This window comes from Musa acuminata, chromosome BXJ2-9, assembly GCF_036884655.1.
Source record: "Musa acuminata AAA Group cultivar baxijiao chromosome BXJ2-9, Cavendish_Baxijiao_AAA, whole genome shotgun sequence".
In the NCBI taxonomy this organism is placed as follows: Eukaryota; Viridiplantae; Streptophyta; class Magnoliopsida; order Zingiberales; family Musaceae; genus Musa; species Musa acuminata.
In genome coordinates this window covers 19,323,171-19,467,349 of record NC_088346.1, presented here as the reverse complement: position 1 = coordinate 19,467,349, position 144,179 = coordinate 19,323,171, and the positions used below count along the sequence as shown (strand labels likewise).

Here is a 144,179-nt window from a genome sequence, read left to right as displayed (position 1 = left end):
CAATATCTATGTCCTCTGCAGGACACAGCACACCTTCTCCTCCCTCCATTGCATGCAACAGCGTTTCATCCCCCATCCCTCTCTGGCCTTTTCAAGATTTAATTTTGATCCCTGCATTAGTAGTAGTAGGTAAGACGTGTCTAACATCACTTTGGTTTGTTCTGTCAACATTCTGCCAAATGTCAGAAAGGTGATTCATCTATTATGGTCCAAGAAGTGTTTAATTTTGATACGGCTGATATATATGCGCCATCATCTTATTTTCATTTACATTGTGGAAAATATGACTAAAACCATTGTGCCTTATTCCGCACATGTTTCAAGGAGACCTGATTTCCTATCCTTCAAATACACAAGTAGCAAATATAAAAATAGCTTTATTGGAAATCCTATTATCTCGAATGTTTCTGGTAACACCGAGTAACGATGACAGAGACCTTTGAAACGTTCCCAACGTTTTATACCTTGTAGCAGCTTGCAAGAAAAAATCATGCATAGCGCTCGCTGTCGCATGTGACCAAGTGTTGATGCTCAAAACACGCATAACACCGGTTAGCACCACATTTTCTTGCTTACAGAATGTACCCGGTCGTGAACGCTGATGTGGTAGCTGGTGGTTGGAGGAGACGGTGGGACCTATCTTGGTTGTTCAACCCCCGCAGTTTCTTTGGAGATCTTTTGGGGCGGCCTAGGATTTGTAAATAGGAATCCGTCTTAAAGTCGTTCTTCATACAAAATATTTAGAAAAGGTTTTGACAGAAAGTGTTCTCAGTTTGTGCTTAGAAATTCCATAGCTGTTTTTTTTTGTTCTTATTTTTGGAAGTTGAATCATGAGATTTTGATGCTAAAGTTTAGGGCTCAAAGGTGTGCTATGATATTATAGTCGATGGTGTCAGTATATTTCAAATTTTTTTAGAATCTTTTAGCGTGAATGGATATGAAATAGTCCAAATTTGGTGTTAATATTATTTTTTTTCTTATAACCAATAAAAAAAAATAAGATCTGATGTAACGATCTATATGATAATTGATCTATTAATTTTATTTAACCTAAATTATCAATCAAAATATTTAATTTAAAATTAAGATAAATGATCCATCAATTTTGTTTGATCCAAAACATTGATCAATATACATAAGTTGCATGTGATATAATAGTATATTCATCATACTTTTATAAGTTATTTAAGGTTTGACATCCTCGCCAAGATCAAATATGATTCAAATTAAATCATAACATAATACATATGAGACGTAATTAGTAGTGGCTTCATCTTTTCATCTATTAAACCTTAATATGATATATATGAAGTGTAGCCCACCGAGTACTCTGACTCTATCTATAAATAATTTTTTCTTACTCAAAATAATTTTTTCTGTAAAATCATAATTTAAAATGTCATATTGACATAAGTTGTGGACCCTTTTTATCTTTGCCTGTATCACATGAAATTATCAACCTCGGTGGGCCACTTATTACATCATGGACGGTGTGAAAAACCAACCCACAAGTAAAATATTATCCACTATAATTAATCTATTCGTTCGTCCAATTATTGACATGGACAAACAATGAAAACCTTTCAAACTTTACTGCAGCTGTTGAAGTCTTATTCTCTGGGAGCAGAAATGCAGTGGTCCACACACAGAATGCGTTCGTTCTCTTAGTATAAATATGATATGAAAGGTGGTCACCAGGTCTCCTCCAGTGCTTGTTTATTCGGAAATGGTGGGTTCCTGGTTGGAAGGATGTGGTGGGTGATCTACCCTGTCAAGAAAAGCCTGCAGTCAAAAGACTCAAAGCCTACTACATACCAAACCATTCGTTAGTCCAGGCATGGCGGCGCGCACATTTATTTATTTTTTTTAAATTTAATTTGGTGACACTATACATACCGAAAAATATTTATTTTTTTAAATATAAATAATTGAGCTCTTGGATGACGTAAATGGCTCTCTGACCAATCGTTAGTCGCACTCTATCGATCGTTCAGGTATAAAAGCCAACCTCAAAGTCTAAAATGATATACATCTTTACTATTTTTACTCTCCAATTGATTTTATCATCGAAGGAGTAAGTTTGGAAACATCCCCCAATATTGATCGCTTGTGCAAGTATCTGCTAAGGCATATCTCGGGATAATACCAAATCAATCTTTGGTGAACAAATAATGTCTCGGAATCATGTCAGATTCGCTTATTACTCCAATCTATGGTATGATCTCTCACGAGTTTTTTGGATAAGCTTACACCTTCGGAACTAAATCAAGCTATAACGAATCCTTAAACAAAGACAGGGATAAACTTTGTCATGTTAGCTAATCTCATAGCACGTTTCAGAACTGAGTGCAGCACCCAAAAAAAAAAAAAAAAAACATGTCCTTAGTAGACGGACATAACAAGTTAAGCAAATTCTTTAGATATTGACCGTTACAGATTACATAGCACATGATCCTACTGAGCTAGCAAATTCAAAATCTAATTCAATGCTGCACTGCTATATATATATATATATATATATATATATATATATATATATATATATATATATATATGTATGTATGTATGTATGTATGTATGTATGTATATATATATATATATATATATATATATATATATATATATATGTATGTATGTATGTATATATATAAGTTTTGCAGAAAAAAGGAAGTTTCTAGGATGGCAACCACGAGGACGACGATGGCTTAAGCCATTAAACTCAACCAAAACGGAAGGCGAAACGAGCAGTGAAAGAATACCAACGGAGTGAGCCCCAGTCTTCCTCTAAATGCTGCAGTGAAAGTTAACACCATTTACACAAGGATCTCCCGGGACACGATGATGAGCACCACGCCGCAGAAAACGTCAAAACACAAAAGGAAGAAGCACCAAGACGATCCGATGGAGCATTGTGAACGCTGGAGAACCAAACTTTGAATTGACTCTCCACCATGTGACGAATCGTGTACTACGCACGTTCCCTGTGAGACCTAAACATCGTGAAATGACGATCGAGCATATGATTCTGGAAGAAAAACTCACAAATCTCTCTTCATAAGAAGACGTCGCCATGGTTTCTTTCCTGCGCAGGAACGATGAGCAGACCGAGGTCGATTTTGGACTCTGGTCTAAGTGGTCTGCGTCATCGGTGAATCTTAGTCATCGTTCCTTCGTCACCTACAGTCGTTTCAACCCTCCCACCCAACTCTCTTCACCGAAGCTTCCCAATCCTCCCTTCCTTGAAAACCCCCGATTTCCACGAGGGAAAGATTGAACTTACTGCTTAAATCAGAAGCCCGCCTCACGTGCTTCATCTGGGAAGACCGGAGCAGATTTGAATGTTGAACTGGAGTTGGCCTGTTTGACATTTTAAATGTTGAACTGGTGCTCCGACTATATATAATTCCACCCCCGGCATGTGTCGTCCATTCTACACGGACACTAGCTCGTGTTCTTGCTTCTCCCCAGGCTTCCCATTACTCGCCTAAGATAGTAACGTCGGCAATGGGGCTCCACGTTGATGAACACTCAAATTACAATGTCCTCTCCCGCATCGCAACGAGCGATGGCCACGGGGAGAACTCCTCATACTTCGATGGCTGGAAGGCCTACGATAATGATCCTTTCCACCCCATCGACAATCCTCAGGGGGTCATCCAAATGGGACTTGCAGAAAACCAGGTAAATGCTGTTTCACAACTAGTTCGGTAATTTTGGTAGTTTTGTAATGGCCTATGGCCAAAAATATGCCTTCCGTATTCTCCTACTACTTGGAATGCTAACGGGTGCTGCGTTTTCCTTATCTCAGCTCTGCCTGGACTTGATGCAGCAGTGGATCAAGCAGAACCCACAGGCTTCCATTTGCACCGGCGAGGGCGTTTCCGAGTTTAAGGGCGTCGCGAACTTCCAAGACTACCACGGCCTGCCAGACTTCCGAAAGGTAATAACCATCACAGTGCAGCTCTTTAGTTAGTCCTTATCATGTCATAAACTGTGGACCCTCGAGAATAGATTACATCACTCAGATAAAAGATGTGCGCATTATAACTCACGTACATGAGTCCAGAACTTGTATCTACTTTAACGACGTCAAGAGGATTCTGGAAATGGTGTCTGCTGGGCTAGGGACAACCTCACTAGATTGCTTTGTTGTTTCTGAAAGGTTAATGATGTGATTTGTGGAAACACGCAGGCGATTGCTAGGTTCATGGGGAAAGCGAGAGGAGGAGGAGCTACGTTCGACCCGGAGCGCGTTGTAATGAGCGGCGGAGCCACCGGAGCTCAGGAAACCATCGCATTTTGTCTAGCGAATCCTGGCGAGGCCTTCCTGATTCCAACGCCATATTATCCAGGGTACGTACACCTATCCTAGATCAAGATTTTATGTTTTATGTATATTTCACAGTCACACTAATCTGTTTTAAAGAAAACTGTTTGAGGATGAGCCGATCGAACTACGGAGGCAACATTAATATAATCCAGCTTACTGGTATAAACAAAAAATTAGTAGTCAATATTTGCCATCGCACGACTGTGACGTCGACAAGACAGTCTCAGTATATTATATTTCTTAATTAATAACGCTACACCAAAACCATAACCGACCTACCGGCCGCTTGAGGTTTCTGCACTCTCCGGCCTCATTATGGATCTATCGGTTGATATATATATATATATATATATATATGACAGCGATTGCACATTTCCTGCAGCTTCGATCGAGACTTTCGGTGGAGAACTGGAGTTCAACTCCTCCCTATTCAGTGCCACAGCTTCGACAACTTCAAGATCACCGAACCCGCGCTAGTTACTGCCTATCAAAGGGCACAAACAGCTAACATCAGGGTTAAAGGAATCCTGGTAACCAACCCTTCAAACCCTCTGGGTACAACCTTGGACAGAGAGACACTGAGAACCTTAGTGAGCTTCGCCAACGAGAAACGGATCCACTTGGTGTGCGACGAGATATTCTCGGGCACCGTCTTCGACAAGCCTACCTACGTCAGCGTCTCCGAGATCGTGGAAGAGGAACCATACTACGACAGGGACCTAATTCACATCGTCTACAGTCTGTCCAAGGATCTCGGCGTCCCTGGATTCCGCGTGGGTGTCATTTACTCGTACAATGATGCAGTGGTCAGCTGTGCTCGGAAGATGTCCAGCTTTGGACAGGTCTCGACTCAAACGCAGCACCTACTGGCTTCCATGCTGGGAGATGATGACTTCACAACCAAATTTTTGGCGGAGAGCAGGAGGAGATTGTCGCGCAGGCACAAATATTTTACTGCTGGCCTCCACAGAGTTGATATCAAATGTTTGGAGAGCAATGCGGGGCTATTCTGCTGGATGAACTTGACGCATCTGCTAAACGAAGCCACGGTGGAGGCGGAACTCAAGCTGTGGCGAGTGATAATTAAGGAGGTGAAGCTCAACATTTCACCGGGGTCTTCGTTCCACTGCTCTGAGCCGGGGTGGTTCAGGGTGTGCTTCGCCAACATGGACGATAACACCATGGAAACCGCATTGAAGAGGATCAGGAAGTTTGTGTCCCCCGGGAATCACACTGCGGCTGCGCAAGCCAAGAAGAAGAACAAGAGGTGGGACGCGGCGCTCCGCCTAAGTTTGCCTCGTCGGTTCGAGGAACTGAGCATCATGACACCTCGCCTCATGTCTCCTCACTCGCCCCTTGTTCAGGCCGCCAACTGATGGTGATGGATGAGCGTGGGCGATATTAACCGACGGGACATCGCTTAATTTCCCCTCTGCCCCATCAGCAGGTAGTGTAGAAACAGTCCTTAACGCTCTCGAGTCCTTGGAAAAAGGATGCAGAGTCCTTTACAAACGTCAAAATTTTTTTTTCTTTTCGTTTTTTAATTCCTGAGAAATGCTACTTGCCAATGTGTCACAAATTTCTTTGTTCTTTCTCATTCATATTATTCCGAATAAGGTGGGGAAGGTGCACCGTAAAAAATCCCTTCCCCTTTTTAGTTGCAAAAGCAATGTATTCCGGGTGAAAGAAACATGGATTCCTTGAATTCAATAACATCTTTACATAATTCTTTAAAGTTAAGTTGGGAGTAGTGTTGATAAGAACTAATTATAAATTATCTTTTGTACTTAAATCTTATTAGTATCGTGATTTCTATACTTAAAAATTTTATATTAAAATTTTTATAATTATAAAAAATAAATTAAATAATTTCATTTATCCTAACGTCGTCAATTGCATTGACGAAAAACATAACACGTGACAGCACATACTGAATCGACACGTGACAATATGTTTCTAATTATTTTATTGATAAAAAGATAATTTAAACAACTCACGTGCTAAAAATGGAAGGATATTAAAAGTATATTTTTACCCATCACTTTTATATTGATCAAACAATTGGTGTCACGTGTTGATAGGATCCAAGAACAAGAGATAATATGTGATTAGCCTTTTGATCACAAACTGTTTTGCATGTACAACCCAATTATTTTGATCCTCATGTAACATTTTCTATTGAAAAATTAACCTTTTATTTCCATTTATTCGATAAATGAACTAGGATTTGTAACATTATGCGTGAACATGATGTAAAATATTTGTTTCAGTAGAGATATCGAATCCATATGCCCGAGAATCTAATTTCCAATGTCAAACTAAGAAGAAGACTAGTGCATGTATCTCCTGGTTTGGTCAAACGGAACAGACATTTGGGTACTACATAAAACTCCATGGTCAACATAAAGCCACTGACCAAAGTGAGAGAAGAAAGAGAGAGAGAGAGAGAGAGAGAGAGAGAGAGAGAGAGAGGAGAAGATTGTAAATAAAAAGTTGCAGTTTTTTTAAAAGAATTTTTTTATTCATAGCAGAGGTTCTGATTAGCGGATTGGATAACTACACCCGACTCATTAACACATAAACGACGGATTTGAATATAATTCAAATTAGGTATAACAATAAGTAGAGCATACGAATATAGTTCACATCACTTTTCTGGACAAACTCACCTAAAGTTCGATTAAAAGTATATTAAAATTAGTTTAGAAAAAGTCTCATTAATTCAGAGCATCGTATTGTCATTTCCTACAATCTGTAGACTTCTAAACAGCAATTGACAAATACCGTGACACTCTGTAGACTTGCTTCGTGATAGAAAATTGTTCTGAATGGGATAAATTACGACCTCCATAGAGATGATAAAGAAAACATGACAAATTAAGGATAGAAAAATGTCCACATTATACCCAATGTGATCCTGTCCATAGCGCTGCATATTTAGCATGCTGTGAATGTTATCTATAGCAAATACTCGTAGTAATGAACAAGTTATGCAATGTTAGTGTCCTATGTTTTGAGAAACGCAATTGCTTGTTCATTCTAACTGGGAGACCGAAGCTGTCTGGGTTCCTTCTATCGAATGACGGTGCTGCAAGCTACGTGAGTATCGACAAATCGCCAAGGCAAAGGACTGGAGCATGAGCATCGTCTTTCATCAACGATAGATCTACTAGATAGAGAGGAGGATCAGATTTCCCTACAGAAAAACGGGTGCATTCATCCGAAATTATTCACAGCCAACGGACAAGATTCAAGTGCAAGCAGTAACAAAAGGATCGAAAGACCCAAGCAACGAGGATACCAGAAACCCAAAGAAATTTATTCAGACCAGAATAAGATCGTCAACGCATTTCATCAAACACCATAACACCCTTTTACGATCACACTTACGAATTCAAGAAGTAACGAGTAAATCCAAAGGTCCAAGCATAAGAAAGGTCTACCTACGGGTGGAATCGAGGAGCAAGAACCTGGAAGTTCTTTTTTTTGTTTTATGATTCCTTTATAAGAAATACTACTTTCAGGTTCTACTTACTAACCTATATATCAAGGTCATTCCACAAAATATCAATTCTATCGTTAGATCTTTAAGGTTCTACGTACAGTCCTATATATTAAGGTCATTCCACAAAATATCAACAAGAGTAGAAGGAAGTCTTCTCCTTCCAGTAAACAACTATGTTACCTATTACATACACCCCCTAAGTACCTTGCAACTTATTGTACTAGATTATGTGACCTTATCTAATTAGGTAAATATATTATGGATATGATTGGATTATGATTATAGTTATCAGTCAATAGAAAGAAAATTTAATTATGGTAAGATTTCTTAAGATATGACTTTGATGGAAAAGACTCTCTTAATTATTTAGCATAGATTCTTTACTCTTGTTTATAAATAGACAACACCTTATAGAGATTAAACATACAATGTATAGATATGCAGATACATAAATAAAAAGATATGGGGATACATGATATTATTGAGAGATTATAGATCTTCTCTCATTTCTCTTTAGTTATGTGAACTAGTCAATGAGCGATTAGAGATCATTTCTCATCTCCCCTTTATCCGTAATCCATCACTCATAGTGGTCCTATAAAAGATAAGAAGAAAGAAGAAGGTAAGTCTAGTTCTCATTATAGATTAACGTTGCTATAGCTTTCGGATCTAATGATGCTGTGCTCGTAAATCAGATAAAAGCTTTTTAAATGACATCGAAAAGTATGCATTATAAATATAATATATTATATTTAATTTTAGATTTTGAAATTAAATTTTTTTTACATAACAATAGCATAAAAATGATTTTTATGCTTATAATTGATATCACAATCATGTTTGTGAAATTAAATATATTAGATCTATTTGTTAGCATCTTTTGCTCGTAAAAAGATGTTTTTAGATTTTTATTTATGATGCATAAACGATTTATTTATATTGTCAGTCTGCTTTCTTATCCACTTTGTCCTATCACTTGCTTGCAGGCAATGTGAGGTTTGTCATGTTTGATCGATGGACTACTATCAATAGCTTGCTGTCGGCAATAGTATTGTTAAGGTTGGTGGTCGCCAACTCAATCGCGAGCAGTGACTATATATGCAACAAAAGCACTGTAAATTGCGACAACCTTATAGTAGTTGTAGCATGTGTGATGGCTATAGTAGTGCCACTACCGACACGATTATGGTGATTACTGTTACGTGCAATGGTTGCAATAGCACTATCACTACTTGGAATGGCTATGACGGTTGTAACAATGCCATTGTGATGACATTTGTTAGCTGTGGTGAATGTCAATAGATGCCCAAAGCTAGCGGGGTCACTGAGCAGTATGTGTGTGCACGATCGCATCACGATGATCATGGGGGTTGTTGGGAGACATGCACACACAATCACGCATGGGCGGGGTGGTTGTCCACATGCCCCAAATATGGACTGTTGGCGGAGAAGAGAGAGAGAGAGAGAGAGAGAGAGAGAGAGGAGAATAGGAGGTGGCAGCCAAAAGGGGTCTCGCCTATAGCCCTTTAGTTCTGTCGTATTTATAAAGGCCCATTATCAACTTAACCATAATGGATCATGCCATATTGGGTATTGGATCTCCATCCAACTACCAAAGCCTCTTAGATTAGTAGTTCTCTACCTAATAATCTCTCATTGGCTCTCATTGGTTCTAAGTACCATATCCTTCCTGTTCTTTTGTAGGTCATTAATAATCCAATTAATTCTTCAAAAGAAAAGTTATTTAAATCTTTAGCCTCTTGAATAATAGTGACTTTAGGGTCCCAACTCTTTAGAAGGGATCTTAGAATTTTATTGACGAGCTCAAAATCTGAAAAATTTTTACCGAATCCTTTTAGACTATTGATGACATTCATGAAATGAGTGTATATGTCGCCTATGGTCTTGCTCGGTTTTATTCGAAAAAGTTCATAAGAATGTACTAAAAGATTGATTTTTAACTCTTTCACTCTACTCGTGCCTTTGTAAGTCACTTCGAGTGTATGCCAAATATCAAATGTAGTTTCATAAATCGAAACATGATTGAACTCGTTTTTATCAAGCGCACAAAATAAGACATTTATAGCCTTTACATTAAGAGTGAAAGTCTTCTTCTCCAATTCATTCCAATCGATCATTGGAAGAGAAGACTTTGAAAATCCATTTTCAATAATATTTTAAAGTTTAAAATCTATTGAAATAAAGAAGATCCTCATTTGGGTCTTCCAATAGGTGTAGTCCGTCCCATTGAACATGGGCGGACATGTAATAGAGTGGCCCTCTTAGTTTTCGGCGTATGCTATCTCTCTTGGGTTTTAATCCGATTGAGAGTTAACCCCACTTTGCTTAAGATCAAGCGAAAGTATAGTTGAAGTAAAGCAACAAAGGCAGTTTGCAGTTAAGATAGAGAGCAAAATGTCAATGCAAATCGAGATTTAGAGTGGTTCGGTAAATCTTGACCTACATCCACTTTTGGCTTCCTCCTCCGATGAGGTCACCAACGTCTACTAGAGGCCTTCATTCAATAGGTGAAGGCCAACCACCCTTTTATAGCTTTACTCCTTTTGATGGGCTTAGGAGACAACCCTTATAGATTTCCACTCCTCTCTTGAATGATCAAAACTTAGAAGGAAAGAGGGAGAGAAGAACTTCTAGCCTTTTACAACACTTTTAAGCTCTCAAATTCTCAGAATAAATGTAAGATTTCGGTGTCTTTTTATGCAGAAAAGGGTGGAGTTTATATAGGCCCCAACTGGTTTAAATTTGGAGCTCAAAAGTGTCATCTCCCGATTTTCCGGGGTCTTGGCAATACTACCGCCATAATTGGGCGGTACTACCGTATGACACTACTCGGAGACTGAGCTCAGGCGGTACCACCGCCTGACAGCGGTGGTGCCACCGCTTGACTTTACTCGGAGATCGAGCTCAGGCGGTACCACCGCCTAACAGGGGCGGTACCACTGGCTAGGAAATTTGGGTCCGAATAGGTTGATCCATTCGGCCCAATTTGGGTCTGTTAAGGGTCCAATTGGCCCCAGATTAAGTTAATAGGATCACCTCCCATTTATAATTTAATATTCATGCTAATTATGATATTTAAGACATTAATACTGCAACTTGTGCTCCGTTGCATCAATCGCTTCTTCCGGTGAACTTCCGGCAAACATCCGACGAACCCTCAGTGATGCTCCAGCGGACTTTCGGCAAACTCCTGGACCTGCGACGATCCTCTTGGTGAGTTCCGACGAGCTTCTTTGGCAAGCTCCTGGACTTCTCGGATTTATTCCCGTAGAACCTCCGACGATCGTTCGAACTTCCATCGAACTCTCGAACCCCTAACGTGATCATGGTCTTGACTCCGGTGTAACACCTACTGCATGTCTTATTACCATCATAGTTAATCCTGCACACTTATCTCAATATATGGATTAGATAACCAAATGATAATTGACTTCAACATCAAAATCCGAGATTCAACAAATACAACTCAAACTTGGGCCCAATTGACCCCTAATTGAGTTGGCTTAATTTCAACCCAATTATGTGCTAACTACAAATTTTAAGGCATACACTAAGCTAAATGAGTCCGGTAAGTCTGGGTTTCTTCCAGCGAGCTTTTGGCAAACTTCTGACGATCTCTTGACAATATTCTAGCGGACTCCCGGCAAGCTCCTGGACTTCACGATGATCTTCTTGGCGAGTTTCGATGAGCTTCTTAGGCAAGCTCCTAGACTTCTTGGCCAATTCTGATAGAACTTCCAATGAACGTCCAGACTACCGACGAACTCTTGAACTCCCAACGAAATCTCGTTCTTGACTCCGAGACTTCATTTTGCTTTATTCCTTGATCGCTATAATAGTTAATCCTGCACAAATAAAATCTACTTTGATCTAGATAATTATTACTAAGCTAATCAAATGTTGTCCGATATTTCATTGGTTCATCGACGCCTCGTCCGATTGTTCGGTGTATCGTCCTCTCTTGCGGCCTATTGCCCAATCAACCAATTGACCTCCTCAACTCCGATTTCCTTAGCACAATATCTGCTCTTCTTGGCCCAATGCCTGAACCCATGACCCGAAGCCTTTTGTCGATACGTCGACTGATCCTCCGGCTCGACGTCTAATCTTCTGACATGTTCCACTCTGGCCCAACATGATTATTCTTGCTTTAATTGCCTCACCCTGATCAAGAATATTTGTAGCATGTCATCATAAAATCATGCATAATCAAATTTATATTACATCATTCTATGATCATTATCATAACTTCTCCCCCTTTGTCATCAACAAAAAGGAGAAGTGCATTTAGCAAGTTTCAAATCATTACATTATAAATATAATATCAAGTTTTATCATCATGCAAGCAAGTAATTTATTTTCTTCTCTTTTGAGAAGTGCAATGTTTTGCTTGCATTGTAAATATAATCCTGGATTTTGATGATGAAACCAATCGATATGTGTTAATGTTTTAATCTATGTTTTGAGTGACGCAGGATGCTTTGATCAGGATGAGACAATTAAAGCAGGAAAAATCATGTTGTGCTGGAGGAAAACATGTCAAAAAATTGGACGTCGGGCCGGAGGAATTATCGACATATCGATAGAAGGCTTCGAGCTGTGGATTCGGGTATCGGGCTAAGAAGAGGGGATATTGCACCAAGTATATCAGAGTTGCGGAGTCAACTGGCCGATTGGGCAATAGGCGGTAAGAGAGGAATATGCGCTAAAGAATCAGACGAAGCGTCGAGGGACCAATGACATGCCGGACAACATGATTAATGCTTAATATTAATTATCTAGATTGAAGTGTGTTTTTACATGTGCAGGGTTAACTATGATAGCAAGGCATGAAGCAAAATGAAGTTGCTGAGTCAAGAACGTGATTTCGTTAGGAGTTCGAGAGTTTGTCGGAAGTCCGGACGTTCGTCGAAAGTTCTGGCAGAACCGATCGAGAAGTCTTAAAGCTTGCTAGAGAAGCTCATCGGAACTCACCAAGAAGATCATTGTGAAGTCCAGGAGCTTGCTGGTAGTCCGTTGGAACATTACCGTGAGATCATCGGAAGTTCGCCGAAAGATCGTTGGAAGAACAAAGACTTACATACTTGTTTAGCTTAGAATATGTCTTAGGAATCGTAGTTAGCACGTAATTGGGTTTGGATTTGGGCCAACCCAATTAGGGGCCAGCTAGGCCCATGTAAGGACTATGTTGGGCCCAATGAGAGGCCCAAATAGTGCCCCAAGAAGTTTCATCGTCGTGGCATAGTCTTCGAGATTGTGTCAGGCGGTGGTACTGCCCAGCACTGGCCCCCCAAGCAATGGTACTGCCCAACACTGGCCCCCTAAGCGGTGGTACCGCTAGACTGGGTAGTGGTATTGCCTAGGGCAGTGTCAGTGTTAGACTAACACTAGGCGGTGGTACCGCCCATGCCCGAGAAACCCGAGACAGGAAAGTTTTAGGCTCTAAATTTGAATCAACTTGAAGCCTATAAATACCCTCTCATCCCTAGTTAAAATACACAAGCTCAGAGAGTCTAAAAGTAAAGAAACACTGCTATAATCTCTTTAGAATTTTCCTCCTCCACTCTAAGTGTTAGAATTCTGTAAGAGAGGAGTGAGTGCTTGTAAGGGTTGTCTCCTAAACTCGTGAAAAGGAGAAGATGGGTGTAAGAAGGAGGTTGATCTTCGCCTATTAAAAAAATATCATTAGTGGATGCTTGTAGTCTCGACGGAAGAGGAATCGGAGGAGTGGATGTAGGTCACGACGACCGAACCACTATAAATCGGTTTACGTTTTATTTGTGCAATCTACTTTAATTACAAACCTCTTTACTTGCTTTACATCCACTATGCATCTTCCGTACGCTTTCAATCTATCTTTATGAAAACACTTTCAAGTTAAGTTTTTAAAACCAGTTTTCGACGAAATCAGTTTTTATCATACGAAGGTTTTTTGTACCGACGTAATTTTACCGCTGCACTAATTCACCCCCCCCTCTTAGTGCCGACCCCAACTCATGATCCTAACAATTGGTATCAGAGCCTCAAAATTTCTCATTTGGTTTAACACCCAAGAGAAATGGCTCTTTCGGCTTTCAAGAGGGTCACTCTCTCATTCGTCCTCCCTTTTTCAATGGGACGGATTACACTTATTGGAAAACTCGAATGAGAGTTTTCTTACTTTCAGTGAATCTCGATTTATGGCACATAGTCGAATTTGGTTTTAAAATGTCTTTCTCTTCTAATGAAAGATTGGAATGATTTGGAGAAGAAGACTTTTTCTTTAAATGCTAGAGGTATGATTGCTCTATTTTGTGCCTTAGATAAAACATAGTTTAATCGGGTTTCTTTATGTGAAATGACCTTCGATATTTGGGTTATTCTTGAAATCACACACGAAGGCATGAATAAAGTTAAAGATTCTAAAATCAATCTTTTAATACATGATTTTGAACTATTTCATATAAAACCAAGAGAAACCATTGGAGACATGTACAACCGTTTTACGGATGTCATCAATGGTTTAAAAGCTCTTGGTAAAAGTTTTTCAAATCTTGAACTTGTAAATAAAGTTTTGCACTCATTTTCTAAAAGTTGGGAATCAAAAGTAATCGCTATTCAAGAATCAAAATATTTAAATATATTTTTGCTCGAGAAACTTATCGAGACTTTGATGATCTATTAAATGACGTGTAATGCACATGAAGAACTTGAGAACCACCTTCCAAAGAACAAGAAGGATTTTGGACATAGAACATTTGAAGACCACATGAGCATAAGCTCAAGTGATGGTGAACTTGAACTCATTAAGAAATTTAAAAAGTTCATGAAACAAAAATTAAAGAACAAAAAGAACGTAATTACTTGTTTTGAACACAAGAAGAAGAACACAAAGTGGGATAAATCGAGGTCCTCCGAAGATGAGGAGAAAATCAACAAAGGCAAGGTGACAAACTATGCCTTACGGCTTTCGATGTTGAGGTAATCAAAATGCCTTTAGTTTATTTTAAAATTATATAATAATTCTCATGACTTATTTTTAATTTAGTTTAAGAAAATTAAATATTTTTTTAATTACATGATTAATAAAAATACAAAAATAAAATTGGATCATGCTTACCTTTCCAATGATTTTAAAAAATGCATATTTTATGATAAACAAACAAAATGATTTTGATTGAAAATATGAAATCATGCTTGATAATTTAATGCATAATGATCATGTTTAATGAGTTTATCTTTCGAAATGATGCATGATGATTTTTGAGATTTATGGATTATCGATTTTTACGTTAATGAACGTGGCCTTTTCAGCTTTAAACTCTTATGTATGCTTTCATACAAAAACTTGAGCATATTGATTTGAAATCATGTTTAACAATTTTATAATTCATGATGAATCTTGTGATTTATGGATTATCGATCTTTACCATAATAAAAGTGCCTTATTGATCTTTATCGTAATAAATCTTGCACTTTCGATTTTAAAAATGATACAAGTTTTTATTTGGCATAAATGAAATAAAATCATATGAATTGAGACAACTAAAAAGAGAAAAATATTTTTTGAAAAATATTTTTCTCTATCTTATTGATTTTGATGAATCCATTTATATCATTTTTACGAATCTCTTGGATTTTGAAAATGATTTTGATGATTTAAATTTGAATAAATTTTTATCCAAATCATGATCTTGATTCCTTGATATTTACAAATTAAGATTTATTATGAATTAAGATTTTTCATTAATCGTTCTCCTACAATTCTTCTTGGTATTTTATTTAAGAGGGGATTTAATATATGAATCATGTCATTTGGTATTTACATGATCTTATTTCTCATGATATGGTTTATTTTTGTATAACTCCTTGTATTCATCACCCAATTAATTTTTTTTGATGAGATAAAATGAACGCGATGAAATAAAAATATGCATGAAATATGGGATACAATAAAATTTGACATTTAGATACCATCATGATTTAAAATGCTATGATTTGTTGCTAAAATGATGTATGTTTGGTATCATGAATACTTTAAATGATGAATGTTTGGTATCATAATCAAAATATTGATAAATGCTTAAAAATTTTAATGTTTTAGTATCATGTATGATATGATCATAATAATGATTGATTTATTTTATCATGCATAAAAAATAAAATGTATGGTTTTAAAATTATGCATGCTTTAATTTGAAAATATAATGATGTACAAATAAGATTGATACTTACCTTTGTTATGATGTAGAAATTGATGTATAGGGTCTTCCCTTCTTTTTGACAATGACAAAGGGGGAGAAATATTGCTAGCTCAAGATGCAAAACATGCTAACTTGCACTTTGCAATGGAAGCAAAATTGCTAGCTCAAACATTGCAAAGGAAGTAAAAATTTGCTAGCTTACAACTTGCATATTTCAAAAAGCAAGAGTTGCTTTTTTGAACATTCTAATTTGCTAGCCCACATGATATAGAACTTGCTATCTTGAGCATTACAAAGAAGTGTTATCTTGCCTATCTCAAGAAACAAATATGCCAACTTGTACATTTTTAAATTTGCTAGCTTGTATGTTTTAAAACTTGCATATCTACAACTTGATAGCTTGAATATTCTAAGTATGATGTAACACTTGCTAAATTTTCTAGCTTCAAATTGCATGATGATAAAACTTGATATTATGTTTTTCATGCAATAAGTTGAATTAATATCACAAACACTTGATAGTGGAACTTCTCCTTTTTGTTGATGACAAAGGGGGAGAAGTATATTGATATTATGCATGATTTGATCATGACATGTTGCTTGAATTTTTGAATCCAAGAGCTTCTATCAATATGGCATATTGATAGGGGAAGTTTGTTTAAACTCTAAGAGTTTGGTTAACTCCGTCATCGATTGATTGTCATTATTAAAAAGGGGGAGATTGTTGAATCTCATATTTTGATGATGAAACCAATCGATATGTGTTAATGTTTTAATCTGCATTTTGAGTGATACAGAATGCTTCGATCAGGATGAGATAATTAAAATAGGAAAAATTATGTTATGCCGGAGAAAAACATGTTAGAAGATTGGACGTGGGGTCGGAGGAATGGTCAATGTATTGAGAGAAGGCTTCGGGCCATGAATTCGAGCATCGAGCCAAGAAGAGTGGATATTGCGTCAAGGATATCAGAGTTGCAGAGTCAACTGGCCGATTGGGCAATAGGCCGCAAGAGAGGACGATGTGCCGAAGAATCGGACGAAGCGTCAAGAGACCGATGACATGTCGGACAATATGATTAATGCTTAGTATTAATTGTCTAAATTGAAGTGTATTTTTACATGTGTATGATTAACTACGATAGCAAGGCATGAAGCAAAATGAAGTCCTAGAGTCAAGGACGCGATTTTGTTGGGAGTTCGAGAGTTTGTCGGAAGTCCAGATGTTCATCGGAAGTTCTAGCAGAACCATCCAATAAGTCTTGGAGCTTGCTAGAGAAGCTCATCGGAACTTGCCAAGAAGATCGTCGTGAAGTCCAGGAGCTTGTTGGTAGTCCGTCGGAACATTGCCGAGAGATCATCGGAAGTTTGTTGGAAGATTGCCGAAAGCTCGTTGGAAGAACCAAGACTTACGAACTTGTTTAGCTTAGAATATGTCTTAGGAATCATAGTTAGAACATAATTGAGTTTGGATTTGGGCCAACCCAATTAGGGGCCAGCTAGGCCCATGTAAGAACTATGTTGGGCCCAATGAGAGGCTCAAACAATGCCCCAAGAAGTCTCACCGTCATAGCACATTCTTCAAGATTATGTTAGGTGGTGGTACCTACAATTTGACCGGTTATACCGCCCCTGGCAAGGTGCCAGGCGGTGGTACCGCCCAGGGAAGTGTTAGTGTCAGACTAACATTGGGCGGTGGTACTGCCCAGTGTAGGTAGTGGTACCGGCCTATGCTTGGGAAACCGGGGTTGTGAAAGTTTTAGGCTCCAAGTTTGAATGAACTTGAAGCCTATAAATATCCCTCTCATCCTTGGTTAAAATATACAAGTACAGAAAGTCTAAAAAGAAAGAAACGCTGCTATAATCTCTTTAGAATTTTCCTCCTCCACTCTAAGTGTTAGAATTCTATAAGAGAGGAGTGAGTGCTTGTAAGGGTTGTCTCCTAAACCCATGAAAAGGAGAAGAGGGGTGTAAGAAGGAGGTTGATCTTCGCCTATTAAAGGATGATCATTAGTAGATGCTAGTGGCCTCAACGGAAGAGGAATCGGAGGAGTGGATATAGGTCACGACGACTGAACCACTATAAATCAGTTTACGTTTTATTTGTACAATCTACTTTAATACAAACCTCTTTACTTGCTTTACATCCACTATGCATCTTCCATATGCTTTCAATCTATCTTTATGAAAATGATTTTAAATTAAAATTTTGAAACCAATTTTTGTTGAAATCAGTTTTTATCGTACGAAGGTTTTTTGAATCGATATAATTTTATCGCTGCACTAATTCACCCCCCCCCCCCACCTCTAGTGCCGACCTCGACTCTTGATCCTAACATTGTTTCCTTGGTGAAGTGCAAGGTAGAAAAAGTTTACATCATTTTATATGCAAGTTAGCAATAATTTGAAGTTTTGTAAGTTTGTAAATTTTGCTAGATTAGTAAGATAGTATGTTTTGCTTCTTTGAGATAGGCAAGATAGCACTTCTTGCTTCTCTTTTGAGATGAGCAAGTTAGCAAGTTTGCCTCTTTTCATGATGTGCATGCTAGCAATTCTTTCTCCCACTTTGTCATTAACAAAAAGAGGGGAATAACAATACAATAATGCAATTCATTTCCCTTTACTTCAATCTTCAAATCATGATAAGGATAAATAACAAAGATAAAGAATCAAGTCATGAATGTCAAAAGACCATATATCATTTTTGATAAATTTCTTCTTTTATAAATAGAAAGCATGATAGGAAATGATCTTGATTCTTAAGGAAGATTCAAGTCTAAAAATCGAGAAATCAAGATCATGATTCAAAAATTGTATAAGAAGAATTTATGTATTTGGGGGATCTAATATGTCTAAGTTTATTATTCAAGCTAGCAAATTTGGTTTCCTTGAGATGCTAGCTATTTTCTTTCCCTCTTTTGTCATTGTAAACAAGAAAGAAGAAGGGAAGAACATAACGGTGGAAATGTTCAAGTTGTCACAAAAATTCAAAGGTGTCATATGAAAATCATGACATGAAAGATATTGATATCAAATCATGAATACCACAAGATATGATTTATTTTAACAAATATCTTCTTTTAAAATGGCAAAAAGAAACATAGGAGATCAAATAATATAATATCTTGATTCATGCATAAGAAATCTCAAGTTATAAGTCTCGAAAAATCAAGATAAAGCTCATTCAAATTCAAATTGTCAAATCAAAATCATTTACAATAGATTAAAAAAGAACATAGATAGATTTATTAATCTCTCATTTTTGAAAAAATCGATAAAGTAGAGAAATTTTTCAAGGAGAAACATTTTTTCTTTTTAGTTGTTTAAATTTAAGTGATTTGATTTCTTACAAGTATGCCCAAGTTTTTACACCAACTCATCATTGCTTAATAATAAAAAAGTAACTTTTATTATGGCAAAGATCGAAAAACCATTAATTACAAGATTCATCATGTATAATTTCAAAATATAAACTCATCAATTTAAATCATCAAGCATGATTTCATTAAACATGAAGCATTTTTAATCACAATCAGAAATCATCAATTTAGATATACATTATTTTTTCTTAAAAACATACATAGGATTAATCATTAGATTTAAATCTAACATTTTGTTCCTTTATCATAAAACATGTAATTTTCATTATCAATTTCAAAATTAGCTAGAAAAATAAAAGCACGATCCTCTTTTATTTATTTATTTATTATATTTTATATACTAATTTAAAAATAACATATGAAATACATCAAGTAGTTTCAAAATAAATTAAAGGGGATTCAGGTGAGTCATATACCTCATTGTTGAGAGCCGTTAAGGCGAAGTTCGTCGTTTCATCTTCATCGGTTTGCTCCTCGTCATCGGATGAGCTCGATTCACCCCAAAGTACTTCCTTCTTCTTACGTTCATAGCAAGTAGTTGTATTCTTTTTATATTTATTTTTATTCATTGATTCTTGTTTTAAAATTTTTTGAAACTTTATTATAAGAAGTTTAAGTTCATCATCACTTAAGCTTTCGCCCGAGTGGACCTTTTTTAATCTAAGTGAAAAATCTTTCCTTTTCTTTAGAAGATTGTTCTCGAGTTGTTCATGTGCATTCCATGCCATTTCATAAGTTATCAATTACCAAAAAGTTCTTCAAGTGAAAATTTATTGAGATCTTTTGCCTCTTGTATTGCAGTTACTTTCGAATCCCAATTTTTAGAAAGTGATCATAAAATTTTATTCACAAGTTCAAGATTCGAAAAACTTTTACCAAGAGCTTTTAGACTATTGACGACATCCGTAAAATGGGTGTACATGTCTCCAATAGTCTCACTTGGTTCCATTCGAAATAATTCAAAATCATGCATCAAAAGATTTATTCTAGACTCTTTTATTCTATTTGTGCCTTCATAAGTTACTTCTAGTGTGTGCCAAATCTTATGCGCAGTTTCGCATAAAGAAACACGATAAAACTCATTTTTGCTCAAAGTACAAAATAGAGCATTCATAGGTTTGACATTTAAATAAAAAGTTTTCTTCTCCAAATTATTCCATTCGTTCATTAGAGTAGAAGACTTTTGAAAACCAAATTCGACTAAATTCCATAAATTGAGATTCCACGAAAGCAAGCAAACTCTCATTCAAGTTTTTCAATATGTGTAGTCCGTCCCATTGAACATGGGAGGATGAATAATAGAAAAGTCCTCTTGAAAGCCGAAAAGAGTCATTTCTCTTGGGTATTAAACTAAATGAGATACGAATGTGGCTCTTGTTGGGAAATCAAAGGGGGCGACATCATATGCGCAGCGGAAGAACAAGAAAACAAAAATCCCCGATTCCCAAAAAGATGTTCATCGTCGTGCGAAGATTGGTGCGCAAAATCCGCAAAAAACACAAAACTGCGTATAGAGATTGTGTTACCTAGGGAGATCGTATATCCCTGTTTCCTTGCAGATCCTTAGGAGAGGGTGAAGGAGGTCAAGCGTCCTCCTCTCTAGCGGTGATCCACACAGCAGGGTTGCGACGACGCTCCTCAAAACTCCAGGCCTACTCTGAGGTGGAGAGGGAGAGGAGAATAGGAAGGGCAAGCAAAGACTCTCGCCTATGAGGCTGTGAATCCCTCCTATTTATAGAGATCCCGTGTCAAAACCCTAATGGGTCCTTTCCCTAGTGGGTATTGGATCTGCATCCAATAAGACAAGGGCTCCGTCGGATATCTCATATCCGAACCTCTACTCATCGCAATGCCTACCATATGTGTGTGACCCTCTAGGCCCAATATCGAGCTGGCCGTAAGTCATACCTGTCAGAACTCCTTCTAACTCAGTGAATTATTATCTCTGTAATAATTCACTCGACTCATCGACTACGGAAGTACTAGGCCACTACGCCGTAGTCCCCAGACGATATAGGGGAATCCAATCCATTGGACCTGTCTGTCCTCAGTTACCATGTACCTATAGTCCCTCATCCATCTAATATCCCAGAGACCGTATATCGAGCATGGTGCTGTCAGACCCATACGGTTTCTACTCGAGTCTCGCTCTAATTGGATTCTCCCGGAGAACTCTTTCTCTCTCAACCCGAATGACCCTGGCCAGGGATTTGTCTGAGCAAGAACACATGGGATATTCCTCTCATGATACCGAGAGTGGATGATCCTCTATCGACACTCAATAGCCCTCGTAAGGTCGACTACCACTCCCAATGACCAGCTGTACTAGATCTGGGAACAGCCAAACCTATAAGTCTGGTATCAAAGAGTGGAGCACTCATACAGGACATCCTTGGTGTCTCAAGTCTAAGAACCAGATACACCACTAGGACTACGGAATCGTTGTCTGACAATAAGGCATCATCAACCATCCAGCATTCCGTAAGCGGATCAATCAGTGAACTCATTCTCCAATGAGCACCTGTACTGTATCCCTAGTGTCCCTACACGAGCAGCTATGAGACCAGCTGCATCCATCATATGGACGGGTATACAGCACACCAGTCTATCCGGTTATCACGATGTCCCTCTCGAGTAACCTATGACCGGGATTATTTAGGATATGTGTTTAAAGGTGAATCGATCTCATTATCGTGATCTCATCACGATCCGATTCCCATTGCACAAATCCAAGGACATCACAATATATATGCATTTATGCAATAGTTATAAAGTGATATACGCCAAAATATAATAAGCAAAAAGATTCTGTATCAAGTCACACGTGCCATCACTCACGTGATTGGCTTGCTGGGCACTTATGACTAGCAATCTCCCACTTGACCTAAAGCCAATCACCTATGTGTCTGATCCCCATCAGACCCCTGTGACGCTCAAAGACAATCTGAGACAATGGCTTTGTTAGTGGATCTGCAATGTTATCTTCGGATGGAACTCTTTCCACTGCTACATCTCCTCGGGTTACGATCTCTCTTATAAGCTGGAACCTCCTCAGAACACTTCTGATAAGACCCGGGTTCCCTTATTTGAGTAATCACCCCATAGTTGTCGCAATATAAGGAAGTCGACTTGTCGCTATCTGTATCGACTCCCAAATCTGTGATGAACTTCTTCACCCAGACTCCCTCCTTTGCTGCATCTGATGCAGCAATGCACTCCGCCTCTATGGTCGAGTCAGCAGTGGTATCTTGCTTGGAACTCTTCCAGCACACTGCTCCTCCATTCAAGGTGTACACATACCCTGAATTCGACTTGCTATCATCGACATCAGACTGAAAACTTGAGTCAGTGTAGCCTTCAACCTTAAGGCTATTACCTCCATATACTAGTAAAAGATCCTTAGTCCTTCTCAAGTACTTAAGGATACACTTTACTGCTTTCCAGTGCTCCAAGCCTGGATCCGCCTGATACCTGCTCGTGACACTCAGAGCATGCGCTATATCAGGCCTAGTACATAGCATGACATACATGATAGACCCTATTGCTGAGGCATAAGGTATCATATTCATGTTTGCCCTTTGAAATTTTCCATGCCAAACCTTTTGACAATGGTTTCTATGTACCTGGACTGGGACAAGCCAAGCATCCTCTTGGATCTATCTCTATAGATTCTAATCCCCAAGATATAAGATGCTTCCCCTAAGTCCTTCATGGAGAAGTGTCTAGATAACCAAGTCTTTACTGTGGATAGCATTCCTACATCATTCCCAATGATGAGGATGTCATCCACATATAACACCAAAAAGCTAATAGCGCTCCCACTTACCTTTCTGTATACACAAGGCTCATCTTCGTTCTTAACGAAGTCATAAGATCTGATTGACTCATCAAATCTTATGTTCCAACTTCGGGAAGCTTGCTTTAGTCCATAAATGGATTTAAGCAACCTACACACTTTATCTGGGCAGTTCTTGGACACGAATCCCTCAGGTTGTATCATATACACCTCCTCCTCGAGGTTCCCGTTGAGGAATGCGGTTTTCACATCCATCTGCCAGATCTCATAATCATAGTGTGCTGCAATAGCCAATAGAATTCTGATGGATTTTAGCATTGCTACGGGTGAGAAAGTTTCGTCGTAGTCAACACCTTGCCTTTGACGATACCCCTTAGCCACTAGCCTTGCTTTATAGGTCTCTACCTTTCCATCTACTCCGATCTTTTTCTTAAAGATCCACTTGCAACCGATGGGTACAATACCTTCGGGTGCATCAACTAGGTTCCAAACCTTATTGGAGTACATAGAATCCATCTCAGAATTCATGGCTTCTTTCCACTTCCCGGAGTCTATACTCATAATAGCCTCCTCGTAGGTCTGAGGATCAATATCCTCTACATCCTCTGCTCTAATATGTCCCACATATCTCTCAGGAGGATGGGATACTCTATCAGACCTGCGTAAAGTTGAAACTTGTGTATTAGATACCTGAACAGACTCGGGCTGTAGAGTGGTGCTTGAGCTTGGTTCTCCAACCTCGCTCAATTCTATCATTCTCCCACTGTCTCCGTCAAGAATGTGTTCCTTCTCAAGGAACACTGCTCTCTTAGCTACAAAGACCTTTTGGTCCTCGAGATGATAGAAATAATACCCACAAGTTTCCTTGGGGTATCCCACAAATTTGCATCGCTCTGTCCTTGATTCTAACTTATCGGGGTTGTGTCTTTTAACGTGGGCAGGGCAGCCCCAAATCTTAACAACCTTAAGATCAGGCTTGTTCCCTTTCCATATCTCATATGGTGTAGACACTACCGACTTAGTTGGAACTCTGTTCAGAAGGTTGCTAGTCATAAGTGCCCAGCAAGCCAATCACGTGAGTGATGGCACGTGTGACTTGATACAGAATCTTTTTGCTTATTATATTTTGGCGTATATCACTTTATAACTATTGCATAAATGCATATATATTGTGATGTCCTTGGATTTGTGCAATGGGAATCGAATCGTGATGAGATCACGATAATGAGATCGATTCACCTTTAAACACATATCCTAAATAATCCCGGTCATAGGTTACTCGAGAGGGACATCGTGATAACCGGATAGACTGGTGTGCTGTATACCCGTCCATATGATGGATGCAGCTGGTCTCATAGCTGCTCGTGTAGGGACACTAGGGATACAGTACAGGTGCTCATTGGAGAATGAGTTCACTGATTGATCCGCTTACGGAATGCTGGATGGTTGATGATGCCTTATTGTCAGACAACGATTCCGTAGTCCTAGTGGTGTATCTGGTTCTTAGACTTGAGACACCAAGGATGTCCTGTATGAGTGCTCCACTCTTTGATACCAGACTTATAGGTTTGGCTGTTCCCAGATCTAGTACAGCTGGTCATTGGGAGTGGTAGTCGACCTTACGAGGGCTATTGAGTGTCGATAGAGGATCATCCACTCTCGGTATCATGAGAGGAATATCCCATGTGTTCTTGCTCAGACAAATCCCTGGCCAGGGTCATTCGGGTTGAGAGAGAAAGAGTTCTCCGGGAGAATCCGATTAGAGCGAGACTCGAGTAGAAACCGTATGGGTCTGACAGTACCATGCTCGATATACAGTCTCTGGGATATTAGATGGATGCGGGACTATAGGTACATGGTAACTGAGGACAGACAGGTCCAATGGATTGGATTCCCCTGTATCGTTTGGGGACTACGGCGTAGTGGCCTAGTACTTCCGTAGTCGATGAGTCGAGTGAATTATTACAGAGATAATAATTCACTGAGTTAGAAGGAGTTCTGACAGGTATGACTCACGGCCAGCTCGATATTGGGCCTAGAGGGTCACACACATATGGTAGGCATTGCGATGAGTAGAGGTTCGGATATGAGATATCCGACGGAGCCCTTGTCTTATTGGATGCAGATCCAATACCCACTAGGGAAAGGACCCATTAGGGTTTTGACACGGGATCTCTATAAATAGGAGGGATTCACAGCCTCATAGGCTAGAGTCTTTGCTTGCCCTTCCTATTCTCCTCTCCCTCTCCACCTCAGAGTAGGCCTGGAGTTTTGAGGAGCGTCGTCGCAACCCTGCTGTGTGGATCACCGCTAGAGAGGAGGACACTTGACCTCCTTCACCCTCTCCTAAGGATCTGCAAGGAAATAGGGATATACGATCTCCCTAGGTAACACAATCAATATACGCAGTTTTGTGTTTTGCGGATTTTTGCGCACCAATCTTCGCACGACGACGAACATCTTTTTGGGAATCGGGGATTTTTGTTTTCTTGTTCTTCCGCTGCGCATATGATGTCGCCCCCCCTATGATTTCCCAACAGTGGTATCAGAGCCAGGTTGTTCGTGCGAATGATTGGTTTTGAACTGCGTGTATTGTGTTTAGGAAGAATTTTGACGTCAAAATCGTTGACGCAAAAGCGAGGAAGGGCAGCAACAGTTGCTGCCCTCGATCTGCATGCCTGCAGCCACCTGCAGCGGCAGCCGCAGTCGCAGCCAGGCAGCACAGCGCCGGCGCATGCGCAAGCGCTGTGTCTGCAGCAGCCGGCCGGCGGCCTGCTTGCAGCAGGCTTGCTGCCGGCGGGGCTGGCAGCCCGCGGGTAGAGGCGCCTGCGGCCGCTGAGCCCGCGGGTAGAGGCGCCGCGGGGCAGCAGCGCGGGCTGAGGCACCGCAGGGCAGCGGCGCCTGTAGCCGCTGCTCCCACGGGCAAACACCCCGTAGGGGCGGCCGCTAGCGAGGCAGCACCGCCTGCGGGCGCTGCCTCGCCGGCAGAACTGCCCGCGGAGGCGGCGACGCCCGCGGGGGCCAGCGGGCGTGCCGCCCGCAGGCGAGGGCAGCGCCCCGCCCCTCGCCGCACAGGCCGCCGCCGGCAGGGTGGCGGCGGCGGTAGCAGCGAAAAGGGGAAAGGGCATTAGGGTTTTCTGGGAAAAAGACAGTTTTGCCCCTCGGAATTTGAGAAATTCCAGTTTCTGTCTTTTATCCAAATTACGAAAATACCCTTAGGAATTGAGAAATTCCCTACATGTCCCTGATTTCAGAAAAATATTAATTAATTAAAAGGTTTAGTTGATTATTATTTTTATTATTATCTAGTAGTCCTACATGATGATGATTATTTATACATGTGATGTATGATGTGTGGACGGATGATCATGGACCGTGTGATGTGTGTACTTGTGATTATTATTATTGAGGTCTGCGAACCTCCATTATATTTCTCGTTTATTGTCGGGCCTGCGTGCCTATGATTAAGTTGTAATCACATGAGGAGGCGCAGCGGGAGCGTGGATGCGACAGAGGGACCCACGAGACGGACGATCGTGTTGCATGGAGATGCATCAAGATGTCGACGAAACCGACGAGGACGAGATGGACGATCACAGGGCATGGAGATGCACCGTTGCACACATAGATCTTGATGTGAGTGATTAGGCCTACTAGCTCGGGCCTAATCATATTAGGTTGTGGTCCATGATCATCTGGTGTGATTGCTTACACACATACTAGATATGTATATATATTTGCATGCGATGTAGATATATATTAAATATGTATATGTGTGACATGTCATATTAGGAGTCCAAATCATAGAAACATCTCTCGATAAAATTAAGTCGGTAAACGTGAGGCAATTAGATTGACCCACGTGGCCTTCCATCGTTATGAGTAGGAACCGAATCCCGGTGTAGGTTGAGTTGGTCGAGTCCCTCGAGACTCACCTATATCGCGATTCGCTATCTTGCTTACGACATAGAGATGTCACCGGTGACCTGAGGGCATGATATGCTTGGTCGAGTCCCTCGAGGGTATATCATCAAATCAGACTCATCTTGTAACGAAGGTGTTGACTTAACCGAGCATCATGGTTGGTCGAGTCCCTCGAGGCCATGGTGATTCGGAGGCCGAACAGGACGGGAATCACAAGGAGTTGTGATCGGCAAGAGTTGTCTACCTTTTAGGCTTAGTGTGATTGGTCGAGTCCCTCGAGGTTACACTAAGACGCTGATTGGATCCTGATCCCCACTAGAAGTCTGCCGGAGACTTCCGTTTCACGTGCTGAGGGTGTCGCGTGACTCGTTAGTAAAATAGTGGGAGCATATTAAGATAGAAGTCCATATCTTGATAGTTTATTTCTTGCAAAATCTGCATGTTATTCATTTTTGCTACATCTTTATTTTCAGAAAATGTCGCTTTCAAATCCCTTACGTGGCATACTTGATGTCAACCGCCTCACTGGTCCAAATTATACGGATTGGCTCTGTAATTTGAGAATTGTTCTCACAGCGGAGAAAATCGTGTACGTCCTTGATACAGTGATGCCTACGCCCGAAGAAGGGGCAAGCGAGGATGAGATCGCTCGCTACGTGAAGTACATTGATGACTCCACTCTTGCTCAGTGCTATATGTTGGGCTCTATGACTCCAGAGTTACAGAGACAACATGAAAAGATGGATGCCAGATCCATTCTCCTACATGTCCGTAAATTGTTTGAGGAACAGGGAAGGACTCAACGATATGAGATATCCAAGAGCCTTTTCCGCGCTAGGATGACTGAGGGGACACCGGTTCAGAACCATGTCCTAAAGATGATTGAGTGGATAGAGAAACTCACAGGTCTAGGAATGGTCCTAGAGGATAACTTGTGTGTGGACATTGTGCTTCAGTCCCTACCAGATTCCTTTTCACAGTTCATAATGAACTTTAATATGAACAAGCTTGAGGTGACTCTCCCAGAGCTCCTCAATATGTTGAGGGAGGCAGAGAGTACTATTAAGAAAGAGAAGCCAGTTCTCTACACTGGTGAGACCAGAAAGAAAAGGAAAGCAGAAAGGTCCCTTAAGAAGGGAAAGGGCAAGGGCAAACCAGGTAAAGCAAAGGTTGCTAAGAAAGACCCAACAAAGGACAAAGGCCAGTGCTTCCACTGTGGTAAAGATGGGCACTGGAAGAGAAACTGCAAAGAGTACCTTGCAGAAAGGGCGAAACAAAAGCTTGATGAAGCTTCAGGTACATTCATGATCAGTCTCCATTTGTCAGACTCTTATGATAACACATGGGTATTAGATACCGGTAGTGCTTATCATATATGCAATTCGTTGCAGGTTCTGGCAAGGCCTAGGAGACTAGAGAGAGGCGAGATGGACCTCAAGATGGGTAATGGAGCAAAAGTTGCTGTATTAGCTGTTGGCGAGGTCGCTCTACATCTGCCTAGTGGAGCTTTTATTGCATTAGATGCATGTTATTTTGTTCCTTCTATTATCAAAAACATTATCTCCATTTCATGTTTAACAGTTAGTGGATATAAATTTGTTTTTGAGAACAATGGTTGTTCGATATTATTAGATGATAAGATCATCACGAAAGGAACATTGCATAATGGTTTATTTATGTTAGACACCACTCCACATATCATGAATGTAAATGTGTCCAAAAGGAAACGATATGAGTTGAACAGTGCATACCTGTGGCATTGTAGGCTAGGTCACATCCATGAAAGAAGGATTCAAAAGTTGCTAAATGATGGATATCTAGATCCATTCGACTATGTGTCATATGCAACTTGTGAGCCTTGCATTCGTGGAAAACTGACCAACTCTCCATTTAGTGGAACTGGAGAGAGAGCCACTGAGTTGTTGGAACTCATACATAGTGATGTATGTGGACCCATGTCAACTCATGCCATTGGAGGTTACTCCTACTTCATTACATTTACTGATGATTTCTCAAGGTATGGATATATGTACTTAATGAAGTACAAGTCCGAGGCCTTTGAGAAATTCAGAGAGTATAAGAATGAGGTGGAGAACCAGACTGGAAAGAGTATCAAAACTCTTCGATCAGATCGAGGAGGTGAGTACTTAAGTACAGAGTTTACTCACTTCCTCAAGGACCATGGGATATTATCCCAATGGACACCTCCTTATACACCTCAGCTCAATGGTGTCTCTGAAAGGAGAAATCGTACATTATTAGATATGGTACGGTCCATGATGAGTTTCGCTGACCTACCCATCTCATTCTGGGGATATGCCCTAGAAACCGCAGCTTACCTTCTGAACAGAGTTCTAACTAAGTCGGTAGTGTCTACACCATATGAGATATGGAAAGGGAAGAAGCCTGATCTTAAGGTTGTTAAGATTTGGGGCTGCCCTACCCACGTTAAAAGACACAACCCCGATAAGTTAGAATCAAGGACAGGGCGATGTAAATTTGTGGGATACCCCAAGGAAACTTGTGGGTATTACTTCTATCATCTCGAGGACCAAAAGGTCTTTTTAGCTAAGAGAGCAGTGTTCCTTGAGAAGGAACACATTCTTGACGGAGACAGTGGGAGAATGATAGAATTGAGCGAGGTTGGAGAACCAAGCTCAAGCACCACTCTACAGCTCGAGTCTGTTCAGGTACCTAATACACAAGTATCAACTTTACGCAGGTCTGATAGGGTATCCCATCCTCCTGAGAGATATGTGGGACATATTAGAGCAGAGGATGTAGAGGATATTGATCCTCAGACCTACGAGGAGGCTATTATGAGTATAGACTCCGGGAAGTGGAAAGAAGCCATGAATTCTGAGATGGATTCTATGTACTCCAATAAGGTTTGGAACCTAGTTGATGCGCCCGAAGGTATTGTACCCATCGGTTGCAAATAGATCTTTAAGAAAAAGATCGGAGTAGATGGAAAGGTAGAGACCTATAAAGCAAGGCAAGTGGCTAAAGGGTATCGTCAAAGGCAAGGTGTTGACTACGACGAAACCTTCTCACCCGTAGCAATGCTAAAATCCATCAGAATTCTATTGGTTATTGCAGCACACTATGATTATGAGATCTGGCAGATGGATGTGAAAACCGCATTCCTCAACGGGAACCTCGAGGAGGAGATGTATATGATGCAACCTGAGGGATTCATGTCCAAGAACTGCCCAGATAAGGTGTGTAGGTTGCTTAGATCCATTTATGGACTAAAGCAAGCTTCCCGAAGTTGGAACATAAGATTTGATGAGGCAATCAGATCTTATGACTTCGTTAAGAACGAAGATGAGCCTTGTGTATACAGAAAGGTAAGTGGGAGCGCTATCACCTTTTTGGTGTTATATGTGGATGACATTCTCATCATTGGGAATGACGTAGGAATGCTATCCACAGTAAAGACTTGGTTATCTAGACACTTCTCCATAAAGGACTTAGGGGAAGCATCCTAAATCTTGGGGATTAGAATCTATAGAGATAGATCCAAGAGGATGCTTGGCTTGTCCCAGTCCAGGTACATAGAAACCATTGTCAAAAGGTTTGGCATGGAAAATTCCAAAGGGCAAACATGAATATGATACCTTATGCCTCAGCAATAGGGTCTATCATGTATGTCATGCTATGTACTAGGCCTGATATAGCGCATGCTCTGAGTGTCACGAGCAGGTATCAGGCGGATCCAGGCTTGGAGCACTGGAAAGCAGTAAAGTGTATCCTTAAGTACTTGAGAAGGACTAAGGATCTTTTACTAGTATATGGAGGTAATAGCCTTAAGGTTGAAGGCTACACTGACTCAAGTTTTCAGTCTGATGTCGATGATAGCAAGTCGAATTCAGGGTATGTGTACACCTTGAATGGAGGAGCAGTGTGCTGGAAGAGTTCCAAGCAAGATACCACTGCTGACTCGACCACAGAGGCGGAGTACATTGCTGCATTAGATGCAGCAAAGGAGGGAGTCTGGTTGAAGAAGTTCATCACAGATTTGGGAGTCGATACAGATAGCGACAAGTCGACTTCCTTATATTGCGACAACTATGGGGTGATTACTCAAATAAGGTAACCCGGGTCTTATCAGAAGTGTTCTGAGGAGGTTCCAGCTTATAAGAGAGATCGTATCCCGAGGAGATGTAGCAGTGGAAAGAGTTCCATCCGAAGATAACATTGCAGATCCACTGACAAAGCCGTTGTCTCAGATTGTCTTTGAGCGTCACAGGGGTCTGATGGGGATCAGACACATAGGTGATTGGCTTTAGGTCAAGTGGGAGATTGCTAGTCATAAGTGCCCAGCAAGCCAATCACGTGAGTGATGGCACGTGTGACTTGATACAGAATCTTTTTGCTTATTATATTTTGGCGTATATCACTTTATAACTATTGCATAAATGCATATATATTGTGATGTCCTTGGATTTGTGCAATGGGAATCGAATCGTGATGAGATCACGATAATGAGATCGATTCACCTTTAAACACATATCCTAAATAATCCCGGTCATAGGTTACTCGAGAGGGACATCGTGATAACCGGATAGACTGGTGTGCTGTATACCCGTCCATATGATGGATGCAGCTGGTCTCATAGCTGCTCGTGTAGGGACACTAGGGATACAGTACAGGTGCTCATTGGAGAATGAGTTCACTGATTGATCCGCTTACGGAATGCTGGATGGTTGATGATGCCTTATTGTCAGACAACGATTCCGTAGTCCTAGTGGTGTATCTGGTTCTTAGACTTGAGACACCAAGGATGTCCTGTATGAGTGCTCCACTCTTTGATACCAGACTTATAGGTTTGGCTGTTCCCAGATCTAGTACAGCTGGTCATTGGGAGTGGTAGTCGACCTTACGAGGGCTATTGAGTGTCGATAGAGGATCATCCACTCTCGGTATCATGAGAGGAATATCCCATGTGTTCTTGCTCAGACAAATCCCTGGCCAGGGTCATTCGGGTTGAGAGAGAAAGAGTTCTCCGGGAGAATCCGATTAGAGCGAGACTCGAGTAGAAACCGTATGGGTCTGACAGCACCATGCTCGATATACGGTCTCTGGGATATTAGATGGATGAGGGACTATAGGTACATGGTAACTGAGGACAGACAGGTCCAATGGATTGGATTCCCCTGTATCGTCTGGGGACTACGGCGTAGTGGCCTAGTACTTCCGTAGTCGATGAGTCGAGTGAATTATTACAGAGATAATAATTCACTGAGTTAGAAGGAGTTCTGACAGGTCTGACTCACGGCCAGCTCGATATTGGGCCTAGAGGGTCACACACATATGGTAGGCATTGCGATGAGTAGAGGTTCGGATATGAGATATCCGACGGAGCCCTTGTCTTATTGGATGCAGATCCAATACCCACTAGGGAAAGGACCCATTAGGGTTTTGACACGGGATCTCTATAAATAGGAGGGATTCACAGCCTCATAGGCTAGAGTCTTTGCTTGCCCTTCCTATTCTCCTCTCCCTCTCCACCTCAGAGTAGGCCTGGAGTTTTGAGGAGCGTCGTCGCAACCCTGCTGTGTGGATCACCGCTAGAGAGGAGGACACTTGACCTCCTTCACCCTCTCCTAAGGATCTGCAAGGAAACAGGGATATACGATCTCCCTAGGTAACACAATCAATATACGCAGTTTTGTGTTTTGCGGATTTTTGCGCACCAATCTTCGCACGACGACGAACATCTTTTTGGGAATCGGGGATTTTTGTTTTCTTGTTCTTCCGCTGCGCATATGATGTCGCCCCCCCTATGATTTCCCAACAAAGGTAAGCTGCGGTTTCTAGGGCATATCCCCAGAATGAGATGGGTAGGTCAGCAAAACTCATCATGGACCGTACCATATCTAATAATGTACGATTTCTCCTTTCAGAGACACAATTGAGCTGAGGTGTATAAGGAGGTGTCCATTGGGATAATATCCCATGGTCCTTGAGGAAGTGAGTAAACTCTGTACTTAAGTACTCACCTCCTCGATCTGATCGAAGAGTTTTGATACTCTTTCCAGTCTGGTTCTCCACCTCATTCTTATACTCTCTGAATTTCTCAAAGGCCTCGGACTTGTACTTCATTAAGTACACATATCCATACCTTGAGAAATCATCAGTAAATGTAATGAAGTAGGAGTAACCTCCAATGGCATGAGTTGACATGGGTCCACATACATCACTATGTATGAGTTCCAACAACTCAGTGGCTCTCTCTCCAATTCCACTAAATGGAGAGTTGATCAGTTTTCCACGAATACAAGGCTCACAAGTTACATATGACACATAGTCGAATGGATCTAGATATCCATTATTTAGTAACTTTTGAATCATTCTTTCATGGATGTGACCTAGCCTACAATGCCATAGGTATGCATTGTTCACCTTATCTCGTTTCCTCTTAGACACTTACATTCATGATATGTGGAGTAGTGTCTTGCATAAACAAACCTTTATGCAATATTCCTCTCGTCAATCTCCCCTCGGCTTTGCTAGAATTTATAATAAATTGTAGATGTAATAAGCAATACTGGTATCCAATACCAATGCACTATCACAAAAATCTGCCAATTGGAGATTGATCATGAATGTACCTGAAGCTTCACCAAGCTTCTATTTCGCCCTTTCTACAAGGTACTCTTTGTAGTTCCTCTTCCATTGCCCATCTTTACCATAGTGGAAGCACTGGCCCTTTGTCCTTTGCTGGGTCTTTCTTAGCAACCTTTGCTTTACCTGGTTTGCCCTTGCCCTTTCCCTTCTTAAGGGACCTTTCTGCTTTCCTTTTCTTTCTGGTCTCACCAGTGTAGAGAACTGGCTTCTCTTTCTTAATAGTACTCTCTGCCTTCCTCAACATATTGAGGAGCTCTGGGAGAGTCACCTCAAGCTTATTCATATTAAAGTTTATTATGAACTGTGAAAAGGAATCTGGTAGGGACTGAAGCACAATGTCCACACACAAGTTATCCTCTAGGACCATTCCTAGACCTGTGAGTTTCTCTATCCACTCAATCATCTTTAGGACATGGTTCTGAACCGATGTCCCCTCAGTCATCCTAGCGCGGAAAAGGCTCTTGGATATCTCATATCGTTGAGTCCTTCCCTGTTCCTCAAACAATTTACGGACATGTAGGAGAATGGATCTGGCATCCATCTTTTCATGTTGTCTCTGTAACTCTGGAGTCATAGAGCCCAACATATAGCACTGAGCAAGAGTGGAGTCATCAATGTACTTCACGTAGCGAGCGATCTCATCCTCGCTTGCCCCTTCTTCGGGCGTAGGCATCACTGTATCAAGGACGTACACGATTTTCTCCGCTGTGAGAACAATTCTCAAGTTACGGAGCCAATCCGTATAATTTGGACCAGTGAGGCGGTTGACATCAAGTATGACACGTAAGGGATTTGAAAACGACATTTTCTGAAAATAAAGATGTAGCAAAAATGAATAACATGCAGATTTTGCAAGAAATAAACTATCAAGATATGGACTTCTATCTTAATATGCTCCCACTATTTTACTAACGAGTCACGCGACACCCTCAGCACGTGAAACGGAAGTCTCCGGCAGACTTCTAGTGGGGATCAGGATCCAATCAGCGTCTTAGTGTAACCTCGAGGGACTCGACCAATCACACTAAGCCTAAAAGGTAGACAACTCTTGCCGATCACAACTCCTTGTGATTCCCGTCCTGTTCGGCCTCCGAATCACCATGGCCTCGAGGGACTCGACCAACCATGATGCTCGGTTAAGTCAACACCTTCGTTACAAGATGAGTCTGATTTGATGATATACCCTCGAGGGACTCGACCAAGCATATCATGCCCTCAGGTCACCGGTGACATCTCTATGTCGTAAGCAAGATAGCGAATCGCGATATAGGTGAGTCTCGAGGGACTCGACCAACTCAACCTACACCGGGATTCGGTTCCTACTCATAACGATGGAAGGCCACGTGGGTCAATCTAATTGCCTCACGTTTACCGACTTAATATTATCGAGAGATGTTTCTATGATTTGGTCTCCTAATATGACATGTCACACATATGCATATTTAATATATATCTACATCGCATGCAAATATATATACATATCTAGTATGTGTATAAGCAATCACACCAGATGATCATGGACCACAACCTAATATGATTAGGCCCGAGCCAGTAGGCCTAATCACTCACATCAAGATCTATGTGTGCAACGGTGCATCTCCATGCCTTGTGATCGTCCATCTCGTCCTCGTCGGTTCCGTCGACATCTTGATGCATCTCCATGCATCACGATCGTCCGTCTCGTGGGTCCCGCTATGGCATCCACGCTCCCGCTACGCCTCCTCATGTGATTACAACTTAATCATAGGCACGCAGGCCCGACAATAAACGAGAAATATAATGGAGGTTCGCAGACCTCAATAATAATAATCACAAGTACACACATCACACGGTCCATGATCATCCGTCCACACATCATACATCACATGTATAAATAATCATCATCATGTAGGACTACTAGATAATAATAAAAATAATAATCAACTAAACCTTTTAATTAATTAATATTTTCTGAAATCAGGGATATATAGGGAATTTCTCAATTCCTAAGGGTATTTTCGTAATTTGGACAAAAGACAGAAACTGGAATTTCTCAAATTCCGAGGGGCAAAACTGTCTTTTTCCCAGAAAGCCCTAATGCCCTTTCCCCATTTCGCAGCTGCCGCCGCCGCCACCCTGCCGGCGGCGGCCTGTGCGGCGGGGCGAGGGCACTGCCCTCGCCTGCAGGCGGCACGCCCGCTGGCGGCGATGCCGCTGCGGGTGGGCTCCCCTTTCGGGCTCCGCTGCCTCCGCAGGCGGTGCTGTCCCGCCGGGCGGCCGCCCCTGTGGGGGGGGTTTCGCCCGCGGGAGCAGCGGCGGCAGGCGTCGCGCGTCGCTGCCCTGCGGCGGCAGGCGTCGCGCGTCGCTGCCCTGCGGCGGCAGGCGTCGCGCGTCGCTGCCCTGCGGCGGCAGGCGTCGCGCGTCGCTGCCCTGCGGCGGCAGGCGCCGCTTCCTTTCGGCGGCAGGCGCCGCTGCCCTGCGGCGCCTCTGCCCGTGGGTTGCCAGCCCCGCCAGCAGCAAGCCTGCTGCAAGCAGACCGCCGGCCGGCTGCTGCAGGCACAGCGCTTGCGCATGCGCCGGCGCTGTGCTGCCTGGCTGCGGCTGCAGCTGCGGCTGCCGCTGCAGGTGGCTGCAGGTATGCAGATCGAGGGCAGCAACTGTTGCTGCCCTTCCTCGCTTTTGCGTCAACGATTTTGACGTCAATATTCTTCCTAAACACAACACACGCAGTTCAAAACCAATCATTCGCACGAACAACCTGGCTCTGATACCACTGTTGGGAAATCAAAGGGGGCGACATCATATGCGCAGCGGAAGAACAAGAAAACAAAAATCCCCGATTCCCAAAAAGATGTTCATCGTCGTGCGAAGATTGATGCGCAAAATCCGCAAAAAACACAAAACTGCGTATAGAGATTGTGTTACCTAGGGAGATCGTATATCCCTGTTTCCTTGCAGATCCTTAGGAGAGGGTGAAGGAGGTCAAGCGTCCTCCTCTCTAGCGGTGATCCACACAGCAGGGTTGCGATGACGCTCCTCAAAACTCCAGGCCTACTCTGAGGTGGAGAGGGAGAGGAGAATAGGAAGGGCAAGCAAAGACTCTCGCCTATGAGGCTGTGAATCCCTCCTATTTATAGAGATCCCGTGTCAAAACCCTAATGGGTCCTTTCCCTAGTGGGTATTGGATCTGCATCCAATAAGACAAGGGCTCCGTCGGATATCTCATATCCGAACCTCTACTCATCGCAATGCCTACCATATGTGTGTGACCCTCTAGGCCCAATATCGAGCTGGCCGTGAGTCATACCTGTCAGAACTCCTTCTAACTCAGTGAATTATTATCTCTGTAATAATTCACTCGACTCATCGACTACGGAAGTACTAGGCCACTACGCCGTAGTCCCCAGACGATACAGGGGAATCCAATCCATTGGACCTGTCTGTCCTCAGTTACCATGTACCTATAGTCCCTCATCCATCTAATATCCCAGAGACCGTATATCGAGCATGGTGCTGTCAGACCCATACGGTTTCTACTCGAGTCTCGCTCTAATCGGATTCTCCCGGAGAACTCTTTCTCTCTCAACCCGAATGACCCTGGCCAGGGATTTGTCTGAGCAAGAACACATGGGATATTCCTCTCATGATACCGAGAGTGGATGATCCTCTATCGACACTCAATAGCCCTCGTAAGGTCGACTACCACTCCCAATGACCAGCTGTACTAGATCTGGGAACAGCCAAACCTATAAGTCTGGTATCAAAGAGTGGAGCACTCATACAGGACATCCTTGGTGTCTCAAGTCTAAGAACCAGATACACCACTAGGACTACGGAATCGTTGTCTGACAATAAGGCATCATCAACCATCCAGCATTCCGTAAGCGGATCAATCAGTGAACTCATTCTCCAATGAGCACCTGTACTGTATCCCTAGTGTCCCTACACGAGCAGCTATGAGACCAGCTGCATCCATCATATGGACGGGTATACAGCACACCAGTCTATCCGGTTATCACGATGTCCCTCTCGAGTAACCTATGACCGGGATTATTTAGGATATGTGTTTAAAGGTGAATCGATCTCATTATCGTGATCTCATCACGATCCGATTCCCATTGCACAAATCCAAGGACATCACAATATATATGCATTTATGCAATAGTTATAAAGTGATATACGCCAAAATATAATAAGCAAAAAGATTCTGTATCAAGTCACACGTGCCATCACTCACGTGATTGGCTTGCTGGGCACTTATGACTAGCAGCTCTGATACCAACTGTTAAAAATGAGTCGGCACTAAGAGGAGGAGGAGAGGGGGGGGGGGGGGGGGGGGGGGGTTTGAATTAGTGTAGTGGATAAAAAATACGTCATTTGAAAATCTCATTGCGATTAAACCCATTTCAAAAGATGTTAACTTTAAAGCATACGAAAGAGTATAGTAGATGTAAAGAAAGTAAGGCCATTTGCAGTTAAGGTAAATAGCAAAACAGAAATACAAACCGAATTATAGTGGTTCGATCGTCGTGACCTATATTCACTCCACCGATTCCCCTTCTGTCGAGGCCACTAGCATCCACTAATAATCTTCCTTCAATGGGTGAAGATCAACTACCCTTACAACTCGATTCTTCTTTTGATAGATTCAGGAGGGAACTTTTATAACCCCTTTTTATAGAGCTTCCCTCACACTCTCTCTTAGAATGATCTCTAAACTTTAGGAGGAGAGACTCTACACTTTACAAGGTTTTTCAACTTTAGAAACATAGAGATTTTATTCACCTTTCTTGCTACTTCATGCAGGAATAGCTGGGGTATTTATAGACCCCAAATGGCTTCAAAATATAGAGCCAAAATTTAAATCATGGAGCCAAAATTGAAATCCTCGAGATTTCGAGGTACGGATGGTACCATCGCCTACAGCCTGATACTGGGTGGTTTGACCACCCTGTCTAGCAGTACCATTGCTTGATAATATCTCAGAGATTGTATCTGGGTAGTACCATTACTTGACATAGTCTCGGATACTGTGCCATGACGGTTTCACCTGTTTGGTCATTGTTTGGACCTTTCACTTGGCCCAACACAGCTCAAACTTGGGCCTAACTGACCCCTAATTGAGTTGGCCCAATTCCAATCATATTATATGCTAACTATGAATTTTAAGGTATACACTAAGCTAAATGAGTCTAGTAAATCTGGGTTTCTTCTAGCAAGCTTCCGACGATCTTCTAACAAACTTTCAATGAACTTTCGATAATGTTCCAGCGAACTCCCGGCAAGCTCCTGGACTTCATGATAATCATCTTGGCGAGTTTCGATGAGCTTCTTTGGCAAGCTCCTAGACTTAGCCAATTTCGGTAGAACTTCCGATGAATGTCCGGACTTCCGATGAACTCTCAAACTCCCAACGAAATCTCATTCTTAACTCCGGGACTTCATTTTGCTTTATGCCTTGATCACTATCATAGTTAATCCTGCATAAATAAAATCTACTTTGATTTAGACAATTATTACTAAGCTAATCAAATTTTGTCCGGCATGTCATTGGTTCATCGACGCCTCATCCGATTGTTCGGCGCATCGTCCTTTCTTATGACATATTACCTAATCGGCCAGTTGACTTTCGTAACTCCAATTTCCTTAGCGCAATATATGCTCTTCTTATCCCAATACCCAAACCCATGGCCCGAAGCCTTCTCTTGTTGTGTCGATCGATCCTCCAGCTCGATGTCCAATTTTCTGACATGTTCCACTCCGACTCAACATGATTCTTCCTATTTTAATTATCTCTCCCTGATCAAAGCTTCCTACATCACTCAAAACGTAGATCAAATCATAAGCATGATCAATTGGTTTCATCATCACAATCCGAGATTCAATAATCTCAGTGTCCCTCTCAAGTGACCTATGACCGAGATTCTTTAGGGTCTGTGTTTAAAGGTGAATCAGTCTTATTATCGTGATATCATCACAATTCAATTCTCATTGCACATATCTATATACATCGCAATACTTGCAATATGTAATATGAAGTGAAGAAATACTAAATAAATAATAAGTAAAAAAAGTATATGTCATGTCATACATGCCACCACTCACGTAATTGGCTTGTAGGGCACATATGACTGGCAATCTCCTACTTGATTTAAAGCTAATCACCTATGCGTTTGATCTCCATCAGACCCTTGTAATGCTCAAATACAGTCTAAGATAACGACCTTATTAGTGGTGCTAGTCATAGGTGGCTTTGTAGGCCAATCACGTGAGTGATAACATATGTGACATGACACATAGTCTTTTTACTTATTATTATGATAATTTTTTATTTTATATTACTTATTGAATATATATATTGTGATGTCCATAGATCTGTGTAATGAGAATCGGATTGTGATGAGATCATAATAATGAGACTAATTCACCTTTAAATGTATACCCTAAATAATCCTAGTCATAGGTTACTCAAGAGGGACATTGAGATAATCGAACAGATTGGTGCACTGTATACCCATCCATATGATGGAGGTAGCTAGTTTCATAGCTGCTCATGTGGGGACACTAAGGATATATTGCAAGTGCTCATTGGAGAATGAGTTCACTGATTGATCCGCTCATGAAATACTAGATGGTTGATGATGCCTTATTGTTAGACAATAATTCCGTAGTCCTAGTAGTGTATCTGGTTCTTAGACTTGAGACACCAAGAATGTCTTGTATAAGTATTCCACTCTTTAATACTAGATTTATAGGCTTGGAAGTTCCAAATCTAGTAAAACTGGTTATTAGGAGTAGCAGCCAACCTTACGAGGGCTATTGATAGTCGATAATAGATCATCCACTCTCAGTATTATGAGAGGAATATCCTATATGTTCTTACTCAAACAAATTCTTAGCCAAGGTTATTCGGATTGAGAGAGAAAGAGTTCTATAAGAGAATCCGATTAAAGCGAGACTCGAGGAGAAACAATATGGGCTTGACAAATAGGTCCAAAGAATTGGATTCCCCCATATCATCTAGGGATTATGGCGTAGTTGCCTAGTACGTCTATAGTCGATGAGACAAGTGAACTATTATGGAGATAATAATTCACTAAGCTAGAAGGAGTTTTGACAAATATGATTTATGGCCAGCTCGATTTTGAGCCTAAAGGGACACACATATATGGTAGGTATTGCGACGAATAGAGATTCAGATATGAGATATCTGTTGGAGCCCCTTTCTTATTTGATATAAGTGTTGAATCTCATATTTTGATGATGAAACTACTTGATATATGTTTATGATTTAATTTATGTTTTGAGTGACGTAGGATGCTTCGATCAGGATGAGACAATTAAAGCAGGAAAATCATGTTGTGTCGGAGGAACATGTCAGAAGATTGGACGACGGGCCGATGGATCGGTCGACGTATCGATAGAAGGCTTCGTGCCGTGGACTCGGGCATTGGGCCAAGAAGAGTGGGTATTGTGCCAAGGATATCGGAGTTGCAGAGTCAACTGGCCGATTGGGCAATAGGCTACAGAAGAGGATGATGTACCGAAGAATCGGACGAAGCGTCGAGGGACCAATGACATGCCGGACAACTTGGTTAATTGCTTAGGATTAATTATCTCGATCAAAGTTTTGTTTTAAGTGTGCAGGATGAAAATAAGATATGCAGCAGGAGTTGAGCCGAAGTCAAGACAATGATCACGTTGGGAGTTTGAGTGTTCGACGGAAGTTCGGATAGTCATCGGAGGTTCTGCGGGAACAAATCCGAGAAGTCCATGAGCTTGCCAAAGAAGCTCGTCGGAACTCGCCAAGTGGATCGTCGCAAGTCCAGGAGTTTGCCCGAAGTCCGCAGGAGCATCACCGAGGGTTCATCGGATGATCGACGGAAGTTTGCCGGAAGCTCACCGGAAGAAGCGATTGACGCATCGGAGCAAGTTGCAGTAAATATCTTAGGAAATATCATAGTTAGCATAATAATTAAGTTGGAAATGAGAGGTGATCCCATTAACTTAATCTTGGGGCAATTGGGCCCTTGAAAAACCCAAATTGGGCCAAATGGATCAACCCATTCAGACCCTGATTTCTACCAGGCGGTTGAACTGCCCCAGTCAGGCAGTGGCACTGCTTGGGCTCAGTTTCCGAGCGAGACTGGGCAGTGCAACCGCCCTTGACAGGAGGTGGCACCGCTTGGGCTCGGTCTCTGAGCTCTGGTTGAGCGATGCAACCGCCTTAGTCAAGCGGTGGCACCGCTTGAGCTCGGTCTTCGAGCTCTGACAGGAGGTGCAACCGCCCCTGATAGGAGGTGGCATCGCCTAGAGGCTCAGTCTTCGAGCTCTACCAGGCGGTGCAACCGCCTCAGTCAGGCGGTGCAATCGCCAGATCCCGAAATTTCGAGAATTGACAGTTTTGAGCTCCAAATTCAAACTGGGTTGGGGCCTATAAATACCCCACCCTTTCAGCACTGAAAGGGCACCTAAAAACCACCGAAATTCCTATTTTACTTTGTGATTTTTAGAGCTCAAAAGTATTGTATGAGTTGAAAGTTCTTCTTCCTCTTTTCTTCCAAGTCCTATTCTGTTAAGAGAGGAAAGGAAATTCTGTAAGGGTTGTCTCCTAAGCCCGTCAAAAAGAGTGAAACTGTAAAAGGGTGGTTGGCCTTCGCCTATTGAAGGAAGGCCTCTAGTTGACGTCGGTGACCTCGTCGGTGGAGGAAGCCAAAAGTGGAGTAGGTCAAGAGTGACCGAACCACTCTAAATCTCGGTTTGCATTTACTTTGAGCATCTTATCTTTATTGCAAACCTCCTCAAAATCTTACTGCTTTCTGCGCATATAAGATTGGGTTTCAAGCTTTGCACTTTCCGAATCGGCGTTTAGAAGTAAATCAGTTTTATCGTACGATCATTATATTTCAGTTTGCGTTTACATTTTGATTTCTATCATAACTGCAAACTGCCTTTATATCCTTGCTTTTACTACATCTCACTTAATCAAGTGATTTACGAATCAGGATTTAGATGTAAATCAGTTTTTCCGTATGAATATCATATTTTAATTTACGCCTACTATCTGATTTGAACCACTACTGCAAACTGCATTTATATCTTTGCTGCATCTCGCTAAATCAAAAGTTAAAGTGATTTACGAATTGGCTTTCTTACTGGAATCACTTTTATTGAACGAACGTAGTTTATTTTAATCGTAGAAGGTTTTCCGCTGCACTAATTCACCCCCCTCCTCTTAGTGCTCTTGATCCTAACAATTGGTATCAGAGCCCGGTATTTCTCATTTTGGATTTACACCCGAGAGAAATGACCCTTCATGGCTTTCAAGAGGGCTTATCGGTTGTTCGTCCACTGTTGTTTAACGGATTGGATTACACTTATTGGAAAACTTGAATGAGAGTTTTCTTGATTTCTATGAATTTGGATTTATGGAATATCGTTGAAAACGGTTTTTAACTTCCCTCTAAACCGATGAACGAATGGTCGAATTTCGAGAAGAAGTATTTTTCTTTAAACGCAAAGGCTATGAATGCCTTATTTTGCGCTTTGGAAAAAAATGAGTTCAATCGGATTTCTACGTGCGAAACGGCTTTTGACATTTGGCGAACACTTGAAATCACGCACGAGGGAACTAGTAGAGTCAAAGACACGAAAGTTAATATTTTATTGCATGATTTTGAGCTTTTATTAATGCAACCAAGTGAGACTATAGGCGACATGTACACCCGTTTCACGGATGTCGTCAATAGTTTAAGAGCTCTTGGAAAATATTTTTTGGATTTTGAACTCGTAAACAAGATTTTGCGTTCTCTTTCTAAGAAGTGGGATTCAAAAGTAACTGCAATACAAGAAGCTAAAAACCTAAATAACTTATCACTTGAAGAACTAATTGGTTCGTTGATGACATATGAAATGGTGCACAATGCACATGATGAACATGATTAAGAAAATCACCTTCCAAAGAACAGGAAGGATTTGGAACTCCGGACAAATGAATACCACTTGAGCGATGACTTAAGTGATGAGGACAATGATGAACTTGAACTTCGAACACTAAATCTTAATAAGTTTATTAAACAAAAATATAAAATAAACAATAAACTTGAACGAAGGAAGAGGCCAAAGAAGAAGAACACAAAGTGGGATGAATCGAGCTCCTCCGAAGACAAAGAGAAAATCAAGAAAGCCGAGGTGGCAAACTGCGCCTAACCGCTTTCAATGATGAGGTAATCGAAATCCCCCTAATTTATTTTGAAATTACTTGATGCTCTCATGATGTATTTTCTTTTTAGTTTAGAATTAATTTTCTTAAAAATTACATGTTTAAAAAAAAAAAAATGATCATGCTAAGTAATTTTGAAAATGATAATATTGCATATTTTATGATAAACAAATAAAATGATTTTGATTGAAAATATGAAATCATGGTTAAGAAGTAATAATGTGTATTACGTTGATTTCCATTGCTATTTCTCAATTTTGATTAAAAAAAAAATCATGTTTGATTTGAAGAAATGCATAATGATGTAATATTAAATATTTTGATTAACAATTTTATACATGAGATTTTAAGCTATACATGATGATAAGCATGTGTTATTTTCATGAGTGTATTTGAAAAACTATGGCAAAAATGTGCTCAAATCACTTAATTGCCATGATGATTTTACACTATTACATGCCTTAATAACATGTTGGAAATTATATGTTTTGGATACAAAAAATTTTATGATCATGAGCATGTTTTATCTTCATGATTGAACTTGAAAATCTATAGCAAAACCTTGTTCGAATGCATGAAAGTGTTAAATTTCATTTTCGGATTTTCTTGATCATAATAGTTTATTTTTGAGAATCTATTGATCTTGATGGTTTTATGATGAAATTCATTTTTCGATCCTAAACGTTGATGCATGTTTAACATAAATGAAAAAGCATGCTAACATGAAATCAATCACTTAAAATGAAATACTTAAAAAGGAGAAAATATATTATCAATGAAATCATGAATTTACTTATGTTACGAATTTTGTGAACCATAAAAATGATTTTTGGTGATTTGAATTTGAATGAGTTTTATCCAAAATCATGATCTTGGTTCCGTGATATTTACAAATTAAGATTTATTATGAATCAAGATTTTTTCATTAATCGTTCTCCTAAGATTTTCTTTTGATTAATTATGGAGTAGGTTTTTCAAAAAGAAATCATGTGTTTTGGTATTCACATGTTCTAATATTTCATGATATGATTTTTATGCAATTCCTAGTATTCATGAAATGTTTATCTCATCACCTAATAATTCTTCTTGATATTCCTTATGTGATGATAAGAATACATGAAATATTCATTAATTTATTTTGATGTATACAAATAAGAAGTTTCGATCATGTATGGTAGAATGTAATTTGATAAATTTAGTACCATCATGTTGCAAAATAAATGATGATTAGGAATCATGCATTAATGATGATTGTATATTTTATGATTTGGCATGATACATACAATGATGAAATATTCATGAATTTGAAATGATGCATGCAATACTTATGGCAATGATGTACATGATGTATTGCATAGGATATGTATCATGAATGCTTTAAATGATGAATGTTTGGTATCATGATCAACATGTTGATAAATATTTAAAAATTTTAATGTTTGGGTATCATGTATGATATACCCATTAATGATGATTGATTTATTTTTTGGTATCGGGCATGAAAAATAAGGTTTTTGAAATTGTGTATATTTTAATTTGAATATATAATGATGCACAAATAAAATTGATACTTACCTTTGTCATAATCTGAAAATTGAAAAAAGAGTCTTCCCTTCTTTTTGACAATGACAAAGGGGGAGCAAGAATTTCTAGTGTGGACATCATGAAAAGAGGCAAACTAGCTAGCTTACATAATTCAAGATGAAAGCAAAAATTACACTCCTCTAAAGAGAAGATGCAAATGTAACACTTGCCAAATTGTTTGCTTGCCTCATGTAAAACATTATCTCTTGCTAGTTTAGCATTTTGCTAGCTTGCACTTTGCAAAGAAAGCAAAAATGACACTTCTCAAAAGAGAAGAAAGAGATTGTTATCTTGAACATCACAAGCTTGCCAAACAAAAATTGCAAAAGTGCTATCTTGCCTATCTCAAGAAGCAAAACTTGCAACTTGCACATTGCAATAGGAAGCAAGAATTATAAGCTTACACAAGAAAGCTATCTTGTATTTGCTTTCGAAATTTTTGCTAGCTTGTATGTAGCAAAACTTGCATATCGTAAAAATTGCTAGCTTGTAGTATAAAGAGAAGCAAATAGTTGCTATCTCAAGAAAATTAAACATGCTAAACTTACACCTTGCAATGGAAGCAAAATTGCGAGCTCAAACATTGCAAAGGAAGCAAAAAATTGCTAGCTTGCAACTTGCATATTTTAAGTAGCAAGAGTTGCCTTCTTGAACATCTCTAAATTGCTAGCTTGCAAGTTCTAAAATGTTGTAACATTGCTAGCTTGCATGTTCTAAAAGTGCTATCTTGTATGCTGTAAAACTTGCATATCTAAAACTTGATAGCTTGAATGTTCTAAGCATGATGTAACATTTGCTAAATTTTCTGGCTTCAAAATTGCATGATGATAAAACTCGATATTATGTTTTTCATGCAATAAGTTAAACTAATATTCCAAACACAAGAATAGTTGGACTTCTCTTTTTTGTTGATGACAAAGGGGGAGAAGTATGATGTTATGCATAAGTTTATGCATAAGTTCATGATGACGTATTGCAAGTATTCATGATGAATATTGCAATGACTTAAATTCAGTTTGAATTCAAGGTTATATTAATATGGCATATTGATAGGGGGAGTTTGTTTAAACTCCGGGAGTTAAGTTTAACTCCGTCATCAAGTGGTTGCCATCATAAAAAAGGGGGAGATTGTTGAATCTTCTATTTTGATGATGAAACTACTTGATATATGTTTATGATTTAATCAGCGTTTTGAGTGACGTAGGATGCTTCAATCAGGATGAGACAATTAAAGCAGGAAAATCATGTTGTGCCGGAGGAACATGTCAGAAGATTGGACGACGGGCCGATGGATCGGTCGACGTATCGATAGAAGGCTTCAGGCCTTGGACTCGAGCATCGGGCCAAGAAGAGCGGGTATTGTGCCAAGGATATCGGAGTTGCAGAGTCAACTGGCCGATTGGGCAATAGGCTGCAGAAGAGGATGATGCGCCGAAGAATCGGACGAAGCGTCGAGGGACCATTAACATGCCGGACAACTTGGTTAATTGCTTAGGATTAATTGTCTCGATCAAAGTTTTGTTTTAAGTGTGCAGGATTAACTATGATGAAAATAAGATATGCAGCAGGAGTTGTGCCGGAGTCAAGACAATGATCACGCTGGGAGTTCGAGAGTTCGACGGAAGTTCGGACAGTCGTCGGAGGTTCTGAGGGAACAAATCCGAGAAGTCCATGAGCTTGCCAAAGAAGCTCATTGGAACTCGCCAAGTGGATCGTCGCAAGTCCAGGAGTTTGCCGAAAGTCCGTAGGAGCATCACCGAGGGTTCATCGGATGATCGACGGAAGTTCGTCGGAAGCTCACCGGAAGAAGCGATTGATGCACCGGAGCAAGTTGCAATAAATGTCTTAGGAAATATCGTAGTTAGCATAAAGATTTAGTTGGAAATGGGAGATGATCCCATTAACTTAATCTTGGGGCAATTGGGCCCTTGAAAAACCCAAATTGGGCCGAATGAATCAACCCATTCGGACCCTGATTTCTGCCAGGTGGTTGAACCGCCCCAGCCAGGCGGTGGCACCGCCTGGGCTCAGTCTCCGAGCGAGACTGGGTGGTGCAATCGCCCCTGACAGGAGGTGGCACTGCCTAGGCTCAGTCTCTGAACTCTGGCTGAGCGGTGCAACCGCCTTAGTCAAATGGTGGCACCGCCTAAGCTCGGTCTTCGAGCTCTGGCAGGAGGTGCAACTACCCCTGACAGGAGGTGGCATCGCCCAGAGGCTCAGTCTTCGAGCTCTGCCAGGTAGTGCAACCGCCTTAGTAAGGCGGTGCAACCGTCATATCTCGAAATTTCGGGAATTGATAGTTTTGAGCTCCAAATTTAAACTGGGTTGGGGCCTATAAATACCCCATCCATTCAGCACTAAAAGGGCACCCAAAAACCACCAAAATTCTGATTTTACTTTGTGATTTTTAGAGCTCAAAAGTGTTGTATGAGTTGAAAGTTCTTCTTCCTCTTTTCTTCCAAGTCCTAATCTGTTAAGAGAGGAAAGGAAATTATGTAAGGGTTTTCTCCTAAGCCTGTCCAAAGGAGTGAAACTCTAAAAGGGTGGTTGGCCTTTGCCTATTGAAGGAAGGCCTCTAGTTGACGTCGGTGACCTCGTCGGTGGAGGAAGCCAAAAGTGGAGTAGGTCATGATTGACCGAACCACTCTAAATCTCGGTTTGCATTTACTTTGAGCATCTTATCTTTACTGCAAACCTCCTAAACAACTTACTGCTTTCTGTGCATATACGATTGGGTTTCAAGCTTTGCACTTTCCGAATCGGTGTTTAGACGTAAATCAGTTTTATCGTATGATCATTATATTTCAGTTTTTGTTTACGTTTTGATTTCTATCATAACTGCAAACTGCCTTTATATCCTTGCTTTAACTGCATCTCGCTTAATTAATTGATTTACGAATCAGCATTTAGACGTAAATCAATTTTTTTGTTCGAATATCATATTTCAGTTTGCGCCTACTATATGATTTGAACCATTACTGCAAACTGCATTTATATCTTTGCTGCATCTCGCTTAATCAAAAGTTAAAGTGATTTACGAATTGGCTTTCTTACTGAAATCACTTTTATCGAGCGAACACAGTTTATTTTAATCGTAGAAGGTTTTCTACTACACTAATTCACCCCCCCCCCCCTCTTAGTGCTCTTGATCCTAATAATAAGCCCCTGAATTATTGGATCCTATGGATGAGATCCAATAAGAGCTAATAAGAGATTATTGGGTAGAGACCCACGAATCTAAGAGGCTTGGGTAATTGTATGGAGATCTAGTACCCAATAAGGCATGCTCCATTAGGGTTAACTCAAGCCTCTATAAATAGGAGGGAACTAAAAGCTCATAGATTGAGGCTTCTTGGTTGCCACCTCCTATTCTCCTCTCCCCTTCTCCTCATCAAATAGCAAGTATGGAGATTTGAGGAGCATAATCATGGCCTTGTTATGTAGATCACTGTTAGAGAGAAGGACGCTTGACCTCCTTTATCCTATCTAATAGATATGTATGGATTTAGGGATATACGATCTCCCTAGGTAAAACATAATATTTCATATATGTAGTTTTCGGTTTTACAAATTTTACGCACTAATTTTGGCCTGACGACGAACACATCTTTGCAAAATTTGGGGATTTTGTTTTATGTTCTTTCGTTGCGCATGTGATGTCACCCCTAGATTTCCCTATAGGGGTATCAGAGGTAGGTTGTTCATGCGAAAGATTAATTTTGAACTACGTGTGTTGTATTTTAGGAAGACATTTATTATCAAAATTATTGACACAAATGCAAGAAAGGGCAGCTACTATTGCTTCCCTTGCTGTGCTCGCAGAATGGCTAAAGGTTGCTTGTAGCCTTGGCCATCTATGGTAGCCGACGACCAGCTAGCTATGGCCAGCAACCTGCGGGCCTTCGGCAAGTAGCCGCACAGTGGCTCTTGTGGGCACTGCGCCCATGGGTAGAATTGCCAGTAGGGGTGCCCGCCCGTGGGGGTAGTGCTGCCTACAGGCGGTTGAAGCGCCGCCTACGGGCACTGCGCCTGTGGGCAAAGAAGCCCGTGGGGGTAGCAGCGCCTGCGGGCATTGTACCAATAGGTGTGCCCGCCCACCAACGGGGGCGCTCGGCCCTAGGGGCGGCGCTGCTCGTAGGCACAACGCTCGTTTGCGGGCAAGGACGGTGCCCTCGCCCCCTATAGTGGCCCCGTCGGCGGTGACATCATAGTAGGGGAGAAGAGAAGGATTAGGTTTTTAGGCAAAAGATAGTTGTCCCTCGAAATTTTAAAAATTTTAAATTATGTCCTTTTGTACAAATTACAAAAATATCACTCAGAATTTAAAAAATTTCTTATATGTCCTTATTTTAAAAATTATTAATTAATTAAAAGTTTAATTAATTAATATTATTAATATCTAGTAGTCCTACATAACGATATTTACATGTAATGTATGATGTGAATGGATCATCATGGACTATATGATGTGTGTGTACATATGATTATTATTATTATTACGGCCTGCGAGCCTCCAATTTTATTCTTGTTTATTATCGAGCTTACGTACCTTTGATTAAGTTATAATTACACGAGGAGACGCATTGAGAGCATGGAAGCGATAGCGGTACCCACGAAGTTGAGACGAACGATTGTAATGCATGGAGATGCACCGAGATGTCAACATAATCGACTAGGATGAGATGGACGATCATAGGGCATGGAGATACGCCTCATCAAAGAGGGCCTCGCAAGTGGATGTAGGTCATTTGACCGAACCACTTTAAAATCGACGTGATCTCTAGTTTACATTTCATTATTGCTATTTACATTATTGCAAACCTTCTTACATGCTTTATTTCCTCATTACCTTTGCTGCACAACTTTACGAATACGGTTTCAAGTTAAGCACTTCCGAGTTCAATTTTTATTGTAGAAAGATTTGTCAAAACCGACGTTTTAATCTGCTGCACTAATTCACCCCCCCCTCTTAGTGCCGCTCCGATCCTAACGATAGTATTGCCAGACTGGGTGATGGTATCGCCCAGACACAATCTCCCAAACTATGTCAAGCGGTGGTACCGCAAGATTGGGTGGTGGTACTGCTTAGTGTCAGTGCTATAGGTAGTAGTACCGCCTAGCACAAGCGGTGATATCGCTAGGACCCGGAAAACTCAGGATGAGACTTTTTTTGGCTCCAAATTTGAAACCATTTGTGGTCTATAAATACCCCAACTATTCTTACATGGAAGAGCATGAAATTGAGTTGAAATGGAGGAAAGAATATCTGAGAAAAATTGTGTAATCTCTCTTAGGATTTAGAGTCCCTTCTTCCTAGTATTTAGAAAGTTCTTCTAAAGGGGGAAGTGAGGTCTAAGAAAGAGAGGTTGTAAAGGTTCTCTCTTAAGCCTATCAAAAGGAGGAAGAGTTGTAAGGGTAGTTGATCTTCGTCCGTTAAAAGAAGATCGATAGTGGAAGCCAGTGGCCTCGAATGAAGAGGAATCGAGAGTGGATATAGATCATGATGACCCAACTACTATAAAACTTGGTTTATATTTACTTTAAGCTCTTTACTTTCATTGCAAATTGCTTTACTCACTACTTTCACTATGATTATGAATATAGACTCTAAGTCAAGTTTATTTCTTATATCAGCTTTTATCGAATGAGATTTTTAAATCGACGTAAAGTTTTATGATAGCACTAATTTACCCCCCCCCCCCTCTTAGTACTGACTTGATCCTAACAATTATCACATCTACAATTTGTTGTAGGTTCTAGTAGGAACTAGGAGATTGGCGAGAGGCAAGATGGACCTTAAGATAGGCAATGGTTGTTGGTGAGGTCACCCTAAATCTACCTGGTGGGGCTATTATTGTATTAGATGCTTGTTATTTTGTTCCTTCTATTATCAAAAACATTATTTTCATTTCATGTTTAACAGTTAGTGGATATAAATTAGTTTTTGTGAATAATAGTTTTTCAATATTATTAGATGATGAGATAATCATAAGAGGAACATTGCATAATGGTTTGTTTATGCTAGACACTACTCCACGTATCATGAATATGTGTCCAAGAGGAAACGAGATGAGGTGAATAGTGAATATTTGTGGCATTATAGGCTAGGTCATATCTATGAGGGAATGGTTCGAAAGTTGCTAAAGGATGAATACCTAGTTCCATTCATCTACGAGTCATATGTAACTTACGAGCGTTACCTTCATAGAAAGATGACCAACTCTTCATTTAGTGGAACTAGAGAGAGAGCCACTAAGTTATTGAAACTCATACATAGTGATGTATGTGGTCCCATGTCAACTCATGCCATAAGTGGTTACTCCTACTTCATTACTTTTACTAATGATTTATCAAGGTATAGACATTTATACTTGATGAAGTATAAGTCCAAGGCCTTCAAGAAATTCAGGGAGTATCAGAATGAAGTGGAGAATTAGACTAAAAAATGTATCAAGACTCTTCGATCAGATCGAGGAAGTGAGTACTTGAGTATAGAGTTCACCTAGTTCCTTAAGGACCATGTGATTCTGTCCTAATAGACACCTCCTTATATACCCCAACTCAATGGTATATCCAAAAGGTAGAATTATGCACTATTAGACATAGTGCGGTACATGATGAGTTTTGTCGACCTCGTCATCTTATTCTGGGGATACGCTTTAAAGACCGCAGCCTACCTTCTGAATAGAATTCCAACTAAGTCAATGGTGTCTACTCCATATAAGATATGAAAAGGAAAGAAGCCTGATCTTAAGGTTGTTAAGATTTAGGAATACCTTGCCCACATCAAAAGACACAATCTTGACAAACTAGAATCCAAGACGGAACGATGCATATTTGTGGGACACCCTAAGGAAACTAATGGGTATTATTTCTATTATCTTGTGGACCAAAAAGTCTTTATAGCTAAGAGAGCAGTACTCCTTAAGAAGGAACATATTCTTGGAGGAGATAGTGGGAGCATGGTAGAGTTGAGTGAGGTTGGAGAACCTAGCTTAAGCACCATTCCACAGCTTAAGTCTATTGAGATACGTAGCACACAAATTCCAACTTTATGTAGGTCGAGTAGAGTGTCCCATTCTCCTGAGAGATATGTGAGACATATTAGAGGAGAGGATGTTGAGGATATTGATCCTTAGACCTTTGAGGAGGCTATTATGAGTATAGACTCTAGGAAGTGGCAAGAAGCCATGAATTCTAAGATGGATTCCAAGTACTCCAATAAGGTTTGGAACCTAGTTGATGCACACAAGGGTATTGTACTCATTGGTTACAAGCGGATCTTTAAGAAGACGATCGGAGTCGATGAAAGATAGAGACTATAAAGCTAAGCTAGTGGTTAAGGGATATCGTCAAATGCAAGGTGTTGACTATAATAAAACCTTCTCACCCATACCCATGCTAAAATCCATTCAAATTTTATTGGCTATTATAGCACACTATAATTATGATCTCTGATAAATGGATGTGAAAATCACGTTCCTCAATGGCAACCTCGAGGAGGAGGTATACATAATACAGCCTAAGGGATTCGTGTCTAAGGATTGCCTAGATAAGGTGTGTAGGTTGCTTAGGTTCATTTATTGACTGAAACAAGCTTTTCGGAGTTGAAACATAAGATTTGATATGACGATCAGATCTTATAACTTTATTAAGAACAAAGATGAGTCTTATGTGTATAGGAAGGTAAGTAGGAGCATATCACCTTCTAGGTGTTAGTTGTGGATGATATCCTGATCATTAGGAATGATGTAGGAATGCTATCTATAGTAAAGACTTGGTTATCTAGATAGATCCAAGAGGATGCTTGGCTTGTCCCAATCTGAGTATATAGACATAATTATCAAAAGGTTTGGCTTGAGATATCACTTTCTATGAATATGTTCCCAAAGACTCCTAAATAAAGGACGAACATGGATAGGATACCCTATGCCTTAGTGATAGTGTCTATCATTTATGCCATTCTATGTACTAGACTTGATATAGCACATGCATTGAGTATCATGAGCAGGTATCAAGCGAATCCAGGCTTGAAGCACTAGAGAGCAGTAAAGTATTTTCTTAAGTACTTGAGAAGGACAAAGAATCTTTTACTAGTATATGAAAGTAGCAGCCTCAGGGTTCAAGGCTACACGGACTTGAGCTTTTGGTCCGATGTCAATTATAGCAAGTCTAATTCAGGATATGTGTTTACCTTGAATGGATAAAGTATGCTGGAAGAGTTCTAAGCAAGATACTATTGCTAACTCAACCATAGAGGCAGAGTACATTGCTACATCAGAGGTAACAAAGGAGGGAGTCTAGATGAAGAAGTTCATCATATATCTAAGAGTCGTGCCATATAATAAGGAGTTGATTCCCTTATTTTCTGATAACAATGGAGAGATTACTCAAATGAGGGAACCCGAGTCTCATCAGAAGTACTCAAAGGAGGTTCCAACTTATTAGAGAGATCGTGGCTCGAGGAGATGTAGCAAGGCAAATAGTTCCATCCGAAGATAACATCATAGATCCATTGACAAAGCCATTGTTTCAGATTGTCTTTAAGTATCATATAGGTATGATGGGGATTAGACACATAGGTGATTGACTTTAGGTCAAGTGAGAGATTGCGAGTCATAGGTGCCTTGTAAGCCAATCACGTTGTTAGAACCCTTGTAGATTCTAAACTTGGGGTTGATCTTGTTGAATCTCGGATTTTGATAATGAAGTCAATTGTCATTTGGTTATCTAATCCATATGTTAAGATAAGTGTGCAGGATTAACTACGATGGTAGTAAGACATAGAGCAGGTGTTGCGTCGGAGTCAATACCAAGATCACGTTGGAGGTTCGAGAGTTCGACGGAAGTCCGGACAGTCGTCGGAGGTTCTACGGGAACAAATCTGAGAAGTCCAGGAGTTTGCCAAAGAAGCTCGTTGGAACTCGCTAAGAGGATCATCGCAAGTCCAGGAGTTTGCCAGAAGTCTACCGGAGCATCGCCAAGGGTTCATCAGATGTTCGTCGGAAGTTCGTCGGAAGTTCGTCGGAAGCTTGCTAGAAGAAGCGATTGATATACCGGAACACGAGTTGTAGTATTAATGTCTTAAAGATTATAGTTAGCATAAAGATTAAGTTATGAATGGGAGGTGATCCCATTAACTTAATCTGGGGCCAATTGGGCCCTTGATAGACCTAAATTGGGCCGAATGGATCAGCCCATTCGGACGCAGAATTCCTAGCCGACGGTGGTATCGCCCCTGTTAGGCGGTGGTACCGCCTGAGTTCGGTCTCCGAGTAAAGTCAAGCAGTAGTACCACCCTTGTCAGGTGGTGGTACTGCCTAAGCTCGGTCTCCGAGTAATGTCAGGCGGTAGTACCACTAGGACCTTAGAAATATGGGAGATTACACTTTTGAGCTCTAAATTTAAACCAATTGGGGCCTATATAAACCCCACCCTTTCCTGCATAAAAGGGCACCAAAAGCTTGCATTTATTCTGAGAATTTGAGAGCTTAAAAGTGTTATAAAAGGCTAAAAGTTCTTCTCCCTCTTTCATTCTAAGTTTTGATCATTCAAGAGAGGAGTGGAAATCTATAAGGGTCGTCTCCTAAGCCCGTCAAAAGGAGTAAAGCTGTAAAAAGGGTGGTTGGCCTTCGCCAATTGAAGGAAGACCTCTAGTGGATGTCGATGACCTCATCAAAGGAGGAAGCCAAAAGTGGATGTAGGTCAAGATTGATCGAACCATTCTAAATCTCGGTTTACAATTATATTATGCTCTCTATCTTAACTGCAAACTACCTCTATTGCTTTACTTCAACTATACTTTTGTTTGGTCTTAAGTTAAAGAACTTTCTGAAATGGTTTTCATTGAAAAGCTTTCATCGTACGAACGTCGTTTTAACTAACTAAAGTTTTCTGCTGCATTAGTTCACTCCTCCCCCCCCTCTCATAGTGCTCTTGATCCTAACAATTGGTATCAAAGTGGGGTTCACTCTCAATCGAATTAAAACCCAAGAGAGATGGCTTATGCTTGAAACCAAGAGGGTCACTCTATTACACATCCGCCCATGTTCAACGGGACGGATTACACCTATTGGAAGACTCGAATGAGGATCTTCCTTATTTCCATGGATTTTAAACTTTGGAATATTGTTGAAAATGGATTTTCAAAGTCTTCTCTTCCAATGATCGATTGGAATGAATTGGAGAAGAAGACTTTCGCTCATAATGCAAAGGCTATGAATGTCTTATTTTGTGCGCTTGATAAAAATAAGTTCAATCGTGTTTCAGTTTGTGAAACCGCATTTGATGTTTGGCATATACTCGAAGTGACTCACGAAGGCACGAGTAGAGTGAAAGAGTCAAAAATCAATCTTTTGATATATTCTTTTGAACTTTTTCGAACAAAATCGAGCGAGACCATAGGCAACATGTACACCCATTTCACGGATGTCATCAATGGTCTAAAAGGACTCGGTAAATATTTTTCAGATTTTGAACTCATAAATAAGATTCTAAGATCCCTTCCTAAGAGTTGGGACTCTAAAGTCATTGCTATTCAAGAGGCTAAAGATTTAAACAACTTTCCTCTTGAAGAATTAATCAGGTCATTAATGACCTACGAAATGACTTGCAAAGCAAGAAGACATCCTTCTAAAGAACAGGAAGGATATGACACTTAGAACTCTAGAAGACCACTTGAGAGAAAACTCAAGTGATGAGGTCTTTGACATTGACTTGACACTTCTAATAAGAAAATTTAAAAAATTTATTAAAAGAAAAAAATTTAAAAATGACACTAAAAATAAATTTGAACAAAAAAAGGACCAAGTTATTTGCTATGAATGCAAGAAGCTAGGACACTACAAAAGTGATTATCCCCAAGCCAAGAAGAGAATACTAAAGAAAAAGGCGCTCAAAGCAACATGGGATGACTCAAGCGTGTCCGAAGAAGAGGAGTCCAACGCCGAGCAAGTTGCTCATTACGCCCTAATAGCCATCGGAGAGGAGATAACAAATTTAATTGATGCGGATTTATCATTTGATGAATTGTTAAATCCTTGCCATGACTTATTTGATGAATACAAAACAATTAGTAGAGAATATAAATTATTATAAAAGGAGCATGATATTCTTATTAGTAATTTCGATAAATTAAAAACTGAACATAATGATAGTTTAGCTCCATGTATGAAATTCCATGATCTAGAAACTCTCCAAAAGGAGAACTTGCTACTTAAGGACACCTTGAAGAAATTCGAGGTTGGTAGCAAGTCTTTGAATATGATCCTTACAAATAAGGGTCATGTTCCTAATGAAGGGTCTAACCACCTTCATTAAAGGCCCTATCTTGCATGTTTCGAACCAAAACAAATGCAACTTTTGTTACAAACATGGACATAGAACTTATCATTATTCATTCAAGAAAGTTAGTCCAAACAAATTGATTTAGATTCCTAAAGGAACTATGATAAATTTCATGCAACATGATAAACAATTTAGATCAGTTTTTGAGATACCCAAAATTAAATGGGTACCTAAAAATCATCCTTTCTTATAGAAATATTTACCATCACAAGCTAGGAGCAAGAGATGATATCCTGCTTTTTGATTGCTCTATATTCATAACCTAAGATCCAAAAAGACTCGTAATGCTCTCTAGCTAAAATGATAAGAAGAGAATTAGTAGAATTAAAACTACCAATTACAGTGTGATACTGATACATTCCTGTTTGATCCCTCGGATTTTGAAACTCATAAATTTCCCTTCTCACATCCTCTAGATTTTCGAATTCATTGGACACATTCCTTCAATTTTTTTTCGGATTCAACTACTTCTTACAAAATCATGAACTTACGTCTTGCAAGCCAAGTTTGTATACGATATAAATCATAAACTAGTAAGGCTTACAAGCTTGCATAATAAGTCATGAATATGTCAAAAAATCTATATGACATTTGAAGTAGAATATGCACTTCATAAAGTTCTATCATGAACGTATGAAATTTCTCATCTTGTGATGAAAACTACTACATAATTATATAATTAAGGTTGATTGCTTCACAAATAAAAATTCCTTCAAATTGAAAACACCCACATCAGCCCACACAACCCTGAAAGCAGTGCTCACCGCTTGTAGGCGGTGGCACTACCCAGCTGGCGGTAGCACTACCGACTGTCACGGGTGGCAAGCGTTTGCACCGCCCAGCCAACGGTGCCACCGCCCGCAATCTGCCTCTTTTAAACCCGAGCTAGGGCTAGCAGTAGAACCAACCCCAACTCATTCTCTTCTCCTCCTAGTAGCTCTAAACTCTCCTCCACTTCCATTCCTCCCTTTTAGCTGCCCAAAAACTGCCCATTTCCTGTAAGATCAAGAATCAATCCTTCATCCTCTTGAAGATCTCAACTAAGGTATACTTTAAGAGGCTTTTGATTTCTATTTTATATCATCTATTCTTGCTTATTATTATCTTCCTAAATAGCAGTAGTTATGGGCTCTAGAAGATCTTCTAGGGACAAAGGGAAGAGGAGATTAGAAGAAGACTTTGATTTCACACTTTTCGATTCAAAACTACATGCCCAAAAATTTGCTTCCATAGAGTTTAGAAATATTCATAAGGAAAAGTATGTTGATATAAATGAACTAAGCAATTTAGAGACAATTCAATAGTTTGCAAGTCTAGATCTTCCCCCAATCCTACAAATAAGTGAACCCATCTACCCTAGACTAGTTAGGTTATTTTACAACAATCTGCATGTAGATGAAGAAGAAAGGGTGTCTACCTATCTCTTAGGACAACACATCCATTATAGATAGATTCCTTTGTGACATCATAGGCATCCCCATAAAAGATAGAAGTCATTATTTTAGAGGACTATGGGATGATGAAATAGTTGGGACCACGTATGTTGATGTCTTAGGAACAATTTTCAGTAATTCTAACTTAGTGATACTTCCTAAAAGCTGTGAACATCTATTACCACTAAACACCAAAGTACTTCATCACATTCTAATTAGTATCATTCTCCCTAAATAATACCATCATGATGAAGTGAGTCAAATGGAACTAGGAACCATGTACTGGATTATAAAATGACATAACAACTATTTTCGTTACCTTATCCAACAAAACATGATAGAAATATAAAAACAAACATGATGGATCCATATGGTGACATAATCACTAGAATACTTAATGCCCATGATATTCCAATACCACCCGACGAAGAGGTGATAATGGTAGATAGATTTAGCATAATAAATAAAAATCAACTTCATCGAATGAGATGTATATTTAGAAATGGTATGTGGGTTAGAATGCCTAGAAGAACTGATCCCCCTCAACCTGAACTAGAACCAGAAACACCAATCTTTAGGGGTACTCAATCTCTTCCAACTGGTCCCTTTGAGGAATCACATCTATTTGAGCAAGCTCCTACATCATCTATCGAAGACATAGGAATACAGATGGATCGCTTTGAACAAAGACAAGATCAGCTTGAACATCACCAAGATCAAATCCTATCTGAGCTATAGCAAATTTATCGTTAATTTGACTCTTTATTTAGGTATTTTAATTTTCCACCACCAGAATAAACATATATATGTATTTGGAAAATGTGGACACAATTCCTTCTTGTCTTGTTGTAATAACTATGTTGTTGTAAACTCTTTATGCTACTCACCTTGATTACAATGCCACTTGCCTTGATGATTGCTAATCCTTGATATGTTTTACTTGATGTATTATTTGGTGAGCATATACAGAGTTAGGAATATTAATGTTGATTTAACATCGTTTTCGGATTTTCCTTGAATCTCTTTATGCTACTCATTTTCAGATTTTCCTTGATCACTTAAATTCCACGTTGAGAATTTTACACAAATTTGACATGATTGAATGCTTCAATAACATGCTTACTTTAAAAGTTGAAAATCTTGTGCCTTGGTTTCCATGATGAGCATGTTATACTCTCATTGTGATTTGAGAAGGTTCATTCATATATCGGATTCTTAATCCTTGAGTATTACAAAACACTAATAATTTTGCTTCATAAATATGATTAAACAAACTATGTCCGAATGCATGAATTTATTTTTCGGACTTTCTTGATTCAATGATAATTCACTTAATGCTATGATGAGAATTTTACATGATTACATGCCTTAATAACATATTGGAAATTATGTGTTTTGGATGCAAAAATTTCCATGATGATGAGCATGTTTTACCTTCATGATTGTTTTTGAAAATCTATAGCAAAATCTTGTCGGAATGCATGAATGTGTTAAATTTGACTTTCAGACTTTCTTGATCCTAACAATACATGATTTAGTATTTCTCTTCCGGACTAAATGTAGCTTTCATATGCCTATGTCATATCGAGTTTGTTTCATATCATTGATTTTTGACATATGGAATCAATTAACAAATGCATCTCTTATAGATTTATCTAGTGAAAAATATTTTTTCGAGAAATAAATTTGATAAAATTATTCATTCTTATGAATTCCTTCTTGATAAAAGAAGATATTTTTTAATGAACACTTGTAAGGATTTAATTCACATGCATATCTTGATCCTTGTAAAAATGAAGCATGATTTAATCTCTAATCATTTTTAACTTCATTCAAGTAAGTTCACAATGTCTTTCCTCCTTCATGCAAAAAGATAATGACAAATAAAAAGAAAAAAGTAATAAAAGCTATCTTCATGTCATGTTTGCTTGAAAAATTTGTATAATTGGTATCCTATCACTTATTGTTGAGAAATGATATGAACCTTTTTATGACATGAATCATTACTACACTTATGCTTAAAATTTGCTTAAATTGTTCTCCTTTTTGTTGATGATAAAGGGGGAGAAATATGTGGTAAATTGATGATAGAATTACTATAATTGTCATATTTGCATTATGTTAAGATATCAAAAGCTTGCATTGTAATTTTATGATATTGATATCTTAAAATATGTGGTAAATTGATGATAGAATTGCTATAATTGCTATGATTGACATATTTGCATTATGTTAAGATATCAAAAGCTTGCATCGTAATTTTACGATATTGATATCTTAAAATATGTTGTAAATTAATTACTATACACTTGAAATGTTTGTATTAATGATAAGATATCTAGAGTTTACATTGTAATTTTATAATGTTGATATCTCGCCATTTGATGAAATGCTATGATTGCTAAACACTTGAAATGTTTGCATTATGTTAAGATATCTAGAGCTTACATTGAAATTTTACAATGTTGATATCTTGCTATGTGATGAAATGCTATGATTGCTAAATACTTGAAATGTTTGCATTATGTTAAGATATCAAGAGCTTACATCATAATTTTACATGTTGATATCTTACCATATGATGAATTGCTATGATTGCTATCTTTCATATTTGAAATGTAAGACTTAAAAATGGATGTCAAGCTTTGACATCATTTTCAGAGAGATACATCATGATAGGAATCATTATGGGAGTATTGATAAGGTTAAACAAACTTAACTTATCAATATGACTCTTGAATTCAAAAGTTTTGAATTGAAGAATGACTTATCTCAAGTATGGCATATAGATAGGGGGAGTTAAGGTTAACTCCGTTATCAATTGATTATCATCATCAAAAGGGGGAGATTATTAAATCTCAGATTTTGATGATGAAGTCAATTGTCATTTGGTTATCTAATCCATATGTTGAGATAAGTGTGTAGGATTAACCACGATAGTAGTAAGACATGCAGCAGGTGTTGCGTCGGAGTCAAGACCAAGATCACATTGGGGGTTTGAGAGTTCGACGAAAGTCCGGACAGTCGTCGGAGGTTTTGCGAGAACAAATCTGAGAAGTCTAGGAGCTTACCAAAGAAGCTCATCGGATCTCGCCAAGAGGATCGTCGCAAGTCCAGGAGTTTGCCAGAAGTCCACCGGAGCATCGCTGAGGGTTCGTCAGAAGTTCGCCGGAAGAAGCGATTGACACACCGAAACATAAGTTGCAGTATTAATGTTTTAAATGTTGTAGTTAGCATGAAGATTAAGTTAGGAATGGGAGGTGATCCCATTAACTTAATCTGGGGCCAATTAGGCCCTTGACAGACCCAAATTGGGCTGAATGGATCAGCCCGTTCGGACCCCGAATTCTTGGCCAACGGTGGCACTACTAGGGCCGGCAGTGGCATCGCCTAAGAGCTTAGTCTAACAGGAATTCTAGGCAGTGGTACCACTTAAGCTCAGTCTCTAAACGAAGTCAGGCAGTGGTACTACCCCTATCAGGTGGTGGTACTGCTTGAGCTCGGTCTTCGAGCAATGTCAGGTGGTAGTACCGCCTAGTTATGGCAGTAGTACCGCCAGGACCCCGAAAATCTGGAAGATGACACTTTTGAGCTTCAAATTCAAATTAATTGGGGCCTATATAAATCCCACCCTTTCTTGCATGAAAGGGTATAGAAAGTTTTCATTTGTTCTGAGAATTTGAGAACTTAAAAGTATCGTAAAAGGCTAGAAGTTCTTCTCCCTCTTTCCTTCTAAGTTTTGCTCATTCAAGAGAGGAGTGGAAATCTGTAAGAGTTATCTCCTAAGCCCGTCAAAAGGAGTAAAGCTATAAAAAGGGTGGTTGGCCTTCACCTATTGAAGGAAGGCCTCTAGTGGACGTCGGTGACCTCATCTGAGGAGGAAGCAAAAAGTGGATATAGGTCAAGATTGATTGAACCACTCTAAATCTTAGTTTGTATTTACATTCTGCTCTCTATCTTAACTACAAACTACCTCCGTTGCTTTACTTCAACTATACTTTCGTTTGATCTTAAGTTGAAGAACTTTCTAAAACGGTTTTCATCGAAAATGGTTTCATCGTATGAATGTCGTTTTAACCAACGAAAGTTTTCTACTGCACTAATTCACCCCCCTCCTCTTAGTGCTCTTGATCCTAACAGATCTCTTTAAAGAATCAACCTCCTTGGAACTCTATAGGGGTTCCTCCCTCCAAGTTGCTACTCAAAGGCTGCAGAAAAGATTCATCTATTGGTTAATAAAAGAGGATGAATATATGGCTATTTATAGGGCTTCTATGTTAGGATCAAGAGCACACTAAGAAAAGGGGGGGGGGGGGGGGGGTGAATTAGTGCAGCGGAAAACTTTTATGATTTCAAAAAACTTATTGCAATTAAAGCTAATTTAACAAGAATGGTTTCAACTCAATCTTTTTCGGAAGAACTTTGAACTTGAAACATTTCAGGAAAGAGCAAGAGAAGACTAAGGTGATTTGTAGCAATGCAAATCACACAAATGAAAAACGTCAGTTTCGTAAAGCTTTCATATGAGTAAAGCCAATTTCGGAAGATGTTTACGTCAAAGTGAATGTGGACGTATTTAAAACATAGTAAGGAAGAGAGGTAGTTTGCTATAAAGGAAAGATGTTCAAAGTAAATGCAAATTGAGTTTTAGAGTGGTTCGGTCAATCGTGACCTACATCCACTTTCGGCACTCTCCTCTGATGAGGTCACTAGCGTCCACTAGAGGCCTTCATTCAATAGGCGAAGGCCAACCACCCTTATACAGCTTTTCTACTTTTGGTGGGCTTAGGAGACAACCCTTACAAGTTTCACTCCTCTCTTAAATGATCTCAACACTTAGAAGAAAGAAGGAGGAGAACTCTAGCTTTTATAACACTTTAAGGCCTCAAAGACTCAAGATTAAATCAAGATTTTGGTGCCCTTTCATGCAGGAAAGGGTGGGATTTATATAGGCCCCAATGAGTTTGAAAATGGAGCCTAAAAGTGTCCATTCTCGGATTTTCGAGGTTTTGGCGGTACCATCGCCATAACTGGGTGATACTACCACCTGTCATCTGTCACTGAGTGGTACTACCGCCCAGTCTAGGCGATACTACCACCTGAGAGTGCTCGAAGACCGAGCTCAGGTGGTACCACTGCTAGCAGTAATAACTGATGACGGTTCTACCGCCTAACAAGGGCAATACCAACACCCAGAATCCCTAGGAGACCGAGTCTCCTTGGTGGTGCCACAGTCAGCCAGGAATTCTTGGTCCGAATGGGCTATTATATTCGGCCCAATATGGATTTATTAAGGGCCCAATTGGCCCCTAATTAAGTTAGTAGGATCACATCCCAATCCTAACTTAATCTACACTCTAACTACGATAATTAAGACATCATTACTGCAATTCATGTTTCAGTGCGTCAATCGTTTCTTCCAGCGAGCTTCTAATCTACACTCTAACTACGACAATTAAGACATCATTACTGCAATTCATGTTCCGGTGTGTCAATCGTTTCTTCCAGCGAGCTTCCGGCGAACTTCCGATGAACCCTCGGTGATGCTATGGCGGACTCCTGACAAGCTCCTAGACTTCGTGATGATCTTCTTAGTGAGTTCGGACGAGCTTCTTTAGCAAGCTCTGGGACTTCTCGGATGGTTCCCGCAGAACTTTTGACGAACATCCGGATGTCCGACGAACTCTCAAACTCCTAACGTGATCTCAATCTTGAATCCGTTTCAACACCTACTGCATGTCTTACTGCTATCATAGTTAATCCTGCACACTTTTCTCAACATATAAATTAGATAAACAAATGACAATTGACTTCATCATCAAAATCCGAGATTCAACATTCTAAACCCTAATTCTTAATATGACTCCTACTCAAGACTCCTACTTCTATCCAACTCATAATAGGACTCCTACTCAAGACTCCTACTTCTAACTAACTCCTAATATAACTCCTACTCAAGACTCCTATTCCTTTACAACTCCTATTTCTTCTTTAAGAAACAACCTCCTAACCCTAGCCAGCCTCTTCACCTCTTTAATAGGGGTCAACTTAGGTAGGTTTTACATGAATGCCCCTCTCTATTAGGACTCTCCTAGCTAGAGTCCTAATAGACCCGCTCTCTTCAAATCAAACTTGTCCTTGAGAATGAGGTTCCATGAATTCTGGGAATTTGATCTTTAAGTCATAATAGTTCTCCCAAGTGGCACATTTTGTTGGTAATTTTGCCCACTATATTAGCGCTTTAGTAGTCGGTCATCATCGTCAGGTTACGATTCGTCGATTAATAATGACATTCGACTGGGTATGGAGTTCTCATTAGGCAGCCAAATTTGGTGGATGGCTTTGGGTTGTCTCCAAGCACTTGTTCACCACTTCCATCTGGCTATCAATTTTTGGGTGTTAGGATCAAAGCGGCACTAAGAGGGGGGGGGGGGGGGGGGGTGAATTAGTGTAGCGGATTAAAACGTCAGTTTTGACAAATCTTTCGTACGATAAAAATCGAACTCGAAAGTGCTTAACTTGAACGCGTATTCGTAAAGTTGTGAGCAAAGGTAATGAGGAAATAAAGCTCGTAAGAAGGTTTGCAATAATGTAAATAGCAATAATGAAATGAAAACTAGAGATCACGCCGATTTTAAAGTGGTTCGGTTAAATGACCTACATCCACTTACGAGACCCTCTTCGATGAGGCTCCCACCTTCCACTAGCAATTCTCTTGAAGGGGAAGGGCAAATACCCCTCTTACAACTTTTTACAAGCGGTTCAAACTCTTACAAATTTTTAGCAAGAAAGAATGAGGTGAAAACTCTTGCAAATTGAAAACAAGACTTGCTAAGACTTTTCTAAGACCTTTCTCTCAATCAATTACTTCTCAAAAAGTTGTAATCTCAATTGAGATTTGAGGGGTATTTATAGGGCTCAAGAGGATTCAAATTTGGGCTCTAAATTTGAATTCTCTTTGGTTCCCGATGCCAGCAGTGCCACTGCCTATCAGTGGCGGTGCCACCGCCTGTCAGTGTCTGACACTGACAGTGGACTGACGGTGCCACCGCCCAGCCAAGCGGTGCCACCGCCTGGCTCTCGGGTGCTGAGCGATGCCACCGCCAGACCCTTTGGTTCACTCGCTGGGCTTTAAATTTAGCCCAAACCAAGTCTAATTTTGGGCCCAATTGGCCCCTAACCAGGATATAGGATTATCTTTTAATTCTAATCCTAAATACATGTGAACTATATAACAAAAAACATCCCAAGCAAGTTTTCAACCGCGAACTTCAAGTCTTGTTCCGGTGAGCTTTCCGACGAACTTCCGACGGACTTCCGATATGCCTTCGGATTTCTTCCGATGGACTCCCAGCAAGCTCCCGATCTTGTGACGACTTCAACGAGTAGCCGAGCCTTCTCGGTGATCTCTGCGAACCTCCGATGATCTCTTTGGCGAACTTCCAAAAATTCCGATAAGTTCTTGATTTCTTCTCGGTTGGTTCCGGCAGCATCACCGACGATTCTTCGGACTCTTAAACGTCCATCGAACTTGACTCCGGTATTCTTGCTTTATGTTTTCTGATTATCGTAGTTAATCCTGCACACTTAACTCAATAATATGGATTAGATCACTTAACCCATCAATTGATTTTATCATCAAAATCTGAGATTCAACAATCTCCCCCTTTTTGATGATGACAATCAATTGATGACGGAGTTAAACGTAACTCCCCCTATCTATATGCCATATTATGAGAAGATAAAAATACTTGAATTCCATCCCATTGAATTCAAGCATAAACCGATAAGTTCTAACTGTAGAACTTATCATTATTCACATTAAGCAATAGTAAATACGAAACTTCGATGAAAATCATTTTCAAGTCGAATGATAAGGGCAATTTTTACTACGACAGGAGATAAAGATTTTCAACATGAATTTTATGATATAGATGTAAGGTATGCTTTCAATATGATCAATCAATCTTGCGATATTCTCAAAGATTTTGCAAGGCATATAAGACATTCGTATCACACAAGCTTTTGCAATTCATATAAGTTATGCTATTAAAATGGTATAAGTCATCACTTGGTTATCACTTCTCCCCCTTTGTCATCAACAATAAGGGAATGAGACTTGAAGCACATAATTTGTGATTATAACATCAGGAATTCAGCATTGATCATACAAAAATTCATCATTCAAAATTAAGTATGCTAAAATATTTATGCATAGTTCATCTTAAAGGAAAATTCAGTATTCATCCATTTTATCAAATCTCTTCTAACAAAAATTGTAGGTGTACAAGGAAGAGATTGTGATTAAAAAATTTCAAGTAGTAACTCCAATAAGTCAAGATCATAATTCGAATACAAACTCATTCAAATTCAAATCGTCAACTTGAAACTCATAATCAAGCCATCAAAATCAATTTCGAGATTCACAAAATATCATAAAATCATTAATCTTGATCAGATGGGAGCGGTGTTTGACTCAAAATAGGATAAGGTAATTTAACGTGTCATTTATAATCGAAAGAGAAGAATCAAATTCACCGAGGAACGGAGAGAGGATGAAAAACTTTATGAAAAATCCATTCAAACAAGTTTATTCTTAGGGACAATTTAACATACCTAATTCCCTTCTAATGAATTCATATTGGTCTTCATTTAAAGCTTTTGTAAATATATCTGCTAATTGATGCTTTGTGTCAATGAATTCTAGAACAACATTATTGTTAAGGACATGATCGCGTATGAAATGCTGCATAACATCGATGTGCTTAGTTTTAGAGTGCTGAATTGGATTTTTAGTAAGACATATGGCACTAGTATTATCACATTTTATGGGAATATTTTTAAAGTAAATTCCATAGTCTTCTAATGTATTTTTCATCCAAACCACTTGTGCATAGCATGCACTTGCAGCAATGTATTCGGCTTCCACCGTAGATAGTACAACTGAAATTTATTTCTTGGAAGTCCAAGAAACAAGTGCATGTCCTAAAAATTGGCAAGTTCCGGATGTACTTTTTCTATCTATCCCGCATCTGCCAAAATCGGCATCTGCATAAGCTATTAAATCGAATTTTTCAGATTTTGGATACCACAATCCTAGATTTGGAGTTCCTTTAAGATACCTAAATATTCTTTTAACACTCTTAAGATGAGATAATTTAGGATTAGATTGAAACCAAGCGTAAAGTCCTACACTAAACATAATATCCGGTCTAGTCGTGGTGAGGTAGAGTAAACTACCTATCATTCTCCTATATGTTTTTTGATCGAAATTTTCACTATTTTCATCCAAATCTAACTTAGTTGAAGTACTCATCGGGGTGTTTATTGCTTTTGAATTATCCATGTTAAATTATTTTAACAATTCTACTGTATATTTAGATTGGTTAAGAAATATACCATTACTAAGTTGTTTGATTTGTAATCCCAAAAAAAGTTAATTCACCCATTAAACTCATTTCAAATTCATGACTCATACATTTGGCAAATGATTCACATAGTGATTCATTCGAAGAGCCAAAAATAATATCGTCAACATAAATTTGCACAATAAGAAAAATTTCAAAGTGTTTGATAAATAATGTAGTATCAACCTTGCCCTTGGTAAAATTATTTGAAATAAGAAAGGAACTAAGCCTTTCGTACCAAGCTCTAGGAGCTTGTTTTAAACCATAGAGAGCCTTAGTCAATTTGAATACATGATTAGGAAGAAGAGAATTTTCAAATCCGGGAGGTTGTTCAACATATACTTCTTCCGAAATAAAACCATTCAAGAAGGCACTTTTGACATCCATTTGAAACAATTTAAAATTATTACTACTAGCATAGGCGAAGAGCATTCTAATGGCTTCTAATCTTGCTACAGGAGCGAAGGTTTCTTCGTAGTCGATATCTTCTTCTTGGTTGAAACCTTTGGCCACTAATCTAGCCTTGTTTCTAACCACGATACCATTTTCGTCTTGCTTGTTTCTAAAGACCCATTTAGTACCAATGACTAAATGGTCACTAGGTCTAGGAACAAGCTTCTATACCTTATTCCTCTCAAATTGATTTAATTCCTCTTGCATTGCAATAACCCAAAAATCATCTTTTAAAGCCTCGTCAATGCATTTAGGTTCGATTTGAGAAAGGAAGGCGGTGTTAGCACAAAAATTCTTGAAAGAGGAACGAGTTTGAACCCCTTTTGATGTATCCCCTATAATTAGCTCCTTTGGATGAGCATCTATATACTTCCATTCCTTGGGTAAGGAAATTTCGGAAGAAGGTGCATCCAAGTTGCTATTTTGAGGAGGGGGTTCATTTAAATTCAAATTATCAAAACCAAGATCATCATCAAGAACATTTTTCTTTAAATCAAAAATTTATTAAAAACTAAATGAATAGATTCTTCTATTACTAAGGTTCTTTTGTTAAAAACCCAAAAAGCCTTAGAAACGGAAGAGTAACCAAGAAAGATACATTCATCGGATTTAGCATCAAATTTTCCTAAGGCATCCCTTTCATTCAAAATAAAGCATTAACAACCGAAAATTTTAAAATTGGAAATATTTGGTTTTTTGTTATTCCATAATTCATAGGGAGTTTTTGATAGGGATGGTCTTATTAGGACCCTATTCATGATGTAGCAAGCCGTATTTACGGCTTCGGCCCAAAAATACTTGGGTAGACTATTTTCATTTAACATCATTCTTGCCATTTCTTGTAGGTTTCTATTTTTTCTTTTAACTTCTCCATTTTGTTGGGGATTCCTCGGAGTGGAGAAGTTGTGATTGTATCCATTAACTTCACAAAAATTTTGAAAGTCACGGTTTTGAAATTCGCCATCGTGATCACTCCGAATTGATGAAATCATGAAACCTTTTTCGTTTTGAGTGAGTTTACAAAATTTAGAGAAACACTTGAAACAATCACTTTTGTGAGTTAAGAAATAGGTCCAAGTGTATCGAGTATAGTCATCCACAATTACAAATGCATATTTGCTTTCTCCTAGACTAGTCGTATCAATTGGTCCAAATAAGTCCAAATGAATCAATTGTAATGGTCCAGTGGTGCTAATTTGAGTTTTTGGCTTGAAACTAGTTTTTATTTGTTTACCTAGTTGATATGCATCGCATACTTTGTCCTTAATAAACTTTATATTTGGAATTCCTCGCACTAATTCTCTAGATGAGATCTTAGATATTAGTTTCATGCTTGCATGGCCTAGTCTCCTATGCCAAAGCCAAGCATCATCATTTAAAGAGGAGAAGCACATTTCATTACTTAGTTCATCAAGGTTGATGGTGTAGACATTATTTTGTTTTAATGCAATCATAGTTATGTTATGATTTGGTTTTTCAATAATACACACATTTGATTCAAATATAACGATATAACCTTTATCGCATAATTGACTAACACTCAAGAGATTATGTTTCAATCCATCAACTAGTAAGACATCATCAATAGAAAATTTTAATTTGTTACCTATGGTTCCCTTGCCAATGATTTTGCCTTGGTTATTGTCTCCGAAGGTGACGTACCCTTCTTCTTTGCTAGTGAGCATAGAGAAATGAGATGGATCTCTAGTCATATGTCTTGACCATCCACTATCTAGATACCATCTCTTGCTCCTAGCTTGTGATGTTGTATGTTTCTACAAGAATGGATTATTTTTAGGTACCCGTTTTATTTTGGGTGCCTTAAAAACTGATTTAACTTGTTCATCATATTGCATAGAATTGATCAAGGTTCCTTTAGGAATCCAAATTAGTTTGTTCAAACTAATTTTTTTGATTGGATATTTATAAGTTTTATGTCCATATTTGCAACAAAAGTTGCAATTGTTTTGGTGCCGAACATGTAAGACGGGGCCTTTAATGAAGGTGGTTGGATTTTGGTGAGGACTTGTCACAAATCCGATTCCACTTCTTTTAGGAACATGACCCTTATTTGTAAGGATCATGTTCAAAGATTTGCTACCAACCTCGAATATCTTCAAGGTGTCCTTAAGTAGCAAGTTATCCTTTTGGAGAGATTCTAGATCATGGCATTTTATACATGGAGCTAAGCTATCATGATATTCAGTTTTTTATTTATCGATATCACAAGTGAGACTATCATGCTCCTTTTTTAGTAATTTGTATTTTCTACTAATTGTCTTACATTCATCAAATAACTCATGGAAAGCATTTAATAATTCATGATAAGGTAAATCTGCATCAATTAAATCCGTTACCTCTTCTCCGATGGCCATTAGGGCGTAATGAGCAACTTGCTCGGTGTTGGACTCCTCTTCTTCGGACGCGCTTGAATCACCCCACGTTGCCTTGAGCGCCTTCTTCTTTGATGTTTTCTTTTTGGCTTGAGGATAATCGTTCTTGTAGTGTCCCGGTTTTTTGCACTCATAGCAAATCAATTGGTCCTTCTTGTGTTCAAATTTATTTTTTGTATTATTTTTAAATTTGTTCTTTCTTAAATACTTTTTAAATTTTTGAGTCAAAAGTGCAATGTCATTGTCACTGTCCTCATCACTTGATGTTCATTTCAAGTGGTCTTCTTGTGATGTGAGTGCCATATCCTTCCTGTTCTTTGGAAGGGGGTTCTCGAGCTCATCATGAGCTTCACATGTCATTTCGTAGGTCATCAGAGACCAATAAGTTCTTTAAGAGGGAATGTTTTAAGGTCTTTAGCCTCTTGAATTGTTGTAACTTTTGGATCCCAACTTTTAGGGAGGGATCTTAAGATTTTAGTTACTAGTTCAAAGTTAGTAAAATTTTTACCAAGAGCTTTGAGTCCATTGATGACATCCGTGAACCGGGTGTACACATCTCCGATGGACTCACTTGGTTTCATCTGAAAAAGTTCATAAGAGTGCACAAGGATGTTGATTTTGGACTCTTTTACTCGGCTAGTGCCTTTATGAGTGACCTCAAGAGTTCTCCAAATATCAAAAGCCGAATCACAAATTGAAACACGATTAAATTCATTTTTGTCTAGTGCACAAAACAACACATTCATAGCCTTTGCGTTTAAAGCAAAAACCTTCTTCTTTGATTCATTCCATTCGCTCATCGGAAGAGAAGATTTTTTAAATCCGTTTTCAACAATAGTCCAAAGCTCGAAATCCATAGAAATGAGGAAGTTCCTCATACGAGTCTTCCAATAAGTATAATCCGACCCATTAAACAAGGGTGGACGTGTGATAGAATGACCCTCATGTATGCCGGAGTAAGTCATCTATCTTGGGTATCAAACCAAATATGAGAGTGAGCCTAGCTCTGATACCAATTGTTAGGATCGGAGCGGCACTAAGAGGGGGGGGTGTGAATTAGTGCAGTGGTAAAGTGCGATACATATTTTCAGCAAGCGGTTCACTCTCTTGTAAAAAGTTGTAAGAGGGGAAGGGTAAATACCCCTCTTACAACTTTTTACAAGCGGTTCACTCTCTTACAGATTTTCAGCAAGAAAGAAGGAGGTGAACACTAGCAAATTGAAAACAAGACTAGCAAAGACTTTTCTAAGACCTTTCTCTCAATCAATTGCTTTTAAAAAAGTTGTAATCTCAGCTGAGATTTGAGAGGTATTTATAGGCCTCAAGAGGATTAAAATTTGGGCTCTAAAATTTGAATTCTCTTTGGTTCTCGATGCTGGCGGTGCCACCGCCTGTCAGTTTCTGACACTGACAGTGGCTATCGGTGCCACCGCCCTGTTAGGATCGGAGCGGCACTAAGAGGGGGGGGTGAATTAGTGCAGCGGATTAAAACTTCGGTTTTAGAAAATCTTTCGTACGATAAGAACGGAACTTGAAAAGCTTAATCTTGAAAGCGTATTCTTAAATATGTGCAGCAAAAGTAATAAGGAACTTAAAGCATATAAGAAGGTTTGCAATAATGTAAATAGCAATAATGAAATGCAAACCAAGAATCACGCCAATTTTAGAGTGGTTCGGTCAAATGACCTACTCCACTTGCGAGGCCCCTCTTCGATGAGGCTCCCACCTTCCACTAGCAAGTCTCTTGAAATGGAAGGGTAAATACCCCTCTTACAACTCTTTACAAGCGGTTCACTCTCTTACAGATTTTCGAGAAGAGATGAGGTGAACACTAGCAAATTGAAAAGAAGACAAGCTAACACTTTTCTAAGACCTTTCTCTCAAACTTTTGCTACACAAAAAGTTGTATTCTTAGCTGAGTTTTGAGGGGTATTTATAGGCCTCAAGAGGATTCAAATTTAGGCTCCAAAATTTGGGCTCCAAATTTGAATTCTCTTTGGTTTCCCGATGCTGGCGGTGCCACCGCCCAGCGCTCGGGTGCTAGGCGGTGCAACCGCCCAGCCCAGGAGGTGTCACCGCCCAGCTCTCGGGTGCTGGGCGGTGCCACCGCCAAGCCAGGCGGTGCCACCGCCTACAATGTTTTCAGCCCGACTATAGTGTTTTCAGCCACTAGTTGGGCTTCAATCTTGGCCTAAACTAGTCCGAACTCGGGCCCAATTGGCCCCTAACCAGGATATAGGATTATCTTCTTAATCCTAATCCTAATTACAAGTGAACTACATAACAAAACATATCCTAAGCAATTTTATCAACCGCGAACGTTAAGTCTTGTTCCGGCGAGCTTTCCGACGAACTTCTTCCGACGGGGTCCAAGCATGCTCCTGAACTTGTGATGACTTTAATGAGTAGCCGAGACTTCTCGGTGATCTCTGCGAACCTCCGACGATCTCTTCGGCGAACTTCCAACAGGTTCCCGATTTCTTCTCGGTTGGTTCCATCAGCATCTCCGACGATTCTTCGGACTCTTAAATGTTCATCGAACTTGACTCCGGTATTCTTGCTTTGTGTTTTCTGGTTATCGTAGTTAATCCTGCATACTTAACTCAATAATATGGATTAGATCAAATAACTCATCAATTGATTTTATCATCAAAATCCGAGATTCAACAATCTCCCCCTTTTTGATGATGATAATCAATTGATGACGGAGTTAAACGTAACTCCCCCTATCTATATGCCATATTATGATAAGATAAAACACTTGAATTTCATCCATTGAATTCAAGTATAAATCGATAAGCTCTAACCGTAGAACTTATCGTTATTCTTATTAAGCATAATATAAATGCGAAACTTTGATGAAAATCTTTTTCAAGTCGAAAGATAAGAGACAAATTTTACTATGACAAGAGATAAAGATTTTCAACTTGAATTGCATGATTATACATTTTAGACATGCATTCAATATGATCAATCAATCTTAAGATATTTTCAAGGATTTTTCAATTCATATTTTGGCATGCTATTAAGAATGATACAAGTCATCACTTTTCTCCCCCTTTGTCATCAACAAAAAGGGAAATAAGACTTGAAGCACATATTTTATCATACAGCGATTTTATCATTGAAAAATTAAGTATGCAAAAATATTTATGCAGAGTTCATTTTAGAGGAAAATTCAGCATGCATTCATATTATCTAATCTCTTCTTTCTATAAATAACAGAAATTGTAGATGTACAAGAGAGAGATTGGGATAAAAATTCAAGTAGTAATCTCACGAAGTCAAGATCATAATTCGAATACAAACTCATTTAAATCGTTAAATACATTAGAATCTCAATATTGCTTTTCAATTATCATATAAGGCATTTAAAGGATTTTGAAACATAGGAGAATGATTAATTTAAGCATACAATGTTTCAATCAAATTCAAGTCATGAATGCCAATACTTTCATATTTATCAATTCATGAATGCCAAAAGATATTATTTGTGATTCCAATTTTGCAAGATCAAGGTTATGATTTAGATAAAACTTATTTAAATCAAATTTCTAACATGAAATTCATAATCAAGTCATCAAAATCGATTTCGAGATTTCACAACATGTCATATGGAATTTGAAGGAGAAGGATTAGATTCACCGAGAGATGGAAAGAAGATGAAAAACTTTACGGAAAATCCAATCAAACAAGTTTATTGTTTAGGGACAATTTAACATACCTAATTTCCTTCTAATGAATTCAAATTGGTCTTCATTCAAGGCTTTTGTGAATATATCTGCTAATTGATGCTTTGTGTCAATGAATTCTAGAACAACATCATTGTTAAGGACATGATCGCGTATGAAATGATGCCTAACGTCGATGTGCTTAGTTCTCGAATGCTGAATTGGATTTTTAGTAAGACATATGGCACTAGTATTATCACATTTTATGGGAATATTTTTAAAGTGAATTCCATAGTCTTCTAATGTGTTTTTCATCCAAACAACTTGTGCACAGCATGCACTCGCAGCAATGTATTCGGCTTCCGCCGTAGATAGTGCTACTGAATTTTGTTTCTTGGAAGTCCAAGAAACAAGTGCATGTCCTAAAAATTGGCATGTTCCGGATGTACTTTTTCTATCTATTCTACATCCGCCAAAATCGGCATCCGCATAAGCCATTAAATCAAAATTTTCAGATTTTGGATACCATAAACCTAAATTTGGAGTTCCTTTAAGATACCTAAATATTCTTTTAACACTTTTAAGATGAGATAGTTTAGGATTTGATTGAAACCTAGCACAAAGTCCTACACTAAACATGATATCTGGTCTAGTCGCGGTAAGGTAGAGTAGACTACCTATCATACCCCTATATGTTTTTTGATCGAAATTTTCACTAATTTCATCCATATCTAACTTAGTCGCAGTACTCATAGGGGTGTTTATTGCTTTTGAATTATCCATGTTAAATCGTTTTAACAATTCTAACGTATATTTAAATTGGTTAAGAAATATATCATCCTTAAGTTGTTTAATTTGTAATCCTAAAAAGAAAGTTAATTCCCCCATTAAACTCATTTCGAATTCATGACTCATAGATTTGGCAAATAATTCACATAGTGATTCATCCGAAGAGCCAAAAATAATATCGTCAACATAAATTTGCACAATAAGAAAATTATTTTCAAAATGTTTAATAAACAATATAGTATCAACCTTGCCTTTGGTAAAATTATTTAAAATAAGAAAGGAACTAAGCCTTTCATACCAAGCTCTAGGAGCTTGTTTCAAGCCATAGAGAGCCTTAGTCAATTTGAATACATGATTAGGAAAAAGAGTATTTTCAAATCCGGGAGGTTGTTCGACATATACTTCTTCGGAAATAAAACCATTCAAGAAGGCACTTTTGACATCCATTTGAAATAGTTTAAAATTATAACTACTAGCATAGGCAAGGAGCATCCTTATGGCTTCTAATCGAGCCATGGGAGCGAAGGTTTCTTCGTAATCGATACCTTCCTCTTGGTTGAAACCTTTGGCCACTAGTCTAGCCTTGTTTCTAACCACGATACCATTTTCGTGTTGCTTGTTTCTAAAGACCCACTTAGTACCAATGACTAAATGGTCACTAGGTCTAGGAACAAGCTCCCACACCTTATTTCTCTCAAATTGATTTAATTCCTCTTGCATTGCAATAACCCAAAAATCATCTTTTATGGCATCGTCAATGCACTTAGGTTCGATTTGAGAGAGGAAGGCGGCATTAGCACAAATATTCTTGAAAGAGGAACGAGTTTGAATCCCTTTAGATGTATCCCCTATAATTAGCTCCTTTGGATGAGCATCTATATACTTCCATTCCTTAGGTAAGGAAATTTCGGAAGAAGGTGCATCCAAGTTGCTATTTTGAGGAAGGGGTTCATTTAAATTCAAATTATCAAAACCAAGATCATCGTCAAAATCATTTTTCTTAAAATTTGAGACTTCATTAAAGACTACATGAATAGACTCTTCAATTACTAAGGTTCTTTTATTAAAAACCCGAAAAGCTTTCGAAACGGAAGAGTAACCAAGAAAGATGCCTTCATCGGATTTAGCATCAAATTTTCCTAAGGCATCCCTTTCATTTAAAATAAAGCATTTACAACCGAAAACTTTAAAATAGGAAATATTTGGTTTTTTTGTTATTCCATAATTCATAGGGAGTTTTTGATAAGGAAGGTCTTATTAGGACTCTATTCATGATGTAGCAAGCCGTATTTACGGCTTCGGCCCAAAAATACTTAGGTAAACTATGTTCATTTAACATAGTTCTTGCCATTTCTTGTAGGTTTCTATTTTTTCTTTCAACTACTCCATTTTGTTGGGGATTTCTCGGAGTGGAGAAGTTATGATTGTATCCATTAACTTCACAAAAATTTTGAAAGTCATGGTTTTGAAATTCGCCACCATGATCACTTCGTATTGATGAAATCATGAAACCTTTTTCGTTTTGAGTGAGTTTACAAAATTTAGAGAAACACTTGAAACAATCACTTTTGTGAGTTAAGAAATAGGTCCAAGTGTATCTAGAGTAGTCATCCACAATCACAAAAGCATATTTGCTTCCACCTAGACTTGTTGTATCAATTGGTCCAAATAAGTCCAAATGGATCAATTGTAACGGTCTAGTGGTGCTAATTTGATTTTTTGGTTTGAAGCTTGTTTTTATTTGTTTCCCTAGTTGACATGCATCGCACACCTTATCCTTAATAAACTTCATATTCGGAATCCCTCGTACTAGTTTTTGAGATGAGATTTTAGATATTGTTTTCATGCTTGCATGACCTAATCTCCTATGCCAAAGCCAAGCATCATCATTTACGGCGGAGAAACACATTTCATTACTTAGTTCATCAAGATTGATGGTATAGACATTATTTTATTTTAACGCAATCATAGTCATATTATGATTTGGTTTTTCAATAATGCACATATTTGATTCAAACCTAACGATATAACCTTTATCGCATAGTTGATTTATACTTAAGAGATTGTGTTTCAATCCATCAACTAGTAAAACATCATCAATGGAAAAACTAAATTTGTTACCAATAGTTCCCTTGCCAATGATTTTGCCTTTGTTGTTGTCTCCGAAGGTGACGTACCCTTCTTCTTTGCTAGTGAGCATAGAGAAATGAGATGGATCTCCAGTCATATGTCTTGAGCATCCACTATCGAGATACCATCTCTTGCTCCTAGCTTGTGGGTTTCTCTACAAAAGAGGATGATTTTTAGGTACCCATTTGATTTTGGGTGCCTCAAAAATTGACCCACTAACTTTGTTATTTATTATCGAATCCTTTATAGTTCATTTAGGAACCCATATTAATTTTTGTGAACTCATTTTCCTAAATGGACATTTGTAGGCAATATGTCCGGATTTGCAATAGAAGTTGCATTGCATATAAGAGGAAACATGTAATGTAGGTCCTTTTATGAAAGTGGTAGGATTTTGATATAATCCTTTTACAAATCCAATTCCATTTCTATTTGCGATGTGACCCTTGTGTGCAAGGATCATATCTAATCCTTTGCTACCAACCTTAAACTTGTTTAAGGTTTCTTTAAGAAGCAAATTTTCATTTTTTATTGCTTCTAAATGCTCACACTTAGAGCAAGGAGGAGTTTGAATATTATCAAACTTATCTTGTAGCAAAGCATGCTCTTTCTTTAAGATACTTAACTTCTTGCTAACAGTTCTACATTCATCAAATAATTCATGAAAAGCGATAGAGAGTTCTTCAAAAGATAAATCTTCATTAAATAAATCACATACCTCTTCTCCTAAAGCCATTAGCACGTAATGAGCAACTTGCTCGGTGTTGGACTCCTCTTCTTCGGATGCACTTGAATCATCCCACGTTGCCTTTAGCGCCTTCTTCTTTGATGTTCTCTTTTTGGCTTGAGGGCAATCGTTCTTGTAGTGTCCCGGTTTTTTGCATTCATAGCAAATCACTTGGTCCTTCTTTTGTTCAAATTTATTTTTTGTATTATTTTTAAATTTGTTCTTCCTTAAATATTTTTTGAATTTTTGAGTCAAAAGTGCAATGTCATTGTCACTGTCCTCATCACTCGATGTTCCTTTCAAGTGGTCTTCTTGTGATTTGAGTGCCATATCCTTCCTATTCTTTGGAAGGGGGTTCTCGAGCTCGTCATAAGCTTGACATGTCATTTCATAGGTCATTAGAGACCCAATGAGTTCTTCAAGAGGGAATACTTTAAGGTCTTTGGCCTCTTGAATGGCCGTGACTTTTGGATCCCAACTTTTAGGGAGGGATCTTAAGATTTTAGTTACTAGTTCAAAGTTAGTAAAATCTTTACCAAGAGCTTTGAGTCCATTGATGACATCCGTAAACCGGGTGTACATGTCTCCGATGGACTCACTTGGTTTCATTCGGAAAAGTTCATAAGAGTGCACAAGGATGTTGATTTTGGACTCTTTCACTCGGCTAGTGCCTTCATGAGTGACCTCAAGAGTTCTCCAAATATCAAAAGCCGAATCACAAATTGAAACACGATTAAATTCGTTTTTGTCTAGTGCACAAAACAAGGCATTCATAGCCTTTGCATTTAAAGCAAAAACCTTCTTCTCCGATTCATTCCATTCGCTCATCGGAAGAGAAGATTTTTGAAATCCATTCTCGACAATAGACCAAAGCTCAAAGTCCATAGAAATGAGGAAGATCCTCATGCGAGTCTTCCAATATGTGTAATCCGACCCATTAAAGAAAGGTGGTCGTGCAATAGAATGGCCCTCTTGCATGCCGGAGTAAGCCATCTCTCTTGGGTATTAAACCAAATATGAGAGATAACCTTGCTCTGATACCAATTGTTAGGATCGGAGCGGCACTAAGAGGGGGGGGTGAATTAGTGCAGCGGATTAAAACTTCGGTTTTAGAAAATCTTTCGTACGATAAGAACGGAACTTGAAAAGCTTAATCTTGAAAGCGTATTCTTAAATATGTGCAGCAAAAGTAATAAAGAACTTAAAGCATATAAGAAGGTTTGCAATAATGTAAATAGCAATAATGAAATGCAAACCAAGAATCACGCCAATTTTAGAGTGGTTCGGTCAAATGACCTACTCCACTTGCGAGGCCCCTCTTCGATGAGGCTCCCACCTTCCACTAGCAAGTCTCTTGAAATGGAAGGGTAAATACCCCTCTTACAACTCTTTACAAGCGGTTCACTCTCTTACAGATTTTCGAGAAGAGATGAGGTGAACACTAGCAAATTGAAAAGAAGACAAGCTAACACTTTTCTAAGACCTTTCTCTCAAACTTTTGCTACACAAAAAGTTGTATTCTCAGCTGAGTTTTGAGGGGTATTTATAGGCCTCAAGAGGATTCAAATTTGGGCTCCAAATTTGAATTCTCTTTGGTTTCCCGATGCTGGCGGTGCCACCGCCCAACCAAGCGGTGCCACCGCCCAGCGCTCGGGTGCTGGGCGGTGCAACCGCCCAGCTCTCGGGTGCTGGGCGGTGCCACCGCCAAGCCAGGCGGTGCCACCGCCTACAATGTTTTCAGCCCGACTATAGTGTTTTCAGCCACTAGTTGGGCTTCAATCTTGGCCTAAACTAGTCCGAACTCGGGCCCAATTGGCCCCTAACCAGGATATAGGATTATCTTCTTAATCCTAATCCTAATTACAAGTGAACTACATAACAAAACACATCCTAAGCAATTTTATCAACCGCGAACGTCAAGTCTTGTTCCGGCGAGCTTTCCGACGAACTTCTTCCGACGGGGTCCAAGCACGCTCTTGAACTTGTGATGACTTTAATGAGTAGCCGAGACTTCTCGGTGATCTCTGCGAACCTCTGACGATCTCTTCGGCGAACTTCCAACAAGTTCCCGATTTCTTCTCGGTTGGTTCCATCAGCATCTCCGACGATTCTTCGGACTCTTAAATGTTCATCGAACTTGACTCCGGTATTCTTGCTTTGTGTTTTCTGGTTATCGTAGTTAATCCTGCATACTTAACTCAATAATATGGATTAGATCAAATAACTCATCAATTGATTTTATCATCAAAATCCGAGATTCAACACACCCAGCTCTCGGGTGCTGGGCGGTGCAACCGCCCAGTTTAGCGGTGCCACCGCCAGACCCTTCGGTTCACTAGTTGGGCTTCAAATTTAGCCCAAACCAAATCTAATTTTAGGCCCAATTGGCCCCTAACCAAGATATAGGATTATCTCTTAATCCTAATCCTAATTACAAGTGAACTACATAACTAAAAACATCCTAAGCAAGTTTTCAACCACGAACGTCGAGTCGTGTTCCGGCGAGCTTTCCGACGAACTTCTTCCTACGGACTCCCAGCAAGCTCCCGATCTTGTGATGACTTCAATGAGTAGCCGAGCCTTCTTGGTGATCTCCGCGAACCTCCGACGATCTCTTCGGCGAACTTTAAAAATTCCGACAGGTTCCCGATTTCTTCTCGGTTGGTTCCGGCAGCATCTCCGACGATTCTTCGGACTCTCAAACGTCCATCGAACTTGACTCCGACATTCTTTCTTTATGTTTTCTGGTTATCATAGTTAATCCTGCACACTTAACTCAATGATATGGATTAGATCAATTAACCCATCAATTGATTTTATCATCAAAATCCGAGATTCAACATCAATTTGTGATTCGGCTTTTGATATTTGGAGAACTCTTGAGGTCACTCATAAAGGCACTAGCCGAGTGAAAGAGTCCAAAATCAACATCCTTGTGCACTCTTACGAACTTTTCCGAATGAAACAAAGTGAGTCCATCGGAGACATATACACCCGGTTCACGGATGTCATCAATGGACTCAAAGCTCTTGGTAAAGATTTTACTAACTTTGAACTAGTAACTAAAATCTTAAGATCCCTCCCTAAAAGTTGGGATCCAAAAGTTACGATAATTCAAGAGGCCAAAGACCTTAAAACATTCCCTCTTGAAGAACTTATTGGGTCTCTAATGACCTATGAAATGATATGTCAAGCTCATGACGAGCTCGAGAACCCCCTTCCAAAGAACAGGAAGGATATGACACTCACATCACAAGAAGACCACTTGAAAGGAACATCAAGTGATGAGGACAGTGACAATGACATTGCACTTTTGACTCAAAATTTTAAAAAATATTTAAGAAAGAACAAATTTAAAAATAATACAAAAAATAAGTTCAAACACAAGAACGACCAAGTGATTTGCTATGAATGCAAAAAACCAGGACACTACAAGAACGATTGTCCTCAAGCCAAAAAGAGAACATCAAAAAAGAAGGCGTTCAAGGCAACGTGGGATGATTCAAGCGCGTCTGAAGAAGAGGAGTCCAACACCGAGCAAGTTGCTCATTACGCCCTATTGGCTATCGGAGAAGAGGTAACAGATTTAGTTGATGTAGATTTACCTTATCATGAATTATTAAATGCTTTCCATGAGTTAATTGATGAATGTAAGACAATTAGTAGAAAATACAAATTGCTAAAAAAGGAGCATGATAGTCTCACTTGTGATATCGATAAATTAAAAACTGAATATCATTATAGTTTAGCTCCATGTATAAAATTCCATGATCTAGAATCTCTCCAAAAGGAGAACTTGCTACTTAAGGACACCTTGAAGAAATTCAAGGTTGGTAGCAAATTTTTGAACATGATCCTTACAAATAAGGGTCACGTTCCTAAAAGAAGTGGAATCTGATTTGTGAGAAGTCCTCACCAAAATCCAACCACCTTCATTAAAGGCCTCGTCTTACATGTTCGGCACCAAAGCAATTGCAACTTTTGTTGCAAATATGGACATAAAACTTATAAATGTCCATTCAAGAAAATTAGTCCGAACAAACTAATTTGGGTTCCTAAAGGAACCATGATCAATTCTATGCAATATGATGAACAAGTTAAATCAGTTTTTAAGGCACCCAAAAGAAAATGGGTACCTAAAATTAATCCCTTCTTGTAGTAACATACACCATCAAAAGCTAGGAGCAAGTGATGGTATCTAGATAGTGGATGCTCAAGATATATGACTAGAGATCCATCTCATTTCTCTATGCTCACTAGCAAAGAAGAAGGGTACGTCACCTTCGGAGACAACAACCAAGGCAAAATCATTGGCAAGGGAACCATAGGTAACAAATTAAAATTTTCTATTGATGATGGCTTACTAGTTGATGGATTGAAACATAATCTCTTGAGTGTTAGTCAATTATGCGATAAAGGTTATATCGTTAGATTTGAATCAAATGTGTGTATTATTGAAAAACCAAACCATAACATAACTATGAATGCATTAAAAAAAAATAATGTCTACACCATCAACCTTGATGAACTAAGTAATGAAATGTGCTTCTCCGCTTTCAATGATGATGCTTGACTTTGGCATAGGAGACTAGGCCATGCAAGGATAAAACTAATATCTAAGATCTCATCTAGAGAATTAGTGCAAGGAATTCCAAATATAAAGTTTATTAAGGACAAAGTATGCGATGCATGTCAACTAGGTAAACAAATAAAAACTAGTTTAAAACCAAAAACTCAAATTAGCACCACTAGACCATTACAATTGATTCATTTAGACTTATTTGGACCAATTGACATGACAAGTCTAGGGGGAAGCAAATATGCGTTTGTAATTGTGGATGACTATACTAGATACACTTTGACCTATTTCTTAGCTCACAAAAGTAATTGTTTCAAGTGTTTCTCTAAATTTTGTAAACTCACTCAAAACGAAAAAGGTTTCATGATTTCATCAATTCGAAGTGATCACGGTGGCGAATTTCAAAACCGTGACTTTCAAAATTTTTGTGAAGTTAATAGATACAATCACAACTTCTCCACTCCGAGGAATCCCCAACAAAATGGAGTAGTTGAAAGACAAAATAGAAACCTAGAAGAAATGGCAAGAACTATGTTAAATGAACATAGTTTACCTAAGTATTTTTGGGCCGAAGCCGTAAATATGGCTTGCTACATCATGAAAAGAGTCTTAATAAGACCATCCTTATCAAAAACGCCCTATGAATTATGGAATAACAAAAAACAAAATATTTCCAATTTTAAAGTTTTCGATTGTAAATGATTTATTTTGAATGAAAGGGATGCCTTAGGAAAATTTGATGCTAAATCCAATGAAGGCATCTTTCTTGGTTACTCTTTCGTTTCTAAGACTTTTCGGGTTTTTAACAAAAGAACCTTATTAATAAAAGAGTCTATTCATGTAGTTTTTAATGAAATTTCTAATTTAAAGAAAAATGATTTTGATGATGATCTTGGTTTTGATAATTTGAATTTAAATGAACCCCCTCCTCAAAATAGCAACTTGGATGCACCTTCTTCCGAAATTTCCTTACCCAAGGAATGGAAGTATATAGATGCTCATCCAAAGGAGCTAATTATAGGAGATACATCAAAAGGGGTTCAAACTCATTCCTCTTTCAAGAATTTTTGTGGTAATGCCGCCTTCCTTTCTCAAATCGAACCTAAATGCATTGATGAGGCCATAAAAGATGATTTTTGGGTTATTGCAATGCAAGAGGAATTGAATCAATTTGAGAGGAATAAAGTATGGAAGCTTGTTCCTAGACCTAGTGACTATTTAGTCATTGGTACTAAATGGGTCTTTAGAAATAAGCAAGAAGAAAATGGTATCGTGGTTAGAAACAAGGCTAGATTAGTGGCCAATGGTTTCAACCAAGAAGAAGGTATCGATTACGAAAAAACCTTCGCTCCCGTGACTCGATTAGAAGCCATAAGGATGCTCCTTGCCTATGCTAGTAGTAATAATTTTAAACTATTTTAAATGGATGTCAAAAGTGCTTTTATGAATGGCTTTATTTCCGAAGAAGTATATGTCGAACAACCTCCCGGATTTGAAAATTCTCTTTTTTCTAACCATGTATTCAAATTGACTAAGGCTCTCTATGGCTTGAAACAAGCTCCTAGAGCTTGGTATGAAAGGCTTAGTTCCTTTCTTATTTTAAATAATTTTAACAAAGGCAAGGTTGATACTACATTGTTTATCAAATATTTTAAAAATAATTTTCTTATTGTGCATATTTATGTTGACGATATTATTTTTGGCTCTTCAGATGAATAACTATTTGAATCATTTGCCAAATGTATGAGTCATGAATTTGAAATGAGTTTAATGGGTGAATTAACTTTCTTTTTGGGATTACAAATCAAACAACTTAGTGATGGTATATTTCTTAACCAATCTAAATATACATTAGGATTGTTAAAATGATTTAACATGGATAATTCAAAAGCAATAAACACCCCTATGAGTACTTCGACTAAGTTAGATATGGATGAAAATAGTGAAAATTTCGATCAAAAAATATTTAGGGGAATGATAGGTAGTCTACTCTACCTCACCGCGACTAGACCGGATATTATGTTTAGTGTAGGACTTTGCGCTAGGTTTCAATCAAATCCTAAATTATCTCATCTTAAAAGTATTAAAAGAATATTTAGGTATCTTAAAGGAACTCCAAATCTAGGATTGTGATATCCAAAATCTGAAAAATTCAATTTAATAACTTATGCAGATGTCGATTTTGGCGGATGCAAGATAGATAGAAAAAGTACATCCGGAACATGTCAATTTTTAGGACATGCACTTGTTTCTTGGACTTCCAAGAAACAAAATTCAGTTGCACTATCTACGGCGGAAGCCGAATACATTGCTGCAAGTGCATGCTGTGCATAAGTTGTTTGGATGAAAAATACATTAGAAGACTATGGAATTCTCTTCAAAAATGTTCCCATAAAATGTGATAATACTAGTGTCATATGTCTTACCAAAAATCCAATTCAGCACTCTAGAACTAAGCATATCGATATTAGGCATCATTTCATACGCGATCATGTCCTTAACAATAATGTTGTTTTAGAATTTATTGACACAAAGCAACAATTGGCAGATATTTTTACAAAAGCCTTAAATGAAGACAAATTTGAATTCATTAGAAGGGAACTAGGCATGTTAAATTGTCCCTGAAAATAAGCTTGTTTGAATATATTTTTCGAAAAATGTCGCATCCTTTTCCGTTCTTTTATTGATTTGACTTTATCATTCTCCTTTGATTCAAGATGATATACTGAAGTACGACTCATTATCTTAACCTATCTTAAGTCAAACACCTCAAAAAAAAAAAAAAAACAAAAATCTAACGCAGCACGCCAGCGGTGGCATTGCCAGAACCGGTGGTAGCACCGCCTGAGCTCTCGGGCGCCAGGCGGTGGCACCACTCGGTTTGGCGGTGGCACCGCCCAAGACACCCTATAAATCCCAAATGGTTAGGGCCAGCGGTGACACCGCCCCCAACCCGTGGAAGCCTTGCTCCAACTCTCCCAAACTCTCTCAATCCCTCATTCTAACCTCTACAAACCTCGGAGAGGGATTCTTGTTGGTCCAAGCTCTCCATCATCCAAGAAACACTCCATAAGGTAAAATCTTCCCTTCCCTTTCATCTTGTTTTACCTACTCATTACAATTTCATATTTCTTTTATCATCTTGTCTAGAAAATGGCTCCTAAGACATCAAAAGGGAAAATGATTGAAGGAGATTCATATGACCACGATCTTTTTAGATCCAAAGAAAAAGCCCTTAGGTTTCCAAAATTTGAAATAAGATATATCGATAAGGGTAAACACGTTGATCTCGATGAACTAGGAGACTTAGAACCCATTAGGTGGTTTGCTCATCTAGAGGCCCTACCTCTCTTACAAATAGATGAACCAATTTATCCTAGGTTAGTTAGGCTATTTTATGCAAACCTATGGATAGATAACGATAGCCTAAGTACTTATATTTTAGGAACACAAATTAGGATTTCTGATAATACTATTTGTAAACTAATTGGAATAACTGAAAAAGATAGGGGCTGCTATTTTAGAGGAAAATGGGATGTTAATATAATAGGAGCAACTTACACCGAAGCTGTCGAAATCATTTTTGCAAACTCGGACCTCAGAATAATACCCAAGAGTTGCAAACACTTACTACCTTTTAACTCTAAGATTCTTTATCATATCATGACAAGCAGACAATTCCCTAAGCAATATCATCTTGATAAAATGAGTCTAATACAGATAAGCACTATGTATTGGATTATGACCGATCAACATAACTGTTTTGGATACTCAATACGACAACACATGCAGGATATTACAGCTAAAGATATTATGTTGCCATATGGGGGGTTAATCACTAGATTTCTTCGTGCCTATGACATTTGCATCCCACCCGATGAAGAAACAATTCAAAGTGATAGATATAACATCATCAATAAAAATCTACTAAAGAGACTTAGGTGCACATTTAACAATGGAATATGGGTAAGGCAACCTAGAAGGACTGATCATATTCCTCCACTAGTAAAACAACCAGAAACACCAATTTTTAGGGGAAATGAATCTCCTCCTCCTAGTCCCTTTGGTGCAGCACCTTCGGCACCTGTTTTATCCTTTGAAGGACTCATTATGGCTAAACTGTCTCATATCAAATTCCAACAAGACCAACTCAAATCACAGCAAGAACAAATTTAACTCCAACAAATTGAAATTTTGAAGGAACTACGATAACTAAATAAAAAAATAGATGTTATGTATCAGCACTATGGATTACCTCATAAGGATTGATGTATCTTTTTATTCTGTTCTGTTTACTCTTAATATCAAGTTTCAAGCTGGTCATCATTTGAACGAAAACTAAACCTTCTTTTTAAATGTATTTTTAAAATTCTGGATATATGCTTCTGGATGAATGCTGATTTTTCCTTTTAAGATGAATTATGGATAAGTATTTTTGGCAAATTTGAATGATTAATCTTAATGCTGAATTCTTTCTCTAATGATTTTATGATCACAAATTGCGTGCTTCAAAGTCTCGTCTCCTTTTTTGTTGATGACAAAGGGGGAGAAAAGTGATGACTTGTACCATTTTGATAGCATGACTTATATGAATTGCAAAAGCTTGTGTGATTTGAATGTCTTATATGCCTTGCAAAATCTTTGAGAATATTGCAAGATTGATTGATCATATTGAAAACATGCCTCATATCTATATCATGAAATTCATGTTGAAAATCTTTATCTCTTATCATAATAAAAATTACCCTTATCATTCGACTTAAAAATAATTTTCATCAAAGTTTCGTAGTTACTATTGCTTAATGAAAATAACGATAAGTTCTATGGTTAGAACTTATCGGTTTATGCTTGAATTCAATGAATGGAATTCAAGTGTTTTCATCTTCTCATAATATGGCATAAAGATAGGGGGAGTTATGTTTAACTCCGTCATCAATTGATTGTCATCATCAAAAAGGGGGAGATTGTTGAATCTCGGATTTTGATGATAAAATCAATTGATGGGTTAATTGATCTAATCCATATCATTGAGTTAAGTGTGCAGGATTAACTATGATAACCAGAAAACATAAAGCAAAAATACCGGAGTCAAGTTCGATGGACGTTTGAGAGTCTGAAGAATCGTCGGAGATGCTACCGGAACAAACCGAGAAGAAATCGGGAACCTGTCAAAATTTTTGAAAGTTCGCCGAAGAGATCGTCGGAGGTTCGCGGAGATCACCAAGAAGGCTCGGCTACTCATTGCATTCATCACAGGAGCTTGCTGGGAGTTCGTCGGAAGAAGTTCGTCGGAAAGCTCGCTGGAACAAGACTCGACGTTCGCGGTTAAAAACTTACTTAGGATGTTTTTAGTTATGTAGTTCACTTATAATTAGGATTAGGATTAAGAGATAATCCTATATCCTGGTTAGGGGCCAACTGGGCTCAAAATTAGACTTGGTTTGGGCTAAATTTGAAGCCCAACCAGTGAACCGAAGGGTCTGGCGGTGGCACCGCCCAACACTCGAGAGCTGGGCAGTGGCACCACCAGCTACTGTCAGTGTCAGAAACTGACAGGCAGTGCAGTGGCACTGCCACTGACAGGCAGTGGCACCGCCAGCATCGGGAACCAAAGAGAATTCAAATTTTGGAGCCCAAATTTGAATCCTATTGAGGCCTATAAAAACCCCTCAAATCTCAGTTGAGATTACAACTTTTTGAGAAGCAATTGATTAAGAGAAAGGTCTTAGAAAAGTCTTAGCTAGTCTTGTTTTGCAATTTGCTAGTGTTCACCTCCTTCTTTCTTGCTAAAAATCTGTAAGAGAGTGAACCGCTTGTAAAAAGTTGTAAGAGGGGTATTTACCCTTCCCCTTCAAGCGATTTGCTAGTGGAAGGTGGGAGCCTCATCGAATAGGGGCCTCGCAAGTGGATGTAAGTCATTTGACGGAACCACTTTAAAATCGGTGTAATCTCTGGTTTGCATTTCATTACTGCTATTTATATTATTGCAAACCTTCTTACTTGCTTTATTTCCTCATTACCTTTGCTGCACAACTTTGCGAATAGGCTTTCAAGTTAAGCACTTCCGAGTTTGATTTTTATCGTACGAAAGATTTGTCAAAACCGACGTTTTAATCCGCTGCACTAATTCACCCCCCCCTCTCTTAGTGCCGCTCCGATCCTAACAATTGAAACATGATTAAATTCATTTTTGTCTAGTGCACAAAACAAAGCATTCATAGCCTTTGCGTTTAAAGCAAAAACCTTCTTCTCCAATTCATTCCATTTGCTCATCGGAAGAGAAGATTTTTGAAATCCGTTTTCGACAATAGTCCAAAGCTCAAAATCCATGGAAATGAGGAAGATACTCATACGAGTCTTCCAATAAGTATAATCCGACCCATTAAACATGGGTAGACGTGTGATAGAATGACCCTCATGTATGCTGGAGTAAGCCATCTCTCTTGGTTATCAAACCAAATATGAGAGTGAGCCTAGCTCTGATACCAATTGTTAGGATCGAAGCGGCACTAAGGAGGAGGAGGGGGGGGGGGTGAATTAGTGCAGCGGATTAAAACATCAGATTTGACAAATCTTTCATACGATAAAAATCAAACTCGGAAGTTCTTAACTTGAACGTGTATTCATAAAGTTGTGCAGCAAAGGTAATGAGGAAATAAAGCTCGTAAGAAGGTTTGCAGTAATGTAAATAGCAATAATGAAATGCAAACCAAAGATCACGCCGATTTTAAAGTGGTTCAGTCAAATGATCTACATCCACTTGCGAGGCCCTCTTCGATGAGGCTCCCACCTTCCACTAGCAAATCTCTTGAAGGGGAAGGGCAAATACCCCTCTTACAACTTTTTACAAGCGGTTCACTCTCTTATAAATTTTCAGCAAGAAAGAACTCTCTAGCAAATTGAAAACAAGATTTGCTAAGACTTTTCTAAGACCTTTCTCTCAATCAATTGCTTCTCAAAAAGTTGTAATCTCAGTTGAGATTTGAGGGTTATTTATAGGCCTCAAGAGGATTCAAATTTGGGCTCCAAAATTTGAAATCTCTTTGGTTCCCGATGCCGGTGGTGCCTCCGCCTGTTAGTGTCTAACACTGATAGTGGACTGGCGGTGCCACTGCCCAGCCAAGTGGTGCCACCTCCTGGCTCTCGGGTGCTGGGCGGTGCCACCGCCTGGCTCTCGGGTGCTGGGTGGTGCCACCGCCCAGTCTGGTGGTGCCACCGCCAAACCCTTCGGTTCACTGGTTGGGCTTTAAATTTAGCCCAAACGAAGTCTAATTTTGGGCCCAATTGGCCCCTAACCAGGATATAGGATTATCTTTTAATCCTAATCCTAATTACATATGAACTACATAACAAAAAATATCCCAAGCAAGTTTTCAACCATGAACTTTGAGTCTTGTTTCGGCGAGCTTTCCGACGAACTTCCGGCGGACTTCCGATATGCCTTCGGATTTCTTCCGATGGACTCCCAGCAATCTCCCGATCTTGTGACGACTTCAACGAGTAGCCAAGCCTTCTCGGTGATCTCTGCGAACCTCCGACTTTCTCTTTGGCGAACTTCCGAAATTTCCGACAGGTTCCCGATTTCTTCTCGGTTGGTTCCGGTAGCATCTTCGACGATTCTTCGGACTATTAAACGTCCATCGAACTTGACTCCGGTATTCTTGCTTTATGTTTTCTGGTTATCGTAGTTAATCCTGTACACTTAACTCAATAATATGGATTAGATCAATTAACCCATCAATTGATTTTATCATCAAAATCCGAGATTCAACAGTGGGTGATACATCATACTCCTTAAAAATTTAGTGCCTTGCATTTGGAATAACTCTGTCCAAAATCTACTCGTGAATGTGGAATCTCGGATTTTGATGATGAAGTCAATTGTCATTTGTTGTCTAATCTATGTGTTGAGATAAGTGTGTAGGATTAACTACAATGAAAGTTAGACAAGCAGCAGGAGTTGCGCCGGAGTCAAGTTCATGATCATGTTAGGAGTTTGAGAGTTCTACGGAAGTTCGGACGATCGTCGGAGGTTCTGCGAGAACAGATCCGAGAAGTCCAGAAGCTTTCCAAACGAAGCTCATCGGAACTCGCCAAGTGGATCGTCGCAAAGTCCAGGAGTTTGTCGGAAGTCCACAGAAGAATCACCGAGGGTACATCGGATGATCGACGGAAGTTCACCGGTAACTCGCCGGAAGAAGCAATTGACGCATCGGAGCAAAGCTGCAGAAATTGTCTTAGATTTAATCGTAGTTAGCATGTTGATTAAGTTGGAAAATGGGAGGTGATCCCATTAGCTTAATCTTAGGGCAATTGGGCCCCTGAAAAGATAGAAAGTGGGCCGAATGGAGCTAACCATTCGGACCCTGATTGCACCAGGAGGTGCAACCGCCTAGGCCAAGAGGTGGCACCGCCTGGGCTAAGCCTCCCAGCGAGACTGGGCGGTGCAACCTCCCCAGCCAGGAGGTGGCACCACCTGGGCTTAGTCTTCGAGCAAGACTGGGCGGTGCAACCTCCCTGACAGAGAGGTGGCACCGCCTGGGCTCAGTCTTCGAGCAAGACTGGGCAGTGCAACCACCCTGACAGAGAGGTGGCACCGCCTGGGCTCAGTCTTCGAGCAAGACTGGGCGGTGCAACCTCCCTGATTGAGAGGTGGCACCGCCTGAGCTCGGTCTTCGAGCTCTGCCAGGCGGTGCAACCTCTCCAGTCAAGAGGTGCAACCGCCTGATCTCGAAATTCCGGGATTTGATCGTTTTGAGCTCCAAATTTGAATTGGGCTGGGGCCTATAAATACCCCACCCATTCAGCACTGAAGGGACACTGATCCACACCGAATTCTTGATCTTTTCAGTGATTCTAAAGAGCTCAAATTTGTGTAAAGTACAAAAGTTCTCCTCTTTTCTGTTCTTCAAGTCTTGAGTTGTAAAGAGAGGAGAGAAAGGATCTGTAAGGGTTGTCTCCTGAGCCCGTCAAAAGGAGAGAAACTGTAAAAGGGCAGTTGGCCTTCGCCCATTGAAGGAAGGCAGCTAGTTGACGTCGGTGACCTCGTCGCAAGAGGAAGCCAAAAGTGGAGTAGGTCAAGACTGACCGAACCACTCTAAATCTCTGGCTTGCTTTTATTTCGAGTACTTTATCGTTACTGCAAACCTCCTACATAACTACTGCTCTCTGCGCCTTTACGAACAAGTTCTAAGTGCTGATCTTTCCGAATCTGGATTTAGACGTCAATAGGTGTTTTCGTACGATCTTTACATTGCAGCTTACATTTACCTCTTGAATATGTTTACAACTGCGAACTGCCTTTTGCGCTTTTACGTACGAGATTCCTTGCAGTTCACATTTACATTTTGATTCTATTTATAACTGCAAACTGTCTTCTACAATTTTACGAATGAGTTTCAACATTTAGACGTAAAACTGCATTTAGACGTAAATCGGCTTTCCTCGCACAATCATCAGATTTCAGTTTACGTTTACGTCTTGATTTCAACTGCATACTGCCTTCTGCGAGTATACAAACGAGTTTCAAAGTTCACACGTAAATCTGCGTTTAGACGTAAATCTGCGTTTAGACGTAAATCTGCCTTCTGTAGATTACTTTTTGAGCTGTACAATAGCAGCACATTGTCTTTATACTTCTGATTAAACTGCGCTTAGACGCAAACTGTGTTTTGACGCAATCTGCGCTTAAACGCAAACTACGCAATCTGTGCTTGGACGCAAACTGTGCTTAGACGCAATATGAGTTTAGACGCAATCTGCATTTAGACGCAAACTGCGTTTAGACGCTAACTGTGTTTACACGTAAACTGCACTTAATCATAAGTAATCTTAGAATCGGCTTTTGCATCAAAATAGTTTTTATCGAACGAACGCAGCTTTCGATTTTAATTGCTGAAAGATTTTCGCTGCACTAATTCACCCCCCCCCCCTCTTAGTGCTCTTGATCCTAACAATTGGTATCAGTGCAAGGTTAACTCTCTAACGTACTAAAACCCAAAGAGAAATGGCATACACCGGAAACCAAGAGGGGCATTCTATTACGCGTCCACCCATGTTCAGTGGGACGGACTACACCTACTGGAAGACCCGAATGAGGATCTTTCTTATTTCTATGGATTTTGAACTGTGGAATCTTGTCGAAAACGGATTTTCGAAGTCTTCTCTTCCAATGATCGATTGGAATGATTTGGAGAAGAAGGCTTTCGCTCTTAATGCATAGGCTATGAATACCTTATTTTGTGCACATGATAAAAACGAGTTTAACCGTGTTTCAACTTGTGAAACTGCATTTGATATTTGGCACACACTCGAAGTGACCCATGAGGGCACAAGTAGAGTAAAAGAGTCAAAAATCAATTTGCTGTTACATTCTTTCGAACTTTTTCGGATGAAACCGAGTGAAACCATTGGCGACATGTTTACCCGTTTCACGGATGTCGTCAACGGTCTAAAAGGACTCGGAAAGAGCTTTTCGGATTTTGAGCTTGTTAATAAGATACTAAGATCCCTTTCTAAGAGTTGGGATCCTAAAGTCACTGCTATTCAAGAGGCAAAAGATTTGCAAAATTTCCCTCTTGAAGAACTAATCGGGTCATTAATGACCTACGAAATGACTTGTAAAGCTCATGAAGAGCAAGAAGACATCCTTCCAAAGAATAGGAAGGATATGGCACTCAAAACTTCTGAATGCCACTTGAGAGAAAACTCAAGTGATGAGGACTGTGATGATGACTTGGCACTTCTAACAAGAAAGTTTAAAAAATTCTTTAAACGAAACAAGTTTAAGAATGATGCAAAGAATAAACTTGAACCCAAGAAGGACCAAGTAATCTGCTATGAATGCAAAAAGCCGGGACACTACAAGAGTGATTGTCCTCAAGTCAAAAGGAAAACGTCAAAGAAAAAGGCGCTTTAAGCAACATGGGATGACTCAAGCGCATCCGAAGAAGAGGAGTCCAACACCGAGCAAGTTGCTCATTACGCCTTAATGGCCATCGAAGATGAGGTAACAAATTCAATAGATGCAGATTTATCATTCGATGAATTATTAAATGCTTTCCATGAATTGTTTGATGAGTGTAAGACTATCAGTAGTAAATACAAATTGCTAAAAAAGGAGCATGATAGTCTTATTTGTAATTTAGATAAGTTAAATGCTGAACATCATGATAGTTTAAGCCCATGCATAAAATGCCATGATCTAGAAACTCTCCAAAAAGAAAACTTGCTACTTAAGGACACCTTGAAGAAATTCGAGGTTGGTAGCAAGTCATTGAACATGATCCTTACAAACAAGGGTCACGTTCCCAAAAGAAGTGGAATTGGATTCGTGAGAAGTCCTCACCAAAATTCAACCACCTTCATAAAAGGCTCCATCCTACATATTCGACATCAAGACAAATGTAACTTCTGTTGTAAATTTGGACACAAGACACATTGTTGTCCATTCAAGAAAATAAGTCCAAACAAATTGATTTGGGTTCCTAAAGGAACCATGATAAACTCCATGCAACATGATAAACAATGCAGATCTATCTTTGAGGCACCCAAAAGCAAATGGGTACCTAAAAATCATCCTTTCTTGTAGAAACCCACACCATCGCAAGCTAGGAGCAAGAGATGGTACCTTGATAGTGGATACTCAAGGCATATGACCGGAGATCCATCTCATTTATCTAAGCTCACTAGCATAGACGAAGGCTATGTCACCTTCGGAGACAACAACAAGGGTAAAATCATTGGCAAAGGAACCATAGGTAACAAATCCAACCTTTTTATTGAAGATGTTCTATTAGTTGATGGTTTAAAACAAAACCTCTTGAGCATTAGTCAATTATGTGATAAAGGATATACTGTCAAATTCGAATCTAATGCTTGCATCATTGAAAAACCACAGAAAAATATGTCTATGATTGCATTAAAACAAAATAACGTATACACTATTGACATCAATGACTTATGTGATGAAATGTGTTTTGCGGTTATGAATGAGGATGCTTGGCTATGGCATAGAAGATTAGGTCATGCTAGCATGAAACTAATCACTCAAGTATCATCTAGAGAACTTGTAAGAGGAATTCCTCATATCAAGTTCATCAAAGACAATGTATGTGATGCTTGCCAATTAGGTAAATAAATTAAGGGTAGTTTCAAAGTTAAGAATCAAATAAGCACCTCTAGGCCCTTACAATTGATCCATATGGACTTGTTCGGACCAATCTCTACATCGAGTCTAGGAGGTAGCAAATACGCCTTTGTCATTGTTGATGACTACAGCAGATATACATGGACCTACTTCTTAAAATAGAAAAAATAATGCTTTAGATATTTTACCAAGTTTTGTAAACTTGTTCAAAATGAGAAGGAATCTATGATTTCGTCAATTAGAAGTGATCATGGTGGAGAATTTCAAAACCATGATTTCAAAGAATTCTGTGAACTCAATGGATACAACCATAATTTCTCTACTCCAAGAAATCCTCAACAAAATAGGGTAGTAGAAAGAAAAAATCGAAATTTACAAGAAATGGCAAGAACCATGTTGAATGAACATGGCCTACCCAAATATTTTTGGGCCGAAGCTGTAAACACTGCATGCTATATTTTGAATAGAGTTCTAGTAAGACCCTTACTCTCCAAAACTCCTTATGAGTTATGGAATAACAAAAAACCCAATGTCTCATATTTTAAAGTCTTTGGGTGTAAGTGTTTTATCTTGAATGAAAAGGATAACTTAGGAAAATTCGATGCTAAATCTGATGAAGGAATCTTTCTTGGTTATTCTTCGGTTTCTAAAGCTTTTCGTATTTTCAATAAAAGAACCTTAATTATTGAAGAATCCATCCATGTTGTTTTCAATGAGATTTCCGAAATTAAGAAGAATGATCTTGATGATGATGTTAACTTTGATTCTTTGAATTTAAATGAAACCCCGTCTCCAACTAGCAACTTGGATGCATCCACTTCCTTACCCAAGGATTGGAAGTATGTAGATGCTCATCCTAAGGAGCTAATCTTAGGAGACACATCAAAGGGGGTTCAAACACGATCCTCTTTTAAGAATTTTTGTGGCAACGCCGCCTTTCTCTCGCAAATTGAACCCAAATGTGTTGATGAAGCCATGAAAGATTATTCATGGATTATCGCAATGCAAGATGAATTGAATCAATTTGAGAGAAATGAGGTGTGGACGCTTGTTCCTAGGCCAAATGACCATTTAGTTATTGGTACTAAATGGGTCTTTAGAAACAAGCAAGATGAAAATGGTATCGTGGTTAGAAACAAGGCTAGATTAGTGGCCAAAGGTTTCAACCAAGAAGAAGGTATCGATTACGAAGAAACCTTCGCACCTGTGGCTCGATTGGAAGCCATAAGGATGCTCCTTGCCTACGCTAGTTGTAATAATTTTAAGTTATTTCAAATGGATGTTAAAAGTGCTTTTCTAAATGGCTTTATTTCCGAAGAAGTTTATGTTGAACAACCTCCTGGCTTTGAAAATAATAGTCTCCCTAATCATGTGTTTAGATTGACTAAAGCTCTCTATGGTTTAAAACAAGCTCCAAGGACGTGGTATGAGAGACTTAGTTCCTTTCTTATTGAAAATAATTTCATAAAAGGCAAGGTTGATACTACATTATTCATCAAAGACTTTGAAAATAATTTTCTCATTGTTCAAATTTATGTTGATGATATTATCTTTGGTTCTACGAATGAATCTCTTTGTGAGTCCTTTGCTAAAACTATGAGTCGTGAATTCGAAATGAGTCTAATGGGAGAATTAACATTCTTCTTAGGTCTACAAATCAAACAACTAAGCAATGGCATCTTTATTAGCCAAACTAAATATGCTATGAGTTTACTAAAGAAGTTTAATATGAATAACTCAAAAGCTATTAACACTCCTATGAGCACCTCCACTAAGTTAGAAATTGATGAAAGTGGAGAAAGCTTCGATCAAAAAACCTATAGGGGTATGATAGGAAGTTTACTTTACCTCACTGCAACTAGACCAGACATAATGTTTAGTGTAGGACTTTGTGCTAGATTTCAATCAAACCCTAAGATATCTCATCTCAAAGCAGTTAAAAGAATACTCAGATATCTTAATGGTACCACAAATCTAGGATTATGGTACCCAAAATCAGAGAAGTTTGAGTTAACTGCTTATGCTGATGCGGACTTCGCTAGTTGTAGATTAGATAGAAAAAGCACATCAGGAACATATCAATTCTTAGGACATGCCCTTGTTTCCTGGACATCTAAGAAACAAAACTCGGTTGCACTATCAACAACCGAAGCTGAATATATTGCAGCAAGTGCATGCTGTGAACAAGTTGTTTGGATGAAAAATACCTTAGAAGATTATAAAGTTCATCTCAAAAACATTCCCATTAAATGTGATAACACAAGTGCAATATGCCTAACAAAAAACCCTATACAACACTCGAGAACAAAACATATTGATATCAGACATCACTTTATACGAGATCATGTTACGAATCATGATGTAATCATAGAATTCATTAATACGAAACATCAACTAGCTGACATCTTTACAAAACCTCTAAGTGAAGAACAATTTGATTTCATTAAAAGAGAATTAGGAATGTTGATGTGTCCGAATAGATAAATTTATTAAAATTATTTTTCGGACTATATTGAATGATCAAATCACTTGATTGCCATGTGAAAATCTGTAACAAAATCTTGTCCGAATGTATCTTATTTATTCGAATGCTATAAAACAAATTTTCTCGTACACTTTCATGAAAAATAAGTTTCTGAAATAGATTTGATGAAGTGATTCATATGTATGTATTCCATCCTGCTAAATCTTTACATAGACAATGGCTTATAACAAAAAGGGGAAGAAGTATTAAAGCAATCTATGTAAAATTCCTCTATAAGCTTGCTATTATTATTTTCCTGGTATCATAATTACTATGCTTTTTGTTGATGACAAAGGGGGAGAAAAATATGAATTGATAAAAACTGCCATGATCATGTCAGACATGCAAAATACTTGAGTGATGCTATAAACAATGTTATGATTATGCCATCCTTGCATCACCAAGAGATATATGAACGTGTGCTATAGTTTGCATTATGCCCTGAGTTGATATCTTATCATTTGAAGAAAATGCAAAACTTGCTAGAATATTTCAAATATGTGCATCATGTAATAGCGCTTCATAGCTTTATATGATAATGTTCAAACTACATGATGAATAGTTACAAACACAATCATACAACTTGATGATGTATGTCAAGCCTTGACATCATCTTTGAAGAGATACATCATGATGAGTATCATGATGGGAGTATTGATAAGTTTAACTGATCTAACTTATCAATACGCCACTTGAATTCTTAGGTCTTGAATTCAAGGTTGACTTATCTCAACTATGGCATATAGATAGGGGGAGTTAAGGATAACTCCATTATCAATTGATTGTCATCATCAAAAAGGGGGAGATTGTTGAATCTCGGATTTTGATGATGAAGTCAATTGTCATTTGTTGTCTAATCTATGTGTTGAGATAAGTGTGCAGGATTAACTACGATGAAAGTTAGTCAAGCAGCAGGAGTTGCGCCGGAGTCAAGTTCATGATCATATTGGGAGTTCGAGAGTTCAACGGAAGTTCGGACGATCGTCGAAGGTTCTGCGAGAACAGATCCGAGAAGTCCAGAAGCTTGCCAAGCGAAGCTCGTCGGAACTCGCTAAGTGGATCGTCGCAAAGTCCAGGAGTTTGCCGGAAGTCCGCAGAAGAATCACCGAGGGTACATCGGATGATCGACGGAAGTTCGCCGGAAACTCGCCGGAAGAAGCGATTGACGCATCGGAGCAAAGCTGCAGAAATTGTCTTAGATTTAATCGTAGTTAGCATGTTGATTAAGTTGGAAAATGGGAGGTGATCCCATTAGCTTAATCTTAGGGCAATTGGGCCCCTGAAAAGATAGAAAGTGGGCCGAATGGAGCTAACCATTCGGACCCTGATTGCACCAGGAGGTGCAACCGCCTAGGCCAAGAGGTGGCACCGCCTGGGCTAAGCCTCCCAGCGAGACTGGGCGGTGCAACCTCCCCAGCTAGGAGGTGGCACCGCCTGGGCTTAGTCTTCGAGCAAGACTGGGCGGTGCAACCTCCCTGACAGAGAGGTGGCACCGCCTGGGCTCAGTCTTCGAGCAAGACTGGGCGGTGCAACCTCCCTGATAGAGAGGTGGCACCGCCTGAGCTCGGTCTTCGAGCTTTGCCAGGCAGTGCAACCTCTCCAGTCAAGAGGTGCAACCGCCTGATCCCGAAATTTCGGGATTTGATCGTTTTGAGCTCCAAATTTGAATTGGGCTGGGGCCTATAAATACCCCACCCATTCAGCACTGAAGGGACACTGATCCACACCGAATTCTTGATCTTTTCAGTGATTCTAAAGAGCTCAAATTTGTGTAAAGTCCAAAAGTTCTCCTCTTTTCTGTTCTTCAAGTCTTGAGTTGTAAAGAGAGGAGAGAAAGGATCTGTAAGGGTTGTCTCCTGAGCCCGTCAAAAGGAGAGAAACTGTAAAAGGGCAGTTGGCCTTCGCCCGTTGAAGGAAGGCAGCTACTTGACGTCGGTGACCTCGTCGGAGGAGGAAGCCAAAAGTAGAGTAGGTCAAGACTGACCGAACCACTCTAAATCTCTGGTTTGCTTTTATTTCGAGTACCTTATCATTACTGCAAACCTCCTACATAACTACTGCTCTCTGCGCCTTTACGAACAAGTTCTAAGTGCTGATCTTTCCGAATCTGGATTCAGACGTCAATAGGTGTTTTCGTACAATCTTTACATTGCAGCTTACATTTACGTCTTGAATCTGTTTATAACTGCGAACTGTCTTCTGCGCTTTTACGAACGAGATTCCTTGCAGTTCACATTTACATTTTGATTCTATTTATAACTGCAAACTATCTTCTGTAATTTTACGAACGAGTTTCAACATTTAGACGTAAAACTGCATTTAGACGTAAATCGGCTTTCCTCGCACAATCATCAGATTTCAGTTTACGTTTACGTCTTGATTTCAACTGCATACTGCCTTCTGCGAGTATACAAATGAGTTTCAAAGTTCACACGTAAATCTGCGTTTAGACGTAAATCTACGTTTAGACGTAAATCTGCCTTTTGCAGATTACTTTTTGAGCTGTACAATAGCAGCACATTGTCTTTATACTTCTGCTTAAACTGCGCTTAGACGCAAACTGTGTTTAGACGCAATCTGCGCTTAAACGCAAACTGCGCAATCTGCGCTTGGACGCAAACTGCGCTTAGACGCATTCTGAGTTTAGACGCAATCTGCATTTAGACGCAAACTACGTTTAGACGCTAACTATGTTTACACGTTAACTGCACTTAATCATAAGTAATCTTAGAATCGGCTTTTGCATCAAAATAGTTTTTATCAAACGAACGCAGCTTTCGATTTTAATCGCTGAAAGATTTCCGCTGCACTAATTCACCACCCCCCTCTTAGTGCTCTCGATCCTAACATTGAAGATGCAAGTATAATTTGGCACAAGCATAATGCATCCTTAAGAGCGCAATTCTTTTAAGTCCCAATTGTAATGAGCCATAGAGCTTGGTGCTTCCTCCAATTTTTTTTATCTTTTTGGTCTTCGAATATTCCTACCATTCAATCTTAATATCCTCAAAGAAGTCGTTGGTTGAAAGTAAAACGATTATAAATTCTGCTTGCTCGGGTAGCCGTGAAAGTGTATCTACAACAACATTCTCTTTCGCCTTTTTTAAGTTATTTCATAATCATATCCAAGAGGCTTTGTTATCTATTTTTGTCGCTTGGGGGAAGATATCTTCTACTCCAAGAAATATTTAGGCTTTTATGGTCGGCCTTGATTTAAAAGCGTCACTCGATCAAGTACGGTCTCCACTTGAGATGAGAAGGCGATAACGCCTTACTGGTATAAGTGAGGGGGCGGCCATCTTGCATTAGTACAGCACTAATTCTGACTCTAGAGGCATCAGCGTCAATAACAAAAGTCTTGCCGAAGTCAGGCGGTATCATCATTGTGGCTTGAAGTTCATCAAAGGCGGGTGGTGGCTTTGTCCGACCATTGGAAATCATCTTTTTTTAGCAAGGAAGTAAGTGGTGTATTGATCTTTCCATAGATTTTCACGAACTTACAGTAGTAGCATGTTAAACATAGAAAGCCATATGGCAATTTTATGTACCTCGGGGTCGGCCAGTTCTGCATTACTTCAATTATGGAGGGGTCCACCGCCACACCTTCCTCTGATATGATATGCCCAAGATATTCTACTTTCTATTGAAGAAAGCAAAAATTCATAGTGGTCGTTATGTGTTTGAAAGGTGGTTTTTGGTATGTCTTCTTCGCACACTTGTATTTGATGATACCCAGATTGAAGGACTAGCTTTATGAAGATTCGTGCTCCTTTTCATCCAGCAATTCATCTACTACTGGAATAGGGTATTTGTCCTATTGAATCTCGGATTTTGATGATGAAACCAATTAATAAGTGTTTATGATTTGATCTGTGTCTTGAGTGACGTAGGATGCTTCGATCAGGGAGAGATAATTAAAGCAAGAAGAATCATGCTAGGCCAAAGGAAAACATGTCAAAAGATTGGATGTTAGGCCGGAAGATCAATCGACGTATCGATAGAAGGCTTCGGGCCATGGATTCGGGCATCGGGCCAAGAAGAGCAGATATTGTGCCAAAGATATCAGACTTACAACGGTCAACTAGCCAATTCGGCAATAGGCCGTAAGAGAGGATGATGCGATGAAGAATCTGACAAAGCGTCGATGGACCAATGGCATGCCGGATGACATGATTCATGCTTAGTAATAATTGTCTAGATCGTAGTATGTTTTTATATGTGCAGGATAAACTATGATAGCAAGGCATAAAGAAAAATGAAGTCTCGGAGTCAAGAATGCAATTTCGTTGGGAGTTCGAGAGTTCATCGGAAGTCCAGACGTTTGTCGGAAGTTCTACAGGAACCAACCGAGAAGTCCAGGAGCTTGCCAAAGAAGCTCATTGGAACTCGCCAAGAAGATCATCATGAAGCCAAGGAGCTTACCGGGAGTCCACTGGAACATTATCGAGAGATCGTCGGAAGTTCACCAGAAGATCATCGGAAGCTCGGCAGAAGAAATCAGACTTATTTTCCTTAGAATATGTCTTAGGAATCATAGTTAACACATAATTAGATTTGGGATTGGGAGGTAATCCCATCAACTCTATTAGGGGCCAATTAGGCCCAAAGTTAGGCTGGTTTGGTCCGGATTCAAGGCTCAATTAGGATGCTGAAAGCCTAGCCGGTGGTGGCATCGCCTAAGAGACTCAGTCTCCTAAGTGGTCTGGGCGGTGGTACCGCCCAGTGTCAGGATGATAGGCGATGGTACCGCCCGTACCTAGGAAACCCGGGATGAGATATTTTTAGGCTCCAAGTTTGAATTAACTTGAGGCTTATAAATACCCCTCTCATCTCTGGTTAAGATACACAAGACTTGAGAGTAAAAATAGAAAGAAACACTACTACAATCTTATGTAAACTCCTCTCAAAGTTCTAAGTGTTAGAATAGTTTGAGAGAGGAGTAAGTGGGGGTGTAAGGGTTATCTCCTAAACTCGGTAAAAGGAGAATCGAGTTATAAAAGGTGGTTGGTCTTCGCCTATTGAAGGAAGACCTATAGTGGATGCCAGTGGCCTCGACAGAAGAGGAATCAGTGGAGTGGATGTAGGTCACGACGACCGAACCACTATAAAAATCTGGTTTGTGTTTTGTCTTGAGCAATTTGCTTTAATTGTAAACCACTTTACTTGCTTACAACATGAAGAATTTTTATTAAACCGATAATTTTACTGCTGCACTAATTCATACCCCCCCCCCCTCTCTTAGTACCGACTCGTTCCTAATAGTTAGTATTAGAGCCTTAATTTTCTTATTTGGTTTAACACCCAAATAGAAATGACTCTTTTTAGCTTTCAAGAGGGTTACTCTCTCATTCGTCCGTCCTCCCTTGTTCAATGGGACTAACTACATATATTAGAAAACTCGAATAAAAGTTTTCTTGTTTCCTTAGATTTAAATTTATGAAATATTATTCAAAACTATTTTTGAAGGTCTTATCTTTTAATGAACCATTGGAATGATTTGGAGAAGAAGACTTTTACCTTAAATGCTAGAGCTATGAACGCTTAATTTTACACCTTGGATAAAATTGAGTTTAATCAAGTTTCTACTTACAAAACAGCTTTCGATATATGGCACACTCTCAAAATCACACATGAAGGCACTAGCAAAGTTAAAGATTTGAAAATCAACTTTTTAAAGCATGATTTTAAACTTTTTCGAATGAAGCCAAGTGAAACCATTGTTAACATGTACACCCATTTTACAGATATCATCAATAGTTTAAAAGCACTTGGTAGAAGTTTTTCAGATTTTGAACTTGTAAACAAGATTTTACATTCTCTTAATAAGAATTGGGATTCAAAAGTAATGACTATTTCAGAATAAAAAAACTCGAATCATTTACCGATTGAAGAACTTATAGGGTCTTTGATGACCTATGAAATGATGTGTAATGCATGTAAAGAACTTGAGAACCACCTTCCAAAGAATAGGAAGGATTTCAGACTTAGAACAATTGAAGACCACTCGAGCAATTGCTTAAGTGATGGTGAACTTGAACTCGTTATGAAATTTTTGAAACAAAAATTAAAGAACAAAAAGAATGCAACTACTTGCTATGAATGCAAGAAAATGGAAGCACTTTGGGATGAATCAAGCTCCTTCATAGACAAGAAGAAAAGCAACAAATTCGAGGTGGCAAACTACGCTTTCACGACTTTCGACGATGAGGTAATCAAAATGCCCTTAGTTTACTTTGAAATAACATAATGCTTTTCATAAGTTATTAATTTAGTTTAGAAAATTATTTTTTCTTAAAAATTATATATTTAATAATGTAATGAAAATGCAAAAATAGGGATCATGCTAGTAATTTTAAAAATGATCATGAATATTGCATGTTTTATGATAAATGAACAAAATGTTAGAATTAAATCTAATACTTAAGATAAATCCTATGTATGTTTTAAGAAGCAATAATGAATATCTTGATAATTTTATTTTATACATGTGGATTTGAAGTAATGATTTGAAATCATATGTTTTGGAATTATGTGTTACATTTTTTTGATATGAATGATTTTTTATCTTTCCGTTTTAAACGTTGATATATGGTTTTGACATAAGAATAAATATTTGAGCATGCTAATATAAAGTCAATCACACAAATTGAAACTAAAAAGGTTTAGATATCTTTAAGAATCATTCAACATTTTGTTCAACGAAATCATGCTTGAAGTCTTAATGAAAATATAATGATGATTTGAAAGCATACTTAACGAGTTTATATTTTGAACTTATGCATGATAATTTTTTTGATCTTTTGAAAGTTCTTTTTTTGGTGTTAATGAATGATGCATGGATTTGAAAGAAAAGAACATGCATATATGAAATCAATCGATAAGTTGAAACAAAAGGAGGAAAGCATTTTTTGAAAATTTTCGTTTTCTCTGTCTTATCAATTTTTCACTAAGAGACCAATAAAATTATTTATGCCATTTCGAATCTCTTGAAAGAAATGTTGAGATTTTCATGATCTGAATTTGAATAAATTTTATCAAAATCATGATCTTGGTTTATTGGAATTACTTGAGATATATTTTTTTAATCAAGATCTCTTCTTTGTACTCCCATGATTTTTCTTAGTATTTTACTAAAGAGGAGATTTTCTATGTGAATCATAAGATTTCTTATGTATGAATTGAAATCTTTTTCTCCTACATTTCCTCTTGCGATTTACTAAAGAGAATATCCTTTTCGAAATTCATGACTTAAAATTTCATTTGAATATATTTTATTATATGATCTCCTAAGAATTCTTTTCGTTAATTATTTAAGAGGAGATTTGTTAAATTAGATCATGGTTTCTCTTGACTTCTCGAATTTTAGACTTGATCTTTCATTTTTGATGATTAAAATAATGATTGAAACATTGATGTAATTATGAATGATGATTTGATATTATGCATTGAATACTTCTAACTTATGATAATGATACATGCAATGATGAAATATTCATGATGAAAAATTATTTTAAACTTCATGACTTGATTTTTCATCTTTGTTATTTATCATTTATCATGATTTGAAAATTATTGTTAAGGGAAAAAGAGATACAAAACTGTATTCTTCCTTTCTTTTTGACAATGACAAAGGGGTAGATAGTTAGCTTGCAAGTTAGCTTGCATGTTTTAAATAGATGCAAAAACATGTTATCTTGCATTATTTGTTAAAAACTTGCTAGCCTTCATACTTCAAAGAGAAGTAACACTTGTCAAATTGCTAGCTTGCATGTTGTAAAATAATGTAAAATTTTGCTAGCTTGTACTTTGCAAAGAAAGCAAAAATGACACTCCTCAAAAGGGAAGAAAGAGCTTGCTATCTTGAATATCACTATCTTGCTTATCTCAAGAAACAAAACATGCAACTTACATATTGCAATAGGAAGCAAGAATAGCTAGCTTACACACTTCAACAAGAAAGCTATCTTGCATTTGCTTTCGAAATTTTTGCTAGCTTGTACGTTATAAACTTGCTATCTTACTATCTTGCATATCTACAACTTGATAGCTTGCATGATGTAACACTTGCTAAATTTGCTAGTTTATAAATTGCAATGATGATAGAACTTGATATTATGTTTTTTATGGAATGATTTGAAAAGATATCTTAAACACTTAATAGTTGGAACTTCTCCTTTTTGTTGATGACAAAGGGGGAGAAGTATGATCATATTATGCATGATGACGTATTATAAATATTCATGATGTAATTTGCAAGGACTTGATTTCAGCTTGAATTCAAGGTTCTATCAATATGGCATATTGATAGGGGGAGTTAAGGTTAACTCCGTCATCAATTTGTTATCATCATCAAAAGGGGGAGATTATTGAATCTCGGAATTTGATGATGAAACCAATTGATAAGTGTTTATAATTTGATTTGTGTTTTGAGTGACGTAGGATGCTTCAGTCAAGGAGAGACAATTAAAGCAGGAAGAATTATGTTGGGCCGGAGAAAAACATGTCAGAAGATTGGACGTCGAGCTAGAGGATCGATTGACGTATCGATAGAAGGCTTAAGGACATGGATTCAGGCTTTGAGCCATGGATTCAAGCTTCGGGCTAAGAAAAGTAGATATTGCATCAAGGATATTGGAGTTGTGGAGGTCAACTGGCCGATTGGGTAATAGGCCGCAAGAGAGGACGATGCATCGAAGAATCAAACGAAGCATCGATGGACCAATGAAATGCTGGATGATATGATTCATGCTTAGTAATAAATGTCTAGATTGTAGTATGTTTATATATGTGCAGGATTAACTATGATAGCAAGTCATAAAGTAAAATGAAGTCCCGAAGTTAAGAACATGATTTCGTTGGGAGTTCGAGAGTTCATTGGAAGTCTGGACGTTCGTCGGAAGTTCTGCTGGAACCAACCGAGAAGTCTAGGAGCTCGCCAAAGAAGCTCGTCGGAACTCGCTAAGAAGATCATTGTGAAGCCTAGGAGCTTGCTGGGAGTTCACCGGAACATTGCCGAGTGATCGTCAGAAATTCGTTAGAAGATCACCGGAAGAAACTAGACTTATTTTGCTTAGAATATGTCTTAGAAATCATGGTTAGCATATAATTAGAGTTGGGATTGGGAGGCAATCCCATCAACTCTCTTAGTGGCCAATTGGGCCTTAAATTGGGCTGGTTTGGGCCAAATTCAAGGCCAAACCAAGATGCTGAAAGCCTAGTCGGTGCTGGCACCGCTTGGGAGACTCAGTCTTCTAGGTGGTTTGGGTGGTGGTACTGCCAGTAGTAAATGCTGCCAGCGGTGGTACCACCCCTGACAAGCGATGGTACTGCCAGAGCTCGGTCTCCGAGCTCTGTCAGGCGGTGGTACTGCCCAGTGTTAGGATGCCAAGCGATGGTACCGCCCTTACCTAGGAAACCCATGATGATTTATTTTTAGGCTCCAAGTTTGAATCAACTTGAGGCCTATAAATACCTCTCTCATCCCTAGTTAGGATACGTAAGACTTGAGAGTAAAAATAGAAAGAAACGATGTTGCAATCTTGTGTAAACTTCTCTCAAAGTTCTAAGTGTTAGAATAGTTTAAGAAAAGAGTAAGTGGGAGTGTAAGGGTTATCTCCTAAATTCGGTAAAAGGAGAATCAAGTTGTAAAAGGTGGTTGGTCTTTGCCTATTGAAGGAAGATCGATAGTGGAAGCCGGTGGCCTTGACGGAAGTGGAATCGGTGGAGTAGATGTAGGTCACGACGACCGAACCACTATAAAAATTTGGTTTGCGTTTTGTCTTGAGAAATTTACTTTAACTACAAACTACTTTACTTGCTTTCTACTTTCAATACATTTACGAATGTGTTTCAATTTAAGATATTTATGAAACAATTTTCGTTTGAATCAGTTTTATCGTACGAAGAATTTTTATTAAACTGATAGTTTTACCATTGCACTAATTCACCCCCCCCCCCCTCCTCTTAGTGCCGACTCATTCCTAACATGTCCTTGATGGTGATGTCATTTAAAGCTTGGTAGTTGATGCAAATCCACCAAGTTCTATCCTTCTTGCGTACAAATAGCACCGGTGAGGAATAGGGGCTATAACTTGGCTGAACCACCCCAGTTTCAAGCATCTCCTTTACGATCTTTATAATTTCATCCTTTTGGAGTTGAGGATATTAGTATGGCCGGGTGTTCATTAGTGGCTTTCTCGGACGGATTAGAATATGATGGTCATGTTGTCGTGTAGGAGGAAGACCACGCGGCTCAGCAAAAATGTCGGCAAATTCAATAAGACAATGGGCGAGATTTTGATCTTCAATTTCTATTTTCTTCCCCTCTAGTTGTTGCTGGAGATGCATCAAAAGGCCACAATTTACCTTGTGCAAAACTTTCTCCATTTGTTGGGTTGAAATGGTGGTTACGTTACTTCCGCGCTTTTTATGTAGGATGATCTGTTTGCCTTTGCAGTAGAATTTCATAATTAATTTGGAGAAGTTCCAAGAGACATCACCTAGAGTCATCAGCCATTCTATGCTAAACATAGTCTCATAGTTCTCAATTGGTTGGAGGAAGAAGTCGGTGATAATATCTTGGTCTTACAGTAATAGTTTCACTTGTAGACATCTTTGGTTGCACTTTAGGATTCTTCTGTCGGTGACCTTTACGTTGAACTTGCAGCAACCTTCAATGTGGAGTGTCATCCAAGCAACAACCTTACTGTTTAGGAAGTTATTAGTGTTGCTCATGTCGATAAGAACAGTGATTGGTTATTTTTTGAGAAGGCCTCCAACTTTCATCATTTGCGGGTTTGAGTAGCCGGCTAGTGCGTGTACCGTAACGTCGGTCGGTTGTGGCTCTTCTTCCACATCTTCTTTTTTATGTTTAAGGCTCTCTTCTAGATGTTCAATGACCTCATCTTCTACTGGTTCAATCATAAGAAGTCTTCCCTTTCTATAGTGATACTCACGGCTCCATGGCTCGTCGTAGTGCCAACATAACCCCTTCGCAGATAACTCCCGAAGCTCTTCTCTTATCAACCTTTTTGGTGCAAGGACTCGGTTAATAGTAGGGGGGGCTAAGGGCTTCAATATTATTGGTTAGGGAGTGATCCTAGTCCTCCGGGCTTCATGGTTCAATCGCTCCTCTTGAAGTTGAGCAAAAGAGATGGCTGTCATAAGTGTGTACGGTTGTCGCGCTTTAACTTCTCTCCAGATCTCCGACTTCAAGCCCTCAATGAAGGTCCCCAATAGCTATTTTTTAGACCAATCATTAGTTTGATTAGATAACCTTTTAAACCTAGTTTGGTACTCTTGAATGGTAGAGGTTTGTCGGATCTTTGCTTGTTGTCCGTCAATGTTCTTATAATCGGTTGGTCCGAAGGGGATCAGTAGTCATTTTTTGAATTATCGCCATGAGAGCACTCCATGAGTATGTTCAAACTTATCAAACCACTGTATAACATCCCCTTCAAGATGTATAGCCATAATTTCCACCATAGATTCATTCACGTTTTTGTAGTACCGAAAAATCACTCCGCGCGTGAGATCCAACCAATCAGGTCTCTTTCTTCCCATCTAGGGAAGTCCACCCTCATGCATGGATAGTTAGGGTTGGTCATAGAGCCTCCCCTCCCTTGGAAGTCATCTCTTCAAGCTTGTTGTGATTGGTCAGAGCTCTCTCCTTAACGTGATTTCTTTGGGCTTGGTGATCGACACTATCTGAGTTCGGTAAAGAACGTCCAAATCTTATCCTCCATTCGCACCTCAAAGGTTTGAATTTAGCATTGATTGCCTCCTCAGATGCCATAATATATGCTTCTAAATCTATGATATTAAGATTTCTCTTTTATTGTTGGGTTAGAGGCTTGTATAGGTTGAGAGAAGTGATGGTTGAAAGGGTTGGTGGATTGGTGGATGCAGGCTGCAGTTTAGGCTTGTTTTGTGGCTGTTTTGGGTGCAGTTTGAGGGTGTAGTTTAGGAGAGTTTTAGAGCTGTGATGGTAGTAGATGAAGGTTAGGAAAATTGTTTTTTAGATCTGTAGTAGATGGCAACAAATGTTTGATAGAAATCAGTGGAAGTTGTTGTAGGTATGTGTTGTCTTGTAAGAGAAGAATTATTGTCGGAGAAACAGTAGTTTCTCGATGAAATTTTCAACAAAAATTGAGATATTTGAGAAGGGAATTGACAAAAAAATCTCAATTTATATAACAGCAAGGATGACCAATTTAATTAAGAAAATTTTGGCAGTATAATAGCAAGAAAATTAGTGCAAGTTGCGATAGTATAATTCTAGTCGAAAAATTTCAACGATTTGCAATAAAAATTTATAACAACACAAGAATATTTTTAGAGATGAATTCCTCAATAGATCAATTTGAGATGGAAGCCAAGATGATCTATAAAGTGTCTAAGAAATTTCATTAAAAAAAATTACAAATAGATTGGTTAAGGCAACAATATGCGGTTGTAATTTTCTACAGCATAGATTTTCAAATGTAGCAGATTGGACGTAAAAGATCAGTGGTTTATATTAAGAAATTTTCAACGAAACCAAAGGAAAATCTGCTGTTAGAAAGTGTCAAAGCTATCATAAAAATTTGTAGAGATTTCGATAGAAAAAACATAGTAGCAAGATCAAACAAATTGTGCTATGTGGTTAGAATTCTGTAATGTATCTTTCGTCATAGAGATGAAAACTTGCGACAAAATGTTTATGCAGCAATATAGGAAATTTTTTTATTATTTTTGAATAAGGATAACTAAATTGCAGTAGCAGTAAGGTAGGAAACTAGAACCTATTATAATTCATGGGGAGATCAAAGGATGATCCGCGGTGGTGGAGATGACGGCGGAATTTGGCAACGATCTTTTAAGCAATTATGGGAATTACTTTGGGTGGCTGTGAAGGGCTGATGGATGGATGCGGAAGGATAGTGAGATACTAAGAATGCTGCTTTGATACCAGGTGTTAGAACCCTTACAGATTCTAAACTTACGGTTGATCTCTTTAGGGGATCGGCCTCCTTAGAACTCTATAGGGGTTCCTCCCTCCAAGTTGCTGCTCAAAGGCTACCAAAAATATTCATCTATTGCTTAACAAAAGAGGATAAATACATGGTTATTTATAGGGCTTCTAAACCCTAACTCATAATAGGACTCCTACTAATAACCAACTCCTAATATGACTCCTACTCAAGACTCGTATTCCTTTACAACTCCTAATTCTTCTTTAAGAAACAACATACTAACCCTAGCTGGCGTCTTCATATCTTTAATAGGGGTCGACTTAGGTTAGTTTTACATGAATTCCCCTCTTTATTAGGACTCTCCTAGCTAGAGTCCTAACACATGTGAGTGATGGCACGTGTGATATGATACGCATTCTTTTTACTTATTATATTATTTGATATTTTCTCACTCTATATTGCTTGTTGCACACACACACATAATATATATATATATATATATATTGTGATGACTATGGGTTTGTGTAAAGGGAATCGAATCGTGATGAGATCACGATAATAAGATTGATTCACCTTTAAACACAAATCCTAAATAATCCTAGTCATAGGTTACTCAAGAGGACATCGAGATAATCAAACAGACTTGTGTGTTATATCTCGTCCATTTGATGTAGGCAGCTGGTCTCATAGCTACTCATGTGGGGTCACTAGGGCTATAGTGCAGATGCTAGATAGTTAATGATATCTAGCATGATCCATTCGCGGAATGCTAGATAGTTAATGATATCTCATTGTCAGACAGTAATTTTGTTATTCCAATTGTGTACCTAGTCCTTAGACTTGAGACACAAAGGATGTCATGTATGAGTACTCCACTCTTTGATACTAGACTTATAGGTTTGGAAGTTCTAGATCTAACACAATTGATCATTGGGAGTGACTATCAATCTTACGAGGGCTATTGAGTGTCGATAGTGGATCATCTACTCTTGATGTCATAAGAGGAATATCCCATGTATTCTTATTCAGACAAATCCTTGGCCATGGTCATTTGGTTCGGGAGAGAAAAAGTTCTCCAAGAGAATCCGATTAGAGTGAGACTTGAGTAGAAACTATATGGGTCTTACAACACCATGCCCGGTATATGTTCTTTGGGATATTAGATGGATGGGGGATTATAGGTACATAGCAACTGAGGACAAATAGATCCAAAGGATTAGATTCCCCTATATCGTTTGGGGGGCTACGGCGTAGTGGCCTAGTACGTCTACAATCGATGAGTTGAGCAATTATTATGAAGATAATAATTCACTAAGCTAGAAGGAGTTTTGATAGGTATGACTCACGGCTAGCTCGATATTGGGCCTAGAGGGTCACACACATATGGTAGACATTGCAACGAGTAGAGATTCAGATATGAGATATTCGTCGGAGCCCCTATCTTATTGGATATCCAATAAGCCCCTGAATTATTGGTTCCTTTGGATGAGAACAAATAAGAGCTAATGAAAGATTATTGGATAGAGATCCACTAATCTAAGAGGCCTGGGTAGCTGGATGAAGATCCAGTACCCAATAGGGTAGGATCTATTAGAATTAAGTAGATAGAGGACCTCGATAAATAGGAAGGAACCAAAGACATAGAGGCTAGAGGTTTCTTGGTTGCCACCTCCTATTCTCCTCTCTCCTTCTCCTCCTCAGATAGTAGGTGTCGAGATTAGAACAATAATTTAAGGAGCATCATCGTAGCCTTGTTATGTGGATCACTACAAGAGAGGAGGGTGCTTGATCTTCTTCATCCTTTCCTACAGATTTATAAGGATTCAGGGATATACAATTTCCTTAGGTAAAACACATCTATCTTACACATGGATTTAAGTTTCATGGGTTTTTGTGCACCAATCTTCGTACGACGACGAATACATTTTTGAAAAATTTGGGGGTTTTTGTTTTATGTTCTTCCGCTGCGCATGTGATATTGCTCGTAGATTTACCTACACCAATCACATGAGTGATAGCACATGTGACATGATACACATTCTTTTTGTTTATTATATTATTTGATATTTTTTCACTTTATGTTGCTTGTTGGATGTATATTATGATGTCTATAGATTTGTGCAATGGAAATTAGATCGTGATGAGATCACGATAATGAGATAGATTCACCTTACGACATAGAACCTAAATAATCCCAGTCATAGGTTACTCAATAGGGACATCGAGATAACCGGACAAACCAATGTATTGTAAACCCATATATATGATGGAGGTAGCTGATCTTATAGTTGCTCGTTTGGGGACACTACGGATATGTTAGGAATCTAGCTAGGAGAGTTCTAATTGAGAGGGACATTCATGTAAAACCTACCTAAGCCGACTCTTATTAAAGAGGTGAAGAGGGCGGCTAGGGTTAAGAGGTTGTTTCTTTGAGAATAATTATAAGTTGTAAGGGAATAAGAGTCTTAAGTAGGAGTCCTATTAGGTTAGGAGTTGTAAGGGAATAAGAGTTTCAAGTAGGAGTCCTATTAGGTTAGGAGTTGTAAGGGAATAAGAGTCTTAAGTAGGAGTCATATTAGGAGTTGGTTAGAAGTAGGAGTCTTGAGTAGGAATCCTATTAGGAGTTAGGGTTTAGAAGCCCTATAAATAGCCATGTATTCTTCATATTTTCATAAGCAATAGATGAATCTTTTCTATAGCCGTTGAGCAGCAACTTGGAGGGAGGAACCCCTATAGAGTTCCAAGGAGACCGATCCCCTAAAGAGATCAACCCCAAGTTTAGAATCTGCAAGGGTTCTAACACCTGGTACCAGAGCAGCGTTTTTAGCATCTCGCTGCCCTTCCACAGCCATCCATCAACCCTCCACAACTGTCCAAAGCAATTCCCACAATTGCTTAAAAGATCATCGCCAAATTCCGCCATCATCTCCACCACCGCGGATCATCTCGTGAATTGCAACAGGTTCTGGTTTCCTACCTTACTACTACTGCAATTTAGTTATCCCTATCCGAAAATCAAAAAAAAAAAAAATTGTTCCTATATTGCTACATAAACTTTTCATCACAAAGTTTTCATCTCTACAACGAAAGATACATTGCAGAATTTCAACCGCATAGCACTGTTTGTTTGATCTTGATACTATATTTTCTCTTTCATATAAACTAAGATATTACTGTTAATTCTCTCCTCAAATCTGTCAAATTTTTGGTGGAGATTTCATCGAGAAACCGTTGTTTCTTCAACGACAATTCTGCTCTTACAAGACAACACAATTCTACAGCAAACTTTCATTGATTTCTATCAAACCTTTGCTGCCATCCACCACAGATCGAAAACTTTCATCTATAGCCCTAAAACTCCACCAAACCACACCCTCAAACTGCACCCAAAAAAGTCACAAAACAAACCTAAACCGCAGCCTACATCGACCAATCCACCAACCCTTTAAACCATCACTTCTCTCAACCTATACATGCCTTTAACCCGTCAACAAAAGAGAGATCTTAATATCATAGATTTGGAGTCATATACTATGGTATCTGAGGAGGCAATCAATGCTAAATTTGAAGCTTTTGAGGCACGAATGAAGGATAAGATTCGGACTCTCCTTACTAAATTCAGTTTGGGCCGACCACCAAGCCCGAAGAAATCACATCAAGGAGAGAGCTCTAACCAATCACATCATGCCCAAAGAGATGACTTTCAAGAGAGGGGAGGCTCTATGACTGACCCCAACTATTCTCGCATGAGAATGGACTTCCCTAGATGGGAAGAAGGAGACCCAATTGGTTGGATCTCACGCGCGGAGTGATATTTTTGGTACCATAAAACTGCAGATGCATCCATGGTGGAAATTACAGCTATACATCTTGAAGGGGATGCCATATAGTGGTTTAACTGGTTTGAACACACTTATGGAGTCCTTTCATGGCGACAATTCAAAGAAGGACTGCTGATCCGCTTCGGACCAACCGATTTCGAGAACATTGACGGACAACTAGCAAAGATCCAACAAACCTCCACCATTCAGGAGTACCAAACCAGGTTTAAAAGGTTATCTAATCAAACTCGTGATTGGTTTGAAAAACAGCTATTGGGGACTTTCATTGAGGGCTTGAAGCCGGAGATCCGGGGAGAAGTTAAAGCGCGACAACCATATACGCTTATGGCAGCCATCTCTTTCGCACAACTTCAAGAGGAGCGATTGAACCATGAAGCCCGGAGGACTAGGATCACTCCTCAACCTACAATACTGAAGCCCTCAGCCCCCTCTACTATCAACCGAGTCCCTACACCAAAAAGGTTGACAAGAGAAGAACTTCGGGAGCGATCTGCGAAGGGGTTATGTTGGCATTGCGACGAGCCGTGGAGCCGTGAGCATCGCTGTAAAATAGGTAGACTTCTTATGATTAAATCAGTAGAAGAAGAGATCATTGAACATCTAGAAGAGAACCTTAAACATGAAGAAGAAGATATGGAAGAAGAGCCACAGCCGACCGATATTACGGTACACGCACTAGTCGACTACTCAAACCCGCAAACGATGAAAGTTGGAGGCCTTCTCAAACAATAGCTGATCATTGTTCTTATTGACACGAGTAGCACTAATAACTTCCTGAACAATAAGGTTGCTGCTCAGATGGCACTGCATATTGAAGGTTGCAGCAAGTTTGATGTAAAGGTTGCCGACAGCAGAATCCTAAAGTGCGACCAAAGATGCCCGCAGGTGAAACTATTACTGCAAGACCAAGAAATTATCGCCGATTTCTTCCTCCTACCAATCGATGACTATGAGGCCTTGCTTGGCATAGAATGGCTAACTACACTAGGTGATGTCTCTTGGAACTTTTCTAAATTAATTATGAAATTCTACTATAAGTGCAAACAGATCATCCTATGCGAGAAGCGTGGAAGCAACGTAACCACCGTTTCGACCCAACGAATGGAGAAAGTTTTGCACAAGGTAAATGGTGGCTTTTTGATACATCTCCAGCCACAACCAGAAGAGAAGAAAATAGAAATTGAAGATCAAAATCTTGCCCAATTGCTTATTGAATTTGCCGACATATTTGCTGAACCGCGCGGTCTTCCTCCTTCTCGGCAACATGACCATCGAATTCCAATCCTTCCGGGCAAGCCACCAGTGAACACTCGACCGTACCAATATCCTCACCTCCAGAAAGATGAAATTGAAAAGATCATAAAGGAGATACTTGAAACAGAGGTGATTCGGCCAAGTTGCAGCCCCTATTCCTCACCGGTGCTACTTGTACGCAAGAAGGACGGAACTTGACAGATGTGCATCGACTACTGAGCTTTAAATGGCATCACCGTCAAGGACAAGTATCGAATACCAGTGGTGGATGAACTTCTTGATGAATTGAAAGGAGCTCGAGTCTTCACGAAGTTGGACCTCCAATCCGGTTACCACCAAATTCGAGTATGTGACGATGACATTCCAAAAACTGTACTTTGCACACATGATGGCCATTATGAATTCTTGGTAATGCCTTTTGGACTCACTAATGCTCCTTCAACCTTTCAAAGTCTCATGAACGATATTTTTCAGAGCTTTCTTCGTAAATTTGTGTTGGTATTTTTCGATGATATTCTCATTTACAGCCCTTCTCTTGAGACTCACTTTCAGCATTTACAGATTGTTTTGACGATCCTTCGGGAGAATACTCTTTTTGTTAAGCAACCAAAGTACAACTTTCTCCAGCAAAAAGTAGAGTACCTTGGGAAAATAATATCAGAAGAAGGAGTGGCGGTAGACCTAACAAAAATTGAGGCAATGCAAGGCTGGTCGAAACCTACAAACGTGAAATTACTGCGGGGGTTCCTTGGACTAACGGGCTACTACCAAAAATTTGTTAAGGGCTATTGGAAGATCAGTGCACCACTCACTTCTTTACTGAGAAAAGATGCTTTCCAATGGTCGGACAAAGCCTCTGCTGCCTTCGACAAACTTAAAACAGCCATGACAACGACGCCGGTGCTTGCACTACCAGATTTCAATAGACCCTTCATCATTAAGGTTGACAAATCTGGAGTCGGAATTGGAGCCATTCTCATGCAAAATGGTCGACCACTCGCATACACTAGCAAGGAATTATCTCCCTCCTATCAAAACATGTCAGTATATAATAAGGAAATGCTCACCATTGTACACGTAGTAACGAGGTGGAGACCCTACCTGATCGGCCGGCACTTTCAAATTAAAACTGACCATAAAAGCCTCATGTACTTTTTGGAGCAAAAGATATCATCCCCTGAGCAGCAAAAATGGGTAACCAAACTTCTTGGATTTGATTATGAAATTATTTACAAAAAAGAGAAAGAAAACGTTGTTGTAGATGCACTCTCACGGCTACCTGAACAAGCTAAGGTTTCAGCCATCTCCCTTCCTACCACCGGTCTCCTCGAGGACATTAGGGAAGAATGGAAGAAGGATCTAGAGACCAGCAACATCATAAAAAAATTGGAGGAGGATCCAAGTACAATAGCCCACTACACTTGGGATTCGAGGGATCTACGCTACAAAGGTCGCATTGTGCTTATACCTGACTCCCCTTGCATCACAATCATCTTGCATGAAATACACTCCATACCTTTAGTAGGGCACTCTGGATTCCTAAGAACCTACAAAATTGTGAAGAAAAATTTTTATTGGAGAGGGATAAAAAAAATTATTGCTGAATATGTGGCATAATGTGATGTATGTCAACAGCTCAAGGGTGAAACTGTGGCAAATCCAGGGAAGCTACAACCACTACCCATACCAGACTTAGTGTGGACTGACATCTCCATGGACTTCATTGAAGGGCTGCCATCTTCCAAAGGTAAAAGCACGATTCTCGTGGTGGTTGATCGACTTACGAAATATGCTCATTTTTGTGCTGTGAGAAATCCCTACACTGCTACTAGTATTGCCCAAATTTTTATAGAAAATATTGTTAAACTACATGGGATGCCAAGGTCCATCGTAAGTGATTGTGACAAGATCTTCACTAGTAAATTTTGGACTGAGTTATTTTAGTTATAAGGCACCAAACTCAAGATGAGCACAGCGTATCATCCACAAACTGACGGCCAAACAAAGGTGGTAAATAGGTGCTTAGAGATGTACCTCTGGTGTTTCGCTAGCGACCGACCAAAAGAGTGGGTGAAATGGCTTCCCTGGGCCGAATGGTGGTATAATACTACATATCATTCATCTACAAAATGTGCCCCTTATGAAGCATTATATGGTCGACCAACCCTTGTGATTCCAAAGTATGTAATTTGCTCGGCCAAGGTAGATCAGGTTGACCAAGAATTGATTGATAGGGACAAACTCTTACAACTGTTAAAAGATAATCTCTCTACCGCTCAAGCCAGAATGAAGCAGCAAGCCGACACACAACGAAGTGAAAGAGAATTTTCTGTGGGAGATTGGGTTTATCTTCGCCTACAACCATACAAGCAACTCTCTATCAACACTCGAGCCTCCATGAAGCTATCCCCACATTTTTATGGGCCCTATCAGATCATAGAGCATATTGGAGCCGTGGCGTACATACTTAAATTACCTGAGGATGCCAAAATTCACCCTGTCTTCAATGTATCATGCCTAAAGCCCAAGTTGGGAGAACATAAGTCACCCAAGATCTAACTGCCCAACACAATTGAGGATGGAGTTATTCAAGCCCAACCACAAGCCATCCTCGATCGCAGGATCATGATGCGTCACCGACATCCCTCTACTGAAGTACTAGTATATTGGAATAATCTACCACTTGAAGACGCCACATGAGAACCATATGGGGAGCTGAAGACCCGATTCCCTGAGTTCATGGAATCTCAGCCTTGAGGACAAGGTTGATTTGAAGAGGGGTCTATTAGACTCTAGCTAGAAGAGTCCTAATTGAGAGGGACATTCATGTAAAACCTACCTAAGCCGACTCTTATTAAAGAGGTGAAGAGGTCGGCCAGGGTTAGGAGGTTGTTTCTTAGAGAAGAATTAGGAGTTGTAAGGGAATAGGAGTCTTAAGTAGGAGTCCTATTAGGAGTTGGTTAGAAGTAGGAGTCTTGAGTAGGAATCCTATTATGAGTTAGGGTTTAGAAGCCCTATAAATAGCCATGTATTCCTTCTCTTTTCATAAGCAATAGATGAATCTTTTCTGTAGCCTTTGAGCAGCAACTTGGAGGGAGGAACCCCTATAGAGTTCCAAGGAGGCCGATCCCCTAAAGAGATCAATCCCAAGTTTAGAATCTGCAAGGGTTCTAATAGGATACAATGCAGATGCTCATTGGAGAATGATTTCACTAATTGTTACGCTCGTGAAATGCTGGATAGTTGATTATACCTTATTGTCAAACAACAATTCCCGCATCCTAATAATATATCTGGTCCTTAGACTTAAGACATCAAGGATGTCCTATTTGAGTACTCCACTTTTTGATACCAGATTGATAGGTTTGAAAGTTCTAGATCTAATACAACCGGTCATCAAGAGTGGCAACCAACCTTACGAGGGCTAATCCTATGGAGCTAATCATCGGAGATACATCAAAAGGTGTTCAAACTTGTTCTTTTTTTAAAATATTTTATGTAAATTCAGGCTTTTTATCTTAAATTGAACCAAAATGCATTGACAAAGCCCTAAAAGATAATTCATTGGTAATTGCAATGTAGGAGGAGTTACATCAATTTGAGAGAAATAAGGTATGGAAGCTTGTTCCTAGACCTAGTGACTTAGAAATTTATATTTAGAAACAAGAAAGATGAACTTGGTATCGTGGTTAAAAACAAGGCTAGATTAGTGGCCAAAGGTTTCAACCAAGAAGAAGGTATCAATTATGAATAAACCTTCGCTCCTGTGTCTAGACTTGAAGCTATAAGGATTCTCCTTTCCTATGCTTACTGTAATAATTTTAAGTTATTTCAAATGGATGTTAAAAGTACTTTTCTAAATGGCTTTATTTCCAAAGAAGTTTATGTTGAATAACCACCCACATTTAAGAATGCTCTTTTTCCTAATTGTGTTTAAGTTATCTAAGGCTCTTTATGGATTGAAACAAGCCCCAAGGGTTTAGTATGAGAGGCATAGTTCTTTCCTTATTCAAAATAATTTCTCAAAAAGCAAGGTTGATACTACATTATTTATTAAAATTTTAAAAATAATCTTCTTATTATTCAAATTTACGTTGATAAAATTATTTTTGGGTCTACGAATAAGTCTTTATGTGAATCTTTGGCCAAAAGTATAAGCTAAGAATTCAAAATGAATTTAATGGGTGAATTAACCTTCTTCTTAGGATTACAAATTAGATAACTAAATAATAAAATTTTTGTTAGTCAAACTAAATATACTTTAGATCTATTAAAACGGTTCAATATGGATAGTTTTAATGTTATTAACACAATAATGAATACTTCCATAAAGTTAGATATGGATGATAATGGAGAAAACTTTGATAAAAAAACCTATAGAGGTATGATAAGTAGTTTACTATATCTTGTTGAATCTTGGATTAAGATGATAAAACCAATTAATAAGTGTTTATGATTAATCTGTATTTTGAGTGATGTAGGATGCTTTGATTAGGGAGAGACAATTAAAATAGGAAGAATCATGTTGAGCCGAAGGAAAACGTGTCAGAAGATTGTACATTAGGCCGAAGAATCGGTTGACGTATCGACAGAGAGCATCGAGCCAAGAAGAGTAGATATTACTCTAAGGATATCAGAGTTGCAAGATCAATTATCTGATTGGGCAATAGGCCGTAAGAGAGGACGATGCGCCGAAGAATCAAATGAAGTGTCGATTGACCAATGACATGCCGGACGACATGATTCATGCTTAGTAATAATTGTCTAGATCGAAGTGTGTTTTTATGTGAGCAGGATTAACTACGATAGCAAGGCATAAAGCAAAATGAAGTCCCAAAATCAAGAATGTGATTTCGTTGGGAGTTTGAGAGTTCATTAGAAGACCGGATGTTCATTGGAAGTTCTGCCGGAATTGACCAAGAAGTCTTGGAGCTTGCCAAAGAAGCTTGTCGGAACTCACTAGGAAGATTGTCATGAAGTCCAGGAGCTTGCTGGGAGTCCGTTGAAACATTGTCAAGAGATAGTCGGAAGTTCGCCGGAAGATCGCTGGAAGCTTGTTAGAAGAAACTAGACTTATCTTGCTTAGATTGTCTTAGGGATCGTAGTTAGCACATAATTAGAGTTGGGATTGAGAGGTAATCCCATCAACTCTGTTAGAGGCCAATTAGGCCCAAAGTTGGGTTGGATTGGGCTGGATTCAAGGCCCAACTAAGGTGCTGAAAACTTGGTCGGCGGTTGTGAAACTCCTCTCAAAGTTCTAAGTGTTAGAATAGTTTAAGAGAGGAGTGGGGGTGTAAGGTTATCTTCTAAACCCAGTAAAAGGAGAAAGAGCTGTAAGAAGGAGGTTGATCTTCGCCTATAAAGGAAGATCGATAGTGGATGCCAGTGGCCTCGACGGAAGAGGAATTGGTGGAGTGGACGTAGGTCACAACGACCGAACCACTATAAAATCGACGTGTTCTTCTCTAATTTGCATTTCTATACTTGAGCAATTTATTTTACTGCAAACCTCTATTAGGATCAAGAGTGTGTTAGGATCAAGAGCACTAAGAGGGTGGGGGGTGAATTAGTGCAGCGAAAAACCTTCTACGATTAAAAAAAAACTGCGTTCGTTTGATAAAAGTGATTTCGGTAAGAAAGCCGATTCATAAATCACTTTAACTTTTGATTAAGCGAGATGCAGCAAAGATATAAATGTAGTTTGCAGTTATGGTTCAAATCAGATAGTAGGCGCAAACTGAAATATGATATTCGTACGAAAAAATTGATTTACGTCTAAATACAGATTGGTAAATCACTTGATTAAGCGAGATGCAGTTAAAGCAAGGAAATAAAGGCAGTTTGCAGTTATGATAGAAATCAAAACGTAAACGCAAACTGAAATATGATGATCGTACGATAAAACTGATTTACGTCTAAATGCCGATTCGGAATGTGCAAAGCTTGAAACCCAATCGTATATGCACAGAAACCAGTAAGCTTTTGAGGAGGTTTGCAGTAAAGATAATATGCTCAAAGTAAATGCGAACCGAGATTTAGAGTGGTTCGGTCAATCTTGACCTACATCTACTTTTGGCTTCCTCTACCGACGAGGTCACCGATGTCCACTAGAGGCATTCCTTCAATAGGCGAAGGCCAACCACCATTTTACAATTTCACTCCTTTTGACGGGCTTAGGAGACAACCCTTACAGAATTTTCTCTCCTCTCTTTAAAGATCAGAACTTGGAAGGAAAGAGGGAGAAGAACTTTTGGCCTTTACAACAATTTTGAGCTTTAAAACTCACAGAATAAGATCAGGATTTCGGTGTGTTTGAGTGCCCTTTCAGTGCTGAAAGGGTGGGGTATTTATAGGCCCCAACCCAGTTTGAATTTCGAGCTCAAAATTGTTAATTCCCATAATTTCGGGATCTGGCGGTTGCACCGCCTGACTAAGGCGGTTGCACCGCCTGGCAGAGCTCGAAGACGGAGCCTATGGGCGGTGCCACCTCCTATTAGGGGCGGTTGCACCTCCTGCCAGAGCTCGAAGACCGAGCTCAGGCGGTGCCACCGCCTGACTGAGGCGGTTGCACCTCCTACTAGAGCTCGAAGACCGAGCTCAAGCGGTGCCACCTCCTGTCAGGGGCAGTTGCACCGCCTAGTCTCACTCGGAGACTGAGCCCACGCGGTGCCACCACCTGGCTGGGGCGGTTCAACCGCCTTACAAAAATCAGGGTCCGAATGGGTTGATCCATTCGGCCCAATTTGGGTTTTTCAGGGGCCCAATTGCCCCAAGATTAAGTTAATGGGATCACCTCCCATTTCCAACTTAATCATTTACTGATGTGCTAACTACGATATTTCCTAAGACATTTACTGCAACTTGCTCCCGTGCGTCAATCGCTTCTTCTAGCGAGCTTCCGGCGAACTTCCGTCGATCATCCGATGAACCCTCGGTGATGCTCCTACAGACTTCCGGCAAACTCTTGGACTTGCGACTATCCACTTGGCGAGTTCCGATGAGGTTCTTTGGCAAGCTCATGGACTTTTCAGATTTTTTCCTACAGAACCTCCGATGACTGTCCGAACTTCCGTCGAACTCTCGAACTCCCAACGTGATCATTGTCTTGACTCCGGCGTAACTCCTGCTGCATATCTTACTTGTATCGTAGTTAATCCTGCACACTTATCTCAACATATAGATTAGATAACAAATGACAATTGACTTCATCATCAAAATCCGAGATTCAACAATCTCCTCCTCTTTGATGATGACAATCAATTGATAATGGAGTTAACCTTAACTCCCCCTGTCTATATGCCATACTTGAGATAAGTCTTTCTTGAATTCAAAACCTTTGAATTTAAGCGACATATTGATAAGTTAAAATCATTTAAACTTATCAATACTCCCATCATGATTCCCATCATGTTGTATCTCTCTAAAGATGATGTTAAGACTTGACATTCATTTTCAAATTTTACATTACAAGTTTGAATGATGGTAATAGTAGCAATTCATCATATTGTAAGATATCAACATGTAAAACTACGAAATAAGATTTTTTGTTTGATATCTTGACATGATACAAACAAGGCATAATGCAAATTATAGCAATCATAGCATCAATTCATATATCTCTTGGTGATGTAAGCATGACATTAATACTCATATATTTCTCCCCCTTTGTCATCAACAAAAAGCATGGTAATTGTGATACCAAGAGAACAATATAAGCGAATTTTGAGCATAAGTGTGATGCCTTTACTAGGTTCATGTCATTTTCAATAGTGAGTCAATTATGCAACTATGACATGGAGATATCAATTCTGTTTTTACCCCGCATCTCCACTATCTATTTGTGAGTTTACTTTAAATGAAGTTAAAATTGATGAGAGATTAAATCTTGCTTCATTTTCACAAGGATCAAGATATGTATTAGAAATGAATCCTTGTTAGTAAAAACACTATCATTTATATTATCAGGGATCATTTTATTAAATCCATTTCTTTAAAGAATATTCTTCACATAGGTGTATGAGAGATGTATTTCATATGTCAACAATGATGAGAATTAAACTCGTTATGACATATGCTTTATTAAGTCCGGAAGAGGATGTATCGAGAAACTCTAATTTTTAAGAGAATCCGAAAACGAATTTAAGGCTTTCATGCATTCGGACGAGATTGTGCTATTGATTTTCAAATATGATCATGAAGACAAAACATGCTTATCATCATGGAAATTTTTATATTCATACACATAATTTCTAACATGTAATTGTGTAAAATCATCAAAGCAATTAAGTGAAATTGATCAATCAATAGATAAAGTCCAAAAAATAATTTCAACAAGTTTATGTATTCGGACACATCAACATTCCTAATTCTCTTCTTATGAAATTAAATTGTTCTTCACTTAGAGGTTTTGTAAAAATATCAGCTAGTTGATGTTTAGTGTCAATGAACTCTATGATTACATCATGATTAGTAACATGATCTCATATAAAGTGATGTCTAATATCAATATGTTTTGTTCTTGAGTGTTGTATAGGATTCTTTGTTAAACATATTGCACTTGTGTTATCACATTTAATGGAAATATTTTTAAGATGAACTTTATAATCTTCTAAGGTGTTTTTCATCCATACAACTTATGCACAGCATGCACTTGCTGTAATATATTCAGCTTTGGTTGTTGATAGTGCAACCGAGTTTCATTTCTTAGATGACCAGGAAACAAGGGCATGTCCTAAAAATTGACATGTTCCTGATGTGTTTTTTCTATCTAGTCTACAGCCAGTAAAGTTCGCATCAGCATAAGTAATTGACTCTAGATTCTTTGATTTTGGGTTCCATAATCCTAGATTTATGATACCATTAAGATATCTAAGTATTCTTTTAACTACTTTGAGATGAGATATCTTAGGGTTTGATTGAAATCTAGCACAAAGTCCTACACTGAACATGATATCTGGTCTAGTTGTAGTGAGGTAAAGTAAACTTCCTATCATGCCCCTATAAGTTTTTTGATCGAAGCTTTCTCCACTTTCATCAATTTCTAACTTAGTGGAGGTGCTCATAGGAGTGTTAATAGCTTTTGAGCTATTCATATTAAACTTTTTTAGCAAATTCATAGCATATTTAGTTTGACTAATAAAGATGTCATTGCTTAGTTGTTTGATTTGTAAGCCTAAGAAGAATGTTAATTCTCCCATTAAACTCATTTCGAATTCAAGACTCATAGTTTTATCAAAAGATTCACAAAGAGATTCATTCGTAGAACCAAAGATAATATCATCAACATAAATCTGAACAATGAGAAAATTATTTTCAAAATTCTTGATGAACAATGTAGTATCAACCTTGCCTTTTGTGAAATTATTTTTAATAAGAAAAGAACTAAGTCTCTCATACCAAGCCCTCAGAGCTTGTTTTAAACCATAGAGAGCTTTAGTTAATCTAAACACATGATTAGGGAGACTATTATTTTCAAATCCAGGAGGTTGTTCAGCATAGACTTCTTCGGAAATAAAGCCATTAAGAAAAGCGCTTTTAACATCCATTTGAAACAACTTAAAATTATTACTACTAGCGTAGGCAAGGAGCATCCTTATGACTTCTAATCGAGCCACAGGAGCGAAGGTTTCTTCGTAATCGATACCTTCTTCTTGGTTGAAACCTTTGGCCACTAATCTAGCCTTGTTTCTAACCACGATACCATATTCATCTTGCTTGTTTCTAAAAACCCATTTAGTACCAATAACTAAATGGTCATTTGGCCTAGGAACAAGCTTCCACACCTCATTTATCTCAAATTGATTTAATTCATCTTGCATTGCGATAATCCATGAATCATCTTTCATGGCTTTGTCAACACATTTGGGTTCAATTTGGGAGAGAAAAGCGGTGTTGGTACAAAAACTTTTAAGAGAAGAACGTGTTAGAACCCCCTTTGATGTGTCTCCTAAAATTAGCTCCTTAGGATGAGCATCTATATACCTCCAATCCTTAGGTAAGGATATTTCAGAAGTGGATTCATCCAAGTTGCTAGTTGGAGACGGGGTTTCATTTAAATTCAAGGAATCAAAATTAACATCATCATCAAAATCATTTTTCTTGATTTCGGAAATCTCATTGAAAACAACATGAATGGGTTCTTCAATAATTAAAGTTCTTTTATTGAAGATACGAAAAGCTTTAGAAGCCGAAGAATAACCAAGAAAGATTCCTTCATCGAATTTAGCATCAAATTTTTCTAAGTTATCTTTTTCATTCAAGATAAAACACTTACACCCAAAGACTTTAAAATATGAAACATTATGTTTTTTGTTGTTCCATAACTCATAGGGAGTTTTGGTGAGTAAGGGTCTTACTAGAACTCTATTCAAAATATAGCATATAGTGTTTACGGCTTCGGCCCAAAAATATTTGGGTAGGCTATGTTCATTTAACATGGATCTTGCCATTTCTTTTAAATTTTAATTTTTTCTTTCTACTACTCCATTTTGTTGAGGATTTCTAGGAGTAGAGAAATTATGGTTGTATCCATTGAGTTCACAAAATTCTTGGAAATCATGGTTTTGAAATTCACCATCGTGATCACTTCTAATTGACAAAATCATAGAACCATTCTCATTTTGAACAAGTTTACAAAACTTGGTAAAATATCTAAAGCATTCATTTTTCTGTTTTAAGTAGTAAGTCCATGTGTATCTACTATAGTCATCCACAATGACGAAGGCGTATTTGCTTCCTCCTAGGCTTGATGTAGAGATTGGTCTGAACAAGTCCATATGGATCAATTATAAGGGCCTAGAGGTGCTTATTTGATTCTTAGATTTGAAACTACCCTTAATTTGTTTACCTAATTGGCAAGCATCACATACATTATCTTTGATGAACTTGATATGAGGAATTCCTCTTACAAGTTCTTTAGATGATATTTGAGTGATTAGTTTCATGCTAGCATGACCTAATCTTCTATGCCATAGCTAAACATCCTCATTCAAAACCGAAAAACACATTTCATTACACAAATCATTAATGTCAATAGTTTATACATTATTTTATTTTAATACAATCATAGACGTGTTTTTGTGTGTTTTTCAATGATACAAGCATTAGATTCGAATCTGACAATATATCCTTTATCACATAATTGACTAATGCTCAAGAGGTTATGTTTTAAACCATCAACTAACAAAACATCTTCAATAAAGAAGTTGGATTTGTTACCTATGGTTCCTTTGCCAATGATTTTACCCTTGTTGTTGTCTCCGAAGGTGACATAGCCTTCGTCTATGCTAGTGAGCTTAGATAATTGAGATGAATCTCCGATCATATGCCTTGAGCATCCACTATAAAGGTACCATCTCTTGCTCCTAGCTTGCGATGGTATAGGTTTCTACAAGAAAGAATGATCTTTAGGTACCCATTTACTTTTGGGTGCCTCAAAAATAGATCTACATTTTTTATCATGTTACATAGAATTTATCATGGTTCCTTTAAGAACCCAAATTAATTTGTTCAGACTAATTTTCTTGAATAGACAATAATACGTTTTGTGTCCAAGTTTGCAACAAAAGTTGCATTTGCTTTGGTGTCAAACATGTAAGATGGGGCCTTTTATGAAGGTGGTTGGATTTTGGTGAGGACTTCTCACAAATCCGATTCCACTTCTTTTGAGAACCCGACCCTTGTTTGCAAGGATCATGTTCAAAGACTTGCTACCAACCTCGAATTTCTTAAAGGTATCTTTAAGTAGCAAGTTTTCCTTTTGGAGAGTTTCTAGATCATGGCATTTTATGCATGAACCTAAACTATCATGATATTCAGTTTTTAACTTATCGAAATTACAAGTAAGACTATCATGCTCCTTTTTTAGCAATTTGTATTTTCTGCTAATAATCTTGCATTCATCAAATAAGTCATGGAAGGAATTTAATAATTCATCAAATGATAAATCTGCATCTATTAAATTTGTTACCTCCTCTCCGATGGCCATTAAGGCGTAATGAGCAACTTGCTCGGTGTTGGACTCCTCTTCTTCGGACGCGCTCGAGTCATCCCACATTGCTTTGAGCACCTTCTTCTTTGATGTTCTCTTTTTGACTTAGGGACAATCACTTTTGTAGTGTCCCGGCTTTTTGCACTCGTAGCAAATAACTTGGTCCTTCTTGGGTTCAAGTTTATTTTTTGTGTCATTCTTAAACTTGTTACTTTTAATAAATTTTTCAAATTTTCTTGTTAGAAGTGCCAAGTCATCGTTATAGTCCTCATCACTTGAGTTTTCTCTCAAGTGATCTTCTAAAGTTCTGATTGCCATATCCTTCCTGTTCTTTAGAAGGATGTCTTCGTGCTCTTCATGAGCTTTGCAAGTCATCTCGTAGGTCATTAATGACCCGATTAGTTTATCAAGAGGGAAGTTGTTTAGATCTTTCGCCTCTTGAATAGTAGTGACTTTAGGATCCCAACTTTTAGGAAGGGATCTTAGAATCTTATTTACGAGCTCAAAATCCGAAAAACTTTTTCTGAGTCCTTTTAGACCGTTGACGACATCCGTGAAACGGGTAAACATGTCGCCAATAGTCTCACTCGGTTTCATCCGGAAAAGTTCGAAAGAAAGTATCAAAAGATTGATTTTTGACTCTTTCACTCTAATTGTGCCTTCGTGAGTCACTTCGAGTGTGTGCCAAATTTCAAATGTGGTTTCACAAACCGAAACACGGTTGAACTCGTTTTTATCAAGTGCACAAAATAAGGCATTCATAGCCTTTGCATTAAGAGCGAAAGCCTTCTTCTCCAATTCATTCCAATCGATCATTGGAATAGAAGACTTCGAAAATCCATTTTCGACAAGATTCCAAAGTTCAAAATCCATAGAAATACGAAAGATCCTCATTCGGGTCTTCCAATAGGTGTAGTCCATCCCATTGAACATAGGTGGATGTGTAATAGAATGACCCTCTTGGTTTCCGGCGTATGCCATCTCTCTTGGGTTTCAATCTGTTTGAGAGTTAACCTTGCTCTGATACCAATTATTAGGATCAAGTGCTCTAAGAGGGGGGGTGAATTAGTGCAGCAGAAAACCTTCTACGATTAAAAAAAAACTGCATTCGTTCGATAAAAGTGATTTCAGTAAGAAAGTCGATTCGTAAATCACTTTAACTTTTGATTAAGCGAGATGCAGCAAAAATATAAATGCAGTTTGCAGTTATGGTTCAAATCAGATAGTAGGCTCAAACTAAAATATTATATTTGTACGGAAAAACTGATTTACGTCGAAATGCTGATTCGTAAATCACTTGATTAAGCGAGATATAGTTAAAGCAAGGATATAAAGGTAGTTTACAATTATGATAGAAATCAAAACGTAAACGTAAACTGAAATATGATGATCGTACGATAAAACTGATTTACGTCTAAACGTCGATTCGGAAAGTGCAAAGCTTAAAACCCAATCGTATATGCGCAAAAAGCAGTAAGCTTTTGAGGAGGTTTGCAGTAAAGATAATATGCTCAAAGTAAATGCAAATCAAGATTTAGAGTGGTTCGGTCAATCTTAACCTACATCCACTTTTGGCTTACTCCACCGACGAGGTCACCGACGTCCACTAGAGGCCTTCCTTCAATAGGCGAAGGCCAACCACCCTTTTACAGTTTCACTCCTTTTAATGGGCTTAGGAGACAACCCTTACAGAATTTTCTCTCCTCTCTTTAAAGATCAAAACTTAGAAGAAAAGAGGGAGAAGAACTTTTAGCCTTTACAATAATTTTGAGCTCTAAAAATTATAGAATAAGATCAGGATTTCGGTGTGTTTGAGTGCCCTTTCAGTGCTAAAAGGGTGGGGTATTTATAGGCCCCAACCCAGTTTGAATTCCGAGCTCAAAACTGTCAATTCCTGGAATTTCGGGATCTGGTGGTTGCACCGCCTGATTGAGGCGGTTGCACCACCTGACTGAGGCGGTTGTACTGCTTGGCAGAGCTCGAAGACTAAGCCTCTAGGTGGTGCCACCTCCTGTCAGGGGTGGTTGCACCTCCTACCAGAGCTCAAAGACCAAGCTCAGGCGGTGTCACCGCTTGACTGAGGCGGTTGCACCTCCTGCCAGAGCTCGAAGACCGAGCTCAGGCAGTGCCACCTCCTGTCAGGGGTGGTTGCACTGCCCAGTCTCGCTCGAAGATTGAGCCCAAGCGGTGCCACCGCCTGGCAGAAATTAGGGTCCGAATGGGTTGATCCATTCGGCCCAATTTGGGTTTTTCAGGGGCCCAATTGCCCCAAGATTTAGTTAATGGGATCACCTCCCATTTCCAACTTAATCATTGTGCTAACTACGATATTTCCTAAGACATTTACTACAAATTGCTCCGTTGCTTTTATCGCTTCTTCCGGTGAACTTCCGTCGATCATTTGATGAACCCTCGGTGATGCTCCTGCGGACTTCCGGCAAACTCCTGGACTTGCGACGATCCACTTAGCGAGTTCCGACAAGCTTCTTTGGCATGCTCATGGACTTCTCGGATTTGTTCCTGTAGAACCTCCGTTGACTGTCCGCACTTCCGTCGAACTCTCGAACTCCCAACGTGATCATTGTCTTGACTCCGGCGCAACTCCTGCTGCATATCTTACTTTCATCGTAGTTAATCTTGCACACTTATCTCAACATATAGATTAGATAACAAATGACAATTGACTTCATCATCAAAATCCGAGATTCAATAGAGTGAACTAAGAGGGAGGGAGGGGTGGGGGGTGGGGGGTTGAATTTATGCAGCGGAAAACTTTCACGATTTCAAAAACCTTGTTTCGATTAAAGCTGATTCAACTCAATTTATTTTGGAAGAAATTTGAGCTTGAAGTCTTGAGTGAAAATGCAAGAGAAGACTAAGGTGATTTGCAGCAGTGTAAATCACAAAAATATAGATTTTGTAAAGAGTTCATAGAAAGTAAGGAGGAGAGGCTGTTTGCTATAAAGAAAAGATGCTCAAAGTAAATGCAAACTAAGATTTAGAGTGGTTCGGTCAATCTTTACATACATCCACTTTTGGCTTCCTTCTTCGATAAGGTCACTGATGTCCACTAGAGGTCTTCCTTCAATAGGTGAAGGCCAACCACTCTTATACAGTTTTTCTCCTTTTGACGGGCTTAGGAGACAACCCTTACAAGTTTCACTCCTCTCTTGAATGATAAACACTTAGAAAAAAAGGAGGAGAACTCTAGCTTTTACAATACTTTTAAGCCCTCAAATACTCAAGATTAAAGCAAGATTTCGGTGCGATTTGATGTAGGAAAGGGTGGGATATATATAAGCCCCAATGAGTTTGAAAATGGAGCTTAAAAGTGTCCATTCCCAGATTACCGGGTTCCTGGTGATACTACCGCCTATCATCTATCACTGAGCAGTATTACCGCTTAGTCTGGGCGGTACTACCGCATGACAACACTCGAAGACCGAGCTCAAGTGGTACCACTACTTGATAGGGGTGGTACTACCACCCAGAATTTCTGAGAGACCGAGTCTCCTGAGTGTTGCCACCATCGGCCCTAGCGGTGCCACCGTCGGCCAGGAATTCTGGGTCCGAATAGGCTATTCCATTTGGCCCAATTTGGGTCTGTTAAGGGCCCAATTGGCCCATGATTAAGTTGATGAGATCACCTCCCAATCCTAACTTAATCTACACTCTAACTATGACAATTAAGACATTATTACTACAATTCGTGTTCGTGTGCGTCAATGGCTTCTTCCAACGAGCTTCCGGTGAACATCCGACGAACCCTCAATGATGCTTCGGTGGACTCCCAACAAGCTCTTGGAGTTCGTGATGATCTTCTTGGCGAGTTTCGACGAGCTTCTTTGGCAAGCTCTTGGACTTCTTGGATTGTTCCCGCAGCACTTCCGGTGAACGTCCAGACTTCCAACAAACTCTCGAACCCCGAATGTGATCTTTGGTGTTGACTCCGGCTCAACACCTACTGCATGTCTTACTGCCATTGTAGTTAATCCTGCACACTTTTCTCAACATATAGACTAGATAACCAAATGACAATTGACTTCATCATCAAAATCTGAGATTCGACAATCTCTCCCTTTTTGATGATGACAATCAATTGATGATGGAGTTAATCTTAACTCCCCCTATTTATATGCCATATTTGAGAAAAGTCATTCTTGAATTCAAAGCATTTGAATTCAAGAGACATATTTGATAAGTTAAGTTTATTTAAACTTATCAATACCCCCATTATAATTCCTATCATGATGTAACTTTTTGAAAATGATGTCAAGGCATGACATCCATTTTCAAGTCTTATATTTCAAATATGAAGGATAGAAATCATAGTAATTTCATCATTTAACAATATGTCAACTTTGTAAAATTGCAATGTAAGCTCTAGATATCTTAACATAATGCAAATATAGCAATTCAATCTATCATCAATTTATCATATATTTCTCCCCCTTTGTATCTGTTAGGATCGAGAGCACTAAGAGGGGGGGGGGGGTGAATTAGTGCAGCGGAAATCTTACAATAATTTAAAAACCAAAAGCTGCGTTCGTTCAAAAACTATTATGATGCAAAAGCAAATTCTCAGTTTGTATCTAAGTGCAGTTTGCGTCTAAGCGCAGATTGCGTTTAAGCGCAGTTTTGCGTCTAAGCGCAGTTTTGCGTCTAAACTCAGATTTACGTCTAAATGCAGATTTACGTCTAAAAGCAGATTTACGTCTAAACGCAGATTTACGTCTAAACGCAGTTTTACGTCTAAACGCAGATTTACGTCTAAACGCAGTTTTACGTCTAAACGCAGTTTTACGTCTAAACGCAGATTTACGTCTAAACGCAGTTTTACGTCTAGACGCAGATTTACGTCTAAACTTTGAAACTCGTTTGTATACTTGCAGAAGGCAGTATGCAGTTGAAATCAAGATGTAAACGTGAACTGAAATCTGATGATTGAGCGAGGAAAGCCGATTTACGTCTGAATGCAGTTTTACGTCTAAATGTTGAAACTCGTTCGTAAAATCGTAGAGGACAGATTGCAGTTATTAATAGGATTAAAATGTAAGCGTAAACTGCAAAGAAGCTCGTTCGTAAAAGCACGGAAAACAGTTCTGCAGAATCAAACGTAAACGTAAACTGTAATGTATGAAAATACGAATTTACGTCTGAATGCAGATTTGGAAGAACAGCACTTAGAACTTGTTCGTGAAAGCGCAGAGAGCAGTAGTGATGAGGTAGGTTTGCAGTAATGATAAAGTGCTCGAAAATAAACGCAAACCAGAGATTTAGAGTGGTTTGGTCAGCCTTGACCTACTCCACTTTTGGCTTCCTCCACCGATGAGGTTGCCGACGTCAACTAGGTGCCTTCCTTCAATGGGCGAAGGCCAAACTTCCCTCTTACAGTTTCTCTCCTTTTGACAGGCTTAGGAGACAACCTTTACAGACCTTTCTCTCCTCACTTTACAATTGAAAACTTGAAGAACAGAAGGAGGAGACTTAAAGGCTTTACAACACTTTTGAGCTCTTAGAATCACAGAAAAGATCAAGATTTCGGTGTAGGTCTGTATCTTTTCAGTGCTGAATGGGTGGGGTATTTATAGGCCCCAACCCAATTCAAAATTCGAGCTCAAAACGATCAAATCGATCAAATCCCAGAATTCTGGGATCAGGCGGTTGCACCTCTTGACTGGAGAGGTGGCACCGCCTGGCAGAGCTCGAAGACTGAGCTCGATGGTTGCATCACCTGGCAGAGCTCGAAGACTGAGCTTGGTGATTGCATCACCTGGCAGAGCTCGAAACTGAGCTCGGTGGTTGCATCACCTGGCAGAGCTCCAAGCTGAGCTCAGGCTGATCCACCTCTCTGCCAGAGCTCGAAGACTGAGCTCGGTGATTGCATCACCTGGCAGAGCTCGAGACTGAGCTCAGGCTGATGCACCTCTCTGCCAGAGCTCGAAGACTGAGCTCGGTGGTTGCATCGCCTGGCAGAGCTCGAAACTTGAGCTCTGGCGGTGCTACCTCTTGGCAGCGGAGGTTGCACCGCCCAGTCTAGCTCGAAGACTGAGCTCTGGGCGGTTGCACCTCTCGGCTGGGGCGGTTGCACCTCCCAGCCTCGCAGCCCTGGCGGTTGCACCTCCTGGCTGGGGCGGTTGCACCTCCCAACCCCACAGCCCAGGCGGTTGCACCTCCTGGTGCAATCAGGGTCCGAATGGTTCACTCCATTCGGCCCACTTTGAATCTTTCCAGGGGCCCAATTGCCCCAAGATTAAGCTAATGGGATCACCTCCCATTTTCATGCTTAATCATCATGCTAACTACGATTAACTCTAAGACAACTTCTGCAGCTTTGCTCCGATGCGTCAATCGCTTCTTCCGGTGAGTTTCCTGCCAACTTCCGTCGATCAACCGATAACCCTCGGTTATCCTTCTGCGGACATCCGGCATACTCCTGGACTTTGCGACGATCCACTTGGCGAGTTCCGACGAGCTTCGCTTGGCAAGCTTCTGGACTTCTCGGATCTGTTCTCGCTGAACCTCCGACGACCGTCCGAACTTCCGTCGAACTCTCGAACTCCCAACGTGATCATGATCTTGACTCCGGCGCAACACCTGCTGCTTGTCTTACTCTTATCGTAGTTAATCCTGCACACTTATCTCAACACAGATTAGATAATAAATGACAATTGACTTCATCATCAAAATCCGAGATTCAACAATCTCCCCCTTTTTGATGATGACAATCAATTGATAAAGGAGTTGTCCTTAACTCCCCCTATCTATATGCCATAGTTGAGATAAGTCAACCTTGAATTCAAGACCTAAGAATTCAAGTGACGTATTGATAAGTTAGATCAGTTAAACTTATCAATGCTCCCATCATGATGCCCATCATGATGTATCTCTTCAAGAATTATGTCAAGGCATGACATACATCATCAAGTTTGTATGATAGTGTTTGTAACCATTCATCATGTAATCATATAAAGCTACGAAGGACTTTTTACATGATGCACACATTTGAGATTTTCTAGCAAGTTTGCATTTTCTTCACAATATAGAATATCAAATCAAGATTTGATGCAAACTATAGCACATGTTCACATATCTCTTAGTGATGCAAGGATGGCATAACATTGTTTATAGCATCACTCAAGTATTTGCAACTATGACATAGATATGATTATGGCAGTTCAGCTATGACATAGTGTTTATCAATTCATATGTTCACATATCTCTTAGTGATGCAAGGATGGCATAACATTGCTTATAGCATCACTCAAGTATTTGCAACTATGACATAGATATGATTATGGCAGTTCAGCTATGACATAGTGTTTATCAATTCATATGTTTCTCCCCCTTTGTCATCAACAAAAAGCATGATAACATTATCAAGCATATAAAGGAAGTCATGACACATATATCTCTTTATTGTTTTTGCTTGACGGAGGAAAGTCATTTTCCAAAGAGTTTTCATAAGAGTGTACGGGAACATCCCATTTTTAGCATACAACCCGAAAAATGAACTTCTTACATGCATTTGGTTAAAAAATATTTGTCACATAATTTGCAACATGTTATTTGATCAAGCGTTGTCAAGGCATGTAATAGTAATAACATTCGAAAAATAATTTTAACTAGTTTAAGTATTCGGACACATCAACATTCCTAATTCTCTTCTTATGTAATCAAATTGTTCTTCACATAGGGGTTTTGTGAAGATATCAGCTAGTTGATGTTTGGTATCAATAAACTCTATGGTTACATCATGATTAGTGACATGATCTCGTATAAAGTGATGTCTAATATCAATGTGTTTTGTTCTTGAGTGTTGTATAGGATTTTTAGTTAAGCATATTGCACTCGTGTTATCACATTTAATGGGAATATCTTTAAGATTCACTTTGTAATCTTCTAAAGTGTTTTTCATCCATACAACTTGTGCACAGCATGCACTTGCTGCAATGTATTCAGCTTCGGTTGTTGATAGGGCAACCGAGTTTTGTTTCTTAGATGACCAGGATACAAGGGTATGTCCTAAAAATTGACATGTTCCTGATGTGCTTTTTCTGTCTAGTTTACAGCCAGCGAAGTCCGCATCAGCATAGGCTGTTAATTCAAAATTTTCTGATTTTGGGTACCATAATCCTAGATTGGTGGTTCCATTAAGATATCTGAGTATTCTTTTGACTGCTTTGAGATGAGATATCTTAGGGTCTGATTGAAATCTAGCACAAAGTCCTACACTGAACATGATGTCTGGTCTGGTGGCAGTGAGGTAAAGTAAACTTCCTATCATACCCCTATAGGTTTTTTGATCGAAGCTTTCTCCATTCTCATCAATTTCTAACTTAGTGGAGGTGCTCATAGGAGTGTCAATGGCTTTTGAATTATTCATTTTGAACTTCTTTAGCAAACTCACAGCATATTTGGTTTGACTAATAAAGATGCCATTGCTTAGTTGTTTGATTTGTAGGCCTAAGAAGAATGTTAACTCTCCCATTAGACTCATTTCGAATTCATGACTCATAGTTTTCGCAAAGGATTCACAAAGAGATTCATTTGTAGAACCAAAGATAATGTCATCAACATAAATCTGAACAATGAGAAAATTATTTTCAAAATTCTTGATAAACAATGTAGTATCAACCTTGCCTTTTATGAAATTATTTTCAATGAGAAAAGAGCTAAGTCTCTCATACCAAGCCCTTGGGGCTTGTTTTAAACCATAGAGAGCTTTAGTTAATCTAAACACATGATTAGGGTAGCCATTATTTTCAAATCCAGGAGGTTGTTCAACATAAACTTCTTCGGAAATGAAACCATTTAGAAAAGCGCTTTTAACATCCATTTGAAATAACTTAAAATTATTGCAATTAGCGTAGGCAAGGAGCATCCTTATGGCTTCCAATCGAGCCACAAGTGCGAAGGTTTCTTCGTAATCGATACCTTCTTCTTGGTTGAAACCTTTGGCCACTAATCTAGCCTTGTTTCTAACCACGATACCATTTTCATCTTGCTTGTTTCTAAAGACCCATTTAGTACCAATTACTAAATGGTCATTTGGCCTAGGAACAAGCGTCCACACCTCATTTCTCTCAAATTGATTTAATTCATCTTGCATTGCGATAATCCATGAATCATCTTTCATGGCTTCATCAACACATTTGGGTTCAATTTGGGAGAGAAAAGCGGCGTTGGCACAAAAGTTTTTCAAAGAAGATCGTGTTTGAACCCCCTTTGATGTGTCTCCTAGGATTAGCTCCTTAGGATGAGCATCTATATACTTCCAATCCTTGGGTAAGGATGTTTTGGAAGTGGATGCAACCAAGTTGCTGGTTGGAGACGGGGTTTCGTTTAAATTCAAGGAATCAAAATTAACATCATCATCAAGATCATTTTTCTTAATTTCTGAAATCTCATTGAAAACAACATGGATGGATTCTTCAATAATTAAGGTTCTTTTATTGAAGATGCGAAAAGCTTTAGAAACCGAAGAATAACCAAGAAAGATTCCTTCATCAGATTTAGCATCGAATTTTCCTAAGTTATCCTTTTCATTCAAGATAAAACACTTACACCCAAAGACTTTAAAATATGAGACATTGGGTTTTTTGTTATTCCATAACTCATAAGGAGTTTTGGTGAGTAAGGGTCTTACTAGGACTCTATTTAAAATATAGCATGCAGTGTTTACAGCTTCGGCCCAAAAATATTTGGGTAGGCTATGTTCATTCAACATGGTTCTTGCCATTTCTTGTAAATTTTGATATTTTCTTTCTACTACCCCATTTTGTTGAGGATTTCTTGGAGTAGAGAAGTTATGGTTGTATCCGTTGAGTTCACAGAATTCTTGGAAGTCATGGTTTTGAAATTCTCCACCGTGATCACTTCTAATTGACGAAATCATAGATTCCTTCTCATTTTGAACAAGTTTACAAAACTTGGTAAAATGTCTAAAACATTCATTTTTTTGTTTTAAGAAGTAGGTCCATGTATATCTGCTGTAGTCATCAATAATGACAAAGGCGTATTTGCTACCTCTTAGACTCGATGTAGAGATTGGTCCGAACAAGTCCATATGGATCAATTGTAAGGGCCTAGAGGTGCTTATTTGATTCTTAGCTTTGAAGCTACCCCTAATTTGCTTACCTAATTGGCAAGCATCACATACATTATCTTTGATGAACTTGATATGAGGAATTCCTCTTACAAGTTCTCTAGATGATACTTGATTGATTAGTTTCATGCTAGCATGACCTAATCTTCTATGCCATAGCCAAGCATCCTCATTCATAACGGCAAAGCACATTTCATCACATAAGTCATTGATGTCAATAGTGTATACGTTGTTTTGTTTTAATGCAATCATAGATATATTTTTGTGTGGTTTTTCAATGATGCAGGCATTAGATTCAAATCTTATAATATATCCTTTATCACATAATTGACTAATGCTCAAGAGGTTATGTTTTAAACCATCAACTAGTAAAACATCTTCAATAGAGAGGTTGGATTTGTTACCTATGGTTCCTTTGCCAATGATTTTACCCTTGTTGTTGTCTCCGAAGGTGACATATCCTTCGTCTATGCTAGAGAGCTTAGAGAATTGAGATGGATCTCCGGTCATATGCCTTGAGCATCCACTATCAAGGTACCATTTCTTGCTCCTAGCTTGCGATTGTTTAGTTTTCTACAAGAAAGGATGATGTTTAGGTACCCATTTGCTTTTGGGTGCCTCATAAATAGATCTATATTTTCTATCATGTTGCATAGAGTTTATCATGGTTCCTTTAGGAACCCAAATTAATTTGTTTGGACTTATTTTCTTGAATGGACAACAATGTGTCTTGTGTCCAGATTTGCAACAAAAGTTGCACTTGGTTTGGTTTTGAACATGTAAGATGGGGCCTTTTACAAAGGTAGTTGGATTTCGGTGAGGACTCCTCACAAATCCAATCCCACTTCTTTTGGGAGCATGACCCTTGTTTGTAAGGATCATGTTTAATGACTTGCTACCAACCTCGAATTTCTTCAAGGTGTCCTTAAGTAGCAAGTTTTCTTTTTGTATAGTTTCTAAATCATGACATTTGATACATGAATTTAAACTATCATGATGTTCGACTTTTAGCTTATCAAACTCACAAGTAAGATTATCATGTACCTTTTTTAGCAACTTGTATTTTCTATTTATAACTTTGCATTCATCAAATAAATCATGGAAGGCATTTAATAATTCATCGAAAGATAAATCAGCATCTAATAAATCCGTTACCTCCTCTTCGATGGCCATAAAGGCGTAATGAGCAACTTGCTCGGTGTTGGACTCTTCTTCCTCAGATGCGCTCGAATCATCCCATGTTGCTTGGAGCGCCTTCTTCTTTGTTGTTCTTTTCTTGACTTGGGGACAATCACTTTTGTAGTGTCCCGGCTTTTTACATTCGTAGCAGATCACTTGGTCCTTCTTAGGTTCAAGTTTATTTTTCACATCGTTTTTAAACTTGTTTCTTTTGAAGAATTTCTTAAACTTTCTTGTCAAAAGTGCCAAGTCATCATCACAGTCCTCATCACTTGAGTTTTCTCTCAAGTGGCATTCAGAAGTTTTAAGTGCCATATCCTTCCTGTTCTTTGGAAGGATGTCTTCTTGCTCTTCATGAGCTTTGCAAGTCATTTCGTAGGTCATTAATGACCCGATTAGTTCTTCAAGAGGGAAATTTCGCAGATCTTTTGCCTCTTGAATAGCGGTGACTTTAGGATCCCAACTCTTAGGAAGAGATCTTAGTATCTTATTAACAAGCTCAAAATCCGAAAAGCTCTTTCCGAGTCCTTTTAGACCGTTGACAACATCCGTGAAACGGGTAAACATGTCGCCAATGGTTTCACTCGGTTTCATTCGGAAAAGTTCAAAAGAATGCAGCAACAGATTGATTTTTGACTCTTTCACTCTACTTGTGCCCTCGTGGGTCACTTCAAGTGTGTGCCAAATATCAAAAGCAGTTTCGCAAGTTGAAACACGATTAAACTCGTTTTTGTCAAGTGCGCAAAATAAGGCATTCATAGCCTTTGCATTAAGAGCGAAAGCCTTCTTTTCCAAATCGTTCCAATCGATCATTGGAAGAGAAGATTTTGAAAATCCATTTTCAATAAGGTTCCACAGTTCAAAATCCATAGAAATAAGAAAGATCCTCATTCGGGTCTTCCAGTAAGTGTAGTCCGTTCCACTGAACATGGGTGGACGTGTAATTGAATGCCCCTCTTGGTTTCCGGCGTATGCCATCTCTCTTGGGTTTTAATCCTTTAGAGAGTTAACCTGCTCTGATACCAATTGTTAGGATCGAGAGCACTAAGAGGGGGGGGGGTGAATTAGTGCAGCGGAAATCTTACAATAATTTAAAAACCAAAAGCTGCGTTCGTTCAAAAACTATTATGATGCAAAAGCAAATTCTCAGTTTGTATCTAAGTGCAGTTTGCGTCTAAGCGCAGATTGCGTTTAAGCGCAGTTTTGCGTCTAAGCGCAGTTTTGCGTCTAAACTCAGATTTACGTCTAAATGCAGATTTACGTCTAAACGCAGATTTACGTCTAAACGCAGATTTACGTCTAAATGCAGTTTTACGTCTAAACGCAGATTTACGTCTAAACGCAGTTTTACGTCTAAACGCAGTTTTACGTCTAAACGCAGATTTACGTCTAAACGCAGTTTTACGTCTAGACGCAGACTTACGTCTAAACTTTGAAACTCGTTTGTATACTCGCAGAAGGCAGTATGCAGTTGAAATCAAGATGTAAACGTGAACTGAAATCTGATGATTGAGCGAGGAAAGCCGATTTACGTCTGAATGCAGTTTTACGTCTAAATGTTGAAACTCGTTCGTAAAATCGTAGAGGACAGATTGCAGTTATTAATAGGATTAAAATGTAAGCGTAAACTGCAAAGAAGCTCGTTCGTAAAAGCACGGAAAACAGTTCTGCAGAATCAAACGTAAACGTAAACTGTAATGTATGAAAATACGAATTTACGTCTGAATGCAGATTTGGAAGAACAGCACTTAGAACTTGTTCGTGAAAGCGCAGAGAGCAGTAGTGATGAGGGAGGTTTGCAGTAATGATAAAGTGCTCGAAAATAAACGCAAACCAGAGATTTAGAGTGGTTCGGTCAGCCTTGACCTACTCCACTTTTGGCTTCCTCCACCGATGAGGTTGCCGACGTCAACTAGGTGCCTTCCTTCAATGGGCGAAGGCCAAACTTCCCTCTTACAGTTTCTCTCCTTTTGACAGGCTTATGAGACAACCTTTACAGACCTTTCTCTCCTCACTTTACAATTGAAAACTTGAAGAACAGAAGGAGGAGACTTAAAGGCTTTACAACACTTTTGAGCTCTTAGAATCACAAAAAAGATCAAGATTTCGGTGTAGGTCTGTATCTTTTCAGTGCTGAATGGGTGGGGTATTTATAGGCCCCAACCCAATTCAAAATTCGAGCTCAAAACGATCAAATCGATCAAATCCCAGAATTCTGGGATCAGGCGGTTGCACCTCTTGACTGGAGAGGTGGCACCGCCTGGCAGAGCTCGAAGACTGAGCTCAGGCGATTGCTTCTCTCTGCCAGAGCTCGAAGACTGAGCTCGATGGTTGCATCACTTGGCAGAGCTCGAAGACTGAGCTTGGTGATTGCATCACCTAGCAGAGCTCGAAACTGAGCTCGGTGGTTGCATCACCTGGCAGAGCTCCAAGCTGAGCTCAGGCTGATCCACCTCTCTGCCAGAGCTCGAAGACTGAGCTCGGTGATTGCATCACCTGGCAGAGCTCGAGACTGAGCTCAGGCTGATGCACCTCTCTGCCAGAGCTCGAAGACTGAGCTCGGTGGTTGCATCGCCTGGCAGAGCTCGAAACTTGAGCTCTGGCGGTGCTACCTCTTGGCAGAGGAGGTTGCACCGCCCAGTCTAGCTCGAAGACTGAGCTCTGGGCGGTTGCACCTCTCGGTTGGGGCGGTTGCACCTCCCAGCCTCGCAGCCCTGGCGGTTGCACCTCCTGGCTGGGGCGGTTGCACCTCCCAACCCCACAGCCCAGGCGGTTGCACCTCCTGGCTGGGGCGGTTGCACCTCCTGGTGCAATCAGGGTCCGAATGGTTCACTCCATTCGGCCCACTTTGAATCTTTTCAGGGGCCCAATTGCCCCAAGATTAAGCTAATGGGATCACCTCCCATTTTCATGCTTAATCATCATGCTAACTACGATTAACTCTAAGACAACTTCTGCAGCTTTGCTCCGATGCGTCAATCGCTTCTTCCGGCGAGTTTCCTACCAACTTCCGTCGATCAACCGATAACCCTCGGTGATCCTTCTGCGGACATCCGGCATACTCCTGGACTTTGCGACGATCCACTTGGCGAGTTCCGACAAGCTTTGCTTGGCAAGCTTCTGGACTTCTCGGATCTGTTCTCGCTGAACCTCCGACGACCGTCCGAACTTCCGTCGAACTCTCGAACTCCCAACGTGATCATGATCTTGACTCCGGCGCAACACCTGCTGCTTGTCTTACTCTTATCGTAGTTAATCCTGCACACTTATCTCAACACATAGATTAGATAACAAATGACAATTGACTTCATCATCAAAATCCGAGATTCAACAGTATCAACAAAAAGAAGAACGATTCAAGTATATTTTAAGCATTGTAATAAGTGATAAAAACTCATGACATAAAAAAAATTATACCAATCATATTTCAAGCATTCATGACATGGTATCATTCAAAAGTTCTTACATAAAAAAGATAGCTTTCATTATCTCTTCCTTTTTATTTATCATTAATGCTTTGCATGAAGGAAGAAAGTAAGGAGGAAAAGCCATAGAGAACCAATTTTGAATTAAGTTGAAAATGATAAGAGAGTTTTATTTTATTTTTCATTAAAAATGATAAAGTCATGCTTCATTTTTCACAAGGATTAAGATATACATATGAAATTAAATCTTTGCAAGTGTTCATCTAAAAAAAAAAATCTTCCTTCGGCAAGAAGGAATTCATGTAAAACAATCATTACATCAAATCCATTTCTTGATTAAAAATTCAAAAGATAAATCTATGTGAGATACATTTGTTAATTAATGCCATGTGTCAAAAATCATGGAGCATTGATATGAAAATAAACTTGATATGACATAGGCTCATGAAAGCTCCATTCAAAAAATACATTAAGTCCAGAAGAGAAATATAAAATCATGCATTCAGACAATGTTTTGTTATTGCTTTTCAATCACAATCATGATGGTAAAACATGCTCATCATCATGAAAATTTTTGGCATCAAGACACAATTTCCAACATATTATTGAAGCACACAATCATGTAAAATTCGTATCATAAGATTTTCAGCATTGAGTTTAAGTGATTGATCAAAGAATCAAGAAAGTCTGAAAACGAAATTTAACAAATTCATGTATTCGGACAATGTTTTGCCATAACTTTTCAATCACAATTATGAAGCAAAATTATTAGTGTTTTGTAGTACTCAAAGATTAATAATCCGATGTATGATTGAACCTTCTCAAATCATAATGAGAGTATAACATACTTATCATAGAAAATTTTAGCATCAAGGCACAAAATTTCTAACTTTAAAGTAAACATGTTATTGAGGCATTCAATCATGTCAAATTCATATAAAATTTTCAGCATGGAATTTAAGTAATCAAAGAATTAGGAAAATTTGAAAATGAAGTTCAATCAACATTAATATTACTAACTCTATAAATGCTCACCAAATAATACATCAAGTCATATATACCAATAGTTTAACATATCAAGGACTTGCGATCATCAAAGTAAGTGGCATTGCGATCAAAGTGAGTAGCATAAAAAGTTAACAACATAATTTTACAACATGATAAGAAGGAATTGTGTCCACCTTTTCTAAATACATACATGTGCTCATTCAGGTGGTGTAAAGTTAAAGATGTCTAAATAATGAGTCAAACTGTCGGTGAATCTACTGCAACTCAAATAGGATTTGATCTTGGCGATGTTCAAGTCGATCTTATCTTTGTTTAAAGCGATCCATCAGAATCCCTATGTCTTCAATAGAAGATGAAGGTGCTTTCTCAATTGGATGTGATTCCTGAAAGGGACCAGTTGGAGGAGATAGATTATTTTTTAAGATTGGTGTTTTTGGTTCTAGTTTAGGTTGAGAGGGATCGGTTTTTTTAGGCATTCTAACCCACATACCATTTCTTAATATACATCTCATCCATCAAAGTAGATTTTTATGCTAAATCTATCTAGCTTTATAACTTCTTCGTCGGGTGGAATAGCAATATCATAGGCATGGAGAATTCTAGTGATTATGCCACCATATGGAAGCATCATATCTATTTTCGATATTTCTATCTTGTTTTGTTGGATAAGGTAACCAAAACAGTTGTTATATCCTTTCATGATCCAATACATGGTAATGTTGGTAATGTTTTCGGGAGAATGATACTAATTAAGATGTGATGAAGTATTTTGGTGCTTAATGGTAATAGATGTTCACAGCATTTTGGAAGTATCATTAAGTTGGGATTGCCAAAAATTGTTCCTAAGGCATCAACATATGTGGTCCCGACTGTTTCATCATCCCATTGTCCTTTAAAATAATAATATCTTTCTTTTATAGGGATGCCTATGATGTCGCAAAGGGATCTATCCGTAATGGATATATGACGTCCTAAAAGATAAGTAGACACCCTTTCTTCTTTATCTATATGTAGATTATTATAAAACAACTTAACAAGTCTAGGGTAGATAGGTTCACTTATTTGTAGGATTGAGAGAAGGTCCAGATTTACAAACCATTGAATAGGTTCTAAATCACTTAGTTTATCTAAATCAACATATTTTCCCTTATAAACATTTCTAAATTCTATAAATGTAATTTTTTAGGCATGTTGATTTGAATAAAAAATTGTGGAATCATAGTTTTCTTCTAATCTTCTTTTCCCTTTGTCCCTAGAGGGTCTT

At 39.1% G+C, this 144,179-nt stretch overlaps 1 protein-coding gene across 1 annotated transcript; it reads left to right on the top strand.

The window, feature by feature from the left end:
- The first annotated feature begins 3,447 nt into the window (after nt 1-3,447).
- Nucleotides 3,448-5,874, top strand: LOC103973808 (1-aminocyclopropane-1-carboxylate synthase). Its single transcript, XM_009388467.3, has 4 exons — nt 3,448-3,681; nt 3,809-3,940; nt 4,193-4,353; nt 4,713-5,874. Exons 1-4 carry the CDS (start codon nt 3,505-3,507, stop codon nt 5,704-5,706), a joined length of 1,464 nt encoding a protein of 487 aa, XP_009386742.2. The 5' UTR covers nt 3,448-3,504; the 3' UTR covers nt 5,707-5,874.
- Nucleotides 5,875-144,179: the final 138,305 nt, after the last annotated feature.

Bases quoted from the DNA above. Each gene is read 5' to 3' on its own strand.
- LOC103973808 (XM_009388467.3), top strand. From the start codon at position 3,505: ATGGGGCTCCACGTTGATGAACACTCAAATTACAATGTCCTCTCCCGC. The intron at 3,682-3,808 runs GTAAATGCTGTT...TCCTTATCTCAG, and splicing joins TGGGACTTGCAGAAAACCAG to CTCTGCCTGGACTTGATGCA. The intron at 4,354-4,712 runs GTACGTACACCT...CATTTCCTGCAG, and splicing joins CCAACGCCATATTATCCAGG to CTTCGATCGAGACTTTCGGT.